This window comes from Muscardinus avellanarius (assembly GCF_963383645.1).
Source record: "Muscardinus avellanarius genome assembly, chromosome: 12".
Taxonomy (NCBI): Eukaryota; Metazoa; Chordata; class Mammalia; order Rodentia; family Gliridae; genus Muscardinus; species Muscardinus avellanarius.
Window position 1 is genome coordinate 103,010,568 of NC_137798.1, and position 121,055 is coordinate 103,131,622.

General features: G+C 50.6%; 3 protein-coding genes across 3 annotated transcripts in view; 2 read left to right on the top strand and 1 right to left on the bottom strand.

Annotated features, from left to right (window-relative positions):
• Positions 1 to 35,007: 35,007 nt before the first annotated feature.
• YY1 (YY1 transcription factor) lies at positions 35,008 to 71,608 on the top strand (the record flags this gene model as incomplete). The annotated part of the gene is made up of 5 exons (XM_080707550.1): positions 35,008 to 35,656; positions 56,661 to 56,823; positions 68,902 to 68,962; positions 70,587 to 70,745; positions 71,426 to 71,608. 5 exons carry the CDS (start codon positions 35,008 to 35,010, stop codon positions 71,606 to 71,608), a joined length of 1,215 nt encoding a protein of 404 aa, XP_080563676.1.
• A 15,092-nt stretch (positions 71,609 to 86,700) lies between these two features.
• Positions 86,701 to 97,173, bottom strand: SLC25A29 (solute carrier family 25 member 29; the record flags this gene model as incomplete). The annotated part of the gene is made up of 5 exons (XM_080707228.1): positions 86,701 to 87,026; positions 87,242 to 87,923; positions 88,390 to 88,473; positions 94,555 to 94,598; positions 97,140 to 97,173. 5 exons carry the CDS (start codon positions 97,171 to 97,173, stop codon positions 86,701 to 86,703), a joined length of 1,170 nt encoding a protein of 389 aa, XP_080563354.1.
• Positions 97,174 to 115,382: 18,209 nt separating this feature from the next.
• The window catches only part of SLC25A47 (solute carrier family 25 member 47), a gene marked incomplete at both ends in the record, with an annotated part of 9,941 nt that continues 4,268 nt past the window's right edge, over positions 115,383 to 121,055 (top strand). The window contains 4 exons of the mRNA XM_080707229.1: positions 115,383 to 115,410; positions 119,180 to 119,223; positions 119,473 to 119,544; positions 120,555 to 120,737. Coding sequence (XP_080563355.1) covers positions 115,383 to 115,410; positions 119,180 to 119,223; positions 119,473 to 119,544; positions 120,555 to 120,737 — 327 coding nt within the window. The remainder of the gene's footprint in view (positions 115,411 to 119,179; positions 119,224 to 119,472; positions 119,545 to 120,554; positions 120,738 to 121,055) is intronic.

The window sequence follows — 121,055 nt, forward strand, 5'->3', positions numbered from 1 at the left end:
ACCTTCAGATATAGCATTTGGAAATATTTTATCCAATTCTATTAGTAACTTTTAACTCTGTTTACATTGTCTTTGTTTTTTTTGTTGTTTTTTTTTTTGTGGTACTGGGGTTCCTGGAAGCCCTTTACCTCCGAGCTACACTCCCAGACCTATTTTATATTTTTATTTAGAAACAGGGTCTCCTAAGCCAGCGCGTGCGGCTGGCTTCGAACCTGCGCGATCCTCCTGTCTCCGCCTCCCAAGCGTGGGGATTACAAGCGTGCACCACCACGCCCGGCTACATTGTCTTTGGATATACAATATTTTTTTATTTTTTAGGGAGTTTGTATACTCTTCTGTTGCCTGTGCCATTGAAATCATATCCAAGAAATCACTGCCAATTTCAATGTTGTGAGGTTTTATGACCCAGATTTTCTTCTAAAAGTTTATAGTCTTAAGATTTATATTTAGGTCTTTTATCTATTTTGAGTTAATACTTGTATATGGGATTAGGTAAGGGTCCAATTTTATTCTTTTCCATGTAATTATTATTTTTCTTTTTTCTTTTTTTTCTTTTTTTTTGGTGGTACTGGGGTTCCTGGAAGCTCTTCTACTTCTGGGCTACACTCCCAGACCTATTTTTACTTTTTTTTTTTTTTTTTTTTTTTGGTGGTGGTACTGGGGTTCCTGGAAGCCCTTCTATCTCCGGGCTACACTCCCAGACCTATTTTTACATTTTTATTTGGAAACAGGGTCTCCTAAGCCAGCGCGCGGCTGGCTTCTAACCTGCGCGATCCTCCTGTCTCAGCCTCCCAAGCGCGGGGATTACAAGCGTGCGCCACCACGCCCGGCGTAATTATTATTTTTCAACAATATTTAGTTAAAAGATTATTATTTCCACCACCAAATGTTCGTGGAAACCTTGTCAAAAATAACTTGACAATATAGGGAAGAATTTAGCTCTAGGCTTTTATTTAACTCCAATGGTTTATATATCTGCCTTTAGAACAGTACTACACTGTTTCAATTATTGTAGCTTTATATGGTTTGAAATCAGAAAATATATATCTTCTAGCTTTGTTCTTTTTCAAGATCATTTTGGGTATCTAGAATCCATATTCCATATTAGGATAGATTTTTTCTGAAAAATAAATATATAAATATATGATAGTTTCACCTAAAAAAATAGAAAAAAAATTCTCTGGTAAGAAAGAAAGTAAAAAGAAATATTGAAATGTTATCTTTAAGTCATCAAAAGCTTGGTATCAGACAAATGAAACTGTTATGTGAGATTATCATTTTTAATTTTGGATAAATTGTTATAATACTAGATGTCAACCACTAAGCCAAGCATGGGAAGGAGGGATGGGGAGGGAATGGGGTGGGGATCGGGTGGGGGCTGACTGGGCGATGTGTGCATGTATGTCTACAAAAGTTTCTATCCCACTATGATGTATGAATACAGTGCACCAATAAAAAATAAATAAACAAATAAATAAATAAATAAATAAATAAATAAATAAAAGACTGGGGATGTAGCTTGGAGGTAGAGTGCCCCTGGGTTTAATTCCCTGTTCTGGGAAAAAAAAAATACAGAGCCAGGTATGATGGCGCAGGCCTGTAATCTCTGCATTTGGGAGGCTGAGGCAGGAGAATTGCGGTTCACAGACAGCCTCAGCTACTTAGTGAGGCCCTTTGTAACTCAGTGAGACTCTGTTTCAAAATAAAGAATTAAAAATAGGACTAGGGGGTAGCTTGGAGGTAGGATGCCCCTGGGTTCCATCCCCAGACCCGCAAAAAAAAAAAAAAAAAAAAGGAGGGAGAATGAGGAGCTCATCAGCAGTAGAAAAATTTAATTCACCTCTCAGATTATGTGTACAAAAAAATTAAGGTTAGCGAAAACCTAACCATATCATCATTGAGGTAGTTGTTTTTTGTTTTTTTTTTCTTGCAGTACTGGGGATGGAAGTCCGAGCAATACCCCAGTCCTATTTTTTATTCTTTATTTTATTTTATTTTATTTTATTTTTTGGTGGTACTGGGGTTCCTGGAAACCTTTCTACCTCCAGGCTACACTCTCAGACCTATTATACATATATTATAAATATATGTATATATATATGTATATATGTGTGTATATATATGTGTATATATATATACATATATATATTTATTTTTTATTTTTTATTTTTTTTAAACAGGGTCTCTTAAGCCAGTGAGGCTGGCTTCTAACATACGCGATCCTCCTGTCTCCACCTCCCAAGCCTGGGGATTACAAGCGTGTACCATCACGCCCAGCTATTCTTTATTTTGAAACAGGGTCTCACTGAGTTGCAAAGGGCCTCACTAAGTAGTAGCTGAGGCTGCCCATGAATCACGATCCTTCCTGTCTCAGCCTCCCGAATCCTGGGATTACAGGTGTGCGCCACCATGCCCTGCTTGAGGTAGATTTAATTCATATCAAACCTTCTATAAACATGCTACACCTTTTCAGACAGACAACCAAACACAAAGATTTGCCATATACTGAACCATTTCTTAAAAATTCAACATTTTAGCCGGGCGTGGTGGTGCACGCTTGTAATCCCCGCGCCTGGGAGGTGGAGACAGGAGGATAGTGCAGGTCCGAAGCCAGCCTCGTTGGCGTAAGAGACTCTGTTACAAAAAAAAAAAAAAAAGTATAAAACAGGTCTGGGAGTGTAGCCCAAAGGTAGAAGGGTTTCCAGGAACCCCAGTACCACCACCAAAAAAAAAAAAAAATTCAACATTTTAGCCGGGCATGGTGGTGCATGCTAAGTTCCACAAAAACTAACAGGAATGGAACCCAGAGGTTCTGTTGTTACTGGGTTCCATCCCAGTACCGCAAAAAATAAAATAAAAATAAAAGCCAGATGTGGTGGCACAAGCTTGTAATTCCAGTACTTGAGGGGCTAAGACAGGAGGATAGCAGGTTTACAGTCAACCTAACTTCAGCTACTTAATGAGGCCCTCTGCAACTTAGTGAGACCCTGTTTCAAAAATAAAGAATAAAAAAAAAATAGGTCTGGGATGTAGCTTGGATGTAGAATGCCCCTGGGTTCCATCCCCAGTACCACAAAAATAAAAATAAAATAAAAGTAAAATAGGGCTGGGGGAAGCCGGGTGTGGTGGTGCACGCTTGTAATCCCTGCACTTGGGAGGCGGAGACAGGAGGATCGCGCAGGTTTGAAGCCAGCCGCGCTGGCGTAAGAGGCCCTGTTTCCAAATAAAAATATGAAAATGGATCTGGGAGTGTAGCCCGGAGGTAGAAGGGTTTCCAGGAACCCCAGTACCACCAAAAACACAAAACCAAACCAAACAAAATAGAGCTGGGGGTGTAGCTCGGAAGTAAAGTACCCTCAGGTTCAAACCCTAGTACCACATTAATGAATAAATTAATGAATAAATAAAAATAAAAATAAACTGGGCATGGTGGCACATGCTTGTAATCCCGGCATTTTGGAGGCTAAGACTGGAGGATCATCATTCAAGGACAGCCTCAGCTACTACGTAGTGAGGCCCTTTGCAACTCAGTGAGACCTTGTTTCAAAACAAAGAATAAAAATAGGGCTGCAGGTGTAGTTAGGAGGTAGAATGCCCCTGGGTTCCATCCCCAGTTCTGCAACAACAACAGAAGCAAAGACTAAAATACAAAAATACACTAAATAAAACAACAGAGGGGCGAGGAGGATTGTTCATGCTTTTAGAACTGCCATTCTAGAGGGCAAAAGAAACCATGGTCTAGATCCATCAGGAAGGTTCAGTTCTTGCCCTGCCTTCAGCTGGGTCCGCGTGCCCAGGGGTGAGTGGCGTCCCCTGCACCTGGTTATAGGAGTCTATTTTCCGGAGCCTTGATTTGCCTACTTTGTGGTGCATTTCCTTATATTTGGTTCTAAGCTGCAGACTATTTTCCTGAATTGAATACTGCAAGCAAATGGCCCTGCCACACCATGCCTCTGTGTGTGTGTGTGCACGCACGCGCACACCCGTATGAATTTGCACTGTGTATGGTATTGGGGATTGAACCCAGGGGTATTTACCTCGATCTACACAGACTTTTTCCTATTTAATTTTTATTTATGTTTACTTATTTTTATTTATTTTCAACAGGAGCCTAAATTTCAACTTATCACAGCTAGATCTCGTCTGCCATAGGTAAGGAAAATGAGGGAGGTCATTTCTTTTTTCGGACTGGGGATAGAATTCACGGGCATTCAACTTCTGAATTACACCCGCGCCCTATTGTTATTTATTTATTTTTGCAGTACTGGCGATGGAACCCAGGGGCATTCGATCTCTGAGCTATATCCCCAGCCCTATTTTTTATTCTTTATTTTGAAACAGGGTCTCACTGAGTTGCAAAGGGCCTCACTAAGTAGCTGAGGCTGTCCATGAACCCGGATCCTCCTGTCTCAGCCTCCCAAATGCTGGGATTACAAGCGAGAGTCACCATGCCTGGCCTTATTTATTTATTTTTATTTTTTATTTTTGGTGGTGGGGGTGGAACCCAGAGGCTTTCTACCCCCGGGCTATACTCCCAGACCTTTTTTATATTTTATTTAGAAACAGGGTCTCACTAAGTTGCTGAAAGCCTAAGTAGCTGAGGCTGGCTTCGAACCCGTGCAATCCTCCTGTCTCAGCCTCCCAAGCGCGGGGATTACAAGCGTGCGCCACCACGCCCGGCGATTTATTTATTTATTTAGTAGTACTGGAGATGGAATCCAGGGACATTCTACCTTAGAGTTACACCTCCAGTCAAATTTTATTTATTTGGAAATGGTCTCACTAGGTTAATGAGCGTGTCACTACTTGCTGAGACTGTCCTCATACCTGCAATCCTCCTGTCTAAGTCTCCTAAGTACTGGGTTTACAAGTGTGCACTACCACGGTCCATTTTTTTAAAAAACAGGGTTTTACTAAGCTGCTGAGGTTGGTCTCAAACCTGTAATCCTCCTGTCTCTGCCTCCCAAACACTGGTTATAGGCGCCCACCCGGTTCCTACCCTTGCTAAGGGCATGGTCTCCACTTGGCCTGTCCGGCAGCAGAGCACCTGCCCGCGGAGGCGGCAACCGACTGGCCCAAGGCCAGCTGGCGGCCTCAGCCTGATGGCCCACTCAGCCGGCCATGGCTGCAGAGGCGCACCTCGGGAGAAAGCCTCCAGGGCGGGACCCCGGGGGTGGGGTGGGGGGCAGCCAGTGTGCACAAGCCGGCCGGCCCCCACGGAGACGGCCAGGGCCTCAGCCGCCGGGAAGAGGAGGCCGAGGGGCGGTTTCGACTTGGACGTGCCGGTGGGACCGGACCGGGACCTCAGAGGACCGACCCGCGGCGGGTCGGCAGAGACAGCCCGGTCCACCCGCGCCGCGCCCGCCTCCCTGCTGCCCTGCGCCCGGTCCCCCGTCGCCCCCTGCTGGCCGGTTCCCTCGGGGCCGGCGACTTGGGGGCGGGGTCAAGTCCCGGCGATTGGACCCCGGTGAGTCACGTGGCCCGTTGGAGCCAATCAGCGAGGGGCGGGACCCTCCCGCGGTGGGCGGATCCGTGGGCTGGAAACTCCGGCGGTCGCCGTAGCTTTTCTTCCCTGTTACCCCGCAGAGCGACGTTTTGGGGATAGGGCCAGGAGTTTTTGCCGGGCCCCCCGACCTGCTGCTTCCTCGGCCGCCGCGTTTTCTATCCTCCCACCCCAGGCTTGGGATGCCCCCGCCCCACCCTCACCGCAGCTGCCTCTAGACCCTGCCGGTGGGTTAAGGTCCCTCTCGGCTTCAGACCATGTACAGGGTCCTACCTGCCCCGAGCCCCCTGCCCGTGGACACTCGCAGACTTCCTGTCTACACAGCAAGCAGAGGGACTGAGCACGGCATCCTAAGCACTGCGTGCGGATATGAACCAAGGGCAGGGATGATGGCTTAGGAACTCACATCGAAGCCCTTTAAAGTGGTGGCTGATGTCCAGGCCTAGGGCAGCCCTAGACGGAAGCCCCAGACCCAGTGCCCTGCTGTGGCCCCTCCTGCCTCACCCCAAGTCTCTTCTCCCTCATGCAGGTGCACTGTCTCCCGAAGCCAGGCCCTGGCACCTGGCAGGGCCGCTCCCTCCCCGCACCCACCACACTGTCAAGACCAGTGCTTCACGTTGGGGGCTCAAACCCCGCCCCGCCACCCCACCCCCCTTTGTAGCTGCCACTGGAAAACAGCTCCCCCTGGGCCTGCACAAGGTGGGCCCACTTAGGAGCATCTGCTGATGGGGGGGGGGGCACTGAGCCAGGGCTTCAGAGCACACCTGATCAATCCCTCACCCATCTTGCAAGGTTAGCCCTGCGCAAAGGACCTTTCAGTTTCATAAGGCTTTTGAAGTTGACATCTCCAGCATATCTGATAGCAGATTACAGTCTCCAGCAACATCTATCTGATAGTAGATCTCAGTCTCTTAGTCTTAAAGACTAAGATCTGAGGCTGGTCCCTCTGCCGCTTCCTCTAACCCCCTCTCCTGGCGAGCCCAGCATCTGTCTGAGGCTGAGCAGGGCTGCGGGGCTGTCACAATCAAATCTGAGTTCAAACTGGCTGAGCTCAGCATCAAGTTACTTGTAACTAAACATTCACCTTTTTGAAGAGTATATTTCTGGGCTGGGGTTGTAGCTCCGTGGTAGGGCATCCTGCTTAGCGTGCATAAGACCCTGGGTCGGATTCCCAGCACTGAAAAAAAACAAAACAAAACACAACAACAACAACAAAAAAAAAACCAGAAAAGGTATACAGCTCCCTGCTTTAGGATAGTCACAGAACTGTGTGACCATCACCACCATCTCATTTTTTTCTTTCTTTCTTTTTTCTTTTTTGCAGTACTGGGGGTGGAACCCAGGGACATTCTACCTCCAAGCTGCACCCCCAGCCCTATTTTTTTTTTTTTTGAAACAGGGTCTAAGTTACAGATGGCCTCACTAAGTAGCTGAGGCTGTCTGCAAACTGCGATCCTCCTATCTCAGACTCCAGAATCCTGGGATTACAAGCGTGCGTCACCATGCCTGGCTATCAACACCTCATTTTAGAACATTTCTTTTCCCACCAGGCATGGTGGTGCACGCTTGTAATCCCCGCGCTTGGGAAGCGGAGACAGGAGGATTGCGCTGGTTGGAAGCCAGCCTCGCTGGCTTAAGAGACCCTGTTTCCAAATAAAAATGTAAAATAGGTCTGGGAGTGTAGCCCGGAGGTAGAAGGGCTTCTAGGAACCCCAGTACCACCAAACAAAAAAGAACATTTATTTTCTTTCTTTCTTTCTTTCTTTCTTTCTTTCTTTCTTTCTTTTTTTTTTTTTTTACAGTACTAGGGATGGAACCCAGGGGCATTCTACCTCCGAGCTACACCCCATCTCTATTTTTTATTCTTTATTTTGAAACAGGGTCTCACTGAGTTGCAAAGGGCTTCACTAAGTAGCTGAGGCTGGCCGCAAACTATGGTCCTCATGTCTCAGCCTCCCAAATGCTAGGATCACAAGCACTAGAACATTTATTTTCTTTCTTTTTCCTTTTTCTTGTTTCTTTCTTTTTCTTTTTTTATTGGAATCAAACCCAGCACCATATACTTTATTTATTGTATTGCTAAAGCCCCAGCCCTATTTTATTTATTTGACTTTATTTTTTGGTGGTACTGGGGTTCCTGGAAACCCTTCTACCTCCGGGCTACACTCCCAGACCTATTTTTATATTTTTATTTGGAAACAGGTTCTCATAAGCCAGCGAGGCTGACTTCGAACCTGCACAATCCTCCTGTCTCCCCCTCCCAAGCGCAGGGATGACAAGCGTGCCCACCACGCCCGGCGCTTATTTTTTATTTTGAACAGAGTTTCACTGAGTTGCTGAGGGTGTCCCTAAATTCCCGAGTCTGGCTTCAAACTTGGAATCCTCCTGCCTCAGCCTCTCAAGTACTAAGATTACAAGCGTAGGCCACCATGCCTGGCTTTTGTGAATTTTTAAAGCTGAGAAAAAAATGGTCCAAAACATTAACAGTAAAATTCTGGATGGCTGAAACTTTCTTTTTTTAGTACTCATCTCCACAGTAAAAACGGTTTTATTTCCTTTTTTCTGGAAAGCTCAGAGATGACAGGAAACTCAGTTATTTATTTATGCAGGCCTGGGGATGAAACCCAGGCCCTCACACGTGCTAGACAAGCCCTCTACCACCACCGGCAGCCCTATTTATTTATTCATGTTTTTGTGGCGCTCCCCGGGACATTCTACTGCTGAGCTGCACCCCCAGCCCTATTTTATTTTTATTTTGACACAGGGTCTCACTAGGTTGATGAGAGCTTCACTACTTGCTGAGAATGTTTTCAAACCTGTGATCCTCCTTTCTCAGCCTCCCAATAATGGGATTTTATTTATTTATTTATTTGGGGTACTGGGGATGGAACACAGGGGCCTTCTACCTCCGGCCTACACTTTCAGACCTATTTTATATTTTATTTGGAAACAGGGTCTCTTAAGCCAGCTGAGGCTGGCTTCGAACCTGCGCCATCCTCCTGTCTCAGCCTCCCAAGCGCGGGGATTACAAGTGTGCGCCACCACGCCCGGCTAAATATTGGGATTTTAGGCTTACACAACCATGCCTGGTTCTTGGTTCTTGGCTTGCTTACTCTGTGTGTGTGTGTGTGTGTGTGTGTGTGTGTGTGTGTGTGTGTGTTACTGGGATTGAACCCAGGGGCGTTCTACCTCTGAGCTATACCCCCAGCCCTATTTTTTTTATGGTATCGGGAGTTAGACCCAGGGGCATTCTACCTCCAAGCTATGTTCCCAGCCCACTTTTTATTCTTTATTTTGAAACAGGGTCTCTCTTGGTTGTGGAGGGCCTCACTAAGTAGCTAAGACTGGTCTTGAACCTTCAGTCCTGTCTAAGCCTCCCAAGTACTGGGAATACAAGTGTGTGCCACCATGCCTGACTTCCCTGGCTCTTTTTCTTTTTTTTCTTTTTTCTTTTTGCGGTGCTAGGGGTTGAACCCAGGGCCTCATGCATGCTACGCAAGCACTCTTCCACTGAGCTGCATCCAACTCCCTTTTCTGTTGTTGAGGTACACCAGAAGTAAGCACAATGTAGGCTGGCACAATGGGTATGTTCATTGACTGAATAATAATTGTATGATCATAAATATATACATGGGCATGGTGGCAAGCCCTTGCAATCCCAGTACTTGGGAGGCTGAGATGGGAGGATTGAAGATTTGAAGCCAACCTCAGCAACTTAGCTAGGCCCTCAGCAACTTAGTGAGACCCTGTTTCCAAATAAGAAATAAAATCAGGCTGGGGGTATAGCTCAGAAGTAGAATGCCTTTGGGTTCAATCCCTAGTACAATACACATAACCACACATTCTCTCATCCCCCCCCACTCTCCCCAAAGCAATTTTGATAATATGCAAAATTAGACTGCTACAGGAGGAGCTGCAGGTAGGGGGAAGGGATAGGCCTCCTGGAAGAGGTGGCCTCTGCGGGACAAGGGGTCAGCCTGTGACACCACAGTGACGGAGCTCGAGGCCCAGCTCCAGGGAGGGTGGACGGGGGTCTGGCCACAGTTGAGGACCCCATCGTAGATCTGGACTTTATCTGGAGAGCAGTGGGGGCCGGGGGACCTTCTATGCAAGGAGACCACCTGGGGAGGGGGCTGGCCACGGGGAGCCCGGCTTCCCTGTGTGCCGGGTGCTGTCTGGGAGGGTGGCAGGAGTGAGCCTTAGAAAGGGCAGCGTGCTTGGGAGCCGCCCCTCACACCCAGCAAGCCCAGGCCCAGGGCTCCTCCAGGGGATCTGACACAGGTTTATGGGACACACAGCACTCAGAGGGAGTGACCTGACATGCCCTGCGAGGTGACTCTGACCCCAACACGAAAACTCTGATAATGGAAGTCTGAAAGAGAGAAAGCGAGCTGGGCTGGTGGCACACGATCAATCGCAATCCCAGCACTCGGGAGGCTGAGACAGGAGGATGGCAGTTCAAGGACAGCCTCAGCTACTTAGTGAGGCCCTTTGCAACTCAGTGAGACCCTGTTTCAAAACAAAGAATAAAAAAGAGGGCTGGGGGTGTAGCTCAAAGGTAGAATGATCCTGGGTTCCATCCCTAGCACCACTAAATAAATAAATAAATAAATAAGTCCCACACAAGAAGCGAACCGAGTCTGGCAAGTTATAAAACACAGGGCACAACACAGCCAGGCTGAGCAGACTCTCAGGAGTACAAACCCCACTCGGTACTGGAAAACTCACCATCGGCTACCATTTTACTTATTTTTGTGGAACCAGGGATTGAACCCAGGGGCATTCTACGTCCGAGCTACAACCCAGCCCTATTTTTTATTCTTTATTTGGAAACAGGGCCTAAGAAGCTGAGGTTGGCTGCAAACCTGTGATCCTCTTGTCTCAGCCTCCCAAGCACTGGGATTACACATTGCGCCATCACACCCAGCTCCATCAGTTTAAACAAAAGAAGGAAGCTGGGCACTGTAGCACGTGCCTGTGCCTTTAATCTCACTACTTGGGAGGCTGACATGGGAGGATCACAGGTTCAAGGACAGCCTCAGCAGGTAGTGAGACTTTCATCAACCTAAGGAGACCTTGTTTCAAAATAAAAATAAAATAGAGCTGGAGAGTTAGCTCAGAGATAGAAACGCCCCTGGGTTCAACCTCTAGTACTAAAGGGGGGGGGGGGGTTCCACCAACTCTCAATAGTACCGATGTGGAATCCTAACTCGTTCATTCCCCGCGGGGAGGTGCGAGCTGCGAGCTGTCTTGGCCTCTAGCGCCTCTAGTGGCCTCCGCGCGCCTTGCATGCTGGACCCGAATCGAACTGTGCTCAGGAGCTCGCAGAAGCCTCAGAAACAAATTTGCATTTCTACATCCTTGAACTTGTGATGAACCGGGTGACCTAGCGGACCCCTCGGAAGACCTCAAAGCACCCTTTCTCTTGGCTCAAACACTTGGCTATTTTTTTATTTTTTTTTTGGTACTGGAGATTAAACCCAGTGGTGCTCTACCACAGAATTGTACCCACAGCCCCCCCCTCTACTAAAATATAAATATTTATAATTAAAATATATATTTATAATATATATAACTAAATATATATAATTTTAGTGCTGCAGATTGAACCCAGGGTTTCAACCTCTGAGCTACATCCCCAGCCATATTTTTTACTTTTTAAATTTGAAACAGGGTCTTGCTAGGTTGATGAGATTTGTGTGTGTGTGTGGGGGGGTGGGTGGGTCTGGGGACGGAACCCAGGGGCATTCGACTTCCGAGCTACACCCCCTGCCCTATTTTTTATTCTTTATTTTGAAACCGGGTCTCTCTGAGTCGCAGAGGGCCTAAGTAGACGGGCTGGGTACGAACCATGATCCTCCTGACTCAGCCTCCCGTGTGCTGAGATTACAAGAGTGCGCCACCACGCCTAACTCTTCCAGCTTCTTTTTAATAGTGCTAATAGTTGTACCCTCCTCAACCACGCCTTTATATACACTTCTTTTTTGGACACATGACACACTGTTCAAGTCTTTCTGTGGTACCCTAGAGGTACCGTTGATACCCATGTTGTGGCCTGCTCAGCTGGCCAAGCAGTCTCTGACCCTTAAGCTCAATTTCTCACAAAGTGTCAGGGCATGGACAAAATGCATCTACATTCTTGATCGTGACGTAACAGAGTCAACCTCCAGCTCTTTGTAACGGGTACTGCTGTCAGTGGCGCCATCTTCCTTGCTCCTGTGGCCACTCTCATTCTCAGGTTGTGACCTTCACGGTCCATCTAGAGCATCTTGCCCTTGAGATAAGAATAGTCTGGCACCAGGAGATTATCACCTCTGCCCAGCATCAAGACGCCAGACTGCCTGACTCAGACTTCTGGGAAACACTGATTTTTGCCCATAGCTCCTGACATGGTCCTCATATTAATATCCCAAATATAGCCAGGAATAGTGGCGTACACTGGTAATCCCAGTACTTGGGAGGTTGAGATGGAAGAATATCAGGTTTAAGGCCAGCTTCAGCAACTTGGCAAGACCCTGTTTCAAAAAATAAAAAGGAGCCGGGCGTGGTGGCGCACGCTTGTAATCCCAGCATTTGGGAGGCTGAGTCAGGAGGATCACGGTTCGCGGACAGCCTCGGCTACTTAGTGAGGTCCTCTGCAACTCAGTGAGACCTTGTTTCAAATGAAAAAATAAAAAATAGGGCAGAGGGTGTAGCTCGGACGTTGAATGCCCCTGGGTTCCATCTCCAGACTCGCAAAATAAATAAATAAATAAATAAATAAATAAATAAATAAATATAAAAAAGGGCTAGTGTGTAGCTCAGAGGTAGAATGTTCCTGGGTTCTATCCCCAGCACCCTCCTTCCAAATCTCAAATACCCACTATCCCCCAAAGACTTGGAAAGGGGTCTGGATGTTGGCCTTTCCTTCTAGGTGGCTAGCATCCTCCATAAAGATTACTGACTTTCTTTACCCCGTCTTTTTTTTTTTCTTTTTTGCTGTACTGAGGATGGAGCCCAGGGGCATTCTACCTCTGAACTACACCCCCAACACTATTTTATTATTTATTTATTCATTTCTTTTTGCAGGTCTGGGGATGGGACCCAGGGGCATTCGACCTCTGAGCTACATCCCCAGCCCTATTTTTTATTCTTTATTTTGAAACAGGGTCTCACTGAGTTGCAGAGGGCCTCACTAAGTAGCTTAAGGCTGTCTGCAAACCGCGATCCTCCTGTCTCAGCCTCCTGAATGCTGGGATTACAAGCATGAGCCACCATGCCCGGCTTTTTATTTTTTATTTTGAAACAGTCTCACTGAGTTGAAAAGGGCTTCACTAAGTACCTGAGGCTGGCCGCAAACCCGGATCCTCCTGTCTCAGCCGCCCAAATGCTGGGATTATAAGAGTGTGCCACCACACCCGGCTTGGTTTTGTTTTTGGTTTTATTTTGAACTGGGGAACAAATCCAGGGACATTCGACCTCTGAGCCACACCCCAGCCTTTTATGCTTTTGTATGCATCAGCACACCCCACTCTGAAGGCTTCTTCAGGAGGACAGCTAGCCTCGGCCTGCCACCGCCAGATGGTCCTCCCATCCCTAAACAAAGCTGTTTAGGAGTCCGCCCTGGTCATGGTGCCTGCTCCTGGAACTATGCCCTCCCCACCCAGCTCCTGAGCACACCTGGTGAGCTCCTGGTGCTACTGTAAGCTAGAGATAAAAGCCCATGTGAGACTGGCAGATGTGCCAGGTTATAGCTTTCTGGGGGCGTCTCATAAATATAAAGGAAATCTATTTCAACGCAGAGGGACTTACCCAGGTTAGTGAAGGGAGCAGCAGAGATTAGCAGAATCCAGGCTTGGCTACGGCTGCTCACGCCCCTGCCCTGGCTCCCCAGAGTTGTTCTGGAGCTGTTTGTAGAAATACACTTGAGCTAGCCGGGCTTGGGAGGCTGAGACAGGAGGATCGCGCAGGTTTGAAGCCAGCCTCAGCTGGCTTAAGAGACCCTGTTTCCAAATAAAATATAAAATAGGTCTGGGAGTGTAGCCCGGAGGCAGAAGGGCCCTGGGTTCCATCCCCAGTACCACCAAAAAAGAAAAGAAAAGAAAAGAAAAGAAAAGAAAAGAAAAGAAAAGAAAAGAAAAGAAAAGAAAGAAAGAAATACACTTGAGGTAAGCCCAGTGGGGACTCAGAGAGGCGGGGTCATTTGCCCAAGGTCACACACACACTGCCAGTGTGATGCTTAGCCTTAGGTATTGACTGGATTAAGGGATACCTGCTAGAGAAACCTGCTAGGACATCATTGAAGATATGTGGGTGAAGGGTCTGCACAGAAAATGGGCATGTGGGTCTCCGTGGACCAGGTCAGGAAAAGCTGCCCTCTCGGCTGGGGCACTGGAGGAAGCCAGCCTGGCCAGGCCCAGCAGTCTGTGAACAGGTGCTTTTCTCTGAGAGCTGGGAGGGACCGTCTTTGAACATGGGGTCAGGACTCCAGCCTCACTGGTCTTTGGCCTCCGGGACTTACGCGCCAGCCCCTGGGTTCTCAAGGCCTACAATCCTGGACCAAGTTACACCCTGGGCTTTCCTGGTTCTGAGGCCTTCAGACTTGAGCTGAGCTGCTACCAGCACCGTGGACTCTTTGGCAACCATATCTGGCCCGTTCGTTTGTCAGTCTCCTCTCCTATGTCTTATCCAATTTTCCATTTGGTCCCATCTGCAGAGAACCCTAGCAGAGAAGGAGGAGGCAGGAGTGGCGCCCTGTTCCTTCAATCCAGCCTTCAGCGTGAATACATTTAAAGCCGGGGCAGTGGTACACACCTGGGATCCCAGTACTTGGGAAGCTGAGATCGGAAGATAGCAGGTTTGGGGCCAGCCTCAGAAACTTTGTGAGACCCTATTTCTTTTATTCTTTATTTTAAAACAAGGTCTCAAGGCTGGGCATGGTGGCGCATGCTTGTAATCCCAGTGCTTAGAAGGCTGAGACAGGAGGATCGCACAGGTTCAAAGCCAGCCTCAGCTACTTAGTGAGGGTCTCAGCAACTTAATGAGACCCTATTTCCAAATAAAGTATAAAAATAGGTCTGGAAGGATAGCCCGGAGGTAGAAAAGCCCCTGGGTTCCATCCCTAGTACCACAAAAATAGATAAATAAATTAATTAAAATTAAAAAATAAAACAAGGTCTCACTAAGTTGCAGAGGACCTCACTAAGTAGCTGAGGCTGGCCATGAACCTGTGATCCTCCTATCTCATACTCCCAAGTACTGGGATTACAAGCGTGCACCACCAGACACGGCTTAATTTTTTATTTTTAAATAGGCTCTCACCAGGTGTGGTGCTGCACGCTTATAATCCCAGCATTTGGAGGCTGAGACAGGAGGATCGTGGTTCGCAGACAGCTCCAGCTACTACTTAGTGAGGCCCTTTGCAACCTAGTGAGACACTGTTTTAAAGTAAAGAATAAAAAATAAGGCTGAGGGTGTAGCTCCGAGGTAGAATGCCCCTGGGTTGCAAAAATAAATAAAAATAAATAAATAAGTAAAATAGGGCTGGGGATGTAGCTCAGAGGTAGAATGTTCTGGGTTCAATCTCCAGTACCCAAAACAACAAAAAATGAATAAATAAGTAAAATAGGGCTGGGATGTAGCTCAGAGATAGAATGTTCCTGGATCAATCCACAGTATCTAAAAAAAAGAGAGAGAGAGAGAGAGGGGAAGGGAGGGAGGGAGGGAAGAGGAGAACAGCTGCAGCTATAGCAGAGGCTAGAGTGAGAGCTGGAGGCAGTCTACCCTCTTCAGTAACAGGCCGGCCGGAAGTCAGCACGTGGGCCCCGGGAGCCAAGGCTCGGCCTTTCTCTTGGCCTGTGACATCAATTTCCTTTTCTCCTCTTGGTCCCCATCCCAGTTAACTCCCTGTATCTTTATCACACACTTCAAGGTCATTGTTGAGGCCGAAGCAGATCCGGGACTCTGGGAACTAGGCCTGGCCTCCACCCCCAGGAAGCGGCCCTTGACCTCTGCCCCCTGCAGAGAGCACCACGGCAGAGGCTGAGGGCTGAGCTGATTTATAGGCCAAGGAAGGCAGATAAATCCACGCTGTCAGGACAGTGACATCCAGGCCGCAGCCCTGCCTGCTAAGGACTTCCTCACTTCCTCAAGGTGTGGAGTTGGCTTGGGGTCAAGGCTTCTTAAAACTGGAGGCGGCCGTGGTCTCACTGGGGCCGCTGGCTAACACCCAGCTTGGCTCAGCCCAAAGCAGGAAGTGGCGGGGGCACAGCCCTCCCCCAGGCAGGGCCGCTGCAGGCTGGAGGGGCCTCCCTCATCAGATACTGGCATCTCAGATAGATACTGGCATCTCAGATACTGGCATCCTGCCCTGTATCTACTCCATCAAGTGCTTCAGGCTGTGCAGCCCACGTGGGTGCCCCAGGCCTCAGGGCTAGACCCCTTTGGGGCAGCTATTTGCGACCCTATAGCAGTCTACACCACTGAATGGGGAAGAGAACCACAAGTGTGTAACAGGGGGCAGGGCTGGAGTAACGAGGTGGGGTAGTGGGGTAGGGTAACGGGCTGGGGTAATGGGAGGGGTAAGGGGCTGGAGTAACGAGGTGGGGTAACGGGCTGGGGTAATGGGCAGGGTTAACCAGCTGGAGTAACGGGCTGGGGCAACAGGCTGGGGTAACGGGCTGGGGTAATGGGGTAACGGGAGGGGTAACGGGCTGGGGCAACAGGCAGGGGTAACAGCCAGGGGTAAGGGGCAGGGGTAACCAGCTGAGGCAACGGGCTGAGGTAATGGGCTGGGATAAAGGGCTCGGGTGATGGGGTAACCGGCAGGGGTACTGGGCTGGGGCAACGGGCTGGGATAATAGGCTGGGGTAACGGGCGAGGGCAACAGGCTGGGGCAACGTACTGGGGTTGTAGGCTGGTGTAGAGGGCTGAGGTAATGGGCCAGGGTAATGGGCAGGGCTAACGGGCAGGGGCAATGGGCAGGGGCCTCGGGCTGGGGTAATGGGCAGGGGTAATGGGCTGGGGTAACGGGCAGGGACCACGGGCTGGAGTAACGGGCAGAGGTAACGGGCAGAGCCAGTGCTCACCACAGGGCACCTCGGGGGCGGCTCTGTATGGTGGTTTCTAAGCTGAAGCCTGAAGTGAGGGCGGAGCCAGCAGCACACACAGGCTAGCCAAGGAGGGTCTGGGGGCCAAGGGGCTGGGTGTGTTTGCAGGAACTAAACTGCTGTGGGGTGGAGCGGGGTGGGGTCAGAGGAGAGGAGCAGAGGCAGTGGGGATGGTAGGCAGGGCCCCAGGCCTCACTGTGGAGGCCACGTCTTCTCAGTCAAACACGTCTTTGGCAGGGGACTGCCGAGACAGGACTTAATATTAAAAAAAAACAGGGAGAGCCAGGCCTGGTGGCACACGCTTGTAATCCCAGTACTTGAGAGGCTGAGAGAGGAGGACCATGGTTCACGGCCAGCCTCAGCTACTTAGTGAGGCCCTCTGCAACTCAGTGAGACCCTGTTTCAAAATGAAGAACAAAAAATAGGGTTGGGAGCCGGGCGTGGTGGCGCACGCTTGTAATCCCCGCGCTTGGGAGGTGGAGACAGGAGGATCACGCAGGTTCAAAGCCAGCCGTGCTGGCTTAAGAGACCCTGTTTCCACATAAAAAAGTATAAAAATAGGTCTGGGAGTGTAGCCCGTGGGAGTGTACCCGGAGGTAGAAGGGCTTCCAGGAACCCCAGAGCCACCAAAAAAAAAAAAAAAATATATATATATATATATATATATACACACACACACACACACACACACACACACACACACACACACACATATATATATATATATATATAGGGCTGGGGTGTAGCTTGGAAGTAGAGTGCCCCTGGTTTCAACCCCCAGTTCCAGTAAAGAAACAAAGAGAATAAAATAAAGCTTGTGAGCCACAAATAAACTTGGGCTAGAATTTTTCTAGGGGGGAAAAAAAGCCCCAAAGCACAACTCATCTACCAGCTCTATTAATAACACACAAAGAAGCCATAGCCAATAAATAGCACAAGTGTGAAATCTATACATTAGCTCTATGCTACGGCAGGCGGGAGGGGGCTGGCTGGGATGGATGAGCCATGGGGGATGGGCCATGCAGAGGGAAGCCCAGGAGGTGGGTGAGAACCCAAGGGAGAGAGGGAAGGAGAGCCAGCAGGGGAGAGAGGGAGGCAGGGAGGAAGAAAACGGGAAGGGCCCCACAGCCAGATAGGGAGAAAGCCGGGCGTGGTGGCCCACACTTGTCATCCCAGCATTCGGGAGGCTGAGACAGGAGGATCGCGGTTCACAGCCAGCCTCAGCTACTTAGTGAGGCCCTTTGCAACTCAGTGAGACCTATTTCAAAATAAAGAATTAAAAATAGGGCAGGGGGGTGTAGCTCAGAGGTCAAATGGCCCTGGGTTCCACCCCCAGACCCGCAAGAAAAAAGAAAAAAAAACAAAACAAAAAAACAGAGAGAGACATAGGAGAGGTGAGCAATGTGGCCTTCCTCCTGTAAATAAGAACTCTGGGCCAGGCGTGGTGGCGCACACTTGTAATGCCCGCGCTTGGGAGGCTGAGACAGGAGGATGGCACAGGTTCGAAGCCAGCCTCAGCTACTTAGTGAGGCTCTCAACAACTTAGTGAGACCCTGTTTCCAAATAAAATATTAAATGGGTCTGGGAGTGTGGCCCAGAAGTAGAAAGCCTCTGGGTTCCACCCCCAGTACCACACACACACACAAAAGAACTCTGCTCAGGGGCTGTAGATGCTGGTGCTTCTGGAAGCCCGCTCAGATCCTGGGCCCAGAGCCACTGATGTCATCAGTGACAGCTGGAATGGGCCCTCTGCTTCCTGGTGACCAGATGTGGGAACCATGCCTCCTTTTAGTTTGAAGATGACCTCTTGGTGCACCTGGGAATTCATATGTTCTTTTTATTTTATTTTGTTTTTGTATTGGGGATGGAACCCAGGGGCATTCTACCTCCGAACTACACCCCCCAGCTCTGTTTTATTTTTTTGTGGTGCTGGGGATTGAAGCCAGGAGCATTTTACATTCAAGCTTTTGAGATAGGGTGTCACTAAATTGTGGAGGTCCTCACAAAGTAGCTGAGGCTGGCCGTAAACCCAGACCAGATTCTCCTGTCTCAGCCTCTCAAGTACTGGGATTACAAACGTGTGCTACCATGCCCGGCTTATTTTTTATTTTGAAGCAGGGTCTCATTAAGTTGATGAGGCAGGCCTCAAACCTAAGATCCTCCTGTCTCAGCCTCCCAAGGACTGAGATTATAGATGTTAGCCACAATGCCCAGCTCCCCATACATTTTTCTAAGCAAATGGGTACATGTACACACACACTGGCACAGAGGACTCAACCATTCCCCTAGGTTCTTCTAGAAGGTATTCTTTTCCTCTCTCTTCCCTTCCCTTTCTCTCCCTCTCTCTCCTCTCTCTCTCTCTCTCTCTCTCTCTCTCTCTCTCTCTCTCTCTCCTCTCTCTCCTCTCTCTCTCCTCTCTCTCTCTCTCTGTTTGTTTTGCAGTACTGGGATGGAACCCAGGGGCATCCTATCTCCAAGCTACACCTCCAGCCTTATTTTTTATTCCTTTTTTTTTTTTTTTTTTTTTTGGTGGTACTGGGGTTCCTGGAAACACTTCTATCTCCAGGCTACACTCCCAGACCTATTTTTTATACTTTTTTATTTGGAAACAGGGTCTCTTAAGCCAGTGCGGCTGGCTTCAAACCTGCGCGATGATCCTCCTGTCTCAGCCTCCCAAGCCCGGGGATTACAAGGGTGCGCCACCACGCCCGGCCTTATTCTTTATTTTGAAACGGTCTCACTGAGTTGCAAAGGGCCTAAGTAGCTGAGGCTGGCCATGAACCGTGATCCTCCTGTCTCAGCCTCCCGAATGCTGGGATTACAAGTGTGTGCCACCAGGCCGGGCTCTCTAGAAGGTATTTATGATGGGTTTTTCATGGGACCCCGGTGTTGGTGCCTTCTCTCCCAGCTTAGTGCTACCGGAAGAGGTGGGAGCTGTAAGAGGCAGGGCTATTGGTTCTGATCACCGGGGTGTGGAGGGGTCCTCCTCCTAGTGGGGCGCACTATCCTTCTGCCTCTGTCCCCCAGATTGCCTGAGACGAGCAGCTCCTTCTTGACCTGCACTCTCTGCCATGACTGGCTGCCTCCTCACGGACCCAAAGCAATGGGTCAGTGATTTTAGACTGAAACCTTCAAACTGAGCCCAAACAACCCTTTCTCTCTATAAGCTGATTATCTCAGTATGTGTTACAGTAATGAAAAGCTGACTTACACATTAAGTTTATGCTAGTTTAAAGTTATAACCATACAATGGAGGGTTCAGGGCTGTGTCAACCCGTGAGTTATGGACGGGCTCGGAAGGATGCTGGGGCTTGGGAACGGTGACAGGAGGGTTAGCTGCCTCTGTTGTTACTAAGCTGGAAGGGTAATGTCAGATGACAGTCAAGACACCCCACCTGCGTGGGGACAGATACATCAAACGAGACAAAGATTTACATATTGTATTTATTATGGAAAATGTAAGTGACAAGATGTGGATCCTAAAAAACAACAGTTCAAATATAGACTGGGGAAATGTGACTGAACAGCTAAACAGGCATGAAAGCAAGCAGGAGGTAGTTTGCAGCTTGGTTTTAGTTTTTTCTCTGGTGCTGGGGATGGAACCCAGGGCCTCACCGTACTAAGCATGTGCCGCCACTGAGCCCCAGGGCCTGGGGTGAGATCCCGAGCGTGGAGGGAGGTGACTGCGCAGCTCCCCACTGGACGCGCCACCGGCTGCAGGTGGCGGCTAGGACTAGAGCCGTTTCCTCTCCCCAGTCAGCTCTGCATCTAGAATTCAACTCAGACTCAATAGTTTGAAGCAAAAAAGGGGTGAGGAAAGCCCCAGGGAAATGACTACCTAATGTCTTTGAGAGATTCTATTAATGGACCCAGAAAACATCCTCTGCCTGTAACACAAACAGCATGGTCACCCGCTAACCATTGGATTACCAATTTAATCAATAAAGCAATTTAGTGTCTGGTTGGTTTGTTTTGGTCTTGGGGATTGAACCCAGGGGCACTCTACCTCTGAGCTACACCCACAGCCCTATTTTATTTTTATTTTGAAACAGGGTCTTGCTAGGTAGATGAGAGTCTCATTACTTACTGAGGTTATCCTTGAATCTGCAATCCTCCTATCTCAGCCTCCTAAGTACTGGGATTACAGGAGTGCACATCACACCAGGCTGTCAATAGGCCATTGTGGGGCTGAGGCTATAGCTCAGTGGGAGAACACTTGTCTCTGGGTTCGATTCTAGCACAGCAAAATAAATGAATGAATGAATACATCAATACATGAATAAATAAAAGAATAGCCAGGCATGGTGGCACATGCCTATAATCCCAGTACACTGGAGGCTGAAGCAGGGGGATCACAGGTTTATAACCAGCCTCAGCAATTTAGTGAGACCCAGTTTCAAATTTTAAAAAAGGAGCCAGGCATGGTGGTGCTTGCTAGTAAACCCAGTATTCTGGAGGCTGAGACGGCAGGGTCACAGGTTCAAGGCCAGTGGGGTCCCGAGGAAGAGGGCTGATTGCTTGGGCACAGGTGGAATGTGGGCCTGGCCACTGGCCAGAGATGGAAGGAGCTTCCTGCAGAAACGGGTACAACTGGCACTTGAGAAAATGAAGTGTGCGTGTGCGCGCGTGTGTGTGTGTTGCTGGAGAGTGAACCCAGGGGCATTCCACCTGAGCGCCACCCCTAGCCCTGTTTGATTTTGATACAGAGTCTCACTAGATTGATGAGTCTCACTACTTGATGAGGCTGTCCTTGAACCTTCGATCCTCTTGCCCTAGCCTCCCAAGTACTGGGATTATAATTGTGCTTAAGAAAATGCACTTTTTTTTTTTTTTCGGTATTGGGGATGGAACCATCCAGGGGCATTCTACCTCCAAGCTACACCCTTAGCCTTCTTTTTTATTCTTTCTTTTGAAACAGGGTCTGATGGAGTTGCCAAGGGCCTCACTAAGTAACTGAGGCTGTCTGTGAACCGCCATCCTCCTGTCTCACCCTCCCAAATGCTGGGATTACAAGCGTGTGCCACCATGCCTGGTTTCCCAGCCCTATTTTTCAATCTTTATTTTGAAACAGGGTCTCACTGAGTTATAGAAGGCCTCACTAAGTAGCTGAAGCAGTCTGTGAACTGTGATCCTCATGTCTCAGGCTCCCAAATACTGGGAATGTAAGTGTACACCATCATGCCTGGCTTCCCAGCCCTATATTTTATTTATTTATTTGTTTATTTATTCATTTATTTATTTATTGCGGGTCTGAGGATGGAACCCAGGGGCATTCTACCTCTGAGCTACACCCCCTGCCCCATTTTTTATTCTTTATTTTGAAACTGGGTTTCACTAAGTTGCGGAGGGCCTCACTAAGTAGCTGAGGCTGGCCACGAACCGTGATCCTCCTGTCTCAGCCTCCTGAATGCTGGGATTACAAGCGTGCGCGACCATGCCCGGCTCTATATTTTATTCTTTATTTTGAAACAGGGTCTCTCTGAGTTGCAGAGGGCCTCACTAAGTAGCTGAGGCTGTCCACAAACCGCAATCCCCTGGTCTCAGCCTCCCGAATGCCGGGATTACAAGCGTGCCCACCACGCCCGGCTTCCCAGTTTTCTTCATGTAGGCAGCCATGGAGTTGGGCCACCAGAAGGGACTGGAAAAACAGACACAAGTGAATTTGTTAGGCACTTTGGGGAAAGGAATTGGGAGAAACTGTGGAGAAAGTGGTGAGAGGGGTTGAGTTAGGACAAGCAGCCCCATTTCCTTTCATGTTTTGGAGACGCTGGGGATAGGACCCAGGGCCTTGTGCACGCTAGGCAAGTGTCTACCGAGCTACGTCCTGGCCTCACTCGCAGTTATGCTGGACCCATTAACAACAGAATTCTACGTACACGAGCAGCTTCCTCTGTGGATTCCAGGTTTGCAGAGGTGGAGAGCAGGAGGGCGATCCAGGGGTGGGGTTTATCAGACCCACAGCGAGGGAAGCCCAGGATGCTGGTAATCACCAGGGATGCCGTGTGGGAGGAAGAAGAGGGATGAGGAAGCTGAAGTCTCAGGCCAAAAAGAGGGACAGTGCGGGAGAAGGTGTGAGGGCAGGAAGGCCCGGGGTGTTGGGAGTCCAGGATTATGAACATCAGCCGGGGGTGGTGGCGCACCCTGTGATCCCAGTACTGGGGAATGCTGGGGCAGGCGGGTCACAGTTTCAAAGCCTCGGCAATATAGCGTGACTCTCAGCAACCTGTTCCAAAGCCAAGAATAAGAAAGGGCTGGGGTTTAGCTTGGAGGTAGGATGCCCTAGGTTCAACCCCTAGTGCCACCAAAATAAATAAATAGGGCTAGGGGTGTAGCTCAGGGGCAGAGGGCGCCTGGTAACTAACGCCACCAAGGGCTTGGTGTGGCCCAGGGGAGGAAGACCACAGACCCAGGGCTTCGGTGACACGTGGGGGGTGGTGAGAAAATCGCAGGGAATGCTCCTGCCTCTGCACTGCATCTCTGAGCCGTTGAGCGGATCCGCACAGGGGCATTCCTAACCCACTCCCCAGGTCGGGAACAGGATGTCATGATGTTTCTGAGACAGGCCCAGGCCGGGCCCCAAAGTCCTGGGCTCAAGCCATCCTCCCGCCTCAGCCTCCCGAGGAGCTAGGGCTACGGGCACGTGCCACCACACCCGGCTACGGTTTTGAATAAAGGCCTTCCTCTCTACCGGTCCCTTGGCTTCGGCATTTAAACCGCACCTGATCACAGCTCCGCGGGGGACCGGCTCCACCGCGTCTGACGACTGGCGGCTGCTGACGCTCACTGTGCCGGTGACCTGTGAGGTCTTCTTGTACCCCTCTAGCCAAAGCAGCTCTGTAACCCAAGGGGGCAAAACTATCAGATAGCACCAGCAGTTCAGCCACAGAAAGGGAGACATTTCCAGGGGGGGGGGGGATGATCAGACCCAAAACAGGAAGGCGGGTGGTTTCTCCAGCCCGCCCCACCCTGAGCTGTGGATGGAGGCCGGCCGCTCCGCGGGGCCAGCTGTCTCGGATCTACTTCTAGCCTGAGTTTAGATTATTCACTTACCCCCCCATCAGTATTCATGATTGAATTCTGGGCAGTCTACCTCTGAGCTGCACGCCTTTCTTTAAGTTTTAAAACAGGGTTGCTGGGCGTGGTGACACACACCTGTAATCCCGGCGCTTGGGAGGCGGAGACAGAGGATCGCACAGGTTCGAAGCCAGCCTCAGCTACTTAGTGAGGCTCTCAGCAACTTAGTGAGACCCCGTTTCCAAATATAAAATCGGTCTGGGAGTGTAACCCAGAGGTAGAAAGCCCCTGGGTTCCATCTCCAGTACCCAAAACAAAAAAACCAAAAAAAAAGAAAAAACAAAACAAAACAGGGTTCTGCCAAGTTACTGAGGGTCTCCTAAGTTGCTGAGGCTGGCCTCGAACCTGTGATCCTCCTGTCTCAGCCTCCCAAGTTCTGGGATCACAGGTGTGCACCACCACACTGGGCTTTATTCCACAGCAACCCACCTAGGTTAGAGACAACAAAAACCTACCATCGATACAGTAAGCATTGTGTGTGTGTGTGTGTGTGTAGTTAAGCATTTTGTATGTATGTGTGTGTGTGTGTGTGTGTGTGTGTGCACGTGCAAGTGTGTGTGTGTGTGTAGTACCAAGGATTGATCCTAGGAGTGTTCTACCTCTAAGCTATACCCTGAGTCCTATTTTTTTTTTTTTTTTTTTTTTTTGGTACTGGGGATGGAATCCAGGGCATTCTACCTCTGAGCTACACCGCAGCCCTATTTTTACTCTTTATTTTTGAAACAGGTTCTCAGCAAGTTGCAGAGGGCCGCACTCAGTAGCTGAGGCTGGCCGCGAAGCTGTGCTCCTCCTGTCTCAGCCTCCCAAGTACTAGGATTACAAGCACGCACACCACGCCTGGCTTTATTTTTTGTTTTGGAACAGGGTCTCACTAGGTTGTTGGGACTCTCACTTCCTTGCTGAGCCTGTCCTCAGACTTGCGCTCCTGCTGTCCTTCCTGAGTGCTGGAATTACAGGCCTGCGCCACCACGCCGGCATGATAGCACATGCCTGTAATCCTAGTACTTGGGAGGCTGAGACAGGAGCCTTAGCGGCTTAGTGAGGTTAGTGAGGTCCTCTTAGACCCTGTTTAAAAAAAAGCTTGGCCGGGCGTGGTGGCGCAGGTTAGTAATCCCAAGAGGGCTTATAGGAGACAGGAGGATTGTATTTTGAGGCCAGTCTCAGCTACTTAGTGAGGTCCTTTGCATCTCAGTGAGACCCTGTTTCAAAATAAAGAATAAAAAAATAGGGCTGGGGTACAGCTCGGAGGTAGAATGCCCCTGGATTCTATCCCCAATACCACAAAAAATAAAATAAAATGAAATAAAATAAAATAAAATAGGGTGTAGCTCAGAGGTAGAATGTGCCTAGGTTCAACCACCAGTACCAAAATAAATAAAGTAAAACAAAGGGCAAGTAGTGAACTCCCACCCACCCTGGAACTGCTTATAAGCTTGGGCCAAGTCTGCACTGCAGGAGGCTGCGCACAGACGCCAGGCGGGGATGGAGGGTGCTGGAGCCAGCTCACCTAGGAACAAGGTCAAGGAAGAACCAGCCCAGGAGCTAAAAACTCACTGTTCCCCGTGTGTGTCCTGGAGTTGAACCTAGGGCAGTCTAGGCGCTTTCACTCCCTAGCCCTTTTTTTGTTTTGTTTTGTAACAGGGTCTCTCTAGGTTGCTGAAGGCATCATCAAACCTGCAGTCCTCCTGTCTCAGCCTCCCAGGATTACAAGTGTGTGCCCTACACCTGGCCTCCTTGTTGATACGTCTCATCCAGTTTACTTAGATTTACTGCTGATTTCTGCAACCCCCGAAGACTGGCTTTCCTATTCTTGATTTACTTATTTAGTGGTACTGGGGTTGGAACCCAGGGGCATTCTACCTCTAAGCTACACCCCCAGCCCTATTATTATTTCTTCTCCTCCTCCTTCTTCTTCCTCCTCCTCCTCCTTCTTCTCTCTCTTTTTTTTTTTTTTTTTGGTGGTACTGGGGTTCCTGGAAAGCCTTCTACCTCCGGGCTACACTCCCAAACCTATTTTTATATTATTATTTGGAAACAGGGTCTCTTAAGCCAGTGAGGCTGGCTTCGAACCTGCGGAGTGACCCTCCTGTCTCCGCCTCCCAAGCGCAGGGATTACAAGCGTGCGCCACCACGCCCGGCTCTATTTTTTATTCTTTATTTTGAAACAGGGTCTCACTGAGTTGCAGAGGGCAAAAGTAGCTGAGGCTGTCCAGGAACTGGACATGAGTGATCCTCCTGTGTCAGCCTCCCAAATGCTGAGATTACAAGCGTGGTCGCGCCTGGCTCACTTCTTGTTTTATAGTTGAGGAAATGAAGAGTTGACAAGTTACAAACCAGCTGGGAGTGTTAGCACATCTCTCAAACCCAGCTACTTGGGAGGCTGAGGAAAGAGGACTTGCAAGTTAGAGACTGCAAGTTTAGTAGGGCAATTTAGTGAGACCCTACCTTAAAATTTTTTCTGGGGGTTACTGGGGATTGAGCCAAGCAGCATTTTACCTATGAGCTATACACCCAGCCTATTTTATACACATATATACATAATTAAGAATAAATTTAGCCAGGCTAAATTTACTCCCTGCGCTTGGGAGGCAGAGACAGGAGGATCGCGCAGGTTCAAAGTCAGCCTCGCTGGCTTAAGAGACCCTGTTTCCAAATAAAAGATATAAAATAGGTCTGGAAGTGTAGCCTGGAAGTAGAAGGGCTTCCAGGAACCCCAGTACCATAAAAAAAAAAAATTATATATATATATATATATATATATATTTTTTTTTTTTTTAATGGTACTGGGGATGGAACCCAGGGGCATTCGACCTCTGAGCTACACCCTGTTCCCTATTTTTTATTCTTTATTTTGAAACAGCGTTTAAGTTGTGGAGGGCCTAAGTAGCTAAGGCTGTCGGCGAACCCGGATCCTCCTGTCTCAGCCTCCCAAATGCTGGGATTACCAGTGTGCGCCACCACGCCTGGCTATGTATGTATGTATGTATGTATGTATGTATGTATGTATGTACTGGGGATGGAACCCAGGGCATTCTACCTTCGAGCTACACCCCAAGCCCTATTTTTCAGTTTTTATTTTAAAACAGGGTCTCACTAAGTTGCAGAGGGCCTAAGTAGTGAGGCTGTCCACGAATCACAATCTTGTCTCAGCCTCCCAAATGCTGGGATTACAAGCATGTACCACCATGCCCAGCTTCTTATTTATTTTTATTATTTTTTCAGTACTGGGGATAAAACCCAGGGGCATTCTACTTTCGAGCTACACCCCCAAGCCCTATTTTATTCTTTATTTTGAAACAGGGTCTCACTGAGTTGTAAAGGGCCTAAGTAGCTGAGGCTGGCCGCGAACCTGGATCCTCCTGTCTCACCCTCCCAAATGCTGGGATTACAAGCATGTGCCAACACGCCCAGCTTTCTTATTTTTTATTTTTGGAACAGAGTCTCACTAAGTTGCAGATGGCCTCATTAAATTGCTGAAGCTCATCTTTTCATTTTATTATTGTGTGTGTGTGGTTCTGGGGATTGAACCTGGGGCCATTTTACCTCCATGCTACACTCCCAGCCCTATTTTTATTTTGAAACAGCATCTTGTTAGGTTGGTGAGTCTTACTACTTGGTGAGGCTCGCCTTGAACCTGGAGTCTTCCTGTCTCAGCCTCCTAAGTACTAGGATTACAGGCTTGTGACATTACTGCCAGCCTCAAATTCCTACAAACTAGCTGGGCATGGTGGCACATGCCTGTAATCTCAGTACCTGGGAGGCTGACACTGGAGTTCAAGGCCAGCCTCAGCAAATTAGCTTGGCAACTTAGTGAGATTTTGTTTCAAAACAAAAAATAAAAGAGCAAGTAATGTAGATAAGGTATATTGCTCCTGGATTCAATCTCTAGTAATCCCCTTTCCCAAGCTTATCAACTGATTTATTTTTCTTCTTTTTCACACAGAAACTAACATTTTAAAAGGCTGCTTTGGCCGGGCATGGTGGCACACGCTTGTAATCCCAGCACTTGGGAGGCTGAGACAGGAGAATCACACAGGTTCGATGCCAGCCTCAACTAGTGAGGCTCTCAGCAACTTAGTGAGATCCTGTTTCCAAATAAAGTATAAAATAGGTCTGGGAGTATAGCCCAGAGGTAGAAAAGCCCCTGGGTTCCACCCCCAGTACCACAATAAATAAATAAATAAATAAATAAATAAATAAATAAATAAATAAAATAAAAGGTGACCTTGTATCCAAGCACGGGGTTGGCACTTAATGTTCTGTTCAACTTCCAAGTAACATCTGAAATTCTCCTTCCTCTTGGAGGTCTTTATCTTACTAGATCCTGTTGCTAAACTCTCCACTTCTTCCTAGGATTCCGCAATTAAAGGTCAGGTGAATGTACACGCTCTCTCCAAGATGTCTTCTTCACTGTACCTGTCCTCTGGGCCAGCACTCAGCCTGGGTGCTCCCTACTCCCCCGGGAGTCACGCCCCTTTAACAAACAGCGAACCCCTATCAGAGGTCACTGCTCTCTCTCCAGAGTCCAGGAGTGCTCGGGACAGGCACAGACGAGGAAATGTCACGCTCTTGTCATTCTGCATGCCAACGGGGTGGTTATGGCAACAGTGACGGGCTGAAGGAGGCCATTCTGCTTTCTCTTCAACTGCATGCCCCACATTCACAGCAACGCAGGTGCAAATATGCTCAGTGACTTTCTTGGACGGACACTGTACTAGCCAAGCAGAGAAAAATGGAGCTGATTTTCCTCCTGATCTAACATTTCACTGGAAACCAAGCACGGATGGGTCTGGATAAGAACAGGGTCCTACCACCCAAACTTAACCTGTGTGTGTGTGTGTGTGTGTGTGTGTGGTTTTGGGGGTGGAACCCAGGGGCATTTACCTCCAAGCTACACCCCCAGCCCTCATGGAGTTGGAAAGGGCCTCACTAAGTAGCCGAGGCTGGGTGCGAACCTCTATCCTCCTGTCTCAGCCTCCCGAATGCTGGGATTACAAGCGTGCACCACCACACCCAGCTTTCTTTTTTTAGTGTGTGTGTGTGTGTGTGTGTGTGTGTGTGTGTGTGTGTGTGTGTGTGCTAAGAGAGATTGAAACCAGTGGCATTCTACTGGCAAACCACACTCCCAGCCCTTTTTTTGTTGTTATTAAACAGGGTCTCACTAGGTTTCTTTTATTTATTTATTTATTTATTTATTTATTTATTTAGTGGTAGTGGGGGTGGAACTCAGGGGCTTTACTACCTCCAGGCTATATTCCCAGACCTATTTTATACTTTTTTGGAAAAGGGGTCTCACTAAGTTGCCAAGAGCCTCACTCAGTAGCTGAGGCTGGCTTCACACCTGTGCGATCCTCCTGTCTCAGCCTCCCAAGTGCGGGGATTACAAGTGTGCGCCACCACGCACCGCTGTCTCACTAGGCTTCTAAGAGTCTTGCTAAATTGGTAAGGCTGGTCTCCAACGCTCAATCCTCCTGTCTCAGTCTCCCGAGCACTGGGATTACAAGTGTGCACCCTCCACACTCAGCCCAAGTTGACTTTGCAACCCAGCCACAGGCAGGAGAGCCTAGCTGCCCCTTACCCCATCACTCTCTGAATTCAGAGTGGCCAGGAGCGCATTGCATCTCCTCTCTCGCCTGCTCCCCCTCACTGCAAAATGAAGAGGCTGGAAAGATGCCCCGCCGGGTCCAACAGTCTGATCCTGAAACTGATGTGGACCACCGACTCCCTACTTGGAGTGACTGCGAAAGAGCTGGACATGAGAACGCATTACAAAGCCATCCCCGAGGGGGCCAACGCAGTCTGTACTAAGGGGAAGTTATTTAGCGTGAATTCATTGCTTGCACTAATCCCAATCCGTCAGTAGTAGAAATATGACAAACCCCAGATTTTTCTTCTGGTACTGGGGATTAGACCCAGAGGGATTCTACCTCCAAGCTAAACCCCCAGTCTGACTTTCTTATTTGGAAACAGGGTCTCCCTAGGGTGCTGAGAGCCGTGAGTTGGGGAGGCTAGCCTGTAACCCGAATCCTCCTTTCTCAGCCTCCCAAGTACAAGGATTATAAGCATGCACCACCACGCCCAGTTGAGACCCACATTCACTAGCCTGTTTATAACCAACAAGGCAGGCCAGGGACTTAGCTCAATGGTACAGCACTTGCATAGCACACGAGCCCTGTGTCCAATTCCCCCGCATCACGGAACACACGAGTGAATGAATGGTACTCTCTGAACCAGGCAAGGCCCGGAAGGTACCAGACACTGCCTAACTGCCACCCTGTACCCTGTCCACTCCTGCTCTCCTCTACGCTCGAAAGGTACCAGACACTGCCTAACTGCCACCCTGTACCCTGTCCACTCCTGCTCTCCTCTACGCTCACGCCTTCCTAAACCACAGCTTCTTACCCCCCCCCCCCGAAGCATTTAATGGAAGTATCACTGGGATATGACACCAACTTCAGAGCCATCAAAGGAGGTGTCAGGTACCGGTCCACATCTTTGTCTTACTTCTATCCGGGTCAGGTGGCCAAAGGACACGTTTTTTGCAGGATATCCGTCACATCTCCTCGGCCAGCAGAGAGCTGTTCTTGCAGACATTCTAGACAACTTTGCACAACCGTTACGAAGCCTCAGTGTTCCGACATTCGCCTTCCCGACAGACTGGAAGCTCTGTAGGAAGTTGGGAGCTTTTTGGAATACTCTGTATGAGCCGAGCCAGTACTTGGGAAAAGCAGAGCGGGAGGATCGTGGGCTCAGGGCCAGCCTCAGTTACTTGTGAGGCTCCCTGCAAGTTACTGAGACCCTGTTTCAAAATAAAGACTAAAAAAATTCAGCCTGGGGTGAAGCTCAGAGGTAGAAGGTCCCTGGGTTCAATCCACAGTAACAACACACACACAAAAACTTGAATAAGAGTGCCGGGCGTAAAGAATGCTTTGAGCCAGTGAGTGTTCCAGAACTTTTAGAATCCTTTTATTTTGGCAACAAGACAAAATGATTATTGTCACTGACACTGATATTTCTCTTACTTCAGCGTTTGCGTGAAATCCTCCGTTTACTCTTCTGTGCCTTGGAGTGATTACTTGTTTTTGATTAATTTAGCAAAATAAGATGGAAAGTTCCACAATGAGTGGTGGCACGGGCCTGGGATCCCAGTTCTGGGAGGCTGAAACAGGAGGATCACAGGGTCCAGGCCAGTCTCAGCAATTTACTGAGACCCTGTCTCTAAAAGGGGGTAGGGGAGGCTGGGCGTGGTGGGCACGCTTGTAATCCCCAGCTTGGGAGGCGGAGACAGGAGGCCAGCTGCGCTGGTTTAAGAGACCCTGTTTCCAAATAAAAACATAAAATAGGTCTGGGAATGTAGCCCAGAGGTAGAAGGGCTTCCAGGAACCCCAGTACCACAAAAAAAAAAAAAAAAAAAAAAAAGTTGTGCTGAGCTGGGCGTGGTGGTGCACGCTTGTAATCCCAGCATTCCGATGGCCGAGACAGGAGTATCTTGGTTCACGGACAGGCTCAGTTACTTAAGTGGGGTCCTCTGCAACTCACTGAGACCCTATTTCAAAATAAGGAATAAAAAATAGGGCTGGGGGTGTAGCATGGAGGTAGAAGGGTTCCACCCCAGTACTACCCACAAAAGGGAGGGCTGGAGAATACCCCTGGGCTCAGACCCCAGCACCACATAAAAACAAATACCACAGTGAGGGAGGTTCTGTGTGATAGTGCTTGATCATTTCTTATTCAAGTTGTTTGTTTGTTTTGGTGGTACTGGGGTTCCTGGAAGCCCTTCTACCTCCAGGTTACACTCCCAGACCGATGTTTTATATTTCTATTTTAGGAAATAGGGTCTCTTAAACCAGCACGGCTGGCTTCGAACCTGCGCGATCCTCCTGTCTCCGCCTCCCAAGCTGGGGATTACAAGCGTGCCCACCACGCCCAGCCTCCCCTACCCCCTTTTAGAGACAGGGTCTCAGTAAATTGCTGAGACTGGCCTGGACCCTGTGATCCTCCTGTTTCAGCCTCCCAGAACTGGGATCCCAGGCCCATGCCACCACTCACTGTGGAACTTTCCATCTTATTTTGCTAAATTAATCAAAAACAAGTAATCACTCCAAGGCACAGAAGAGTAAACGGAGGATTTCACGCAAACGCTGAAGTAAGAGAAATATCAGTGTCAGTGACAATAATCATTTTGTCTTGTTGCCAAAATAAAAGGATTCTAAAAGTTCTGGAACACTCACTGGCTCAAAGCATTCTTTTATTATTATTATTTTTGCGGTACTGGGGATGGAACTCAGGGGCATTCTACCTCCGAGCTACACCCCCAGCCCTATTTTTTATTCTTTATTTTCAAACAGGGTTCTCCTGAGTTGCAAAGAGCCTAAGTAGCTGAGGCTGTCCGCGGACCCCGATCCTACTGTCTCAACCTCCCAAGCGCGGGGATTACAAGCGTGCGCCACCACGCCCGGCTTTGGTTCAAAGCATTCTGTCCATATAAAACAGAATACAAGTTGTGAATTAGCCGGGCGTGGTGGCGCACGCTTGTAATCCCCGCGCTTGGGAGGCAGAGACAGGAGGATCGCGCAGGTTCGGAGCCAGCCGCGCACCCTGGCTTAGGAGACCCTGTTTCCAAATAAAAATGTAAAAATAGGTCTGGGAGTGTAGCCCGGAGGTAAAAGGGCTTCCAGGAACCCCAGTACCAAAAAAAAAAAGTTGTGAATTTCCTCACCTCTCAAGCTTCCTGATTATGAAATTGCAATCAATTTAACTTGTCCTTTTTTTTTGGGGGGGGGGTCTGGGGATTGAACCCAGGGATGTTCTATCACTGAGCTGTACTGCCAGTCTGTTTTATTAGGCGGCAAATTCTTACTAAATTGCTGAGGCTAGTCTTAACTGTGATCCTACTGTCTCAGCCTCCCAAGTACTGGGATTACTAGCATGCACCACCAAGCCCAGTTTAATTTTAATTCTTTATTTTGAATCAGAGTCTCACTAAGTTGCAGAGGGCCTAAATAGCTGAGGCTGGCCATGATCCTGAGATCCACCTGTCTCTGCCTCCCAAGTACTGGGATTACAAGCACGCACCACCATGCCCGGTCTTAACCTATCTTTTAAAATTGAATTTTGCCAGGCATAGTAGTTCTAGCTCCAGTACCACTAAATAAATAAATAAATAAATAAATAAATAAATAAATAAAAGCACTAGGAAAGCTGGGCATGGTGGGGTATATGCTCCTAATCTCAGTACTGAGGAAGCAGAGACAGGACCTGTGATCCTCCTGTCTTGGCAACTTAGTGAGACGTTTCAAAATAAAAGAATAAAATAGAGCCGGGCGTGGTTGCCCGCGCTTGTAATCCCAGCATTCGGGAGGCTGAGACCAGAGGATCCTGGTTCGCAGACAGCCTCAGCTACTTAGTGAGGGCCTCCGTAACTTACTGAGACCCAGTTTCAAATTAAATAATAAAAGAAACTAGGGCAGGGGGTATAGCTCGGAGGTCAAATGCTCCGGGGTTCCATCCCCAGACCCGCAAAAGAAAAAAATAAAAAATAAAAAAAATAAAATAGGGCTAGACATGGAGGTAGAATCCCCCTGGGTTCCATCCCCAGTACTACACACACACACACACACACACACACACACACACACACGAGGCAATGTAAAAATCTTCCAACTAGTTTTCATTTGTGAAATATTTATGTGCAGTTTATAATCTATGAAGCCAGAAATGACTTAACAGATCTGATTTGCCAAACTGTGTGGGTGCAGCACTCCAAGGGGAATAATTCAGGTTTTAAAACACAAATTCAAAGAGCAGATATTACTTCACTTCATACATAAATATTCTCAAAAATCAGACCCAATGACATCTAGAAATAAGTAGACTAATATTTTTGTAAAATCGCCTTTTAATTAGAACACATAAATGTTTCCAATAAAACTATGCTCGCTTGTTTACAGGTTGGATCTAACAATATAGTCCATAGTTCGGAATAATAATGGGCCTCAACTGCAATTATTGCAATAAAGAGTAAACACTGAAAACATTAAAATCCGGTATATGCACGAGGGCGTTAAATCGGCCAAAGAAGCACACAAAGACACACTTTCCCAAGTTTTCAAATTCTCGTGATTTCCTTAAATACCGGCATATCTTTATTTGTGTTGCTTTACAACAGGTCTGACCAAATGAGCGGGTAAGGGGAAAAAGTTCGCTGTAATCCGTGTGTACCTCCTATAGGGCGACATAACTTTCAGGTAGGCGGTGCTGGGGAACACCTAGGCTCTGTTGCAACGACAGTGGATTGTATGCAGAAAAAAATGTACTTTTTCAATCAATGTGGCAAACGTAAGTAAAAAAAAAAAAAAAAAACAGCCCGGTGGGCAAGGCCAGCGTTCAGGTGTACGGCGAGAAAGGCGCGGAGGCCGTGCGAGCGCTGGGCCCGGGGCCGCGCCTCGGCACCAACGGCCGCGGCTCGCGTTTCCGCGGGGCCAGGCCGCTAACGGACATCCTCCCAACGGCGCCGGCGCGCGCCGCTTCCGCCAGCCCGCGCCCGCCCGGCGCGCCCCCCACTCACCCCGCCGCCAGGCTCCAACCGCCATCGCCGCCGGCGGACGCCGAGAAACGAAGCGCACGCGCTCCTCGGCAAGGCCGACTTTGTTGGGGCGCCGGCCACCCCGCCTCCGGCCCCGGGCGGCGGGCCGGCCACGCCCGCGCCGAGTGCGGCCCGGGCCGCGGGCGGCGGTTTTTGTCGCGGCGGCGGCGGCGGCGCGGCGGAGGGCGGGAGCCGTGCGTCGCCGGCGGCGCGCTGACGTCACGCGCCGCGGACCAGCCAGCGCGCGCCGGGCCGGCCCCGCCCCCGGCCCCGCGGCCCCAATCGGGAGCGAGCGGGCGAGTGGGAGCGAGGCGGGGCGGGCCGAGCCCGCGCGGAAGTCTCGCGAGGCCCGGCCCGAGCGGAGTGTGGCGGCGGCCGCGGCGGCGAGATCTGGGCTCGGGCTGAGGAGTCGGTGTTTGTGCGGAAGGAGGCGGAGGCGCAGGAGGAAGGGGCGAGCGGAGCGCCGGCCCGGAGGGCGGGAGGAGGCGCGGCCAGGGCGGGCGGCCGAGCCAGGCCCGGCCAGGCGCGGCGCGGCGCGGCCAGGCGGGGAGCGGGCCGAGCCGCGGCCGAGCCAGCGCGGGGCGCGCCGAGCAGGGAGGCGGGGGAGCCCGCCGCCGCCGCCGCCGCCGCGCCGCCGCCGCCGCGCCCGCCCCTTCCCCCGCCGCCCGCCCCCTGCCCCCCCCCGCCGCCCGCCGCCCTCCTCCGCTTCCGCCCCGCGGCCGGCCGGCCGCCTCCTCGCCGCGGCCGAGCGCGCAGCCATGGCCTCGGGCGACACCCTCTACATCGCCACGGACGGCTCGGAGATGCCGGCCGAGATCGTGGAGCTGCACGAGATCGAGGTGGAGACCATCCCGGTGGAGACGATCGAGACCACGGTGGTGGGCGAGGAGGACGACGACGACGACGACGACGAGGACGGCGGCGGCGGCGGCCACGGGCACGCCGGCCACCACCACCACCACCACCACCACCCGCCCATGATCGCGCTGCAGCCGCTGGTGACCGACGACCCGAGCCAGGTGCACCACCACCAGGAGGTGATCCTGGTGCAGACGCGCGAGGAGGTGGTGGGCGGCGACGACTCGGACGGGCTGCGCGCCGAGGACGGCTTCGAGGACCAGATCCTCATCCCGGTGCCCGCGCCGGCCGGCGGCGACGACGACTACATCGAGCAGACGCTGGTCACCGTGGCGGCGGCCGGCAAGAGCGGCGGCGGCGGCGGCTCGTCGTCGGGCGGCGGCCGCGTCAAGAAGGGCGGCGGCAAGAAGAGCGGCAAGAAGGGCTACCTGGGCGGCGCGGCGGGCGCGGCGGGCGGCGGCGCCGACCCGGGCGGCAAGAAGTGGGAGCAGAAGCAGGTGCAGATCAAGACGCTGGAGGGCGAGTTCTCGGTCACCATGTGGTCCTCAGGTGAGCGCCGGCCCGCGCCGCGGCCCGCGATGTTTTTGTTTTGAAGGGAAGCCATGTTTTATGTGTGTGCTGGGCGCCGCCATCTTCTCCGCCCGGGCCAGTATGGCGGCCCCAAAAGATGGCGGCGGCGGCGGCGGCGGGCGCGAGGCCGGGGGAGGGCGCGCCGCCCGGCTAGGCCGCAGTGGCGTAGTTGGCCGGGCCGGCGCGGCGGCGGGGCGGGGCGGGGCGGCGCCAACGGCCGCCGCGGACCCGTTGCGGCGCCGCCCTCGCGGCCCGGCGGGCGGGCGGGCGGGCGGGCGTTGGCGGCGCGGCCGTTCCCCCGCCGGCCTCTGGGGGCGCCCGCCGGGCTCGCGGACGCGCGGCGCCGGGCCTTCCGGGCGGAGCTGCTCCCGGGTCGCCGTTCAGCCTCCCCGCCTCCTCCGCAGAGCCGTCCCCTTACCTTCCCCCCGGCATGGCTTCCGGAGAGGGCGCCTGGGAGGCCGGCAGGAGAGCCTTGCCCGGCGCCTGCAGTCGGCTCGCGCGCAGGGCCGCGGCGAGGCCGGCGGCGGCTCGTGCCGAGCGTGTGCGGCCAGCGCTCGGAGGGTCGCCAGCTAGACAGCTCTCACTGGAGCGGGCGGCCTCGCCGTGACGCCGGTTGAGTGAGAGCCCCGTCCCCAGGTCTTTGGAATTGGATAGAGCGCCCCAGATGACGTGACCTTTGAGACTTAGAGGCCGGTGAAGTTGAGGCGTGAGTGAGTGGAGGAAGGTGAAGGTTAGGGTTTACCAAGATGAGAGAACAGCTTCGTGGGTGTCAGAGAAGCCTGAGCACAGGATGCCCGAGGGGCCACTTGTCTACTAGGAAGTGCTGCAGAGCCCTGTTCTGGGTTGAGTCTCTGATTAGAGAACTTTGGGCAGTTTGAGTCCGGCGGAGCAGTGTGTTCGTCCGCATGAGGTTCACACGAAGTATGCCGGTATCTAATAGTTTTGTTGGTGGTGGTGTTTTCCGGTACTGAGGATGGAAGCCAGGGGCATTCTACCCCCGAGCTACACCCCAGCCCTATTTTTTATTCTTTATTTGAAAACAGGGTCTCACTGAGTTGTAAAGGGCCTCGCTAAGTAGAAACTGAGGCTGGCTGGGAACCGCGACCCCCCTGTCTCAGCCTACCAAATGCTGGGATTACAAGCGTGCCACCATGCCCTGCTCCTGATAATTAAAGGATATCATCTTCCACTTATTTTGATTGTTTACAGTGGTTGTACGCTGATCATGTTGGAACTAAAAGCCATCGCTTTCTTTTAATAGTAATGGAGTGAGGAAGAGAGGTTTGCACTATTGATGATACTTAGATGGTAAGGGTATACTAAACACATACAACTCAATTTTGTGTCATGGTACAGTCATGTTGACTCTGCGGGCAGGTGTGTGGGTGTGTGTGTGTGTGTGTGTGTGTGTGTGTGAGAGAGAGAGAGAGACAGACAGACAGACAGACAGACAGACACACTGAGGTTTGATCCCAGGAGCATTCTTCATCAATAGTTACACCACCAGTCCCATTTTATTTTTATTTATTTTATTATTAACAGGTTCTTCCTAGGTTGATGAGAGTCTCACTTCTTGCTGAGGCCATTCTTGAACCCACAGTCCTGTCTCAAGCCTCCCAAGTACTGTGATTACAGGTGTTCATCAAAACACCTGGCTCTCAAGTTGATTTGCTTATGTGTGATAGGTTTGAACTCGGGCATTTTTCTCTGAACTGTACCACCAGCACTATTTTATTTTTATTTTGAAACAGGGTCTTGCTGGGTTGATGAGTGACTCTCACCTTGTTAATGCTGTCCTCCAACCAACAAACCACACGCCTGCATTGTTAACTCACTTTTCCAGACCCAGAAAACTTTGTTGTTTATGGCATTGAGGAAGCATAGATATCGAGTCAGCTAGTTTGGGGAAAAGTGGAATGGGCCTGACTAATGCGGATTAATTTACAATTAAGCCAGCATTTTAAGTCATTGCTTCTTCTGTGCAAGTGGTTGCTTACAAGGATTCACCGTTTGGGGATATTTTAATGTCTATTTTTGTATCACCACCCCCACCCCCACACACACTGAGGATGGAAGCCAGGGGCATTCTACCTCCGAGCTACACCCCAGCCCTATTTTTATTTTGAAACGGGTCTCACTAAATAGCCGAGGTTAGCAGAGAACTTTTGATCCTTCCAAATGCTGGGATTACACACTTGCGCCACCACTCCCAGCGTTAATGTCTATTTTTGAAAGCGTTGGTGTTTTGTGTGTTGCAGAGAATTCTGTATAAATATGGTTAGTAATGTTTGATGGCGATAGCATACGATGACATGTTTTGTGGTAAACTGTCCTCTTCCTTGTCCAGTGGAATTATTACTAAAGAGAAGCCAAGTAGTTTGTGGTCAGCTTTGCATTTCCCAGTTCAGATTTTGAAAGTAATTTCATCTTCTGAACTGAAATAAGGATGATACCACGATAAATGGAGAGATCAAAGCCAGTTGTTAGGGTGAGAGACTGTGAGAGTGTGTGTGTGGGGGGGGGTTCTGGTAGATGGTGTGTGGACCGTTTTCCTGGAGTTGATATTGGGTCCAGGGAGGCAGAGTTGTAACTACACCTTAGTTCACTGAATTAGTACCATAGATTGGAATGTGCCCCAAGCTTAGTTACCTGAAGTCCCTATAAAAACAATTGTACATGTAGGATGTATAAGATACTAGTTACTTCTTAGAACTTTGTTTTTTGGGGTCTTTTTTAACAGCCAATTTTAGTGGGAGTCAGCAGGTTAGCGTAAACTAGCTACTTGAGTTTGGTGAGTTTCTTTGCTTTCGGGATCTCTTTCTTGACCTCAGCATGACAGTGTTCTGTGTAGTGAGCCTCTTTTGAATGAAACATCTAGTAGTTCTGTGTAGTTTTGGACCAGAAAGGACCCTTAGAGGTCCGTTAGCTTTCTCTCTTAAAAAAGAATTAATGTAAATAATTCTTACAGTTCAGTAGCTTTTTTAAAAATCACCGTATCATACGGTATTTACCACTAATTCCAGAATGCTTTCATCACCCCAGAAAGAAACTCCTGTCCCTGTTAGTAATCATTTCCCCATCTCCCTCCTCCCAGCCCAAGGCAACCATTAGTCTGCTTTTCTGTCATTATGCATAGATTTGCCTGTTGGGGATGTTTTATATAAATAGACTCTTACCCTAATGTGGACTTTTGTGACTGGGTTAGCTTTATGTTTTCAAGGTTCATCCATGTGGTAGCATGTACCTCCTTCATTTTTATGACTTAATGTGATGTTGTATAGATAATTTGAGAGGACCTGCTTATTTTTGCAGAAAACCAAAACTGCCTTGATCTTAATCATGCTTCGGTATTTAATCATAGTTCATCTGTTTTGAATATTCTCAGTCAGTTACTCAGACCAGTGTTATTTCTTTTCTTGCATACGATTAATGACAGATTTAGGACCCCGTGTTGTGTTCTTTCTCCCTAGCTAGTCGTCACTATTATGTAGGGATAACTTTGTATTCTAAGAGATAATTGTAAACTAAACCACTTAACCTTCTGGTTGAGTAGGGAAAGCACCTTTATTTTTGAGAGAAACCAGTGTGGCTTTAAAAACTTTACACCAAAAATTGGTGTCAATTGGTCAAAAATTCTAACTTTTTGCTCTCTGCATGTATGTAATTAACACTGAATTACATCAAGATGTCAGGCTATAATGCACCAATAACAGTATGAAGGGTGCAGAAAAATTTGTGACTTTTTGTGCTGGGGATTGAACCTAGGGCTTTGGATACACTAGGCAAGGTCTATGTGTGTAGCGCTGAGCTACTTCCCTAGCCCTGTGACCTTGTTTAAGGCTGTTGCTATTTTAATTATCTCTGGTTAGACCGGATATAGAGGTGTTTTGTGCTGGATTGAGCAAAAACATCTTAAGACATGAAAAACACTGACGTTAAAACCAATAAATGGAGCCCGGCATTGGCGACACTGCCTGTAATCCAGTACTTAGGAGGCTGAGACAGAAGGATTGGACAGCCGCTTGGTGAGGCCCTCCGATCCTTGGTGAGACCATGTTTGAAAATAAATAGGACTGGGAGTGTAGCTCAGTGGTGGACTCTCCTGCGTTCAATCCGCAGCCGCTGCTGCCTCCCCACCCCATGTCTGTCAATTGAAAGGAAAAAAAGTGTACAAAATTTTTCTCAGCTTTATACATTCGGGAAATTTTGGTTTGCCAGAAATTAAAGTCATGACCATTTGCCAGTCCTTTGTGTGTTCTTTAATCTTCTCATTTACCGCGATATTTATCACTAAGTAGAGATGCCATAATTGTAAATTTCCATGGAGCCAAGCCAGAAAAGCCCTCCAAAGTAATCACGTCAGCTGCATGACCTACATAGGGCAGCCTCGGTCATGGATCCTGAGCCCTGATCTGGCAGCTCTGGGAGCCTCAGCTTGTTGAGAAAGCTTATTGTACCCCTAGACTCCCCACCAGGTTAACCCTTCCTTTTCCTTCCACTGCCAACAGTTGGCTCCCTCTAGTGGGAAAAGTCATCTCAGGAAAGGGTCAAGGGTTCTAACTTACCTGTAATTAGCAGGTTAGTCTTTTGGAAGAGAGCAAACTAAAAAAGACACCTATGCCAGTCTCCTAATGATTATTTACAAAAGGTAGGTGTGTGTGTGTGTGTGTGTGTGTGTGTGTGTGTGTGTGTGTGTGAGAGAGAGAGAGAGAGAGAGAGAGAGAGAGAGAGAGGAGAGGAGAGGGAGGGGAAGGCGAGAGAGAGGGAAGTTTGCTGGGGATTGGACCTAGGAGCATTCTGCCTCTGAGCCATACCTCCAGTCTCATTTTAAGACAGGGTCTGGCTAAGTTACTCGCAGCCTAATTTGCTGAGGCTGTCTCCCAACCTGCTATCCTTCTGTCTCAGCCTCCCCAAATACTGGGATTACAGGCAGGCACTGTCACACACCGCAGAGGTTTACTGTAGTTTAGTTGTTGAGAGCCTCACTAAGTAGCCGAGGCTGGCTTCAGACCTGTGTGATCATCCTGTCTCAGCCTCCCGAGCCCTGGGATTATTAGCGTGCGCCACCACGCCCGATGAGGTTTACTCCTAATGCTGGGAAACTTTAAAGAATTAAACATTGGGGTGGGGGTGTAGCTCAGAGGTAGAATGCCCCTGAGTTCAGTAAGTTCCGCAAAAAAAAAAATAATAATAATAAAATTTGGCAGTCAGGCTTTGTGACACATGTCTGTAGTCTCAGTACTTGGGAGACTGAGACAAAAGGATCACAGGTTCCTGGCCCTCCTCAGCAACTTAGTTAAGACCCTGTTTCAAAATAAAAATGCCTGTAAATCCCTGAATTTGGGAGGTTGAGACAGGATTGTAGGTTCAAGGACAGCCTCAGCAAGTAGTGAGACTTTCATCAACCTGACTAGACCCTGTTTCCAAATAAATAAAATATCGGACTGGGAGTGTAGTTTGAATGTAGGATGTCTCTGGGTTTAATCTCCAGACCTACACAAAATAAAAACTGGGGGGTGTAGCTTAGAGGTAGAATGTTCCTGGGTTCATTCTCTAGTACCAACAAAAATAATTTGTTACTTGAAGTGACTTGGATGGGCCCGGCGTGGTGGTGACGCACACTTGTAACCCAGCATTTGGGAGGCAGAGACCCAAGGATCTCAGTTTGCTGACAGCTTCCGCTATTTAATGAGGCCCTTCACAACTCAGTGAGACCCTGTTTACGAAAATAAAAAGGATTAAAAAGACCGGGGGTGTATCTCAGAGGTAGAATGACCCTGGATTTTATCCTCAGTACCACACACACACACACACACACACACACACACACACACACACACAAGGTTTGGGTATTAATTTTTCTATTAACAATGTTTGAAGGTGGTAGGGAAGTATTTGGAGTTAGCTTCTTGTTATGTCGGGTTTAGATCTTTTTTTTTTTTTTTTTTTTAACTTTTTGACCCTCGAGTCTCAGCCTCCCAAGTACTAGGATTACAGGCTCGTGCCGCCTTGTGCACCCAGGGGGTGTATTACCTTTATATGTGTGGTGGGCTTTAATTAAGGTACATAAGAAGAGCTGTTTCCTAGATACGAGTATTTTGCGTTAGTAGGACCCATTATGATTTTCTTCCCTTTTTTGTATTAGAGGTTAAATATAGAGGCATTCTTTTTTTGTGTGTGGTACTGGGGATGGAACCCAGGGGCATTCTACCCCCAAGCTATACTCCGACCCCCCACCCCACCCTTTTTTTCTTTTCTTCTTCTTTTTTTTTTTTTTTTTAAACAGGGTCTCTTAAGCCAGCGCGATCCTCTTGTCTCCACCTCCCAAGCGCGGGGATTACAAGCGTGCGCCACCACGCCCGGCTCCTTTTTTCCCTTTTTTTTTTTTTTTTTTATTTTTGTGGCTTGCTAAGGCCTTTCACAAGTTAGGCAAGCACTTTACACTGAGCTACATCCTCAGCCCTGTGATTAATTTTCAATAATTGAGTCTAGAGGTTTCAGAGAATTGTAATAGTATTATGCTCCTTATATAGAGGGTACTGAGCAAAGGATACAGATGACCTTGGGCGGCCAGGCAAGGACAATCACAGATTTGAGGCCAGCGCATTGTAACTTAGACTGTTTCAACATAAAATGTGTGTAATTCCAGGACTTAGGGAAATGAGACAGGAGGATCACAGTTTGAGGCAGGCCAGACTCAACAATTTAGTAAGACCCTGTTTCAAAATTTAAAAAAAAGTGGGCGCGGTGGTGCACGCTTGGGAGGCTGAGACAGGCGGATTGCACAGGTTCAAAGCCAGCCTCAGCTACTTAGTGAGGCTCTCAGCAACTTAGACCCTGTTTCCAAATAAAAAATATAGGTCTGGGAGTATAGCCCGGAGGTAGAAAAGCCCCTGGATTCCACCCACAGTACCACCAAAAAATAAAAATAAAATAGGGTTGAGAGTATAGTTGGAGGTAGAATGATCCTAGGCTCAATCCCCAGTTCCAAGAGCTGGTGGTGTAGCTCAAAGGTAGAATAGCCCTGGATTCAGTCCTCAGTGTGGTCCCTCCTTCCCCACCCCCTGCTCAAGTTAACACAGGTTCTCCTGAGTTGCCCATGCTGGTGTTGAACTTGTGATTCTCACTTCCCAGGGGCTTGGGACTACAAGCATGTGCCATCTCACCTGCCCGTTTTCAATCTTTTTATTAACTTATTTTTGGCAGCTTCAACAAGTCTATTAACCAGTAGGGAAATAGGGAAGAGAAGAAAAGCAGCAGGCACAATGGAGGACCCAAAAGTAGAATTCTCCTTTTTTATTTTTTATTTTGTGTGGGGAAGGGGTACTGGGGGTGGAACCCAGGGGCTTTCTGCCTCCGGGCCACACTTCCAGACCCATTTTTATATTTTATTTGGAAACAGGGTCTCTTAAGCCAGTGTGGCTGGCTTCGAACCTGCACGCTCCTCCTGTCTCCGCCTGCCAGGCGTGGGAATTACAAGGGGTTACAGGCATGGGCCACCACGCCCGGCTATCCCTAACTTTGAAACCGGGTCTCACTAAGTTCCAGAGTGTTTCACTAAGTAGCTCTGGCAGGCTGTGACCCGTGGTCCTCTGTCTCAGCCTCCCAGGACTGGGATTACAAGCACGCAGTACCACAACTAGCTGTCTATGTAGGGCAAAACTTTAAAACAATATACATGTTTAAAATAATGTAATGGGCTGAGCGTGTTGGTGCACGCCTGTAATCCCAGTACTTGGGAGGCTGAGACAGAAGGATTGCACAGGTTCAAAGCCAGCCTCAGCTACTTAGGCTCTCAGCAACCTAGTGAGACCCTGTTTCAAAAAAAAGAATAAAAAATACGGCAGGGGGTGTAGCTTGGAGTTCGAACGCCCCTGGGTTCCATCCCCAGACCCACTAAATAAATAAATAAATAAATAAATAAATAAATAAATAAATAAATAAATAAAATAATGTGATGGTTATTCCTTGTGTGAATTAATTCCCCTCAAATATTGACACTGCTATTGCTGTGAAGGAAGCTATTTTATTGGACCCAGCAGGCCTTGTCTCCTCTGGGAGAAAATTAAACTTTGAATAAAATTGATACATAATTGAATGAAAGGATGGAAGTTGTGCTATAATGCAGAATTCATGGCTTATCAAAATAGCATTCTTGTCTATTCCTATATAGGTGGATGGGGGAATGTAGAGAGGGATTAATTAGAGAAAAAGTATAGGATTTCAAGGCAGTCGGTCCTACGTTTAAATTCCAGATCTGCCCCTAGTGCTGCTGCTACCTTTTTTTTTTTTTCTTTTTCTTTTTTTTTCTTTTTTTAACCATACTGGAGGTAGAACCCAGGGGCACTCTACCTCTGAGTTACACCCCCAGCCCTATTTTTTCTTTTCTTTTATTTTTTTGAAACAGGGTCTCACTCGGTTGAAAAGAGCCTCAGTAAGTAGCTGAGGCTGTCTGCGAACCAAGTGTGTGCCGCCATGCTCGGCTACACTTTAGTTTTTTGGTTTTTGTTTTTGATTTTTGGTGGTACTGGGGTTCCTGGAAGACCTTCTACCTCCGGGCTACACTCCCAGACCTATTTTTACATTTTTATTTGGAAATGGTCTCCTAAGCCAGCGCGCACGGCTGGCTTGAACCTGCGCGATCCTCCTGTCTCTGCCTCCCAAGCGCGGGGATTACAAGCGTGCGCCACCACGCCCGGCCGCACTTTAGTTTTAATTGGTGTACTGTAATTGCATGTGAAATCTGTAGCAGCACATTTGGTCTGTGTCCTACCCTGTACCTCTCCTGGCGTCCGTTTACTACTTTTCTGGTCTCCTAATGTTTATGGGGTCCCTTCATCCCCCTGCCCCCCCCCGGGGGGGGATCTGGGGATGGAACCCAGGGGCATTCGACCGAGCTACACTTTTGAAACAGGGTCTCAGTGAGTTGCTAAGGGCCTCACAAAGTAGCTGAGGCCATCCGAGAACCGTGATCCTCCAGTCTCGGCCTCCCGATTGCTAGGATTACAGGTGTGTGCCACCACACCCGGCTTGTGACTTACTTCTGAGACAGGATCTTGCCAAGTTGCCAGTGCTGGCTTCAAACTTGTGATCCACGCCCGGCTCTAGGTAGTGCCTCTTAGGCCAAAAATAACCTCAAGTAGCCAGAGCAAAGTTAACAGCCTAAGATGGAAAGTATGGAGAGACGAAATCTAGCCAACACATCATATGCACATAAGTGCGCAAATCTATGTATCAGTGGAAATAGAGAATCAGAATCAGAGCAAAAAGAAGCATGGTGTCAACCTTAAAGAGCTCTGGCATTCAGGCAGTAAGGGAAACTTTACTGTCTTTATTTGACACTGGACTAAGAACATTTACCTTCGTTTGAGACAGGGTCTCGCATAAATTGTCTGGATTGGCCCCCTCCTGCCTCATTCTCCTGAGTAGCTGGGATTATAGGGGTGCTCCTTTGGGACTGGCTGAAAATCAAGCTTTCCATAGGACCAGATTTTAAAAATGGGCTTTGGGGGCTAGGGTGAAATTCTGGGCATTCTACCTCAAAGCTACACCTCCAGCCTGATTGAAGTCTGCTCATTTTCTGCATTCTTTATATACTTACTCTAGTTATTGTTTTTAGCTCAAAATAGCTTTTTTTTTTTTTCAGTGCTGTGTCTTGAACCCAGGATCATTCTGCCTCTGAGCCACACCCCCAGCCCTTTTTTTTTTTTTTCTTTTTTTGTAACAGGGTTTCACTGAGTAGCTGAGGTTGGCAGCAAACCTTTGATCCTGTCTCACATTCCCAAGTAAGTACTGGAATAACAAGCGTGTGCCACCATGCCCATCTTAGATCAACAAACTTTGTTTAAAAAAAAAAAAGCGCATGATAGAGAACACCTTTTTTTAAAATCAAATATCTGAAGTCCCAGTTTCAGAGGTGTAAAATATGGGAGGAAAAATTTATTAGATTCAATTAAATACAATAATAATTTGAGCTTGGATATTAGGTGTGAGTTAAGGTTTACCTTAGAAATCATACAAGATTTATGTTAACTGGTGTGGGGGCACATGCCTCTAATCCTAGTCCTGGGGAGGCCGAGGCTGAAGGATCACAGCCAGCCTCAGCAACTCAAAAAGGTCCTATGTACCTTAGATCCTGTTTCAGAATAAAAAATAAAATAGGCTGCAGATGTAGATTAGAGGTAGAATGTCTTAGGTTCCATCCCCAATACCACAAAAAGAAAAAGATTTATATTATTTGTGGTGTTGGGATGGAACCCAGGCATACTAGGCAAGTACTCCACCACTGAGCTACATCTCCAGCAGTACTTTGATTTATATGACTAAGATACTGTGGTAGGCTGAATTATAGCTCCATTGGATATCCAGATCATAATTCCTGGAACCCGTAATTGTTACCCTTGTTTGCAGGTGTGATTAAACTAAGGCTCTTGAGGAGAGGAGCCGGGGTTTTCCAGGTGGGCCCTAAGTGTAATCACACAAAGTCCTTGTAATTGTAAGATGGAGACTGATAGAAGCTGGAGGTTACAGTGATGATGATTAAAGGGGTCTGGAGCTAAGGAATGCAGATAGCGTTCAGAAGCCGGAAACAGCAAGAGACCAGGTTCTTCCTGGAGCACACAAGGACTTCACCTTGCAATGCTTTTGACTCCTGATATTCACATCTGTAAGAAAGTAAAGGTGTAGTTCCAAGCCACTAAGTTTTATGTAACAGTGGCAACAGGAAACTGTTAGGTATGCTAGCTCCCCCTGCACCTAAACTTACAGGCAGTTAGCATGTCTCTGCTACATAAGGCTGGTCCATTACCAAATAGCTCAAGACCTGCTGTTGCCCTTAACCTAGGAGGGAGGGGTAGTGCAAGAAAGATTGTTTGCACACTCTTGTAGTTCTCCACACACAGAGGTTGGCATTTAACACACTTTTCAGCCTGATAAAATAGGTTGGCCAGGTGCGTACCTGTAATCCCAACTACTTGGGAGGCTCAGGCAGGATGATCAAAAGCTCGAGTTCACCAGGTGGTGGCACACACTCGTAATCCCAGTACTTGGGAGGCTGGAACAGGAGGGGAACCCAAGTTTGAAGGCAGCCTCAGCAAGTAGTGAGGCTCTTAATTCCAGTACCTGGGAGGCTGAGACAGGAGCCTCTAGGTTTGTGGCCAGCCTCAGCTATTCAGTGAGGCCCTCCACAACTTCATATACCATTTTTACCTTTTGTATAGTGCCATATGCAAAGGCAGAATTTGTGTACGTGAAGGAATTGTCCTGTTTATTAATGGTGCTGGCTAGATTTCTTTTTTTTTTTTTTTTTTTCTTTTTTTTTTTTTTTGCGGGTCTGGGGATGGAACCGAAAGGCATTTGACCTCCGAGCTACCCCGGCCGCCCAACTTTTTATTCTTTATTTTGAAACAGCATCTCAGTGAGTTGTGAAGGGCCTCACTAAGCTGAGGCTGTCTGTGAACCGCGATCCTCCTGTCTCAGCCTCCCGAATTCTGGGATGACAAGCGTGCGGCACCACGCCCGGCCGAGACTCCTCTTTTCTGTACTTCATCTCTTGAGTTATGAAGCTTTGTGCTGGTGGTTGCAGGCCATTTGGTTCTAGCCAGAAAGTTGGCCCTGGAGCCGCCTGCCAGCTCCGGCTTGAAGTTCCCACAGCATGAGGCGCTCCTCCGCTTCCCTTTGAATCAGATTTGTGTTTTTTGAGATTGGCCTTAGTTTACACTGCCCAGTTGTAGTCTGGTAATTACACTCATAAACTTAGTTGCAGTGGTTACACAAGCCCATTGTAATGAAACTTGAAACAGTGAACAGTTAATTACTTAAGTCCTGCCCTCAAGGGAAACTTCAGCAAAGAATATCTAGTGTATATAATAAGCTTTAAGCAGATTTAGATCCTGTTTCTTGAACATGTTTTACCTACATGTATATTCATTATCCCACTGCTAGTCTGTAGAAGAAATTGGCAGTGTATTGACAAAGTGGATCAGCAGCAGCTTCCTGTGTACATCAGATCTTTTTAGTAGTAATTTTGAAATAGGAATGTAAAAATAGCCAGCGCAGAAAGTGAAAATGTTCCATTTTATATACATTGTTTTTACCGGTGAAATTTTGTGGGGGAAGGGTCAGTGCTGGGTCTTGAGAATGCTGTACCAGTGCTCTACCACTGACCTCCATATTCTAAAGAAAACAGTGCAGGAAGAAAACCGTGGGGACTTCTCAGTGAGTGAGTGAGTGAGTGAGTGTGTTGCTAGAGATTGAGCCGAGAGCATTCCACTTTCAAACTACATCCCCGGTCCTGTTTTATTTTTGAAACGGTCTCACTAGGTTGATGAGTCCCACTACTTGCTGAAGCTGTCCTCCAACCTTTGATTATCCTGTCTCAGCCTCCCAAGTACTGGGCTTACGAGCATGCACCACCACACCTATTTGTCCTTTTTCAAATTTTATTTTGAAGTTGTAGGTGGTGGCGCATGCTTGTAATTCTAGTACTTGGGAGGATCAACCGTTTAAGGACAGATTCAGCCGTTTAGCAAGGTGTCCAGCAATTGTGGGTGTAGCTTAGAGGTATAATGCCCCTGCGTTCAATCTCCAGTACCAAAAAAGTTTTATTTTCTTAGTTTATTTATTTTGCGGGTCTGGAGGTGGAACCCATGGGCATTCAACTTCCAAGCTATACCCCCTGCCCTGTTTTTTATTCTTTCTTTTAAAACAGGGTTTCACTAAGTTGTGAAGGGCCTCACTAAGTAGCTGAGGCTGTCCACCAACTGCGATCCTCTGGTCTCAGCCTCCCAAATGCTGGGATTACAAGCATGTGCTTTAAAACACCCAGCTTAAAGACTTCTTTTAAAAATTATTATTTTATTTATTTGTTTATTTATTTACTTTTTGGGTGGTATTGGGGGTGGAACCCAGAGGCTTTCTACCTCCGGGCTATACTCCCACACCTTTTTTTATATTTTATTTGGAAACAGGGTCTCACTAAGTTGCTGAGAGCCTACTAAGTAGCTGAGGCTGGCTTCGAACCCGTTTGATCCTCCTGTCTCAGTCTCCCAAGCGCAGGGATTACAAGCGTGCGCCACCACGCCCGGCTTAATTATTTTTTCATTTTTGAGGTAGGGTCTTGCTAATAAGCTGCCCAGACTGGCCTCGAAATTTTGATTCTCTTGCCTCAGTCTCCTCAGTTATTGGGATTGTAGGAGTGCACTCTCATGTCTGGTTAAAGAGTTTCTTTTGCAAAAATAAGATAAAGTGTAAGCCGGATGTGATGGTGGACTCCTGTAAGCCCAGTTCTTGGGAGACCGAGGCAAGGAAGAGTGCAAGCTTGAAGTCAGGCTCAGCAGCTTATTGAGGCTGTCAGCAACTAGCAAGACCCTTTTCCTAAATAAAAAACCAAATAGGTCTGGGAGTGTAGCTTGGAGGTAGAATGCCCCTAAATTTAATCCCTAGGCCCCCCCAAACACAAATAGATAAAATGACCAAATGATAGTGAACGTTTACATTATCTGATCTTTTGTTTTTCATGTTTGAAGCAGTCGCTCTTTCTTCTGGCCACAGAATCTAGTATCTTTTGGGTGTGCTGGCACATACCTGTAATCCTAGAATTTAGGAGGTTGAAACAGGATCACAGGTTCGAGACAGCAGCCCTTTAGTGAGACCCTGTTTCAAAATAAAAACAAAATGGGGATGGGGGTATCTTTTGTTACTGCTTTTTTTTTTTTCTTCAGTCTTTACAATTAGATTTTTTCTATATAAATGTTACTTTTCTTACATCTTGTTGAAACTTTGAAAAGAATCATAAGTATTCTATATACTGATCTTCAAGTTTTTCAAATTAATGCTTATGTGGAATATACTCTTTACTAAGAAACAACATAAATGTGATAGTATAAAGCTTAAATACATATAAACATATAATCATGACATCTGTTTCAAGCTTAGATCAGCAAAGTTCTTTTGTGTGTGGTACTGGGGATGAAACCCAGGGGTACATTCTATTCTGCCTCCGTGGCTGGCTACGAACCTGTGATCCTCCTGTCTTAGCCCCCCCCCCCCCCCGATACTGGAATTAAAACTGTGTGCCCACTTAAACCCCTCCACACCACCATGGCTAAACAAAGGATTTTTGTAGCAAGACTACTGATATCACTGAAAAGTATAAGTGTGAGCGGGCTCACATGCCTGTAATCTCATACTTGGGAGGCTGCAGGAGGAGGGTCACAGGTTTGAGACCAGCCTCAGCAATTTTGTGAGTCCATCAGAAACTTAGTGAGACCTGTTTCAGAGCTAGCATGCCCTTGGGTTCAATCCTCAGTACCAAAGAGTTAAAAAAAAAAGTATAGGTGTATGATAGTCAGAAACCAACCGCGTAGTCTTTGACTGTTTATTCCTGGAACACTTTTCACTATAGCAGGTCTACTTGGCATGTCAGCCGGTATAATTGTCATTAGATAATAGCCCTAGTTGACTCCCTTTCTCTAAGTACATCTCTGTCCCCTTTGGAAAGCCTTCCTCGTTTTCTCAGTATTGGAGTTGTCCAGATCCTGCTTCTCAGCCCTTCTCTTTGTATTTATTCAATAACTAACTCACTCTCTCCCCCCCCTCCCTCCCTCTTTCTCTCTGTCCCTCTCCCTCTCTCTCCTACTGGGGAATGGAACCCAGGGGCATTCTGCTTCCGAGTGACACTCCCAGCCCTATTTTTTATTCTTTAAACAGGTCGCGCTGAGTTGCAAAGGGCCCCACTAAGTAGCTGAGGCTGTCCACGCACCTGATCCTCCCAGATGCTGCAGGTGTAGCTTGGAAGTAGGATGCCCCTCGGTTCCATCCCCAGTATCACAAAACTAAATAAATTATTAAAAATAAAAGCCTGAGCCAAGCGTTGGAGCTCATGCTTGTAATTCCAGCATTTGGGGGGGGGGGTCAGACAGGAGGATCGTGCAGGTTCAAAGCCAGCTCTCAGCAACCTAGTGAGACCCTGTTTCAAAATAAAGAATAAAAAAATTGGGCTAGGAGTGTATCCTGGAGGTAGAAAGCCCCTCGGTTCCACCCCCAGTACCACAAAAGTAAATAGATCGATCGATAAATAGATAAATATAAAATCCTGTAATGATGACTCATGCTCATAATCCCTGTACTTGGGAGGCTGAGACAGGAGGAACCACAGGTTCACAGCAAGCTTCAGGTACTTAGTGAAGCCCTCTGCAGCTTAGTGAGATCCTCTTTCAGAATAAAAGAATAAACCTGCGGGGCATAGCTTCACATAGCGAGATTCTTCAGCAACCTAAAGAGACCTTGTTTCAAACTAAAAAATAAGAAGCCAGGCGTGGTGGTGCACACTTGTGATCCCAGCATTTGGGAGGCTGAGACCTGAGGATAGCGGTTCGTGGACAGCCTCAGCTACTCAGTGAGGCCCTTTGCAACTCAGTGAGACCCGGTTTCAAAATAAAGAATAAAAAATTGGGCAGGGGGTGTAGCTCGGACGTCGAATGCCCCGGCTTTCATCCCTAGACCTGCAATAAGATAAAATGATACCGGGCTGGGGGTTTGGTTCAGAGGTAGAATTTCTGAGATTCAACCCCCAGTACCTGCCCTTTTATCAGTAAAACCACAGACCATCCATAAACAGATGAGCAGGGCTGTGTTCCAATAAAATTTGTTTACAAAAAATAGTCAGCAGGCATGGTGATCCACACTTGTAATCCCAGTACTTGGGAGCCTGAGACAAGAGGATTGTAGGTTCATGGCCAGCCTCAGCAACTTAGGCCCTGTTTCAAAGTAAAGAATAAAAAATTGGGCTGGGGGTGTAGCTCGAAGGTAGAATGTCCCAGGTTCGACTGCCATATTGCAGAGAAAAGGTAGCCGTATTTGCACCTCAAGGCACATCATAGCAATATCCACAGTACCTAAAAGGACACAACCTAAATGTTCATAAGCAGATGAATGGGTAAATAGAATGTGATTTATACACCCAGAAATATCATTCAGCACTGAAAAGAAGGAATTTTTGAAGCTGTGCATGGTGGCGCACACCTGTATTCCCAGTACTGAGGCTGAGACAGAGGGATCGCAGGTTCAAAGTCAGCCTCAGCAACTTAATGAGACCCTGTTGCCAAATAAAAATAGGGCTGAGGGTATAGCCTGGAGGTAGAAGACCCCTGGGTTCCACCTCTAGTACCACACACAAAAAAAGGGAAAATTTTGATATTTGCCACAATGGCTAGAACATGAAGACATTGGTTAGTAAAATAAAGTAAATGTTGTATACATCTACTTAGATGAGTGCCCAGAATAGGCAAATTTATACGAACAGAAAGTGGAATAGAGGTCAGCAGGGACGGGCTAGAGGGAAGAAGTTGTTTTGTTTAATGGGTATATTTTTTGTTGGGGACAAAATATTTTTGTGCATAGACTGCAGTAATGATTGTGCAGTATTGTGAATGTATAATGCCACCGAGCTGTATATAAATGGGTAAGTGTTGTGTTCTTGCATATTAACCAAACTTTATAAAAAAGAATAGGAGCTAGGTGTGGTGACATATGCTTATAATCCCAGTATTTGGGAAGCTGAGACTGGATTGCAGGTTTGATACCAGCCTAGGCAATTTAGTGAGGCCCTCAGCAACTTAGCAAGACCCTGTTTAAGGGGGAGTGGGGAGGAAGCCATGGGGAATGGAGGGAGGAAGAAGGCAGATGGCAGGCTGGGCTCTGGCAGGGTTTGGCACATACAGCCAATTTGACCCATTGGTACACGTGCCAAACCCTGGTAACAGTCAGAGAGCTATCCTCTATTGTAGGCTTTATTCATTTTTTGTGTGTATGTTCTAATCCCCCCCCCCCCCATGGTTTGCGTGGTTCTGGGGATGGAACCCAGGGCTCATGCATGTTTAGGCAACTGCCTTACCACTGTGAAATGCACCTACACTGTGTGTTTTTGTTCTTTTTTTGTGGTACTGGGGGTGGAACCCAGAGGCTTTCTACCTCCGGGCTATACTCCCAGACCTATTTTCTATTTTATTTGGAAACAGGGTCTCACTAAGTTGCTGAGAGCCTCACTAAGTAGCTGAGGCTGGCTTCGAACTCGTGTGATCCTCCTGTCTCAGCCTCCCAACCGCGGGGGTTACAAGCGTGCGCCACCATGCCCGGCTTGTTCTACATCTTAATTGTGCTGGTGACAGTCCAGGCCACACTCCCAGACCTATTTTGTATTTTTATTTGGAAACAGGGTCTCCCAAGAACTGGGATTACGGGATTACAGGCGTGAACCGTCATGTCTGCCTCATCTGGTTCTTGATATTCTTGAGTGTTGAAGTAAGAACCGAGCCTCAGGAAGTGTTTTCTTATTTGACTTCCGCCAGCAGAGTGTAGGCCACATACAAGCAGCGACTGTCTTGTTTCTGGCTGTGGTTCCTGCTACCCAGAATAATGCCAGGTGCCTTAGGAGACCCTTTATGCCTTGAGTTTTGCACGCTAGAGACATGCCCTTTGTAGTACTGGGGGTGGAACCCAGGGGATTTTCTACCTCTGGGCTATACTCCCAGACCTATTTTTTAATACTTTATTTGGAAACAGGGTCTCACTACATTGGTGAGAGCCTGAGTAGCTGAGGCTGGCTTCAAACCTATGCGATTCTCCTGTCTCAGTCTCCCAAGCTCTTGGATTACAGGTGTACCCCACCAGCCGGGCTGAGACATGCCCTTTGCAGTGTACTAAGTGTGTGGTTCCCCCCACACCCCCAGGTTTATGAATTGGAATCCTAGCTCTCTGTGATAGGATGGGAGGGGATCTCTTTTGGGGGAAGAGTCCTGGCAAATGGTATTACTGTCCTTAGGAAAGACTCCAGAGAGCTTTCCAGTCCTCTCGGATGCAGTGTGAGGACAGCATCTGTAAGCCAGGGAATGGGGCCATCAGCAAGAAAACCGGGCTGGCACCTGATCTTGCGCTTCCAGCTTTCACACTGGGGAGTAAATGTTGTAGAAGCCATTCCATCTGTGGTATTGTTGTTGCAGCTAGAACGGTTTAAAGCACCTTTATTGGTAACTTCTTCAGGGTAGCTCTCTTTGTTCTTTTTCTTCCTTTCACTCCGTTTTAATTTTGAGGCAGAGTTTCCATACTAAGTTGCCCAGGCTGGTCTTGAACCTGTGTCAGCCTCCCAAATAGTTAGGGTTATAGGCACATGCCAAGCTTTGCTGTCATTCTTGTAGTAAAAATGTAAAATGTCAGTAAAGTAGCTTCCCTGCCCATCTGATCTGTGTTTCTGTACCAATTAAAAGCGATGTGATGGCAGTTAAGCCTAGGTTAGAGAGGTTGGGGGGTGGAAAGGTATTAAGGGCAGGCAGGCAGGCCTAAGAAAGGAAGTGGAATACGAGCATGGGTATGGTGGGAAGTCCCAGCTTTTACCTTATAATTGCTAATGTCTCTTCCTCCTCCTTTCTCTCTTTTTCTCTTTCTCCTCTTTTTGCTCTCGCTCTCTCCTTACTGAGGATTGAAGCAAGGGCATTACTAGGCAAGTGCTCAATACCTCTGAACTCTCCTCAGTCTTTAAAAATAATTTTTTGAGTCGGGCGTGGTGGCGCACGCTTGTAATCCCTGCGCTTGGGAGGCTGAGACAGGAGGATCGCACGAGTTCGAAGCCAGCCTCAGCTACTTAGTGAGACCCTGTTTCCAAATAAAATATAAAATTGGTCTGGGAGTATAGCCCGGAGGTAGAAAGCCTCTGGGTTCCACCCCTAGTACCACCAAAAATAAATAAATAAATAAAAATGATTTTTTGGGGGGTGAGGTTTTAGTAAGTTGTCCAGGCTAGCCTCAAACTTGTGATCCTCCTGTCTCAAACTTCAGAGTAGCTGGGATTATAGGCATGCACCACTGTGTCCTGCTTCCTGTCCTTTGGGTTTAAATTGCTGAGGCTGGTCTCAAACCTGCCATCTTCCTGTCAAAGCCTCCCAAGTACTGGGATTACAAGAGTGTACGCCGCCACACCTGGCTTCCTGTCCTTTTAATAAATCTGGCTCTTTTTTTCCTAGGCCCTTCATCCACAGATGAAGTTACCCTTGAGTAACTTCATCTTGAGTGTTACCCTTGGATATGTTGCCTCTGGTGTTATTTCCTAGCAAGAGACATCCAGGCTTAAAAAGATACGCACTCAGGTCTCTGGGTGAGATCTCATGAATTCACATCTACCCAGGATAGTTGACCATGAGCACAGTATTCAACCTCTCTGTTCTTCAGCTTTCTCCTCTATAAAATATGTTGATAATTTATCTACTTTATAGGATATGTGCGGTTTTTAAGACAGTGCCTACAAATAAACATTCAGTAGTTGTCACCAATTCTCTGGTTTCTTATAATTTGTTTTCTAGAATGAAAAATGGTGGAAGTAGAGACATTTGAAGTTTAAAATTGTAGTCTGTACTTTATTGCTAAGAGCGATTGACCTCAATAATGGCTACTAGAGTCTCAGTGACCCTCGTTCTCTTTTCATACCTTAGTTTTCTCTGATACTAGAGTTATGTGTGGTTTTGGTAGTAGCATCATTTGTAAGGTTTTGATTTTGGTGATTTTGGTGTGAGGTTTGGTTATTTTAACACGGGTGGGGAGATAATATAAAATACTAATCAAGCAAGCCAACTTAGAGAATGCTATGGAGGTGCCTGCTATTTGTGAAACAGAAGAGAATCAGAAATTTCAGCATTAACAATTATGGAACAGCTGTTTGCTGCTTCAAGCATTGAAGGAGGAGGCTGGGCTGTAGCTCAGTGGTAGAGCCCTTGCCTAGCATGAGTGAGGCCCTGGATTCCATCTCCAGGGCTGAAGAAAGGAAGTGGGGGGGGGGGCAAGTGGGGTGGCACAGGCTTGTAAACCTAGTACTCGGGAGGCTGAAACTTGGTAATTCCAAGGCGGAGGCCAGCTGTAAAAACTGAGTGGGGCCCTGTTTGAAACTAAACAATGAATGGGACCAGGAGTGTAGCTAAGAGGTACAGTGCCCCCGGGTTCAATTTCAGGTATCCTTTTCCTTCCCACACACAAAGCAGTAGAAGACTGTGCATGCTTCTAATCCCAGTGTTTGGGAGACTGAGATGGGAGGATCACAGGTTCAAGGACAGCCTCAGCAACTTAGTAAAATCTTGTTTCAGCCAGGAAAAAAATTGTGTTTCTACTGGGGATTGAACCCAGGGGCATTTTACCTCTAAGCTACACCCCTAGCCCAATTTTATTTATTTATTTATTTATTTATTTATTTGGGGTCTGGGATGGAACCCTGCGTCATTCGATCTCCAAGCTACACCCCCTGCCCTGTTTTTTTTGTTTGTTTTGGTTTTTAGTTTTGTTTATTTTTGCAGGTCTGGGGATAGAATCCAGAGGCATTTGACCTCCAAGCTACACCCCCTGCCCTATTTTTCATTCTTTATTTTGAAACAGGGTCTCACTAAGTTCCAGAGGGCCTCATTAAGTAGTAGCTGAGGCTGTCTGGGAACCGCAATCCTCCAGTCTCAGCCTCCCGAATGCTGGGATTACAAGCGTGTTCCACCACGCCCGGCTTTCACCCTGCCCTGTTTTTATTCTTTATTTGAAACAGGGTCTTACTAAGTTGTAGAGGGCCTCACTAATTAGCTGGTGCCGTCTCCAAGCTACAGTCCTCAGGTCTCAACCTCCCAGATGCTGGGATTTCAAGCATGCACCACCATGCCCGGCCTAGCCCTGTTTTATTTTGAAACAGGGTCTCACAACGTTGCTGAGGTTGGTCTTGACTTTGTGATTCTACTGTCTCAGCCTTCCAACTACTGGAATTACAGACATGTGCCACCATGCTTGGCTAATTAAGAAAAAAACTTTTTTAAGGTTGGGGGTGTAGTTCAGCAGTAGAATGCCCCTGGTTGACTCCCTAGTACCACACTCACACGTGTAAAGAAGGTGCTAGTGAAAGCTGTTTTCAATACTTTTAGAAATATATTTGTTCAGCTAAGATAATCAATTTCACAATGTGTTTCAGATGAAAAAAAAGATATTGACCATGAGACGGTGGTTGAAGAACAGATCATCGGAGAGAATTCGCCTCCTGATTATTCAGAGTACATGACAGGAAAGAAACTCCCTCCTGGGGGAATACCTGGCATTGACCTATCAGATCCCAAACAACTGGCAGAATTTGCTAGGTAAGTTATAGAACTTTTTCCATTATAGAAAGAGCTTAAGTCTTGCCAGCTGTGGTTTTTTGTTTTTTTGTTTTTTTTACTGCCCCAAGTCACAATAGTGGTTTATATTTTTTCTCCAGGGAAATGTCTGGAAATAAGTACATCCGTTTCATTTTTAGTAATAATAGAGCTATTCATGTGAGTGGCAGCATTTTAGATTCTTGCAGACAATAAGATAAGGCAAATACTCTTTAATTATAATGCATTGCTTGGAAATAAATACAGTTATGCACATTGTCTTGAGATGGGTGTCCTGTTCTGCCTGCTGGCCTCATTGCACACACACTGTACAATTGGGTGTGTCGGGCTGGACCGCTGTGGTGGGCCTGGGTCCAGCTGACCCTGGGAAGGGCTCCCATCCCTTTCTATTTCAATGTGCCATTAGCTAATAAGCCCCCAGTGCTTTTTTGGTTGAAGCTGGTGTGACAGGAAGAGAGCCAATATTTATGGCCAGGACCCTTTTGACTGCCCAAGGGACCAAGCCGGGTGTGTTGGCGCAAGCTTGTAATCCCAGCATTTGGGGGGACAGGAGGATTGCTCAAGTTCGATGCCAGCCGCAGCTACTTAGGCCTTTCACAGCTCAGTGAGACCCTGTTTCAAAATAAAGAATAATAGGGTCAGGGTTGTTGCTCAGAGGTAGAATGTCCCTGAGTTCCATCCCCAATACTGCAAAAAAAAAAAAAAAAGATGATCCAGAAGATCCATACCCACCCACTGGATGCATAGGCTTTGCCTAAAATGGGATGGATTGCTATAGAAGCCTTCGCTACTTTTTATTATTTTACTTTCCATAACTGTGAACATGGGAAAAATAATGCACAGAGTTGTAAAATTCTAATAAACCAGGGGCCCAGTGGTAAGCAGCCCCTAGGTTAAGTCCCCATTGTATTCTGCTTTTATGAATATATTTTAATAAAATAAATTTATTTGAATCAAATATTAACTGCCCTTTTCTCCCACAAAACTACGAGTGATAATTGGATCTCTAGGGCATACAGTTAACAGAAGGGTTATACTCTTTGGGCCGATTGCGCCAAGTACTGTGCCAGTGTTCAATGTTGTCAGTTCTTAGGTGCTCAGAATCTAGTGAGGATACTTGAACAGAGAAGTCAAAGTTTTGTGAAGGGTAACATGATTGTGGCCTCCAGAGTCAGAGTTTTGATAGGCAGAAATGAAGGTTTTCCATGGTGGACCCTCCCTGCTGACAGGGGGTATAGAAAAGTAAATACTCAGTATATGGTCTTGCCTGGGAATTAGGGTGCTTAAAGGAAATGATTAGAGAGTTTTGGAAATTTGGCTGTGTGGCCACCACACCTATAATCCAATACTTGTAGGCTGAAGCAGGAGGATTCCAGGTTCAAGACCAGCTTCACAAACAATAGCTAGACTCTCAGCAACCTAGTGAGACCCTGTTTCCAAACACAAACATTAGGAAAAAACAAACAAATAAATAAATACAATAGCTCAGGGTTAGAGTGCCCTGGATTCAATCCTGTCTGCCTCTCTCTCACACACACAGTTATTTAGATAATTAAGGTCTGTGAATAGTAAAATGGGTGGGCTTTTTAGTGTTCATTGGCAGCCAAAAGTTATTATTTTTTCTTTTTCTCTTTTTCCAGTGGTACTGGGGATTAAGACCAGAGGCAGTTTACCTCCAGCCTTATTTTATTTATTTTGAAACAGGGTCTCACTAAGTTGCGGGGGCTATCTGCCAACCTAGCATCCTCCTATCTCACAAGTACCGAGATTATAGGCTTTTCCCACCAGCCTGGCTTACTGAAGCTTCCTTCCGTTTTTTTGTTTTTGTTTTTGTTTTTGTCCCCTGCCCCCGTACTGGGGGTGGAACCCAGGGTAGTCTACCTTCAAACTACGCCCCCCAGCCCAATTTTTATCCTTTATTTTGAAACAGGGTCTCACTAAGTAGCTGAGGCTGGCCACAAATCATGCCTGGCTTTTTCTTTATTTTGAAACAGGGTTTCACTAAGTAGCTGAGGCTGGCCACAAACCTGCAGTCGTCTTGTCTCGGCCTCCCAGGTACTGGGAGTACAGCACGCCCACCACCCCTGGCTACTGGAGATTTTTTAATAGTAAAGAAAGGGCTGGGGATAAAACTCAAGTGAATCAAACCTCTGAGCTACACACTTTTATTTATTTAAAACGGTCTCACCTGCCGTGGTGGCACACTGTTTAATCCTAGTACTTGGGAGTTAGAGACTGGAGGATTACAAGTTCATGGCCAGCCTTAGCAATTTAGCAAGGCCCTCCAAAACTTAGTGAGACTCTGGTTTTTGGTTTTGTTGGTGGTGGTGGTGGTGATAATGGTGGTGATAATGGTGGTGATGGTTTTTGTTTTGTTTTGTACCTCTGAACTATACATACCCCAGTCCTATTTATTTATTTTTGGTGGTGGTGGTGGTACCGGGGGTAGAACCCGGGGGCTTTCTACCTCTGGGCTAGACTCCCCAGACCTATTTTATATTTTATTTGGAAACAGGGTCTCGCTAAGTTGCTGAGAGCCTCTCTAAGTAGCCCAGGCTGGCTTTGAACCTGTGTGATCCTCCTGTCTCGACCTCCCAAGTGCAGGGATTACAAGCATGTGCCACCATGCTGTTTTTTATTTTTTTATTTATTTTTATTTTTTTTTTATTTTTTTGTGTGGTACTGGGAGTGGAACCCAGAGGCTTCCTACTTCAGGGCTATACTCCAGACCTATTTTATACTTTCTACCTCCAGGCTGTACTCCCAGACCTATTTTATATTTTATTTCGAAACGGGTCTCACTAAGTTGCTGAGAGCCTAAGTAGCTGAGGCTGGCTTCGAGCCTGTGCAAGCCTCCTGTCTCAGCCTTCCAAGTGCGGGGATTACAAGCATGCACCACCACGCCTGGCTATTACTTATTTTTGAAACAGGGTCTCATTGAGAAGGGCCTCTCTAAGTTGCTGAGACCGTCTGTGAATCATGATTCTCCCGTCTCAGCCTTCCAAATGCTGGGATTTCAAGGCTGCGCCACCAAGCCTGGTGAGACCTGAGTGTGTAGCTCAGAGGTTTGGCTCACCTGAGTTTTATCCTCGGTACCACTAGAAAAAAAAAAGAAGGTGCTAGCTGGGTATGATAGTAGCACATGTACTTGGGTGGCTGAGACAGGAGGATCACGGTAGACGTAAATGACATGATTCTAGTAGGTGATTTGAAGACAGTTCCTAGTACCACATAAGAAGACAGTAAAGCAATGTTTTTGTTGGTTTTTTTGTTTGCCTGTTTTAGTGGTACTGGGGATTGAAACCAGGAGCCGTCTACCTCTGAGCTATACTCCCAGCCCTATATTTTATTTTATTTAATTTTATTTACAGTGCTGGGGATGGAACCCAGGGGCATTCTACCTTTGAGCTACACCCCCCAGTCCTATTTTTTATTCTTTATTTTGAAACCGGGTCTCACTATGTTGCAAAGGGCCTAAGTAGTAGGTAAGGCTGCTGTGATCCTTTCTGTCTCAGCCTCCTGAATGCGGGGATTACAAGCATGCACCACGCCCGGCTCATTTATTTATTTATTTACTTATTTATTTATTAGTGCTGGGAATTGAACCCATGGTCATTCAACCTCCAAAATATACCCTCAGACCTCTATTTTATTCTTTATTTTGAAACAGGGTCTCACTAAGTAGCTGAGACTGGCTGTGAATCTGCAGTCTTCCTGTCTCAGACTACCAAGTACGGGGATTGCAGGTACACTTCAGAATTGAATAAAAGCGATGCTTTGTTGGGGTTTTGTATGTGGGTGGGTTATACTAGGGCTTGAACTCTAGAAACATTCTGCCATAGAGCTGCACTCCCCAGCCATTTACAACTTTTATTTTGAAACAGTCTCCCTAAATTAACAGGTATTGGTACCATTTGGGGGAAACAGATGTGCTTTACCATGCTCACCTAATAAGATGGCATTTTAAGAGAAACAAGTACTATAAACTTAGAAATCATTCCCCTTTTTTTGCAGTGCTGGGGATCAAACCCAGGTCCTTGCACATGGTGGGCAAGTGCTTTACCACTGAGCTGCATGCCTAGCCCATAAGCAGTTCGCTTTGTTGTTTATTTCTGAGCCATGTAATGTAGTACTAGGAATTGAATGTAGGGGCATTTTACCTCCTAGCTATTCCCAGGGCCCTAATTTTTATTCTTTCTTTATTTTTTTGTTTGTTGTTTGTTTTGTGGTGGTACTGGGGATGAAATCTCTGGGCTACACTCCCAGGCTATTTTACATTTTATTTGGAAACAGAGTCTCTTAAGCCAGCGCGCGGCTGGCTTCTAACCTGTGCGATCCTCCTGTCTCAGCCTCCCAAGCGCAGGGATTACAAGCATGTACCACCACGCCCAGCTTTATTCTTTATTTTGAAACAGGGCCTCACTTAAGTAGCTGAGGCTCTCAGAGAACCATCTGAAATTACAAGTGTGCGCCACCAGCATGCCTGGCTTTTTTCTTTTCTTTTCTTTTCTTTTTCTCTTTTTCTTTTTCTTTTTCTTTTTTTTTTTTTTTTTTTTTTTTTTTTTTTTTTTTTTTTTTTCTGGTACTGGAATGGAACCCAGGGGCTTTCTACACTCCCAGGCCTATTTTGAAAACAGGGTCTCAGCCGGGCGTGGTGGCGCACACTTGTAATCCCCGCGCTTGGGAGGCAGAGACAGGAGGATCGCGCAGGTTCGAAGCCAGCGGCATGTGCTGGCTTAGGAGACCCTGTTTCCAAATAAAAATGTAAAAAATAGGTCTGGAAGTGTAGCCCGGAGGCAGAAGTGCTTCCAGGAACCCCAGTACCAAACCAACAACAGGGCCTCACCAAGTTGCTGAGCCTCACTAAGTAGCTGAGGCTGGCTTGGGACCTGCGCAATCCCCCTGTCTCAGCCTCCCAAGCACTGGGGTGACAAGCGTGGACCACCATGCCTGGCTGTCTTATTACATTTTTGAGGCTGGTCTTGAATCCTCCTGCCTCGGCCTCCCAGAGTACTGGACTTACAGATATGTGCCATCGATCCTGGCTTGTTTTTATTTTTGAGGTGGATCTTGCTATGTTGCCCGGGCTGCCCTGGGATTTGGGGTCCTACTGCCTTAGCCTCCTAAGCGATGGGGATTGCAGGTGTGTGCTACAGTGCCCAGCTAAACATAGAATTCTCTATCCAGCAAAGCTACCAATCAAATACAAGGCAAAAGAATATAGTTTTAGGGACCTAAAGATTTATCACACCCCCCCACACACACACACACACACACACACCTTGGTTGTACTGGGGATGGAACCCAGGGGCCATCTACCTCTGAGCTTTACCCCTAGCCCTAGTTTATTCTTTTATTTTGAAACAGGGTCCCACTAAGTTGCTGAGGCTGTCCTCAAACCTGCGATCTTTTATAACCTCCCAAGTACTAGGATTACAAAGTGCTAGGGTTCCTTTTATGTTGCGGACACTTGTAAGGAGGTTACTTGAGGGCATAGCACAGCAAAATGAGTGTGAGCAACAGAAGTTGAAGAGGACAGTAGTGCGGCTGGCCACAAAACAGTGGAGAAGGAAGTTGTCCAGCTGTGGGCATATTCTCAGGTAGGAGTCACTGGGGAGTAGCCCAGTGGTAGGGGGCTTTCCCAGCATGCATTAAAAAGAATTTCCTGAGGAAAATCACAGAAGCTTGTTGGTGTGGGAAGAAACCTGGCTAGGCACAGTGGCACATGTTTTATAATCTCAGTACTTAAGAGGCCGAATCAGGATCACAAGTTCAAGACCAGCCTGAGCATGTTAGCAAGCTCCTGTTTAAAATAAATAGGGCTGAGGATGAGAAGGAAGAAAAGAGAAACGACAGTAGAAGCTCCCTGAAAAAGATTGGGGGAATAAGGCTATGGAAGCTGAAGCATAGTTTGGACAATATTTATGGGTGGTAGTGCACTCGTGCAATCTTGAGTACTCAGGAGACTGAGGTGAGAATATCTCAGATTTGAAAACAGTCTCAGCAAGTACTAAGACTCAGCAACCTAGGGAGAGCCCTCTTTCAAAAACAAAGAACAAGAAAAGGTTGGTAATGTAGCCTGGAGGTAGAACGCCCCTAGGTTCAGTCCCTAGTACCACAAAAGAAGCTGGGTGGGGTGGCACATGCCTCTAATCCCAGTACTTGGGGAGCTAAGACCAGAGGATCACAGATTCCAGACCAGCTTCAGCAACTTAGTGAGACCCTTTTTCAAAATAAGATTGGGCTGGGCATATAACTCGGAGGTAAAATGCCACCAGGTTTAATCCCCAGACCACAAAAATAAGTAAATGATTGAATGAATAAATAAGTGAACCAATAAGTAGATAGAACTCATGGACCTGACTCTAGGAAAGCTTTCTCCTCGTACTTGTAGCTACCGTGGTGGACTTCTAGAGCCAGAAGTGACCTAGCACAGTGTAAGCACCATTGGTATAATTGTGATGTGAATATAATGTTCCTTGTTAGAGTTCATTTTGTGTCTAGAGCAGGATGGCATCTTGCTCTTCTTGCTGTAGGAAGCACAGGTGTGTAGGGTTTGGGCACCAAGTGGCTGGAGTCTGAGCTCACTCACGTCATTCTGCGTGGCGTTCTCTTGCAGACTCTTAGCCTGGGTGCCTCATCCTCGTTGGACAGTGGCAGTGGGGAGGAGGGCTTGAGCCTGGGGACCCTTTCTGCTAGGTCTTCACATTCTGCAAAAGGATGCCACCATTGATTAGGTTCTTCTGGAGGCCCCAGAATTGGCCCCTGGGACTCCGAGTCAGGTCGAGAGCACCGAGTTGCCAGTTCTTGGGGCCACAACACCTCTTCTTCACCAATAAGATGCACAGAATTTGTCTGCTGTCCTCCTCGCTGTGTGACTTGGAGCCGCATTCAGACCCTGGGCTCTTAGCTTATGGAAGGTGGTAGCTGTTCTTTACTCCTTTCTTGGGGTGAGGGGGTGCTGGGCGAGAATTGGAACTGACCAAAGCCTCTCAGGCTCCTGCCACAGTCCATCCAGATTGCTTAGCATACCATGTGTGAGTGGGCAGGCATACGAAATGATATTCATGCCAGGCATGGTGGCACGAGCCTGTAGTCCTAGTGCTTGAGAGCCTCAGACAGGATTGCAGGTCTGAGGACAGCCCGGGCTGCCTAGTGAGGGCCTTCTCAACTTAGACCTGTTTCAAAATAAATACAGGGCTGGGTGCCAGGTGTTTTGGTGTGCGCTTATAATCCCAGTACTTGGGAGGCTGAGACAGAAGGATCGCATGGGTTCAAAGCTAGCCGTAGCTACTTAGTGAGGCTCTCAGCACCTTAGTGAGACCCTGTTTCCAAATAAAAATATAAAATAGGACTGGGAGTGTAGTTCAGAGGTGCAGTGCCCTGAGGCTCAATCTCCAGGATCACCACACACACACACACACACACACACACACACACACACACACACACATGACTTTGATCTTTGGTTGGAAAGTCATGACTATAGCTAGGCATGATGTGTGGTACATGCTTATGATCCCAGTACTTAGGAGGACCACAGGTTCTCAGCCAGCCTAAGGTATAGCCTTAGTGAGGTGGAATTATGGGAGGCTTGTCTGCTGAATACTTGAAAAAAGTCAGATGTAATGGTGTGTGCCTGTGCTCCTAGTACTTGGGAGACTGAGACAGGAAGGCCACAGGTTCAAGGACACTCTCAGCAAGTAGTGAGACTCTCATCAACCTAGGGAGACCCTGTTTCAAAACAAATAAAACAGGGCTAGAGTTGTAACTCTAAGATAGAATGTTCCTGGGTTCAGTCCCTATTAAGGCCGCCCCCCACCCCGCAAAAAAAAAAAAGAAAAAAAAAAACTTGTGAAGGTGGTCAGTGGTCTACCAATTTCTGTTTTCTGATTCAATTGATAACTTTTGTGTGTATATCATTAACTAAAGTTAGCCCTTTTAAAGTTTCTGGTTTAGCCAGACATGGTGCTACTTGCCTGTAATCCAAGCTGTTGGGAAGGCTGAGGCAAGAGGATTCCAAGTTTGAGGTCAGCCTGGGACAGTTTATAAGACTTTACCAAAATAAAAGGAAATCTGAGCCCCAGGCATGGTGGTGTAGGCTTGTAATCCCAACATTCAGGAGGATCCCAGTTCGTGACTAGCCTCAGCTACCTAGTGAGGCCCTTTGCAGCTTAGTGAGACCCTGTTTCAAAATAAAGAATAAAAAATTGGGCAGGGGGTATAGCTCGGAGGTCAAATGCTTCTGGGTTCCAGACCCTGAAAAAAAAGAAAAAAGAAAAAATAGGGCTGGGAACCGGGCATGGTGGCACATGCTTTTAATCCTAGCATTTGGGAGGTTGAGACTGATCGTGGTTCAAAGACAGCTTCAGCTATTTAAGTGAGGGCCCTTTGCAACTCAGTGAAGCCCTGTTTAAAAAAAAGTAGGAGCCGGGCGTGGCGGTGCGCGCTTGTAATCCCCACACTTGAGAGGCTGAGACAGGAAGATGGCACAGGTTCGAAGCCAGCCTCAGCTACTTAGTGAGGTTCTCAGCAACTTAGTCCCTGTTTCCAAATAAAATATAAACTAGGTCTGGGAGTATAGCCCAGAGGTAGAAGGCCCCTGGGTTCCACCCCCAGCACCACCAAAGTAAATAAATAAAAATAAAGGATAAAGAATAGGGCTGGGGGTGTTGCTTGGAGGTAGAATGCCCCTGGGTTCTGTCCCCAAGCTTAGAGGGAGAGTGCCACTGGGTTTAGTTCCCAGTAGTACACAAGAAACAAGCCAACAACAAAAAGACCTGTGATCTAGAAATGAGCATAAGGAATAGTTCCAACCCCAGGTTGTGTCAATCACTGCCAACCCCCAGACTTTAACAGGCCTAATGTAAAAACAGTAGAGATGAAAATAGCTTAGAATGTTAAGACACAGAAATGTTCTGCACAGAAAAAGAATTGTGCTAACAGGCCATGGCTGTAGTGGCCAGGACCTTGTCCTGCCAGCACGGGTCTGAATTGATGGTGCTAGTCAATATTAACGAAGCTTGTTCGCAGGGGTGAGGCTTGTTTTCACAGATAATTTGCCTCTGGGACTTGTGCAGTCTGAGTCAGTTGAGGTGCGTGCTTTACACAGTGCACTGATGGAGCTGTGCCAGGAAGCTTCTGCAAGCTTGAGTTCTGAAGGCCAGTTTTTCCAGTGTTCTTCCCCATATGCCAGAAGGCGACATAATCAATCCAGCAGTTGTGTCACGTTCTCCACTTTTACTGGAACAGAAAGCCTCTGCTGAGTGATGCCTTTCTACTTGTTTTATTCTGTCCTCAGTCCTTTAACTCAAAGGGTGGTTTGGAACACCAAAACCTTCTGAGTTGTTAAGCATAATACTTTTTGAGGACAAACTCATTTTTTGGCTGGCCATGGTGGCACACACCTGTAATCTCAGCTACACTGTAGGCTGCAGCAGGAAGACAAGTCCGAGGCCAACCTGGCAACTTGATGGCGCGTGTCTCAGTCAAAGGGGATGGCGGTGGAGCTCTGTGGTGGAGCTCTTACCTAGCAGTTACAAGGAAGAGTTTAGTTCAATTCTCAGTAAGTTGGGGTTGGGGATGGACGCATTTGTAACTAGGCCCGTTTAACACATCGCCAGCGGCAATAACTGTCATTTCCCAAGCCTTAACGTGTGTCGTTTTTGATCCTCACAGCTCTGAAGCAGGGAGCCGTATTGTTTACAGAATAAGAAACCGAGGTGGAGAAGCGGTGTAGTTTGCTCAAGGTCATGCAGCTAGTAGAAGTCAGCTCCAAGTCACACATTCCATCCCGTCTCGTTCCAAATGCCTGTGCTGTTGTCCTCATTGTTTCTGGGATCTGAAAGTATCAGTCAGTGAATGAAACTTAATTCTAGTCACTTCTGGGTGAGGGGTGGGGTTCTGAGCAGTAGCGTATGATTTTAGTCTTATAACATTTTCAGTCCAAGCCTCCTTTTCTTGGAAAGTGAACCTCGTATGGAAGGCGTGCTGTGGAGCTTGCGAGCGGCCACAGCTCCATCTCCCATTGGTTCTGAGTCCAGGAGTATTTTACCTTCTCACTGTAAGCTTGGTGTGGTGGCATATGTCTGTTAGGCTCCCCGAAAACTTAGTTGAGACCCTATTTTAAAAACAAAATAGTTCATAGGTAGAATACCTTGGGGGTTCAATCCCTAGTACCACCAAAATTTTTTCTCATTGTAACCACGCAATTTTGAAAGTGACATTTTAAGAAGAAACAGTACATGGGCCTATTCTCTTTACTTTTGTGCATACTTGAACTTTCCCGTGATAAAATGTCTTTTAAAATTAAGTTTCTAGGGATAAATCTAAGAAAATGTATGAGAAGGACCTTCTTCAAGTCAGGTTTAAGCTATAACTTGCACACACTGGAATTCACTCTTTTGTGTTCCATACAAAACAGTCATCACCACAGTTCACATACACAGCAAAATTGTCAAAGAATAAACATTAAGTGAAACGATTACAATGCGATTCTCAGCATACTTTTTAAAATTATTAATGCTTGAGAAAAATAGCCTTTCCTGAATGTTTTCACGCCGACCTAGCCTCCCAGTGACACAGTGATACCTAACTCCTGTGCTACCTAGTCTGAACACAGACCAAACTCCATGCTGATATCTAAGACAACAAAGGTAGTTCCAGGCCCTGTACACAGAGCGCTTAAATACTTGCTAATTGACGTGACGATTCACTTAAAAGACTTGTAAGACGTTGGGACAGGGAGGAAGGGTCCACACTGAACATGTCTCAGCGAATATTTAAAGCAGAAATACAGGCAGTCTTAAACACACCCCATGGAGATGAGTGGTAGCTACTCTACACGCTGTTCCTCTTAGACCTTGGGGCCTGGGTGTTGAATCAGATGGTTTTATGAGTTCAGGTTTTGAAATGTAAGGATCAGGTAATCCTTCCTCCATCCTGTGTGAAGAAGAATGACAGGGTTTTTAACTGAAGACAGAAGCAATCTTCTATAAGAGGGAGGCTGCTGGCCTCTTAGCCTTAAGTAACCATTGGCTTAGGTGCTTATTGAAGGTGTGAGCCCTCTCATAGAGGTGTAAGATGGCAAAAATTAGGGACAGAAAAGTTTGATTCAGAGATTTAAGTCTTTTTTGTTTTTTCTAGAATCTCTTCATTTCTTACCATTCTACACACACAGATGTTCAGGGAATGTTTGAAGAGACAGTTTTGACAAAAGACCAAAGGTTGGTTCAGTGATAGGAGCAAGTGCTAAGTTCCCAGTCGGCAGGCTGTTTGGGTAGTCACCTCCCGGTGCTCTGCCCCTGCACTCCTTGACCAGGGACTTTGTCACAGATGAGGGCAAGGGTTTCTGAGCCCCCAGCCAGAGCAGACACACTCCCACTCCCTCCCACCACCAAAGGTATTGCAGAAGAATGAAAGCTGATGAGAGTATGGTGTCCGCCTGCCTCCCAGCCCCTCTGAGGTCACCAGCGCCCTCGGTTTGCTGTGTCCCCTTTGAGAACGGTTTTTATTCTCGAATGTATATAGAGAATTGTGTTGAGCAGGATTGTTTATATGCTTTTTAAAAAATGATACAGCTTGAAGATCATTTGTGTCAGAACGATGCAGGCCCATTTTGCGTGTGGTTTTTCTCAAGCAGCCCTACAGAGATGCATGTGTGTGAGACACTCCCTTGCCCGGTAGTGCTTTGCCCTTCTCCCCACTAGGAGGTTGGTCTGTGCTTGTTTGGGCTGTTGGTCTTTGTATTTTTTGAAGGGTCTAGAGGAAAGAGCAGGCATTGGAATCATACCGCTGGTAGTGCCGTGCCAGCTTGCTAGCGCTGAGGCCATGGGCCGGCCGCGCGGCCAGCGAGCAGCGGCGCCTCGTCTGTGAAGCTGGAGGAGGCTTCGCCGGCCTCGGTACTCAGCGAGCGCAAGCTGTCTCGTCCCGTCTCCTTTGTGGAGGTGTATCGTGAGCTGTAAGGACAGGACTTATATGATTTATGCCAGTCGAGTGTACCCACTCCTACAAATCTGTCTCTCTCTCTTTCTCTCTCTCTCTCTTTTTTTTTTTGATAAGAATGAAGCCAAGAAAAATTAAAGAAGATGATGCTCCAAGAACAATAGCTTGCCCTCATAAAGTAAGTAATGCTAGGGGGAGTGTTCGTTAACTTGTTAATGAGGTTCTAGAGAGTTCATAAGGAATTTGCACTTTATTTCCACTTTCATATTGAGATAAAGTGAGGAACCGTGTGTATATCTCTGGTTTCTAAATTGAAGAGACTTGAGTTTTATTATTCAGTAAAAGACACTATATATATATTATAAATGGGGTGACTGTAGGGATCCTATGTTTTTATTTTTGTTTTTCACTATATATTGGAATTACTATGTTAGGATTTCATTTCTTTTGGGTCATGAACAAATCTTAAGACATTGGGTTGTAACTCACCCACAGACCTTTATGGAAACATAGGCTCATGACTGACATTTGGAAATTTTTACTAAAATAAGCCAATAAAGACTTTAATCTCTTTTTCTTATTTACTCAGCTGATTGTGTGTCTCTAGAATGGTACATAATTGTTTTCAAATGCAGATTTTACAATAAAAGGCTAACCTCACAGGAACTTGAAAGTATTGCTTGGGGACTATTTTCAAACTTAATTGGAAGTAAAACTAGCAGAAAAACAGTTTCACATAGATAAAAATAAGGGGGGAAATTGTAAACAAAACGATTACTAAAAATAGAGATGGATCACCCCTATAAAGACTATGCCCTCCCAAATTTCTTGTATTCCTTTCTTAATGCTCTTCATGTGGAGATTTTGAAATATAAAAATGGTTTCCCATTTGGGCCAAACAATAAGCGTTTGAAAACAGTTATGCCTTAAGTATTTGTTATCTTTTTAGCTTCTCTGTATACTTTTCCAATTAGATGTTTTTAAGATTCCATTTTCTAAATGGAAACTGAACTAGAGGTCAAGGTGAAAAACTGGCTTTCCCCTCCCTTTTGCCTGTGAAGCTGTCTGGTGGTGCCCTGTGCTGTCCTTCTGTCATGCTGTCTCACCATTTCCCCATTCACTCCATCATGGGCAACAACTGCAGAAGAAATTGTTGAGGACATGCTTCTCGGGCGTCACACATCCATCTGCCTCCCCCGCAATGGTATCGCTTTGCCTGCCTCTTCTTTTCCCAGTGTCTCACAAAATAAATTTCTTCTGTAGTTGCCATTCCTTGGAGACCCTCTTGCTTCTTTCTCTGTCAAGAAGGGGAAAGAGGCAAAGAGAGAAGAGGGAACAGTAGGCGATGGAGAATGACAGCCCATTGTTGCAGCACAGAATATGGGGCCCACCGAAGGTAGTGGTGGACTGCCGTCATTTTAACTCCGTTTATTTCTCAGTGCTTCTGTTACTTCATCTGGGGCGTAGCTGGGAGAGGCGGCTGTGGTGTAGCTGGAAGCCGGGGCGCTGGGTTCTACTCCCAGCTTGGCTACTACTAGTAGTGTGACCTTGGGCAAGTCTACTTCAGGACGTCTCTAAGCCTCAGTTTCCTCATCTGTAAAACACGGGTTTACATTAAAGACAAGGCCTTTCTCAGCTGTCTGTTTTTGTCTTAAATAATTTAATGTTCTACTGCGATGCTAAGTGGATTTAAGGCGGGAGGTTGGGAGGCTTTGTTTTAATGGATCAGCAAAGGCTGTTGAGTGGTTGCGTCCTTGCCCGCCCTGCAGTGTGATCCGCTAAGCTTCTTTCTCTGTTTCAAGGGCTGCACAAAGATGTTCAGGGATAACTCTGCTATGAGAAAACATCTGCACACCCACGGCCCCAGAGTCCACGTCTGTGCAGAATGTGGCAAAGCTTTCGTTGAGAGCTCAAAGCTAAAACGACACCAACTGGTTCATACTGGAGAGAAGCCCTTTCAGGTAGAGCCAGTTCCCTCTCCCCTGCACACTGCCCTGCCCGTCCCCTGTCACCCCCTGGGTCTCGGCAGGGTGTCCAGGCTCCTGGCTCCCAAGGGTGCTGGACATGGGACATACCAGTGTCTCAGGAGCGCACTTTCTGGCAGGAAGAAAGTGGGATTGTGCGTGAGCAAGCCTACAACTGAATTCCCAGTGTATTCACAATGGGTGGAAGTAATATATTTTTGGTAGGTAATAGTATATTGAATTGCAAACTCTATCATATGATAGAGAGCAAATAGGGCTGCTATGTTATCTTCTTTTAGAAGCCCGTAGATAAGAGAACACACTAGCAGAGCAGTAGTGAGCCTAGCATGGTTCCGACAGTTGGAACTTGTTCATCGTTTATATCTTACTATTGAGAATATTGGAAGATGTAGTAGGGCCTTAACCTCGTGGGATGGGCATCCTGCCAGTTGGCCAAGGGTTTCTTTCAGGTCGTATGTATATAATTCATGAGGGCTCTCCACAGACTTAGGGCTTGTCCGGCATGCTCAGTAAGAGATCCTCGCCCACTCGTTCTAGACTGCATCTAGAACATTCTCTCGGGCCGAGGGGCTGTCATCCGCCACAGCAGCAAGCCGCTGGCTCCTGGCTCCGGTCACAGTTGCTGAGTGGGTTGACGTGTGGTCTTTCCTCAACAGTGCACATTCGAAGGCTGCGGGAAACGCTTTTCACTGGACTTCAATTTGCGCACACATGTGCGAATCCATACCGGAGACAGGCCCTATGTGTGCCCCTTCGATGGTTGTAATAAGAAGTTTGCTCAGTCAACTAACCTGAAATCTCACATCTTAACACATGCTAAGGCCAAAAACAACCAGTGAAAAGAAGAGCGAAGACCCTTCTCGACCACGGGAAGCATCTTCCAAAAGTGTGAATGGGAATAAATATGCCTCTCCTTTGTATATTATTTCTAGGAAGAATTTTAAAAATGAATCCTATACACCTAAGGGACATGTTTTGATAAAGTAGTAAAAATTTAAAAAAACTTTAATAAGATGACATTGCTAAGATGCTCTATCTTGCTCTGTAATCTCGTTTCAAAAACACGGTGTTTTTGTAAAGTGTGGTCCCAGCAGGAGGACAATTCATGAACTTCGCATCAAAAGACAATTCTTTATACAACAGTGCTAAAAATGGGACTTCTTTTCACATTCTTATAAATATGAAGCTCACCTGTTGCTTACAATTTTTTTAATTTTGTATTTTCCAAGTGTGCATATTGTACACTTTTTGGGGATATGCTTAGTAATGCTATGTGTGATTTTTCTGGAGGTTGATAACTTTGCTTGCAGTAGATTTTCTTTAAAAGAATGGGCAGTTACATGCATACTTCAAAAGTATTTTCCTGTACAAAAAAAAGTTATATAGGTTTTGTTTGCTATCTTAATTTTGGTTGTATTCTTTGATGTTAACACATTTTGTATAATTGTATCGTATAGCTGTATTGAATCATGTAGTAATCAAATATTAGATGTGATTTAATAGTGTTAATCAATTTAAACCCATTTTAGTCACTTTTTTTTTTCCAAAAAATACTGCCAGATGCTGATGTTCAGTGTAATTTCTTTGCCTGTTCAGTTACAGAAAGTGGTGCTCAGTTGTAGAATGTATTGTACCTTTTAACACCTGATGTGTACATCCCGTGTAACAGAAAGGGCAATAATAAAATAGCGATCCTAAAGAAAGAATACGGCAGAAAAAGATCTGTAAGCACAGTCTTATTTTCTTTTGTTGTCCAGAGTACTTATAATTCTTGAGCCTCCCAGAAATTGGAAGCTAAATAAAGCAACTCAAGTTTCCTTTATTTTGCACTCAGTTACAGTGGCTTGTGATTGAAGCGATGCGTGGATATTTAATACTTGCTACACATCCTGAATTCTGAAAGCGTAGGTAACAGGCACCGAGCTCAGGAGCTACCTCAGAGCACCCAGGTCGGGCCCAGCGTTGCGGTGAGTGTGGGGTGACGTTTGTGCGTGCCCGGTGCCCTGCACAGTGAGGCCTGCGGGCCTTGGCTCGTCCCACAGGAAGCGTGGTTGTCTTATTTGGTCTGAGAGCCCTTGTTCCTCCATCTTAGAGGAGTTCTTATTAAAAGCTGTTACATGTAGCACCTGAGCGCCACTGGCTAGGTTTCGTGCTTCTAAATGGACACCCGGTGCAGGCTGGCAAGGTGGCTAGACTGGTTAGAATTGTACTCAGTGAGTACTGACCTCATGATGTGGCTGTCAACGTGTAATTACAACTTTTGAATTTTACTTAGAGTCAACTATCAGACTTGTTGAGACTATTTTATAAACTATAATACACCAAAATCCCATTTATTCAAAATGTAGACATGCTGTGTGTCTTTCTGTGCTGAGTGCTTGACTCTGCGAGGTCAATGACAAACTAGGTAAATCGTATTTATTTACAGCATGGCCAGGACGCCATCCGATCAAACGTACATTTCTTACAGCTTTTTCACCAGGAGGATCGGTGACCTAATAATAGTGACCCCGTGGCTCTGTGGAATTTTGAAGTGCCTTCAGAATCACAAATGAAAATTTTAACTTGAGACACTTGTTTTTATTTGTCCAGAATCTGTTATCCATTGAGTAGTTTGATGGAACTGAGTTAATCAGAAGACCCCAGCTGTTCTGTGGATAAGCCAGGCATTGCCGTATCTGGCAGTCAGGAGAGAGGTAAGCCCAGGCCGGAGGGCCCCATCAGCTGAGCGCCCCTGTGGGAACAGGCAGTTCTTCCCTGGACCCAGCATGGGCTTCCTTTGATGCTCTTGCTAGAGTAGAGGTGCGCACACCTTTCCCTCCCGGTCATCAGCTCCAGCTGTCCTGGCGTGGCTGTACCAGAATCGCCGCTCCACTTGGTGGCCATATTTGGAGTCGGGAGCCCAGCATTGTACCGCACTGCAGTCTGAGCCTGGCACTGTCCTCGGGACCGCTGGCCACGCCCCCGGAGGAGCAGCCCTGAGAGCCATGCCAGTGACCTGCAGGAGCCACCCTGGGTGGCGCAGGCTCCCTCTTTCTCTGTGCCTTCTTCCCATGGGGAGGCCCCTCAGTCATCTCTTTCGTCCCTGTCTCTGAATGAAAGTCATCCCTCTCTCCATATCGCTCTTCCCAGTCAATCCGCAGAGTAGTTGGGGTTCACAGAAAACAACCTGCAAGTTCCTAGTTGATACAGCGCAGTCGCTGGGAAGCTACAACCGCAACTTAATAGAGGTAGTTGTCATTGGGTTTAACTGCAACCCATGTCCAGGTTAGAATTGATCATTTTGTTTAAAGTATACTTTAGTAACATTTGAAATAGTATTCAAACAATGGTTCCATTGTCTTGAGAATTAATCTGATTTATAATACTGATAGACATATTTTTTTACATCTGAACAGAAATAAATGCATGTTTCTAGCATATGTAATATAAAAACTCCAGAGGATAAGTTTACATTTAAGGAGATGTTGTTTTCTATTTTTGAACTCATCATCGCCGCCCCCCACCCCCCTTGGTAGTAAAGTAGGGCTGCAGGGGCATACTATTTGTATAAAAAAAATGTCGCCAGCGTGACATTGACTCTCCAGGTGACCTGCGCTTGGCCTGTGTCATAGGTGTTTGTGTGCTTTGCCTCGAGGCCTGAGGGGTTGAAGGAAACCAGGAGCTTTTCCTGTCTTTTTCACATACAAGTTCTTCAAAGTGTCGCTTATTTCACGACTTTTGAGAGGAAGCCCCTGTGAGGGACTGTGGCCTGCAGGGCCTGCTCCTGCTTGCAAGCCAGCGCCCTGGCGTGCCGGGTCTGCGGAGTGGTGGTTCCGAGTCCTTACCCTGCGCTGGTCTCCGCCCCACACTTCACTTGCTTAGTTAGCAGAGCTCATCGACAGGGGCCGGCGCACCTCAGATCACCCGCTCACTAGGATTTGTCTGTGGCACGGAAAGCTTGGCCCTCTGCAGTACATTTTTGAATTGGAGATCTGGTAATTCCACGCACCCCCTACTAGAGAGAAGAGAATCCATGGCCTCCCGTCCCGGCCTCCTTTGTGCTTAGCAAGTCTGTGCTGTTAATCTTTTGTTCCGTAGTTCCTTCTCTTTTCTTGCCATCTGGCCAACACCAAGAGTGGGGCTCCCAGGACTCAAAGTTGTCCCCTGGCACCCAGCGGCCGCCACGCCCATGCCAGGCTCGCGGGCTCAGTTGTTCAGCTGGGTGCCCCTGTCTGACTCTGGAGCCCTTCATCTGGCTCCCTTGGTGACCGTGCGACCGCAGCACCTCTTCAGAGTCCAGGCCTCAAGACCCGGCAGGTGCATTCTGCCCTCGACACGCTTGCTCGAGGCCCTGGCCGTGGTTTTGCAGGACCCCGTGCTTTGGGGATGGCCACCTCACAGCAGCATCTGAACAGGTGGCTGGCGAGGTCTCGTTCACCCTCCACTGCTGACCTTGCAAGGACTCACCTTGTTGCTGCCCCGCTTGTACTCAGGTGCCGGGCTTGCCTGAAGATGGTTCGAGGGCAGGCCCTTTGGCAGATGGACACCTGAGTGGCTTCCAGCGTCCTCCCTGGGCCTGTGTGGGCAGCAGGGTGCCCGGCCTGTCTTGAAGCTGGGCCCTGATGGGGATGGCAGGTGCACGTCACCTTGACCCCTTACACTGAACTGGAAAAAGGAACCCTGGGACTGGGCGCCAACGCTAGACCAGCAGGCAGGTCCAGCTTCCCACAGACTGGGAGGTTGGGGCATGAGCTGCCTCCTGCAGGCCCCTGGCCAGCATCCTACATACTTAGGGTGTGGATTTCGGCGCCACATTCATCCAGGCACGGTGATTGGTTTCGTGGCAAGTTTAACCAAATTGCTTTTGTTCAAAGGCACTCAGGCCTAAGAACCCCATGGGGGCGCCGGGGCTGGGGCGCAGGTGTCTGTGCTGCATTGTCTGCTGCTGTCTGGGGCCTTGGGTGTCTGCGCACACCCTGGAGGAGAAAGGGGCATTGGCCCCAGCCTGAGGAAGGTCTTTTTCTGTCAGCAAGCACCAGGCTCTGTTGGCTAGGCTGGCGAGAGAACTTCTGTCGTACTCACTGGGAGCTTCTGTCGGCCTGGCTCAAGGACTTAGCATTGTGTCTCATGCCCATCTTTTTTTAAGTGTTCTTTGCCATTTCTGAAATTGTCCTTGGTTTTTCCTTAGCTCATAGGTCATAGACACAGAAATATTATAGTATTTAAGGCATCCGCATCAAGCATCAGATGGCTTTGCATCCAGAAGCTCATTGGTAACTCAGTTTGAAGCGCCAAGCATGTGTAACATGGCTCTATAAAATATAATAAACGCATAATGTTAAGCTTTTCACGTCTGTGGTTCTTGTCTGTTGCTCCCTTGGTTGGCATAAGTTCCCTGGGGCCGAGGGTTGCCGGACTTCCCTTCCCACTCAGGAACGGAAACCCCTGAGATTCCCACCAACAAGAAACAGACCTCCTCAGCACAACCTTTCCATTTGAAGGAGTTTAATGACCACCTCACCCACTTTAATATCATTTTTTGTATGTCCTTTTTTTTTGTGGTACACTGTATTTATACATCATAATGGGATAAAAATAAAAGTGTAGACATACATGCACACATTGCCCAATTAGCCCCTACCAGATCCCCACACCATTCCCTCCCCGTCCCTCCTTCCCATGCTTGGCTTAGTGGTTGACATCTAGTATCACACTTTAATATCATAAAGTGATATTCCTGTCTAGCTGGGCCTGCCATCCCCTGGGAGCTCCAGAAACAAAAAGAACAGCTTAGGGTGTGGGACGGAGCCTTGTGACTCGGCAGAGCCGGCAGCGTCCCCCGCCCCTCACTGGGGTCTCGCTGACCACAGAATGAGGCTCAGCACCTACCACTACCCTCCTGCTCGTGATAGGTGGGCCTGCCAGTGAGGCCGGTGGGGTGGTGGCAGGTGCAGCCCCCTGTGAGCCCAGAAGTGAGGCCAGAGCCGGCGCAGCGTGGGGAGCAGCGCGGGCGGGCGGGCGGCAGCTATGGCTCCTGGGTGGGAGGGGCTCCGGGGCTTTGGAGTTACTGTCTAGAGGCACGCCCAGAGAGAAACAAAACCAGCATCTCTGGTCTCAGTGCCTTAGCCTGGCTGCAACGTCTGTTGCAAACCTAACTGCCCAGGGTCCTCCTAAGGCCGCCTATGAGCGGGTCACTTCTCTCCAAGCCTCCCTCAGAGAAAGCCTTCGGGCTGGCCCCTGCCCACCCACCTGTGCTGTCCAGCCGTGTCCGGCTCCCCCACCGCCAGCGTCTCTGCACTCCCAGGCCTGCAGTGCTCTCCATTTCCTACTGAAAGTCCAGTTTTCAGGGCCCGCCCAGCTCTGCCCCGTGGGCCTGTCTTCCAGTCTGCGCCTGCTCCGGGCGCCTCACCTGCCGCCTTATGCAGGTTTCTCTCTGCAGCGAGCACTCCAGGAGGTCCCACCTTCACTCCTTCCACACGCACTGCACGCAGGTGAGGTATGAATGTTAGGCACCTTAATCACACCTAATAGAAGGAACTTGATAAATACTGCAGGGGGTGGTGGCGCACACCCACTAGGAAACAGGAGGGTCGTGGGTTTGCAGCCAGCCCTGGCTGCATAGGCCCTCCAAAACTTAATGAGACCCTGTTTCAAAATAAAGATAAAAGCCGGGCGTGGTGGCGCACACTTGTAATCCCAGTGCTTGGGAGGTGGAGACAGGAGAATCCCGCAGGTTCAAAGCCAGCCTCGCTAGTTTAAGAGAACCTGTTTCCAAATAAAATATAAAAAATAGGTCTGGGAGTGTAGCCCGGAGGTAAAGCCTCTGGGTTCCACCCCCAGTACCACCAAAAAAACAAATAAAAATAGGGCTGGGCATAGTGGTGCATACTTGTAATCCCAGTATTTGTGAGGCTGAGACAGGAGGATCGCAGGTTCAAGGACAGCTTCAGCAGGTAGTGAGACCCAACCTATTGAGACCCTGTTTCCAACGTGAAATAAAAAATCGGGCTAGGGCTGTAGCTTGAAGGTAAAATGCTTCGAATTCAATCCTCAGTACTACAAACACATACAGTAGGGCTGGGGGTGCAGAGCGTGGTGGCACACACTTGTGATCCCAGTACTTAGGCAAAAACAGAAGAATTGTGGGTTTGCAGCCAACCTCAGGTACTTCCGCCCTCTGCAGCATAGTGAGACCTTGTTTCAAAATAAAGAACAAAAAATAGGGCTGGGGGTGTAGCTCAGAGGTAGAGTGCCCTGGGTACAATGGAACCTTATATTGCAGGGTGTGGTGGCACATTCCTGTGGTCCCAGCCACTAGGGAGACTGAGGCAGGACAGCAAGTTCACCCCATCCTAGGGCTGAGCTGTGTAGTTCGGTGGTGGCCCTGGCCTAGCGTATGCCATACCCTGGGACCAGTCCCCAATAGCGCACACCTGCAGTGCCAGCCACTCTGCATACGGAGGCAGAACGGTCCCAGGTCAAGGCCAGCCTGAGAGACAGACCCTGTCCCAAAAGGGTAGAGGTGCCGCTTAATGGTAAAGCGTCCCCTCGGTGCAATATCTAGTACCACAAAAGAAAAGAAAATGGGGAGCCGGGCGAGGTGGCCCAGGCTTGTAATCCCAATATGTGGGAGGCTGAGACAGGAGGAATGCAGGTTTGCGTCCAGTCTCAGCTACTTAGGCCCTCTGCAACTTAGACCCTGTTCCAAAATAGTAAAAAATCGGCTGGAGCTGTGAGGTGGTGCACTCTTGTAATCCCAGTACTTGGGAGGCTGAGACAGGAGGATCACGCAGGTTCAAAGCCAGCCTCAGCTGCTTGGTTAGGCTCTCAACAACTTAGACCCTATCTTTAAACAAAATATAAAAATAGGTCTTGAGAGTATAGCCTGGAGGTAGAAAGCCCCTGGGTTCCATCCCCAGTAACATACACCAAAAAAAAAAAAAAAAAATCGGGCTGAAGATGTAGCTGAGAGGTGGATGCCCCTGGGTTCCATCCCCAGCACCAGAAAAAAGAAAATGGGCAAGTTCTGTGTGCAGGAGTAAGGGGCTACAGAGAGGAGAGGGCTGGGTGTCCTGGCCCTGCTGGCTTACCTGCCCTCCATCCTCCGCCTACACCAAGGGTCTAGGCCCCAGCACCATGGCCCGGGGCACCACCCAGGGAGGCACCTGCAAAAGGGACCAGGCTGGAGAAGGCAGTCTGTGGTGCCCAAGTAGGGAAGGGGACGCATTTGAGGACAGCCATCAGAAAGTTCTGGAAGTGGGGTACCCCGTGCACCCCAAAACTAGTGAGTGATAATCCATTCCACAGATGGGAGAGCAGCCATCCCTGAGGGTAGTTAAGACCTACTTGGAGCTGTCTTGAGGCCTATAAACCCCAGTCCTTGGGAGGCAGACAGGCGGATCACAGATTCAAAGCCAGCCTTGGTAGCTTAGCGAGGCGCTCAGCAATTTGAGAGACTGTATTTCCTAGGAAAAAACGAAGGCGGGAGGTGGAGACACACAAGGGTCGCAGGTTGGAGGCCAGCAATCTGGGAAAATTTAGTGAGCTCCGGTTTCAGAATAAAAACAGGGCTGGGGTTGTAGCTCGGACCTGGAACGCTCCTGGGTTCAATCCCTAGTACCACCAAAGACGCACACTGTGGAGGCCTGGTGCGGCTGGGCCAGAGGTGGCTCTAGGCGGGAAGGATCCCACTGAAGACCCTCCTACCGGAGCTCGCACGAGGGGCCTGGGTCTGGTCCCCAGGGCCGCTGCTGGGAGACAGCAGTAGGGTCTTTAAGAGTTAAGGGCCAGAGCTGGATGTAGTGCCCACTTAGACTCTGTTTCAAAAATAAAAAATAAAGGTGCATGCTTGTAATCCCAGCATTTGGGAGGCTGAGACAGGAGGATCACGGTTGGTGGCCGGCCTCAGCTACTTAGTGAGGCCCTCTGCAACTCAGTGAGACCCAGTTTCAAAATAAAGAATAAAAAATAGGGCTGGGGTAGAGCTCAGAGGTAGAATGCCCCTGGGTTCCATCACCAGTACTGGAAAAATAAAAAGAGGTAAGGGTCAGTGTGGGGTGCTTAGGTCAAGGGGGTCTCCAGAGAGGGACTGATGTGGGGCTCACAGGACCCAGTCAGTCCTCTCGCGTGGGTTGTAACAAAACAAGGCCACCCCACAGACTACATCTGCAGATGGCCACCTCCCTTCCCGCCATGTCGTGAAACCAAGGGCCCTCACCAGAGGCCAAGCAGATGGGGCCACCGGGCTCAGACCTTGAACCTCTAAAACTGAGAGCTAAGGAAGTGCCTTTTACCCGGACGTGGTGCTGCACACCTAGCGTCCCAGTATTTGGAGGCTGAGACAGGAGGGTTGGGACCAGCTTCATCAATTTAGTGAGGGCATTAGCAACTTAGACTCTGCTTTAAATAAAAAATAGGGCTGGGGGTGTATTGAGGTAGAATGCTTCTGGGTTCAATCCTCAGCACCATGAGGGGGGGGGGGGACTTGTATTTGGGATTTTGTGTGTTGCAGTGCTGGGGACTAGGCTCAGGGGCACTAAGATGGTCTTGCTAAGTTGCCCAGGCTGGCCTCAAGCCAGCGTCCTCCAGCCTCAGCCTCCTCAATAGGTGGGATTACAGGGTGCTCCACCATGCACGCAGGTGTTGTAATAATAGCAACAGAAAGCGGCCGGCGCCCTCGCACCACAGGGCAATGTGTGGGCCCGCAGTCACGCTTGGTAAATCCTGAGTTCTGCTCACAAGGCCACGGGCCAGCCCCTCTCGGGACTCAACAGGCTCAGGCCGCAGCCAGGGCTGCTCACTCCACCCCGCACCGGGACCCCATTTCACAATTTCACACTTTTTTTTTTTTTTTTTTTTTTTGGTAAGGGATAATTGGGGTTGGACCCCATGGTCATTCTACCACGGAGCTATACTCCTAGCCTATTTTTTTTTTTTTTTTTTTTTTTTTGTAGTGCTAGGGATGGAACCCAGGGGCATTCTATCCCTGAGTTATACTGCAGTCCTATTTTCTTTTATTTTTCAAAGAGGATCTCACTGAGTTGCAGAGGGCTTCACTGAGTAGTTGAGACTGACTTCAAACTTACGATCCTCCTCTCTCTGCCTCCCAAGTACTGGGACTACAAGCATGCACCACCAGGCATGACTGTTCTTTTATTTTATTTATTTATTTTGGTGGTACTGGGGATGGAACCCAGGGGCCTTCTACCTCTGGGCTACACTCCCAGACCTATTTTATATTTTATTTGGAAACAGGGTCTCACTAAGTAGCTGAGGCTGGCCTAGTTCAAACCTGTGCGATCCTCCTGTCTCAGCCTCCCAAGCACCTTGTAATCCCGGTGCTTACAAGCCTGTGCCACCACGCCCAGCTCCCCCAGGGTCCTGAAGCACAAAGCAGATCCTGACTTCTCTGGGTAAAACCTGCTCATGGTTCCAGTAATTGAGAGACTGAGACAGGAGAAATGCAGGTTCAAGACCAGCATCAGCAATTTAATGAGGCCTTTAGCAGGGCCCTGTTTCAAAATAAAAAATTAAATTGGGCTAGGAGTATAGCTCAGACTTAGATTGAGCCCTGGGGCATTCTTCCTCTGAACTACACCCCCAGATTGAACCCTGGGCTCAAACCTTAGTCACACACACACACACACACACACACACACACACACACCCCTGTGGCATCTGGCCAGATGTAAGGAAATAAACTCCCAGCTCCACACCGCTGCCTGGCTGCACCTGGCTATATGTACCAGAGAAGCCAAGAAGCTGGCCATGAGTGGCCACTGAGGCCTGTCTCCCGCTGCACGTCCAGGCACCAGGTCCCTATTTCAGGGCCGGGGCAGAGGTTAGGGGAGGGACTGCACTGACCCATTCTACTGAGCTTTCTCAAAAACCCCAGCACTGAATTGACTTAGTCTCACTGGCAGTAACGTTGGGCATCTCTAGCTGCAAGGGAGTCCAGGAAGGTATCTTTACCTGGACACACTGAAGCCCAGAAGAGGTTGAGCTTCTCTGCACCAGGAAGGGCAGGTGGACATGTAGTTGGGAATAGCGTTCTGCTGCCTTACCAAGGCACCGCCAAGACGGCGCGGCCCTCCCAGCCTCATCACCCAGCTTCTCTCAGCCCCAGCAGCAGCCTGCTGGCCTCTCCGCCTCTGTGCCTCCAGGGCTGCCCTGCTGAGGGGAGGGTGTGAGTTGAAATGCTGTTTAGTTGGGTTGGTTTGTTTGTTTTTTGGTATTGGGGATCAAGCCTGGGGGCATTCTTCCTCTGAACTACACCCCAGCCTTATTTTAGATTTATTTATTTACTTATTATTTATTTTGTGGTACTTGGGATGGAACCCAGGAGCATTCTACCTCCCAGCTCCACCCTCAGCCCTAGTTTTTATTCTTTATTTGGAAACAGGGTCTCATGAAGTTGTGGAGGGCCTCACTAAGTAGTTGAGTCTGGCCACAAACCCTCGATCCTTCTGTCTCAGCCTCCCAAATGCTGGGCTTACAAGGGTGTACCACCATGCTTGGCACAAGAATTGCTTTTAGTTTATCAGTTATTTTTATTTAGTTGAAAGAAAACTTTAGCTTTTGAAAAAAATGTACTGAAAAGGTTGTATATATCATTCTAATCTCAAATATTAGCTCTTTGAAACCCCTGTACAAGAAAAATCTAGTTTGTATTTGCTGGCCATATATGATTTACGAAACATTATAATGATATTTGAGAAATAAAAGGCAATATAACATTCGTAAAACAAACTGACATTGTATAAGGTAACTATTAAAAATATTTATTTTAAAGCCAGGCGTGGTGGTGTATGCTTGTAATTCCAGCATTCAAGAGGCAGAGGGCAGAGACCTGAGGAGGATCTCAGTTCGTGGCCACCCTCAGCTACTTAGTGAGGCCCTTTGCAACTCAGCGAGACCCTGTTTCAAAAATTATAAGCCAGGCGTGGTGGCGCAAACCTGTAAGCCCAGCATTCAGGAGGCTGAGACCTGAGGATCACAGTTCATGGACAACCTCAGCTACTTTGTGAGGCCCTCCACAACTTAGTAAGACCCTGTTTTAAAATAAATACAAAATAGGGCAGGAGGCGTAGCTCGGAAGTTGAATGCCTCTGGGTTCCATCCCCAGTACTGCCAAAAAAAAAAAGATAAAGAATTAGGGTTGGAGGTATTGCTCAGAGGTAGAATGCTCCTGGGTTCCATCCCCAATACCATGAAAAAATTTTTTATTTAGTTTTATCTCGAAACAGGGTCTCACTAGGTTGATGAGAGTCTATTAGCTGAGGCTGCCCTTGAACCTGTCATCCCCTGTCTCCGCCTTCCAAGTACTAGGATTACAGGCGTGTGCCACCACGCCCCGGCTCCAGTTAACTTTTGTCCGTTACCAAAATACGTGACAGGAGCAGCTTAGAGGAGGAAGGGTTGACTGGGCTCATGGTCTTGGAAGTTCAGTGCGTCAGACGGCTCCAAGCAGAGACGGTGCAGGGTCGGGCAGGAGGTCCACAGGGACAGTCAGTCTCCAAGACCAAGGACCTTACTAAGTAGTAGCTGAGGCTGGCCGGGAGCCTTGATCCTTCTGTCTCAGCCTCCCAAATGCAGGGATTACAAGTGCGTGCCACCACACCCGGCTTCAGCACTTTATTAAAGTTGCTGAGGCCAATCTCCTGCCTCAGTCTCCCAAGAACTGGGGTTACAGGAGGGCGGCACTACACCCAGCTCATTCAAATTATTAATCGTCCACAAATTTGCCCATTGATGGAGGCTACAGCCCTGATTCAATTATTGCACATCTGAACATTTCTGCATTTTCAGATGAACTTTTCTGGGAGACAGTCTATATCCAAACCAGAAGTGCGCTCCCCAAAATATATGCTGAAGTCCTGTCCCCGGATCTCTGACACTTACCTTATTTGGAAACGGGCTTCGTAGATGTTTTAGTTAAAATGAGGTTACACTGGAGTAACCAAATGACCCATGTCCTCTGGACAAAGAGAAGACGCAGGCTGGGCGTGGTACATGCCTGGAATGCCTGTACTTGGGAGACTGAGACAGGAGGATCACGGGATGGAGGCCAGCCTTGCAACCTAACAAGACCCCTTCCTTTCTTCCTTTTTACACTCTCATTTCTTTCTATCCTTTTTTTTGGGGGGGTGGTACTGGGCATACCAGTACCAGGGGCTTTCTATCTCCAGGCTATACTCACAGACCTATTTTATACTTTATTTGGAAACAGAATCTAAGTTGCTGAGAGCCTCACTCAGTAGCTGAGGCTGGCTTCGAACCTACGCCATCCTCCTGTCTCAGCCTCCCAAGTGCTGGGATTACAAGTGTGCGCCACCACGCCCGGCTCTTCTTTTTCTTTCTTCTTTCTGTGTGTTACTGGGGATGAGACCCAGGGGCATTCGACCTCTGAGCTACGGCCCCAGCCCTATTTTTTATTCTTTATTTAGAAACAGGGTCTCACTGAGTTGCAAAGGGCCTCACTAAGTAGCTGAGGCTGTCCGCGGACCTCAGTGCTCCTGTCTCAGCCTCCAAAATGCTGGAATTACAAGTGTGTGCCACCACGCCCGGCTCTCCAGCCCTATTTATTTATTTGGTACTGAGGATGGAACCCAGGTGCTTTCTACCTCTGAGCTACACCCCTATTTCTTATTCCTTATTTTAAAACAGCGTCTCACTGAGTTGCAGAGTACCTCACTAAGTAGCTGAGGCTGTCCTCAAACCACAATCATCCTGTCTCAGCCTCCCAAGTACTGGGCATTACAGGCATGTGCCACCAGCTATAAGACCCTGTTTCAAAACAAACCCAAAAAAAGGGGCTGGTGGTCCAGCTCAAGAGGTAGAATGCCCCTTGGTTCAATCCCCAGTACCGAAAAAAGAAAAAAAAGCGGGGGAGGGGGGATTAGAGATGTAACACTCCAGCACCACCACCAACAACAAAAAAGAGCCGGCCGTGGTGGCGCACGCTTGTAGTCCCAGCATTTGGGAGGCTGACACAGGAGGACCGCGATTTGGAGACAGCCTCAGCTACTAAGTGAGGCCGCTGCAACTCAGTGAGACCCTGTTTCAAAATAAAGAAAAAATAGGGCTCAGAGGTAGAATGCCCTTGGGTTCCATCCCCAGTAAAATATAAATTCAAAAAGAAAGAAAGAAGAAAGGAAAAAGAGAGAAGATGCAGAAACATATCCAGAGCCGGACGTGGTGGCGCTCGCATGTAATCCCAGTACTTGGGAGGCTGAGACAGGAGGATCGCAGGTTCAAGGACAGCCTCAGCAAGTGGTGAGACTCATCAACCTAGTGAGGCCGTTTCCAAATAAAGTAGGGCTGGGGGTGTAGCTCAGAGATAGAATCCCCAGGGTTCAACCCCAGCACCCCCCCACACACACACAAATATCCACCCAGGGAGAAGGCCAGGTGTGCAGAGGCAGTAACAAGCGGTATTATCGATAAGCCAAGGAGGCCGAGGCTGGCGGACCACCCCGTCAGCGGGAAGTCGGGAACGTCTGTCCCAGGACCCCGGGAAGAGCTGTGTGCGTCACTGAGGTGGTGTTCCTGCAGCCCTAGGGAGTTCCCGCAAGCTCTGGCTACTGAGGCAAGACAGCTGAGCACCCAGGCTGAGCCCGGGGGCGGCCTGCTCCAGGGGCCTGGCCTGCAAGGCACCTGGGGGTCTGTCCGAGGCCGCCACCTGGGAAGGGAGAGGTCCCCGTCCCCCCGACCCTTGGGAGCTTCCCTGGGTTTGAGGCTGATGTATGAGAGGCGGGGGGCTTCTGGCCTCCTATTCCTGAAAACTGGACGCACCTGACTCTGCAGCCTGGTGCAGGCACCGGAGCACTGGGCAGCCAGGGCCCTGCCGCAGGGCCTCTTCACTCGGCCCTGGAGGGATGCGTGTCCAGGATGGCTCCAGAGCCCGCCTCGGCGATGCGGCGCCCTCCATCCGACCTGGGAGGCCTCCTCCAAGAAGCCCTCCTGGACTCAGGCCGGGCCGGTCCCACCCTGCAGGATGCCTGGGTGGCTGAGGGAGGGCTCCACGCAAACCTCCCTTCCCCGGGAGGGGCCTTCGCCTCCCCAGCCACATCTCCACCACTGGCCTCCCTTGGCAGGGATGAGGACGTCCAGGGGCGCTGGCTGCTTCTCCTCACAGGTGTTCAGATGAACCTCAGCCCGCCCGGGATCTGAGGGCACTGGCAGCGCGCCACCCTCCCACCCCAGGCGATGCCCTTCCAGACACAAGCAACCTCGCTGGCTTAGGAAACGGGGTGCTTTATTCCTGGGTGTTTCTTCACAATGGCACCTGGTGTACAGAGCTGGTGCCTCCCCTTTGCTGAGCACAACTGGCCTCCTCAGGAGACCTGGCCCGCCCTCGGCCCCCAGGCCCGCCGTGCCCACCGCAGATCTCGGCTTCCTGGCTCAGGCAGTCCCGCCTCCTCGGCCCTCACCGGCCCTGGGCCGCCTGGCCGAGGCGGGGAGCAGGAAACCGCAGCCATCAGTGAGCTCGGCTCCACTTTCCCTGCGGCCAAAGGCTCCCGGGCCCCAGCTGCGTCAGTTTCTTTCTTTCCTTTTCTTCTAGACGGGAACTTGCTAAGTTGCCCAGGCTGGCCTGGAACCCACCATCCTCCTGCCGCAGTCTCTCAAGTAGGGGGTCTCAGGAGCGCGGCACCTCGCCCCGCTGCGACATCACCACTTATGAGACCCCCTCCGGCCGGGCTGCAGGGACCCAGGTCCCCGGTGCTGGGGGCGCGGAGACACTGCGCCTGTACCCGGCTCCCCTGGGCCCCGACAGCCCAGGGAGGGGGCCAAGGCGTCCCGGCTGTGGCCGGCAGAGGCCTGGGGTGGCGCGGGCAGGCGTGTATGCAGCCTGCTGGTGGGCCAGGCAGAGGCCCCGGGATGGTGGGCCGGGCAGAGGTCGCGGGCCGGGGGCCGGGCAGAGGTCACGGGCCGGTGGGCCGGGCAGAGGTCACGGGCCGGTGGGCCGGGCAGAGGTCACGGGCCGGTGGGCCGGTGGGCCGGGCAGAGGTCGCGGGCCGGGGGACCAGGGCAGAGGTCGCGGGCCGGGGGCCGGGCAGAGGTCGCGGGCCGGGGGCCGGGCAGAGGTCACGGGCCGGGGGACCAGGGCAGAGGTCACGGGCCGGTGGGCCGGGCAGAGGTCGCGGGCCGGGGGACCAGGGCAGAGGTCACGGGCCGGGGGCCGGGCAGAGGTCACGGGCCGGGGGACCAGGGCAGAGGTCACGGGCCGGTGGGCCGGGCAGAGGTCGCGGGCCGGGGCCGGGCAGAGGTCACGGGCTGGGGCCGGGCAGAGGTCGCGGGCCGGGGCCGGGCAGAGGTCACGGGCCGGGGGACCAGGGCAGAGGTCACGGGCCGGTGGGCCGGGCAGAGGTCGCGGGCCGGGGCCGGGCAGAGGTCACGGGCTGGGGCCGGGCAGAGGTCGCGGGCCGGGGCCGGGCAGAGGTCACGGGCCGGGGCCGGGCAGAGGCCGGGGCAGCGGCCCGCTCACAGGCCGGAGGGCTGCGGCAGCGCCTCGGGCCCGCGCGCGCGGCCGAGCACCACGGAGACGGTGGCCAGGGTGGCGGCGTTGACCGGGAAGGCGCGCAGCAGCGTGGACGCCAGCCCGCGCGTGAACGCGCGCCAGCCCTCGGCGCGGTAGCTCTGGCGCGCGCAGTCCAGCACGCCGCGGTAGCGCGGGGCGCCGCGCAGCCCGTCGGCCTGCAGCCGCGACTTGACCACGTCGGCGGGGTAGGTGGCCAGCCAGGACAGCACGCCCGCCGCGCCGCCCGCCAGCAGCAGCTTGGGCCCCCGCAGGCGCGCGCCGGGCTCGCAGCCGAGCGCCCGCGCCAGCGCGTCGTAGGCCAGGAAGTAGACGCCGAAGCCGGGCGCCTCGCGCAGCAGCGTGGCCGCCATGCCGCGGTGCAGGCCGCGCAGGCCCTCGCGCCGGTACACGCGCGCCAGGCAGGCCAGCGGGCCGCCGCGCGCGCCCTGCAGCTGCAGCCGCGTCTTGGCCAGCTCCAGCGGGCAGCACAGCGCGCACTGCGCGGCGCCGGCCGCCGCGCCCGCCAGGAACTGGTTGAGCGGCGAGTCGCCGCCCAGCGCCCGCAGCGCGTGGCCCTGCACGCCGAACACCAGCGCGTTGATGAAGGTGAGCCCCAGGAGCGGCGCGCCCAGGCCCTTGTACAGGCCCAGCACCTGCGGGGAGAGCGGCGTCGGCGTCGGGGCCGGGGTGCGTGCTCAGCCCCCCGCCGCCCGCCCGCTCCGGGGTCACCGCTGCTCTGGTGAGGCTGCCCCGACCCCCCCGGGGGTTCTGCCTCCGGGAGAAGGCACGGCTCTTGGATGCTTCACCCCCAGCCCTATTTTTTATTCCTTATCTTGAAACACGTTTTCACTGAGTTGTGTGGACGGGAGGGGAGGGGGCTAAGCAGCTGAGGCTGGCCACCAACCCGGGATCCTCCAGGCTCAGCCTCCGAGTCCTGGCATTACAAGCACGCACCACCATGCCTGGTGGACGGCTGAATCTTATGAGAAGCCAGGCCTGGATCTGAGAGGCCCCGGCACCCCTCATGACTGAGCATTCCCAGAACCACCCTGGCGGCTCCCTCCTCGGCTCCCCGGTCTCGGTGGGTCCCCGGCCAGCCGCCCCCCGAGCCCCACTCACGCTCTCCTGCTTGATGATTGACTGGAAGCAGTGCAGGGTCCCTCGGTACTGGGGCTTCTCCGCGCTCTGCACCTGAAGCCGCACCTGGAGGGACAGGCCGAGTGAAGGCGGGCAGGGGAGGGCGCCAGAGCCCCTGCCCGCCTGGCCTGGCCGCACCGCTGCCCCTGGTGGGCGCCAGGCAGGGAGCCTCATGGTGTTCCGTGGCTTTGGGGGCTCTGGGAGGGGGCTGGGCATCCAGTCCTCCACAGGGAAACACATCCAGGGGCAAAGACCTAGGAGGACAGCCTGCCACGGTCGGGACCAGGGTCCCCAAGGCCTCAGCCAAGCTGGGGTGAACCTCGTGCTCTCACCACCACAGCAGCGCGCCAGAGTGGGGCGTCATCTACCTCCTGGGACCAACTGTTGTCCGGGTGACACCTGTCCTCCCACCGAGTGGCCAATGCCCAAGCCGTGGCCGTGGCCCCGGGCTCCCGACCTAGCGTCCCGCCCGACTTTCCTCACGGGGCGGGCGCCAGGCCTCGGCTCCTGCGCAGCTCGGGTGCTGCCTGCGGCCCCTGCGAGCGCGGGGTCAGGAGTCCACAGATCCGGAGGCTCAGAGGCAGGGGAGCCGAGCCGGCAGCCCCTCCTGGAGACACAAGGCAGCAGGCTGGCCTAGGGGCGCGGGTCAGGCCGGAACCTCCTGCACATCAGAGCGCTCTTTGTAGGCCGAGAGCGGATCTCTGCTTTGGCTACACAGGCTTCTCAGTTCTGGAGCCGGAGGGATGTTTCCTGAACTCGGGATCCGCATCACGGGGGCAGGGAAACTAGGTCAAGTCAGATCCCTGGATCTGACCCAGAAACCGTGGTGATCCCGGCCAGGGCCCTGGGGTGAGCTTGCTCTGCCGGGGGCAGCGCGTGGGGGCCCTCTCGCTCCCGCCTGGGCCCTGGGATGAGCTCGCTGTCAGGGGCAGCTTATGGGGACCCTGCCTGGGACCTGGAATCTCTTGTCTGGGGGGGGGGGGGGTCACACTTTTCCTAGACAGGACGGAGGCTGGAGACCACGGCCGTCCTCTCTGGGGACGAGAGACCTGTTGGTGGGCGTGCGGGTGGGGAGCGCCCTCACAGAGCAGCCAGGCTTCACCTCCAATCCTCTCCACCACAGCAGGTGGCTCCTGAAGGCATTCACAAGCGTGCCATCTCTGCCTGGGAGAACCGCAGCGGGTGGCCGGCGCAGTCCCGCACTCCTCCCACCCAGCCTGCCAGGTAGACGGTGGGTGGGAGGAGTGTGGAGAGCAGAGCAGGCCCCTCGCTGCACCTGAGTACCACTTGGACCCGGAGCTCGGCTCAGGCCGGCGCGCTGCGGGGCTGGGAAGGAGCTGTCCCTTCCTTGGCATGAGGCCTGGCGGGGTCCTCGGGTCCCTGCAGCCCCGGGGCGGGGCGTCAGGCTTCTGTTGGCTCGGCTCCTCCCTCCTGGCCCAAGCCCGTGATACCTAGAGCTGAGGTTCCCGGTGTTTGGGGGTTACAGGAGCTCCTAAGGGTGGACGGAAACGTGGCCTGGCTTGCACACAAGCCGGGAGGCGCCCAGCTCCTCACAGGGCCAGGAGACCCCACACAAAGACCCCCTGACCCGGGGGCTGAGCATCGTCCAGCAGCCCCACCCAAGCCCAGCCCAGGACCTGTGCGGCCACGCGCCTCACACCCCTGCCCGGCCACTGGTGGGGACTCTGGGGCGGGCCTGGGGCGAGGGTGCAGGGCCACCTGGTCTGTACTCACTAGGCTCCAGGTGAGACTTCTGCGCATCTGCAACAAAGTTACTTTGGCTAGTGACCGACGCCCCTAGCTCAGACAGCAAAGGCGGTTAAAGAACACACAGGTCAACATCACATCCTGGCGCCGAGCCCCTCCGCCAGCCCCCGCCGCCCTCCCTGCCCCGGGACGGCCAGTCACCGCCTGGTCAGCGGACGAGATGGCAGCTTCCTGGGGCAAGCGGCCCGGACACGGCGTCCCGTCCCTGAAGTTGTCATGTGTGGTGAGGAAGGATGGAGGTGCCCTGGTGCAAAGGACGTGTGGGAGGGGCGTGCCCGAAGACTGGCTGTGCTCCCGCGCGTGACAGAGGATCCCCGAGTCCCGTACTCCTGCGGGCTCCCAAGGCCGGGGGAACGGACTGAATGTACCAGCCACGGGACAGGATGGACGGCGTGGCCGCGAGTAACCCAGAGCACTGCTCCGGGTATGTCAGGAGTGACACAGTAAACATCCCGGGGACGGAGAAGGGAGCTGAGGGGCGCGGGGCTCCCAGGGCCACCAGGCTGCGCTTCGTGACCACGCGGACAGGAACCGGATGTGTGCGCCCTACCACGTGTTCAAGCAAGGGAAAGAGAAAAACCCTGCAGCCGTCTGAGGTAAATCCTTTGGCCAAAAGCGGGGAATGTGTGAGGGTCTGAGCACTCTGCTCGGGTTTTTGGTTGGTTTCTGTAGTGCTGGTGGAACCCAGGGGCATTCTACCTCCAAGCTACACTCCCAGCCCCATTTTGTTCTTTACTTGGAAACAGGGTCTCGATACGTTGTCGAGGCTGATCTAGAACCTGCGGTCCTCCTGTCTCAGCCTCCCAAGCATTGGGCTGACGGGCGTGCACCACCTGGGGGGAAGGACAGAGGTGGCTCTTTTCTTCTTAGCGCGTATTATATAGATCTCTGTTATGAGGTGTGTGTGTGTGTGTGTGTGTGTGCGTGTGTGTGTTACTGCGGATTGAACTCAGGGCCATTCTACCTCCAAGCTACACTATCAGCCCCATGTTATTTTGTGGTTTGACAGGGTCTCACTAAGTTGCAGCGGGCCTCACTACATTGCTGAGGCTTGCTATAACCCTGAGATCCCCGTCTCAGCCTCCCAGGTACTGGGATTACAAGTGTGCGCCACCACAACTGGCTCAACCAAAATTATTTTTGTAGCAGAAAGCCAATTTAGGGTGATTAAAACAGATTTAAGAGATATCACCCTGCCCTCTGCCAGATATCACACATAGAAGGCAATGTAATGAAACACAAACCAGACCCATCTGAGGAGGGGAGGGGTGACTGGCTTTTCCACATTTCTTTTTTTTGGTACTGGGATTCAACCCAGGGGTTATTCTGCTTCTGAGCTATACCTCCAGCTTTGTTTTACTTTCAGACAGGGTCTAGGTTGCTGAAGGGTGTGCTAAGTTACTAAGGCTGGCCGCAAACCTGCCATGTTCCCGTCTCAGCCTCCCAAATACTGGGATTACAAGCATGCACCACTATACCTGGCTCCAATTTTCTTTTTCCTTCTGATACTGGGGTTTGAACCCGGAGGATTCTACCTCCAAGCTCCACCCCAGCCCTGTTTTTTATTATTTATTTTGAAACAGGGTATAAGTTGCGGAGAGCCTCACTAAGTAGCTGAGACTGCCTATGAACCTGCGATCCTCCTGTCTCAGCCTCCCAAGTACTGGGATTACAAGCGTGCGCCACCACGCCCGGCTTCCAATTCTCTTTTAATGAGAACCTTAACCTTGATCTTGGAAAACAACAAAAGCATTAAGTCCACTGGTGATAGGGAGCTGTATTAAACTAAGTACTAGCCGGGCATGGTGGTGCACGCTTATAATCCCCGTGCTTGGGAGGCTGAGACAGGAGGATCGCACAGGTTCGAAGCCAGCCTCAGCTACTTAGTGAGGCTCTCAGCAACTTAGTGAGACCTTGTTTCCAAATAAAAATATAAAATGGGTCTAGGAGTATAGCCCGGAGGTAGAAAGCCTCTGGGTTCTACCCCCAGTACCACCAAAAATAAATAAATAAATAAACTAAGTACTAGACCGCCTGGTGGGCCTGCGGTGGCCCTGGGCAGCCGAGGGACACAGAGGATGGTTCCCAAGGGTGGGCTGGTTGTCCTTCCTTCATAATAAAACGTTTGGTGTTTTTAAGGTAGGTTTGTCTAAATGTGATGCTGGTGGCCCGGGAAGGGGGAGGGGCCACAAATGACTTTTCTCCCAGACCGCTCTCAGCTGGGCATGGTGGCGCACCCCTGTGACTCTGTACTTGGGAGCCTGAGACAGAAGGATCGCAGGTTTAAGGACAGCATCAGCAAATAGACTCTCATTAACCTAGCAAGACCCTGTTTCAAAACAAAAATAAAAGCCGGGCATGGTGGTGCATGCTTGTAATCCCCGCGCTTGGGAGGCTGAGACAGGAGGATCGTGCGGGTTCAAAGCCAGCCTCAGCTACTTAGTGAGGCTTTCAACAACTTAGTGAGACCCTGTTTCCAAATAAAATATAAAATAGGTCTGGGAATGTAGCCCCGAGGTAGAAGGCCCCTGGGTTTCACCCCCAGTACCACAATAAATGAATAAATAAAATTAAATAGGGCTGGGGGGGTATAGCTTGGAGGTAGAATGCCCCTGGGTTCAACCCCCTATGCCACACACAAAGAGCACCCTCTATTTCTGGGGGCGTTGGTGCTGGTGGTGGAAGAGGATACTGCCCCTGCGTAACTGCAGGGGCGTGGGGCATGGGCTCTGCCATTCAGGAGCAGGAGGCACCTGCCCAGCCTGCTGAGGACTGCCCAGGGGCCGTGGGGAGGTGCTCTACAGAACGCCTGGCCAGGGCAAACAAGCCAGGCTCAGAGGCCGGTCGCGCAAAGCTGGGCTGAGGAGGTGGCCGGAGGACTTCGCGGCTGGACGCAGCTGTTTGAGTCATTCGAAGCACATGACTACAAGATACAGACGGTGTCGCGTGGACACTGCCAGGCTGTCCTGGGCTGCTCTGTTCCAAGGGCAGCCAGCGAGGCGTGTGGGGTGACAGAGGCCTCGTGGGCAGGCTCCTAGCGGGCCTGTGGAGGGAACTCAGCGGCCACTTCATGCCAAGAAACCCTGGCCCTCAGCCTTCAGCCCAGCTTTCCCTAACACCGGTGGAAGGAGGTCTGTGTTTTTCAGAGCCCAACACAAGTTATCCCATGGGTCACCGGGCGCCTGGAAGGGCCTGGGCAATCTCATCCAAACCCTCAGCTTGAATAGAACGGGTAAGGTGACTAGCCCGAGGTCAGGCAGCCAAGGGGCGGGCAGAGGAGGCCTGGACCAGGGACAGCACTCCTTCAGGTCACAGCCAGTACACAAGGCCGGCACTCTCACCTACCCTGGAAGAAATCCCAGCCCTAAACCACAAGCTGTTTTCTTTGCCAACAAATAGCTGGTTCAATGAGAAGAGGAGGCAAGAAGTCCAGCCCGCCCAGCCCAGGTGCTGCGTCTGGCTTTCAGCTCTCCTTCCTGTGGGGAGCAAAGGGGCCAGGGCCTGTGTTTGCAACCAGAAGGTCTGGCCGGGGAGCCTGCCACTTACACCTAGCTAAGCTGTCCAGCTCCAGAGTGCAAGGAGGCGTGGGTCTCCCTGCTTTCTGTCCTGGGTGCCCTTGGCATACTGAGGAAAACTGGCTAATCCGGCACCTGCCTAGGGCCTGGGCTCCAAAGTCCAGCCCACAACCAGGAGGTGTCCGGCAGGTTTCTGGCCACAGACACCTCGCAGGCACACACCTGTGCTTGGCACCAGTCCCTCGGTTTCTCAGTCATGGGCTCACCGCTGAGAAGGGCACGTGAACAAGGAACACTGACTAGCGCTGCCTTCTCTGTATCTCTTTTCTCTTCTCGTAACTTTCCTTCCCCCTGTGATACTAGGGACTGACCCGAGGTGCTCTACTGCTGGGCTACATCCCTCGCCGTTTTTATTTTGAGACACGGCCTTGCTAAGTGGCCCAGACTGGCCCTAAACTTGTGATCCTCCTGCCTCAGTCCCTCAAGTTGCTGGGATTGTAGGTATGTGCCAAAAAAAAAAAAAAAAAAAAAAGTCCAGGAATCTGTGCACCAGAGCAGCCTGGGTGTCCTCGCTGGGCATGAGAGGAACCGGCCCTTCTATACCTCAGTCCCAGCTGGCCAAAGCCAACGGTGAATCTGGCCTTGAACCCAACACATGGCAGGTGGGGTCCCAGCCACCTACCAGAGACGAGTGGCAGCGGGGAAGGGTGACTGGGCGGTGGAAGCCAGGTGCTGCCTGGAGAACTCCCGCTCTACTTCACTCTAAACCGGTGGCCATGACAGCGGTCCTGAGCTGCCACCTGCACGCCTTTCCCTAACCCTGTGTGTCCACGACCCAGAGAAAGAGCAGTAACAAGACACTCACCTTGACCGTGTCAAACGGGTGTCCCACAATCACGCCTGCCACACCTGCAAGAGAGGGGTGCGGGTGAGCGAGGCCGAGGAGCCTGCCCTGGGCGGGATGGCCAGGAGCTGCTGGTCAAGCACCCGAGGGGCCGTGGCAACACCCGCGTCCACCCCAGCCCACCGAGGAAACCCTTGTCTTCCTCCTGGCACCCCTTCCCTGGGGCCGACAAGTCTGGGCCGCCCTTGCTCTCCAGGGCGCTCAGTTTGGGAGTCAACCCGTCACCCAGACTTGAATCTTCCCTCTGCCACTTATCAGATAGGGAAACTCACAACCGTGAGGGGAACAGTGTCCGCCTCCCCAGGGAGCCAAGGGGTTAAGTGATGAAACAGGGGATGCCCCCACCCCAAGTTCTAATACCAGGACTGCCCAAGGCAGAGTGGGTGTTACTGGACACCTCCGCGTCTGCCTGAGCGGGAGCCACCGCAAGCTTCGGCAGGTACCTTGTGGTCATGCTTGGTAAATTACCAGCCCAGGGCCTGCCAAAAACCCGGCTTCCTCAGAGGACAAAAGTTCACACACGCCTCAGAACCCTGCATGTCCTGCGGGCCGTAGCCGTCTCTGTGAGTCAGCCCGTTACCCCATTACACAGGAGGAGAGACCGGCTCAGAGAAGTCAAACAACGCACTCCCGTGTTAACCTCCCTAGAACCTCGGGGTTTTGTTTTCATTTCTTTGGCAATGGGGGTTGAACCCAGGCTGTTCTACCTCCAAACTACACCCCAGCCCTTTTTAAAAATTATTTTTTTGGGCCAGGCGTGGTGGTGCACGCTTGTAATCCCTGTGCTTGGGAGGTTGAGACAGGAGGTTCACGCAGGTTCGAAGCCACCCTCAGCTGGCTTAAGAGACCCTGTTTAAAAAAAAATTATATATATATAATAGGTCTGGGAGTGTAGCCCGGAGGTAGAAGGCTCCTGGGTTCCATCCCCAGTACCACCACCACACACAAAAAAATATTTTATCTTGAAGCAGAGTCTTAAGTTGTTGAGAATGGTCTTGAACCCCTGCAATCCTTTGGTCTCAGCCTCCCAAGTACTGGGATTACAAGTGTATATCCACCACACTCACAGCCGTGTGTGTGTGTGTGTGTGTGTGTGTGTGTGGTACTGGGATTGAACTCGAGAGCATTTTACCCCCAAGCTATACCCCCAGCACCATTTTTTTTTTCATTTTGAAACAGGGCCTCACTAGGTTGCTAAGGGTCTCGCTAAATTGCTGAGACAGGCCTGGAACCTGAATCTGAATCAGAGGCTACCAGGCACCGCCATCATTCTACCCCATCCTGCACGGCCAGAGGAGCCCCAGGTGCGACTGCGGCCAGCGGCCCCGCCCCTTCGGAGGAGCAAAGGGACTCCGCGCTCGTCTCTCCACGTCTCTGGGCCTAGTTTCTCCTCGTGGGATGCGAGCAGGAGAGGCTCCCCAGCCACCTGAAAAGCTGGAGCCGACACCTGCAGGGCTGTCAGGTGTGGCTATGCCACAGCCAGGGCGCTGCACCCTGGCCTGACCCGGGCAGGACCTGCAGATGCCGCAAGAGCAGAGAACTCGCAGGGGAGAAATCCTCCGCCCGCTGGGTCCCCTCCCGCAGCTCCCACGGGCTCACCGTAACAGACCAGCCAGTTCTCCCACCTGTCAACGCTCACCACTGCTTGGCCCCCGCGCCCGCCCAGCCAGCCTCCTCTGCCCAGGCCCAGGAGGAAGCTCCCTCTGCGCAAAGGCCTCAGGCGCTGCCGAGGGCAGCCTTAGAGCCCAAGGCGTGCAGGTGCAGGTGCAGATGGCAGAGGAGAGAGAACGGTCTCCAGACCTGGACCCCGCCTCGCGGTAAGGAGCTCGTCCTCTCTAGCAGGCAGACAGGCAGGGCCGCCACCTCTGTCCACTCAGCCCGCATCCCTGATGGCTAACTAGGCTCTCTGTCCAATACCTGTTGAATAAACCGATCCTCATAGGGAAAGCTCAGAAGCTAAAGGCCAAGCAGGAGTGCGGAGCCGACGCCCAGGCTCAGGTCGCAGGCGGACCTGGCCTGCACACCGCCTCAGACGCCGGGACTGGATGGATGCCCGAATCGGCTGGCCACCACCGGGCGCGGCCGCCCCCCCGCCCCCAGCAGCTCCCGGAAGCCGCAGGAGGGCCTTGGGCGGCGTGCCAACGCGTGACTCGGCGCCGGGGCCAGCCAGCCCGCGAGGACACGGCCAGGGGTCCCGGCCCCGCCCGGACGGCAGCGGGAAGGGAGCTGAATCAGCCCCCAACTTTCCTGCCGGAGCACGGGACCCTGCACCGGTGGGCGCGGGATGGAGCCGGGGGATGCGCCGGGGATCCCGGGCACCCTCCCGCTGTCCCTGCCCGGGGCCCCAGACCTCCGGTCCCGGTGAGTCTCGAAGGCTGAAGACACCTGCCCCCGAGGCCCGGCAGGCCTGTCGGTGCATGCCCACGAGACCCCGGGCCGGAGCTTTGTCCCACTTTCCAGGGCGCAGACCCCGGCGGGGGCCAGGCAGGTGGGCCGGTCCTGGACCCGGGAGCTCCCGGCACCCCGGGCCCCACGCGCCTCCTTACCCCCGGCGCACCCGGCCAGGAAGTCGAGCGCCATGGCAGAGCCGGCGAGGCCCTCCTCTGCTCCCCAGGGTCCCGCGCCCGGCCGGCCGCCGTCGGGCCCGGCTTGCGGCGCGGGGCTCGGCCTGGCCGGGGCCGCGGTCCGGGTCGGAGGCGGCTGGCAGCGGTGCTCGCCCCGCGCGGCGCGCCCGGGCTGCCCTCGCGGCTGTGCGCCGGCTCGCCGTGCCGGGGCCTCACCTCGGGCCGCGCGCCCCGCCCCCCGCGGGCAGCCAATGGGCGCGCAGGGTGCGGACAACGCCCCGGGCGCCGCGCGCCGCCGCCGCGCTTCATTGGCTGGGCGCGCCGGGGGCGGGGCGGCGGACGTGGCGGGCGGGCGGGGGACGCCGGCGCCGCAGACAAAGAGTGCGCTTGGTGCGCCCGCCCGCGCCGCCCGGGAGCGAGTGCGGGGCGCCGCGGGGAGGCCGGGCCGCCGCCCCCGCCCGTGCGCCCGCCGGCAGGTGCGCGGGGCGGCCCGCTCCGCCCGGGCGCCCGGAGCCCGGGCCTGGGTGAGGATCCGACGACTCTGCTGCCGGACCTCAGCGTCCGCGCCCGGGCCCTGGGGCGCCGCCACGGAGACGGACGCGGGACACCGGCCACCCCGAGGCCTGCAGCCCCGACTCGGCTCGCCGCGACCCCGCCTGGCGCCGCCCGTCCCCCGGAGGGGTCCCGGGGCCTCCGGTCTCCCGGCCGACCCGGGTCTGCGCCGCCGCGCGCTTCCGCGCGAGCCCGGCTGGTGATGAACTTTAAATCCGAAAGGGGCCGCGGGGCGAGGGGCACCGTGCCCTCTCGGGTCCTCGCCTTCCCACGGACGGGGAGGGCTGCGGGAGCGGCGGGAGGGTGCGGAGCGGGGGCTTCACGAACCCCCGCGTCCGGAGCTGCGGTGCCCGCAGGCCGGATCGCCGCGCGCCCTTGGGCAGCGGCCGGAGGGCGGACATCGGGCCGCCGCGGGCGACCCAGGGAGGGGCCTCGACCCGACGGAGGCCAGAGGGGGCAGATGCGCCCGGCCAGGGGGCACGCGGCCGGCCGCTCTGGGCGGCGGTGGCGGCTGGGGTGAGAGCAGAGCTCCGGGCCTCTCCGCGGTCGGCAGCCAGGCTGCCCTCTGCCTGCCGCAGGGCCCGGGCCGGGTGTCCGGTTGGAGCCCAGCGGGGCCGGGCCGCCGCCTTCTGAGCTGTCAGTCAGGTGACAGCCTGGGGCCGGCTTTCCTCTCCTCTGGCTGTGCCGAGTTTCCAGGATCCAAACCAGATCAGCTCTTGCGCACACGTTGCCCGTTCTGAACCAAGGACGACACTGGATGTGTGTGTGTTTGGTAGGGGACAGGTTTTCGAGGCTGTGTACATTTGGCACTAGGTGTTTGTCACTGGTGAGACCTGGTGACAGGCTCAGGGCCTCCGCGGCTTACCAGCGATTGCCATCTCAATCCAGCCACCATTAAGGGGACACCCAAACTCCAGGGTTGCTGACTCCTAGTCCAGTGCTCGTGATGGCTGGTGGGCCCTGAACTAGGGGTCTGGAGGCCTGGGTTTGAATATCGTCAGGCTCTGGATGCCTCTGGGAGACAAATGCAGGGAGGGTCAGAGTTGCCTGTGGGCCCAGGAGAAGCCCAGACCCACGCAGGGGCAGGCGGTGGCTGTGGAAATACCTGGTGGCTGGAGCCCTCCGGAGACCGCGGTGACTAAGCTGGTTGACCCACATCCCGTGACCTGGTGCTAGGTGTTCCTGGGCTGCCCAGGGGCTCAAGTGGTAAGCACTGAGCCAGCCCTGCCATCCATCCCTGTGTGCAGATTTAGGAGGAAAACCCAGTACATTAACAGGGTGCCAAGTCAGAAAAATAGTTCATAGAAATGGGAGACAAGAACCGAGCGTGGTGGTGCAGGCTTGTGACCCCAGTGCTTGGGAAGCTGAGGCAGGAGGACTACAGGTTCTCCAAGGCCAGCCTCAGCAACTTAGTGAGCTCTCTTTTCAAAATAAAAAATAAGCCGGGCGCGCTGGCGCACACTTGTCATCCCAGTACTTGGGAACTAAGACAGGAGGATCGCGCGGGTTCGAAGCCAGCCTCAGCTACTTAGTGAGGCTCTCAGCAACTTAGTGAGACCCTGTTTCCAAGTAAAATAAAAAAAGAGGTCTGGTAGTGTAGCCTGAAGGTAGAAAGTCCCTGGTTTCATCCCCAGTACCACAAAAAAATAAAATAAAAATAAAATAGGGCTCAGGGAGTAGCTTAGAAGTAGAACGTATCTGGGTTCAATCCCCAAATACTGCAAAAAAAAAAAAAAAAAAAACCCAAATACCACACACAAAAAAAAATCAGTGCGAGGAGGACAGCGTGTTCTGCTTTGTGTTTAAGAAAACGTGCGTGCCTTGGAGACGTGCCTTCGAGCGGATGTGTGCTTTTGACTTCCTGGGAGTCCTTGGAAAGCGACCCAGCAGCCTGGTCCATGGTTGAACTTCAGAAACCTCGGAGGGAGGCAGGGCCCTTGTGGGCAGCTCTGTGGTGCCCAGGTGGAGGGGGCACCTCAAAGGGCAACAGGTGAGGTCTGCAGGCCTCCAGCTCTGTGTGTGTGTGTGGGGGGGGGGGTCCTGGTGTTACGGTTTAAATGGTATCTTGGCTCTTTTTTTTATTAAAGTTTTTTTTAACAGAAAAATTAAAACACCAAGGTAGCTTGGTGCAGCCTTGCCAAATTTTTATTACAAAATCAGTAGAAATAGAAAAAGAAGAAGGGAAAAGGAGCGTGCTGGCATGCACGCTGGAGAGCCGGAAAATGGAACTCTTCCCCCTCCTGGGACCCCAGCCCTTGAGTAGATTTTGTATTGGTGTCTTCTTAGCAGGGTCACCTAGGCAACGGGCCAGTAACATTTTTTAGCAGATGGTGCCTCTTTGGACAGTGCACTTATTAAGTGCAGAGGTCAACAATCTACCTGGCCTCTGCCTCTGTCGTATCGGTTGCTCATCAACTGCGGGTGCTTCAAAGTAGCACATGGCGTTTGCCCTTCCTGTACCCAGGCCAGGTCACAAAGGATGGAGGGAAACAGAGGCACGGATTGCCTCTGTATATTTTTAGGGTTAAAGGCTTTATTGTCTCTGAGGCTTTTTTTTTTTTTTTTTTTTTTTTGGCGGTACTGGGGATGGAACCCAGGGCCATCCTACCTCCGAGTGACACCCCAGCCCTATTTGTTATTCTTTATTTTAAAACAGGGTCTCACTGAGTTGCCGAGAGCCTCACTAAGCAGCTGAGGCTGGCCACGAACCACAATTCTCCTGTCTCTGCCTCCCGAATGCTGGGATGACAAGCGTGGGCCACCACGCCCGGCTTCTGAGGCTTTTTACTGTAGATGAATCATTAAAATGAAGGGCAAAGACAAAGAGAGACTGCATCGTAACAGCTGCCGCCCCTCCTCGCCTGACTACTTTTTACATTTTGGAAATTAATAGCGGAGCAATTTTCCAGTGCCGGCACCCTGGGGAGTCTGTGAGGACCAGTGGGGCGCTGGGCTTCGGGCTGGAAGCACCCTGAGGATGGGTCCGCTGTAGGTCCTGTTCATCTCAGGGCATTGGGTGGCGGGTACCAGAAGGCAGTCACAGAGCTGGAATGGGACTCTAAACCTCCCCGAAGAGTCCCTGTTGCCTGAGAAGTCCTCCCTCACGCGCGTACCGCCGTGGGCTCACGCTCTTGACCTCCAGGCAGCTAGGACCAGAGCAGAAAGAAGCAGCCCGAGGAGCAGAGGAGGCGGGATGCCCGTGGAGGAGCTGTCATTACATCATCAGTCTATTCATTTCCGGATAACTTACAGCCCAGCCACATTCCAGAGGGCCCCGCCTTCCGCCCCAGGGTAGTCTGCAAGCCGGGAGCCGGGGGCTGTCACTGGAGCGCAGGTCAGATCACGAATACCTTCTTACTTGGTCATTTATCTTTTCTTACAAAACACAGGGCCAGTGTGGCAACAGTCTCCAGCAGCCAAAAAGAAAAGGAGGAAAAGCAGGCAGCCTCTGTTCTCCCCGGCCTGGAATCTGCTGCCTGGGAGAGGATCGAAGTGGACCTCCGCCTAGGGGCTCCTTTCTTCCTCCTGCACCTGCCCCGCTGGCGCTCTGAGCTCCTGCCTACTCCCTCTGCACTCGCTGCCCCTGCCTGAGATGCTCTCCCCAACCTGGCACGGGTCTCCCCAGAACCCTCAAGTCTCACCTCAGGGGCTTGGCTGACCCATGCTGTGACCTCCCGTTCCCATGTGGCAGTCCTGCCCCCTGGGTGATGGCATCCGGAAGTGGGCGCTGCAGACTTGGCAGCTGACCCTTCTCTGGGGACCTGTGGCTTGTAAAAGAGAGGCCAGGGCTGGTCAGAAATCTTTTAAAACCCCGTGTGGTGACGCCTGTAAGCCCAGCACTTGGGAGGCTGAGATGAGAGGATCGCTGGCTGGAGGCCGGCCTTGGCAGCTTGGCAAGATCTTCAGTAACTTTGTGAGACCCTGTTTCAAAATAGAGCTGGGAGTGTTGCTCAGAAGTCGACTGTCCCTGGGTTCAACCCCCAGTACCTTTCTCCTTTCCAAAAAGTCGCCTTTTTTTTTTTTTTTTTTTTTTTGCGGTACTGGGAATGGAACCCAGGGCATTTGACCTCCGAGCTACACCCCTCAGCCTGACTTTTTATTCTTTATTTTGAAACAGGGTCTCACTGAGTTTCAGAGGGCCTCACTAAGTAGCTGAGGCTGTCCTCAGACCACGATCCTCCTGTCTCAGCCTCCCAAATGCTGGGTTACAAACGTGCGCCACCATGCCCAGCTCCAAAAAGTCTTCTAAGAGACATTTTTAGAATTAAAAAAAAAAATCAAGAGCAGAATGGGCAGGGCGCAGTGGCGCAAGCTTGTGATCAAGGCTGGAGGTGCGCCTTGGAGGTAGAATGCCTCTTGGTTCAATTCCCAGCACCCAAAGCCCCAGAATGTCCAGGCTTAAGGAGCCAGTACCTGAGAGCAGCCTCAGCCGGCTGTGGTGGCGCGCATTTGTAATCCTTGGGAGGCTAAGACAGGAGGATCACATGTTTGCAGTCAGTCTCAGCTACTTAGTGAGGCCCTGTTTTAAAATAGAGAATAAAACATCAGGCTAGGGGTGTAGCTCAGAGTTAGAATGCTCCTGGGCTCAATCCCCAGTACTGCACAAATAAATGAACCAGCCTTTTCTGTGGCTTTTAGTAAAGGGAGAAGGGACACGATTCCAGAAAAGGGTGCCAAGGAACTCCCAGAAAGGGGGAAAGGACATATGCGACAGGAGTTTTAGCTCATCAGTAGAGGTACAGAGAATTGTTTAGAAAGACAAGGATTGGCTGGGTGTGGGGGCGCACGCTTGTAACCTCAGCATTTGGGAGGCTGAGACAGGAGGATTGCGGTTCCAGGACAACCTCAACTACTTAGCGAGGCCCTTTGCCACTCAGTGAGACCCTGTTTCCAAATAAAGAATAAAAAATAAGGCTGAGGGTATAGCTCGGAGGTAGAATACCCCTGGGTTCCATCCCCAGTACCACAAAAAGAAAGGAAGGAAGGAAGGAAGGAGAGGGAGGGAGGGAGGGAGAGAGAGAAAGAAAGAGAAAGAAAGAAAGAAGACAGACCAGGATTGTACACTCCAGAGATTATGTGGACAGTGGAGAAATTGGGAGATGCAGATTGGGGGTTCCTCCTGTCTCAGCCTCCCAAGTATTGGGATTACGGGCTCCAGCACCTCTTTCAAAGGGAGTTAGGTAGGGGTGGTCTGGGAAGGTCTGTAGGGATGGCCTCAGTGGTCAGCTCAGGACGGTCTGTGGTCTAGTTCTCAGCATACTTAGGCCAACGTGGTCTCTGTTATCTGATCAGTAGATAGAGCTGGAAAAGCCCCTAAATTGTAGATTTCTGGAAATATCTCTGCTTAAACTATTTATTGGTGGGGTAATTAACAGTATACCAGGGAGATGTACAGATTTCTCAGAAATTTGGGAGTGGTAGGCCTCAGAGACTGGATTGGGGAGTGGAACTATGCAGAACTTTAAAAAAATTAATCAATTTATTGTGTTACCGGGGATGAGACCTAGGGGCATTGTACCTCTGAGCTACACACCCAGCTCTGTTTTGTTTATTTTATTTATAGCTGGGCATGGTGGCATATGCTTGTAATCCCAGCACTTAGGAAGATCACAGGTTCGTGGCCAGCCTCAGCTACTTAGTGAGGACCTCTGCAACTTAGTGAGACCCTGGAGGTATAGCTCAGAGGTACAGTGCCCCTAGGTTTAATCCCTAGTATTGCAAAATTTTTTTTTTTTTTTTTTTTTTGGTATTGGAGATTGAATCCGGAGGCATACTACCTCCAAGCTATACCCCCAGCCCTATTTTTATTTTGAAACTGGGTCTCTCTGGGGTGATGAGAGTCTCACGGCTCGCTGAGGCTATCCTCCAACCGCAATCCTGTCAGCTTTTCAAGTACTGGGATGACAGGCGAGGGCCACCTCTCCAGGCCCTCCTTTCTACCTGCTTTTAATTGTTTTTTATCCCACCTCGCTTAGCTCTGGGACCCTTGTGACCGTGACTCCAAGGACAGCTTCTAGAACTTGTGACAATAAAGTTTTGCTTTGAGATCTCAGCTTAGACCTCTCCCTGCTGTGTGACCCTGGGGGTTATTTCCTGGATTATGTGCGTGGATGCGGGGAGAATTTTAGTGGCCAGATGGCCTGGCCTTATTGGAAATGACGATAGATAAGAATTTAATAAACCCACTGGCGTGTAAAGTGTTTCCTAAGAGCATGCATCTATTGCTGCCTGCACTTAGCCCTGCCCGGCCACCAGGCTGTGTGGGTTGCTTGAATTTCCATCTGGTTCCTCTCAGGCCAGCCCAGGTGAGCTGCTGCCTCCTGACGCACTCCAGCACCTGCAGGTCCTCCCTTGGCCTTCCAAGGGGCCAAGAGGTCAACGGAGACTCAGGCAGGGTAAGGACAAGACCAGAAACTCAAGATGGGGCTGGATATAAATAGACACGGGCAGATGCTTCTCAAAAAAAAAAAAAAAAAAAAAAAAAGCCGGGCATGGGTGCGCACACTTGTAATCCCAGCATTAGGGAGGCTGAGACAGGAGGATCGTGGTTCATGGCCAGCCTCAGCTACTTAGGCCCTTTGCAACTCAGTGAGACCCTGTTTCCAAATAAAGAATAAAAAATAGGGCTGGGGGTGTGGTTTGGAGGTAGAATGCCCTGGATTCCATCTCCAGTACTGTAAAAAATAAAACAGAAGGGCTGTCTGGGATGGCCTCATACTGGAGACCACGAGTGTTCCCAGGCCAGCTGGCGAGGACGTGGGCTGGGCAGGAGGAGTTCGGCCATCCGCATGTGGACACTGCTTGCTGCCTGCTCGGTCCTTGTGGAGCCCCGCCTGCGTGGACAGTGGCCAAGGCCGCATCCGTGGGCGTGTCCAGGCCCAGGTCCACGTAAACAGGCCCCGGAGGGCCTGGGTGGGGTGTGTGGTAGGGAGAGTTGGAGTTGGCGCATGTTGAGGGCAGCGGGGACACTGTGTGCTGGGCCCAGAGCCGAATCGAGGCAGCCACAGCCCTGGCGGGCCAGCTCTTACCCTAGCACCAAACTCGGGGGCGCCCAGGCAGCTCCAGACCAGCGGAGAAGGGGCTCCGGAGAGGCCCGCAGCATCCCGCGGCCCAGGATCCCGCGACGTCCCGGAGCCCTGGCATGGACTTCGCATTCCAGAGCGCGGCAGGCGGGAGGGGCCCTGGGGACTGGCTCTGTGTCCGTCTCCCAGGCTTCTGCTGTCCTGCCCAGTATCCTGCCAGGCAGGAGCCAGTGCCCAACAGGATCTCCCTGGGCAGCGGCCTCCTGCAGCCATAGTCTCCCCTCTGCCCCCTGGCATCCCCTGGCACGCCGCTGTTCAGCCTGCCCAGTGCCTGGCCCTCCTGCTTTTCATCACAGCAGGGACACCGTGGAAGGCGGCCCGGGACAGAGTCCGTGTCCAAGGTGGGCCAGTGGGGGCGGCAGGCAGCTTCTCCTGGACCCTGGCACTGTGCGGTCCTCAGAGCATTCCTGGCCACGGCTGCCCCTCCACCCCCTGCTTCAGCCACTGCCCATGGCTCATTCCTCCCTGGCACGCTGCACACCCGGCCAGGGGTCCTGCACCCTTCGAGTCCCGTAGTCCCGGCCACCCTTTCTGCCTCCGCTGGTCCCTCCCTGTCTGCCAGGACTGGAAGTGTCATTGGGGAAAGCCCACTCACCCCAAGAGTGGCTCAGCTCAAGCCTCACCCTCAGCCTCATTTTGTTTTTTTGTTTTTTGTTTTGTTTTGTGATACTGGGGATGGAACCCCGGGACATTCTACCTCTAAGCTACACTCCCAGCCCTATTTTTTTTTTTTTTTTTTTTTTTTTTTTTTTGGTGGTACTGGGAGCAGAACCCAGGGGCCTTCTACCTCCAGGCTACACTCCCAAACCTATTTTATATTTTATTTGGAAACAGGGTCTCTTAAACCAGCTGAGGCTGGCTTTGAACCTGTGCGATCCTCCTGTCTCAGCCTCCCAAGCACTGGGATTACAAGCGTGCGCCACCACGCCCGGCTCCAGCCCTATTTTTTTTTTTTAAAAAGAGTCTCACTAAGTAGCTGAAGCTGAACGTGAACCTCCATCCTCCTGTCTCAGCCTCCTGAATGCTGGGATTACAAATGTGCGCCACCACGCCTGGCCCCCAAGCCCTATTTTTTATTCTTTGTTTTAAAACAGGGTCTCAGCCAGGCGTGGTGGCGCAGGCTTGTAATCCCCGTGTTTGGGAGATGGAGACAGGAGGATCGTGCAGGTTAGGTCTGGGAGTGTAGCCCGGAGGTAGAAGGGTTTCCAGGAACCCCAGTACCAACAAAAAACAAAAACAAAAAACAAAAAAAAAAAAAAAACAGGGTCTCAGCCGGGCATGGTAGCACACACTTGTAATTCCAGCATTCGGGAGGCTGAGACAGGAAGATCGGAGTTCACGATCAGCTTCAGCAACTTAGGCCCTTTGTAACTCAGTGAGACCCTGTTTCAAAATAAAGAATAAAAAATAAGGGCTGGGTGTGGTGGCGCACGCTTGTAATCCCCGCACTTGGGAGGCAGAGACAGGAGGATCGCGCAGGTTCGAAGCCAGCCATGCTGGCTTAAGAGACCCTGTTTCCAAATAAAAATATAAAAATAGGTCTGGGGGTGTAGCCTGAAGGTAAAAGGGTTTCCAGGAACCCAAGTACCACCAAAATTAATTAACTAATTAATTAATTAATTAAAAAGGCTGAGGCTGTAGCTCAGAGGTAGAATGCCCCTGGGTTCTATTCCCCAGTACGGCTAAATAAATAAATAAACAATAAATATAAATAAATAAATCAACAGGGCCTCACTAAGTTGTGGAGGGCCTAAGTAGCTGAGGCTGGCCACAAACCTGAGGTCCTCCTGTCTCAGCCTCCCAAGTACTATGATTACAGACAGCCCTTTGTGTCTTCTCTAAACTGTACAATGGGGGTGGCTTGTTAAGCAGTCAGAGTTGCTAGGCTAAGGCTGCAGGCGGGACAGGGGATGCTCCTCTGGGCTGTCTCCAGATCCAGTGCTCAGCATGGGTCCTGGTACAGGAAGGCGAGCGCAGGTAAGAAATGAGCACAGGCTTGTAATCCCGGCATTTGGGAGGCTGAGACAGGAGAATCGCACGGGTTCAAAGCCAGCCTCAGCAACTTAGTGAGACCAAATAAATGTAAAATAGGTTTCCAAATAAAATGTAAAATAGGTCTGGGAGTATAGCCTGGAGGTAGAAAAGCCTCTGGGTTCCACCCCCATTACCACCAAAAAAAGAAAAGAAAAGAAAAGAAAAGAAATGCGTACTTGGCAGCATCCCGGAGCTGCCCTCTCCGCCCTGCTTGGGAGCGCAGCCTCGGGCCTGGGTGGCAGAGGGGCCGCCGTGTGCAGCCGAGGCCTGGGAGGAGCAGCCTGCTCAGCCCTGACTTGCAGTGAACTCCGTCCAGGATGCACTGGAGCAGGGCTTGCGGGGCCCGAGGTGAGGCCAGCAGGGGGCGCCAGTGCCTGGGAACTGTCCAGAGAGGAGGCCAGGGAGGGACGGGAGCAGGCAGGCCGCCTCAGAAAGCTAGCTCAGGAGCCAGCAGCAGTGGGGCTCTGGGGTGCATCCATGATGAGGGGTGCCGGGACCTCAGGTCTCTCACTAACGTGGCCACAGGCAGCTGCTATGACCCCTGATGCAAATAGGGAAGTCGAGACCCAGAGAGGGGCAGTCTGTTCGCCATTGGGTTGCCAGGCAATATCCCAATACTAAATAAACAAATAAAAATTTAAAAAGATGAAGCCAAGCATGGTGACACATGCCTGTAATCCCAGTATCAGGGAGGCTGGGGGGGAGGATCTCAAGTTCAAGGACAGCTTCAGCAATTTATAGACAGCAATTTATATATAGCAAATATATATATATAATTATATATAGCAATTTATAAACAGCAAGATGCTGTTTCAAAATAAAAAATAAGCCGGGCGTGGTGGCACAGACTTGTAATCCCAGCATTCGGGAGGCTGAGACCTGAGGATCGCGGTTCTTGAACAGCCTCAGCCACTTAGTGAGGCCCTTTGCAACTCGGTGAGACCCGGTTTCAAAATAAAGAATAAAAAATAGGGCAGGGGGTGTAGCTCAGAGGTCCAATGCCCCTGGGTTCCATCCCCAGACCCACAAAAAATAAATAAAAAATAAAAGTTGAGTTCAATCCCCCAGTACCACTAAAATAATAATAAAATAAAAATGAGGCTCTGAGGAGTCAGTAGGTCGCACCTGGTCACAGGGAGCCGGAGAGTCGCTGAAGTCTCCTGATCCTGTCCACACTTGCTACGGAGTTGCATTTTCTAGAAAGGCCAGAGCTGCCAATTTTCTCCAGATACCAGCCAGTCCCCTGCCTCGGCCTCCCAAATGCTGGGATTACAAGCGTGCACCACCATACCCGGCCCCCAGCCCTGTTTTTTACTTGTTGTTTTGAAACAGAGTCTAAGTTGTGGAGGGCCTCACTAAGTAGCTGAGGCTGGCACGATTCACGAACAGCTACTTAGGCCCTTTGCAACTCAGTGAGACCTTGTTTCAGAATAAAGAATAAAAAATAGGTCTGGGGGTATAGCTTGGAGGTAGGATGCCCCTGGGTTCCATTCCCATACTGCAAAAAATAAAATAAATAAAAAAAAGTAAAATAAGCCGGGCGTGGTGGCGCACGCTTGTAATCCCTGCACTTGGGAGGCTGAGACAGGAGGATAGCACAGGTTCAAAACCAGCCTCAGCTACTTAGTGAGGCTTGCAGCAACTTAGTGAGACCCTGTTTCCAAATAAAATATTTAAAAAATAGGTCTGGGAGTGTAGCCTGGAGGTAGAAAGCCTCTGGGTTCCACCCCCAGTGCCACCAAAAAAAAAAAAAAAAAAATAATAATAATAATAAAAAGTAAAATAAAAACATAGGGCTGGGGGTGTCGCTCAAAGGTAGAATGCCCCTGGGTTCAATCCCCAGTACCGCAAAATAAATAAGTAAATAGCTCCATCTTTTATGAACAGCAATTACTTTACTTAGTGGTGTGTGTGTGTGTGTGTGTGTGTGTGTGTGTGTTGTTTTGTTTTTGTGGTACTAGGGATGGAATCCAGGGGTCTTCTATTTCCACACCACACCCCCAGGCTTATTTTATTTTTATTTAGAAATAGAATCTCACTAAGTTGCTGAGAACTTCACTGAGTTGATGCGGCTGGCTTTGAACCTGCGATCCTCCTGTCTCAGCCTCCCCAGTGCTGGGACTACAAGTGTGCGCCACCGCGCCCGGCCTCGGATGTGCTCTGCCGTCTACCTAACTTTGTTTTATCTAGGAGTGTCCTTGGGTCTCTTTTAGATTCTCCCTGAAGTTTTGTGTTTTATCATAAATTAAGGCAGAGAACTTAGAGGGGAAAAAAAGAAATTAGCGTTTTGTTACTTGGCACTAATGTAAATTAGCAAATTAAAGCTTCTTCTATAAACGGGGAAAGCTTGTTCTGTAAAATGGGATAATATTTAAGTATTTGGGAGACCCCTTCAAAAAAGTAGCCAGTAATGATGTCTGACATAGAGTCTTTCTCATGGCAACAAGTGTACACCTAAGTTGTTTTTTTTGTTTTGTTTTGTTTTGTTTTGTTTGTTTGTTTGTTTGTTTGCAGGTTTGGGGATGGAACCCAGGGGCATTCGATCTCCAAGCTACACCCCCTGCCCTATTTTTTAGTCTTTATTTTGAAACAGGGTCTCACTGAGTTGCAAAGGGCCTCACCAAGTAGCTGAGGCTGGCCGTGAACCGCGATCCTCCTGTCTCAGCCTCCCAAATGCTGGGATGACGAGCGTGCGCCACCATGCCCGGCTGACTTCTAGAACTTTAAATTTGGAACTATGTTTAATAAATATGTGTAAGTCTCTTGTTCCCTATCTATGGTGACACCCTATCTGGTAATAAAAGCCATAGATATTTGCTTCCTGTCTATTTTTATGTATGTCTTATGTACTCATAAGGATATTGTCTGTTTATTATCTATATGGTGTCCACAAATTGGCTTATTAATAAATGAGCAAGCCAGGCGTGGTGGCGCATGCTTGTAATCCCAGTACTTGGGAGGCTGAGACAGGAGCATCTCAGTTATCAGCCAGGCTCAGTTACTTAGTGAGGCTCCCCACAACTTTGTGAGACACTTTCCAAATAAAGAATAATAAAAAAAAAAAATAGGGCTCAGGGTGTAGCTCAGAGGTAGAAGGCCTTTGAGTTCAATCCCTGGTACAGCAAAAAAAAAAAAAAAAAAAAAAAAAAAAAAAAGCCAAACTCATAAAATTAAAAAAACACACATAACAAATGTCTCTTAGTTCATGTGACTTAAATCTGACAACCTAATAAATTTAACATTTGTTCATGAAATTAAAGTAAAAATGTCCTTAAAAATTATCATGTGCCTTTTAAAAAAAAGTAATCAATCAAGATGATCTTTGCTTCTGTAGAATGTTTCAGCCAGGCGTGGTGGCGCACGCTTGTTATCTCCGCGCTTGGGAGGCTGAGACAGGAGGATTGCAGGTTCGAAGCCAGCCTCAGCTACTTAGTGAGGCTCTCAGCAACTCAGTGAGACCCTGTTTCCAAATAAAATATAAAAAAGGTCTGGGAGTGTAGCCCGGAGGTAGAAAGCCTCTGGGTTCCACCCCCAGTACCACAATAAATAAATAAACAAATAAATAAATTAAATAAATCTTAAAAAAAAGAATGTTTCTGAATACAATGTTCATTGCTTTTGAAGTTTTCCTCTATAGCAGGAAAAATGATTTAAGACATTAACGATGTTTATCCAATTTCTGGATTTTTCTGGAGCAACATATGTCTTAATTATTAAATTAAATCGGGTAAATACAAAATGTAATGAATGCTTTAAAATGCTCTCGGCTAGCCGGGCATGGTGGGCACACTTGTAATCCCAGCATTCTGGAGGCTGAGACCTGAGGATCGCAGTTCGTGGACAGCCTCAGCTACTTAGTGAGGCCCTCTGCAACTCAGTGAGACCCGGTTTCAAAATAAAGAATAAGAAATAGGGCAGGGGGTGTAGCTCGGAGGTCAAATGCCCTTGAGTTCCATCCCCAGACCCAAAAAGAAAAAAAGGGAAAAAAAAGCTCTCGGGTAGCAGGGCGCACGCTTGCAATCCCAGTACTTGGGAGGCTGAGACAAGAGGATTGCAGGTTCTTGGCCAGATGATAAGCTCGCATCAGCCAAGGTCACTAGCTTCCTCTCAGATAGTATCTTAGAACTGGGGCTTTGGGGAGCCTTTAGATACTAAAGAGAAAATGCCTACTCTTTTTCTGTGCCTGTGTTTGGTAATATAGATTGAAGGACAAACAGGATGGCCACCAGAGGGAAATGTAAACAAATATTCTGTCTTACAGCTGGATCTATTTTCCAGGAAGAGAATTAAGAGCCTAAAGTTTATGTTAAGGAAAAATCCAAAGCTATGCCAGAAAGGTAATCATACGTGGCCCTTCTGAACACGCCAGGTGAAAATATGCCAGACCACCAGAGCCCCAAAAGAAAAAAAAAAAAAAGCCAAACCAAAAAAATAAAAAGCCCAATCAATAAAGTGATATTTCTTTATTTTTGGTGGTACTGGAGATTGAACCAGGGGCAATCTACCTCTGAGTTAAACTCCCAGACCTATTTTTTATTCTTTATTTTGAAACAGGGTCTCACAAATTTGTGGAGGGCCTCACAAAGTATCATGAACCTATGATCCTTTCTGTCTCGGGCTGCCAGGTACTGGGATTAAAAGTATAAACCACCACAGCTGGCTTTATAATCATTTTCCTTAAAGTCAAATAGAATACATTAATTCTCTAGTTAAAACTATGTATCTGTTTGGCACTCGTGTATGTCTGACTTAGATGCGTATATAGCTAAGGGTAACTCTGTGGCACTTCTGAGGTTTATCTAAATGTTTCATAAACGCTTATAAAGTTAGATTTACCGGCAAGCTAACCGTAAGTGATGTCTTGATGTAATGTACACTGAATATAGATCTTTTTGTGTGTGGGGGTCTGGGAATAGAACCCAGGGGCATTCGACCTCCGAGCTACACCCCCAGCCCTATTTTTTATTCTTTATTTTGAAACCGGGTCTCACTGAGTTGCAGAGGGCCTCACTAAGTAGCTGAGGCTGTCCGCGAACCGTGATCCTCCGGTCTCAGCCTCCCGAATGCTGGGATGACAAGCGTGCGCCACCACGCCCGGCTCATACCCTCTTCCTTTCTATTAGGAGAAAGAGTGGAATATCTTAGAGACTCAAACAAAAGGACCCCATCTCCACTAGAAATTCCCTTGTGCGGGACACCGCCCCCCCCCCGGCTTCCCAAAGGTCCCCACTGCCTTGCCTGAGACCCGCCCCTGCCCCGTGCGTGGCCAGCCCTAGCTTTCGGGACGCCCCCTGCCCTGCTTAACCGTGCCAAAGCCTCCCTCATCCCTAGAGCCGCCCCCAACACTCCCCATGTGAGAGCTGCCGCCCCCTCCCTGTAGGCTCTCCTTGAACAACCTGTACGCATTTCCAGTCTGTAAGTGGACATGGGCCCCAACCTTCCTGGAGACCCCCTCAGCAGGTATCGTTTCAATAAAGTCTACTGCCGCTGAGTCGTCTTCTACAAACCTTTCCCTGAGGGTCATGCTAAGGTGCGGCTGGCCTTGAATCTGCGATCCTCCCGTCTCAGCCTCGCATGCCTCGCTCATGCCGCTGTGTGTGTGTGTGTGTGTGTGTGTGTGTGTGTGTGTGTGTGTGTGTGTGGTGCCGGGGATTAAACCCAGGGGTATTCTACCTCTGAGCTACATTCTAGTCCTTATTTATTTGTTTGTTTGTTTGTTTGTTTGTTTGTTTGTTTTGGAGTGCTGGGGATTGAACCCAGGGCCATTCTATCTCTCAGCTCAAACCCCAGACCTATTTTTTTTTTTTAATTCTTTCTTTCAGCTGGGCATGGCGGTGCACGCTTGTCATCCCAGCATCCGGGAGACTGAGACAGGAGGTTCACAGCCAGCCTCAGCTACTTAATGAGGCCCTCTGCAACTTAGTGAAACCCTGTTCACAAATAAAAAATAAAAAATAGGGCTGGGGGTATAGCTCAGAGGTCAAATGCCCCTGGGTTCCATCCCAGATCCACAAAAAAAAAGAAAGAAAGAAAGAAAGAAAGAAAGAAAGAAAGAAAGAAAGAAAGAAAAGAAAAGAAAAGAAAGGAAAAGAAAAGAAAAGAAAAGAAAAGAAAAGAAAAGAAAAGAAAAGATGCTGCAGGCCAGGCAGGGAGGCGCAGGTTTGTGATTCCAGTACTTGGGAGGGTGAGACAGGAACATCGTAAGCTTGGCAATTCAGCGAGGCCCTCTGCAACTTAGTGAGACCCTGTTTCAAATAAGAAATAAAATTAGGCTGGGGGTGTAGCTCAGAGGTAGAATGCCTCTGGGTTCAATCTCCAGTATCACCAAAAAAACAAACTCTCTCTCTCTCTCTCTCTCTCTCTCTCTATATATATATATATATATATATATATATATACACACTATATATATAAAAACTATATTTTTATATATAAAAAATATATATTATATATATATATTTTATATATAAAAACTATATTTTATATATAAAACTATATTTTGTTTATATATATTATAGTTTGTTTATATATATGCATATATATAGTTTTTTTTGTGTGTGTGTATATATATATATTGTTATTAGCCTAAATCCCACTGGGAGGCAGGCAGGTGCCTGGGTCTCAATTGTGGAACATTTCTTCTCTGTCTCTCTCTTAGTTTTTTAAATTAAAAAAAAATTTGTTTTTTGTTTTCTCGGGTCTTGGGGTGGAACCCAGGGGCACTTGACCTCCGAGCTATACCTCCTGTCCTAATTTTTATTCTTTATTTTGAAACCGGGTCTCACTGAGTTGCAGAGGGCCTCACTAAGTAGCTGAGGCTGTCCGCGAACCGCGATCCTCCAGGTCTCAGCCTCCCGAATGCTGGGATTACAAGCATGCGCCACCACGCCCAGCATTTAGTTTGAATTTTTAAAAAATTACCTGTAGTTAGTCCTTTTTGTTAAAAGAAGTACACCAGGCGTAGTGGCACAGGCTTGTAATCTCAATACTAGGGAGGCTGAGACAGGAGAATTACAGGTTCAACAACTTAAGGAGACCCTTTTTTCAAATAAAAAACAAAATAGGGCTGTGAGTATAGCTTGGAGATGGAATGCCCCTGAGTTCTATCCCTTGCACCACACACACAAACATAAGCCTGCCTTGGCATGTGCCCGCCCTTCCTTGGACCCTCAGCCACAACCCACCCTGCCCTTCTAGGAGCCTTCAGGGTGGCCCTAGGGGCTGCCATCTTCCCGGAGCAGCCAGCCCAGCCAGGCGCTGCGGGGAAGGCCCAGAGCCAGCCTGGGTGTCAATAGACAGTCGCCCGGGGTGGAAGGAGACCTCATAGGCTCCCTGGCTTCTGGCCAGACAGGACAGGTCACAACAGAACTGGCCTTGGCTGGCCACGCCTACCCTGCCCTCTGCCCTCTGACATGGCGCTAGCACTGCCCACTTGCCCACGAGCACGCGGTCGGGCGGGGCCGCCCTGGTCAGCCCTGTCCAAGGCCAGCCTGCGGGTCAGCCGTCAGAGGAAAAATCCAGAGGGCCACGTGGCCTCCCGCCCCTGCTGCCCCACCAGGGCCCAGGCAGAGCTGCTGGACCCAACCTATCAGACTCTGCGTTTCCTCTGCCTGGGCGGTCTGGCTAGCAGGGCCTCTCCTGTCCCATGCTCAGCAGCTAGGAGACCCTGGTGGGCGCACAGCCTCCTGGGGCCTTGGCGTCCCCCCGAGGTCCCCGCACCGCCCTGGCTGGTGTCACATCTGTCCTGCCACCCCGGAGCCTTGGGCATCTGAACAGGGGCAGTCCTGCCCCCTCCTGGGGCTGAGGTCACTCACGTAGGGTGCTCCTAGGAGGGTCACTGTCCTTACAGTGACAGCACACACACCCGCTCCTTCGCCGGGTCAGAAGCTGAATGGCCAGCCCGGGCTCTGCTCGTGCTGGGCACCTTGGACTTGGCAGAGGCCGGCCTGGGAGACAGGCAGGGATGGAGTGGGAGAGGGTAGGACTTGGGGTGGGGGCAGGGGCTCTCCCGCCTCTGGGCCTCCTCCCTCCTTCCCAGCCAATGGGAGCTTCTCCAGGACAGGGCCTGGGTCTTCTTTTCCAGTGGCAGTCTCGGCACAGACAGTGTTTGTTGAGTGGATAAGTGAGGAGGTTTTGAGGGCCCCCAGCAGGAGTCTTGAACAAGCCGAGGAGGTCAGAGAGGCCCAGAGGACCAAGGGGTGGCCGGGGCGTGGACTTGGAGGGGCCGGAGCAGCCACAGCTCTGGGGTGTCTGACCCGCCCGGGTGGGGACAGCAGTCCTGCTTCTGGGGACTGCCACTTCCCTGACCTCTCACACGCTTTCTGGACAGCTGGGCCCAGGGCACGAGGGTCCTCGGGGGCAGGCAGGAGTCCACCTGCGGGGCACGTGGGTGTGGGCATTGACCGCCTGCCTTGGGGCCATGGCCAGGCCCCCGCGCCCTGCCCCCGCTGCAGGTATTTAAGGCCGGCCAGGACTGCACGGGCAGCTGTTGCGGCCACCAGCGGTGGCACAGAGCGGGCAGTCAGCCGGGGTCTCCCCCCTTCCTCCCAGCTTGTCCATGGATTTTATTGCTGGAGCCATTGGAGGTACCGGGCAGGGACAGCGGCCATTTGGGGGACTCTTCTGGGTGTAGGGGTGGTGCTTTGCCTAGGTGGGGTGAGGTAGCCTTAGGCAGCAGTGGGGTGTGAGGGGCTCCCCAGGAGGGGCCAGGCCCTGGGGAGTGCAGGGTGCAGGGAGGAGACGCGGGGCCTGGGAGGGGTCTAGGGTGTCTGCCCTGCTCTGGCCAGTGGGCTCAGATGGCCTCCAGCCTGGGGACCCCAGGAGTCCTTGGTGTGTGGGGGGATTGGCAGAGGACCTGGGAGCCACAGGACAGGCCCGAGCCTCGTTCCGGGTGCATGGCCCCCCGGCCTTCGGGTCCTGTTTGGAGTCACTGCTTCTCCTTGCGAAAGACCGACCTGCAGAGGTGACTGCCCGCTGGGGTGTTGCTGGGTGGGACTGTCACCTCGCTGGGCAGGAGGCCAGGCTCTCTCCTGCTGGACAAATACTCAGAGTCAAACCTGGCAGGAAAATGGGTGCATTCAAAGCCAACTTTTAAGGAAGGCAGAGGAAACTTGCGTGTTTGAAATCTTCATCTTGGAGAACTCAAGGGCAAAGTAGACCAAAGGCAGGAGATATGTGTGTGCGATTGGGGAACCGGAGGGCCCTGGGTCTCAGCGTCCTTGGAGCCCATCAGGCCTGGGGGCAGTCCATCAGCGAGGAAAACAAGTTATCAGAGGCCGGGCGTGATGGTACACGCAGGCCTGTAAGCTCAGTGCTTGGGAGGCTGAGACAGGAGGGTCGCAGGTTGGAGGATAGCCTCAGCAAGTAGTGAGACTCTAATCAACCTGGCCAGACCCAGTTTTAAAATAAAAATAGGGCTGGGGGCCAGGGATGGTGGCGCACGCTTGTAATCCCAGCATTCAGGAGGTTGAGACTGGAGGATCGCGGTTCGCGGGAAGCCTCAGCTACTTAGTGAGGCCGGCTGCAACTTAGTGAGTGAGACCCTGTTTCAAAATAAAGAATAAAAGCCAGGCATGGTGGCCCACGCTTGTAATCCCAGGATTTGGGACGCTGAGACAGGAGGACTGCAGTTCAAGGACAGCCTCAGCTACTACTTAGTGAGGCCCTTTGCAACTCAGTGAGACCCTGTTTCAAAATAAAGAATTAAAAATAGGGCTGGGGTTGTAACTTGAAGGTAGAATGCCACTGGGTTCCATCCCCAGTACCACCAAAAATAAATAAATTAATAAATAGAATAAAAAATAGGGTTGGGGGTGTAGCTTGGAAGTAGAATGCTCCTGGGTTTCATCTCTAGTACCGCAATAAATAAATAAATAAATAAATAAATAAATAAATAATAAAAAGAATGCCGGGCGTGGTGGCGCACGCTTGTAATCCCCGCACTTGGGAGGCGGAGACAGGAGGATTGCGCTGGTTCGAAGCCAGCCGCGCTGGCTTAAGAGACCCTGTTTCCAAATAAAAATATAAAATAGGTCTGGGAGTGTAGCCCAGAGGTAGAAGGGTTTCCAGGAACCCCAGTACCACCCCCCCAAAAAAAAAATAATAATAAAAAGAAAAGGGCTGGAGCATAGCTGGGTGTAGCTCAGAGGTAGAACACCCCCTGGGTTCAGTCCAGTACTCCTTGCCCCAACACATACACATGCATGCGCGCGCATGCACACGCACACACACACACACACACACACGCGCGCGCGCGCGCGCGCGCGCACATGGTGATCAGGAAGTTCAGAAGTTGAGAGGGTTCGGAGCCTTCATTTCCAAAGGGGCCTGTTTCTGGGACAAGCTCAGGAGGCCCTGCTGCTCCGGGGCCACGAGCCGCAGGCTACGGAGCCGTTGTGAGCGGGGTGTCCTCTGTAACAGCGTGGGGGAGGAGGGCACAGCCGGGCCCCGTCCTCAGGGGACTAGCTCTGGAGGCAGAGATGGAGGGGGGCGCAGCAGCGAGCCCCGAGACCAGGCCTCTGACCGGCACGTTTCCAGGCACTGAGGCAGCCAGCGTGCGGAGTCGGGGAGGGCTTGCCGCTGCGGGGCTTTGATGGCTGGGTAGGAGTTTGGTGAGGGGCAGGGAGGCGCAGTCTACTCGTCACCCACTCGCTCGGGCGTCCCCCCTGCATGTGTCTGAGTTCTGGCACACAGTCAGCACAGCTCAGCTCCCTGGGCCTCGCCTCCCTGGCCTTCACCACCACCGCCCCTGCGGGTAAGAAACTGGTGCCGGAGTCCTGGGCTGGAGTCCTGACTTGGGAGACCCAACACATCAAGTCGCCCAAAACCCAAACCACTTGAATCAGGAAGACGGGCCCTTGTCCTTAGCCCTGTCTTCCAGGGGCTGAGGACAGCCTAGGTTTTATCTATTTATTTTGTGGTTCTAGGGCTTGAGTCCAGGGCCATTCTACCTCAGAGCTACACCCCCGGCTCTTATTTTTTTATTTTTTTATTTTTTGCGGGTCTGGGGATGGAACCCAGGGGCCTTCGACCTCTGAGCTACACCCCTGACCTATTTTTTTATTCTTTATTTTGAAACAGGGTCTCACTAAGTAGCTAAGGCTGTCCATGAACTGCGATCCTCCGTTCTCAGCCTCCCGAATGCTGGGATTACAAGCGTGCGCCACCACGCCTGGCTCCTCCACCTCTTTTATTTTGAAACAGGCTCTTGCTTAGTTGCTGAGGCTGTCCTCCGATCCTCCTGTCTCAGCCTCCCAAGCACGGGGTCACAGGTGTGCACCACAGCACCTGGCGACCTCGAAGTTTTTTGGGATGGGGAAGGAGGGCCAGGGCGGGGCTTGGCACAACGGCTTGCTCACTGCGGCTTCCTCCTCTCCTCCATCTTCACCTCAGGATCTGTCGGGCGGGGCCTCGGCTGAGAAAGTCTCTGTTGCCCTGGGAGGGGGGTTGCTTAGACTCATCTCCAGGTGCTTATCACCACACTTGGTTCCTGCATTTCAAGGTGGCTCAGAGAGAAGGAGACAGGTGCAAAACGGGGGCAGAGATGCCACGTCTTTAGTCCTGCTTCTTAGCCGTTCATGGGACATTTGTAGGCAAAAGTGAAGTCCTTCTCATGAAACCTTAGGGCTCTCCCTGGTGCCTCTCCGGCTCCTCCGGGGCAATGCTGGGGCTCGCAGGTCGAGGCCCTGGTCCCGAGCCTGGCCCCCACCGAGGCCTCTCTTCAGGTGTGGACCTCTGTCTGTGTCCGCCCGCCTTCGGTTACTATAACTGAATTCTTTGGATAATTAGCTTATAAAGTGAAATGGTTGACTTGGGCTCACAGCTCTGGAGATTTCTGGTCCGCGATCGCCTGGACCCACTGCATGGGTCCTGGGCAGGGATGCATGGTGGAGCCAGCCGTTCCCCTCAGGCCCAGCAAAAGCGGCGGGGTCCTCCTCAAGGGCATACCCCTGCCCGAGGTCCCGCTTCCTGGCGGGGCCCAGTAGTGCCAAGCGGGAGGCCAAGCTTGGACACGGGGCCCTTCGAGGACACGGAGCAGGGCCCACCCTGTTCCTGCAGGCTGTGGCTCCAGGCTGCGGGTGGAGCCGGGCTCCTGTTAGCTCAGCTCCCAGGCAAGCCCGTCCCGGAGGCCCGAGGCCAGAGCCATGGATCCTGACCATAGCGGGGAGGTGCACGCTGTTCCTGGGGCAGGAGGCACAGCGGAGGCCGCTCGCAAGCTGGGCGGAGGTGCTCTGACCCGCCCCACTCTGCAGCACAGGGTGGCTGGGGAAGGAGACCGAGCATGGGGAGAGCTGAGGGTCGGCTCTCTGCGCTGCCAGCCCACCCACCATCGCTGCTGCCTCTGGTTCCTTGCAGGTGTCTGCGGAGTCGCTGTGGGCTACCCCCTGGACACCGTGAAGGTGCAGCCATGGCCGCCCCTACCCCAAGGCCAGCTCAGTGTCTCCTGCACCACAGCCATGGCTGGAAGACCATTCTAGAACGGCCTGTGCTAGTCCTCCCTCTCACTCCTGTGTCTCTGGCTCCTAGCCATCCCGCTCTCCCCACACCAGCAGGCCCGTGGTGGGGGTTGGGGTGGCATCCCTCCCAGAGCCTGCTGACCTTGCCCAGAGCCTGGAGCCACCCGTTCCTGAAGCCCACCTCTTCCCCAGGTCAGGATCCAGACGGAGCCAAAGTACACGGGCATCTGGCACTGTATCCGAGACACGTATCGCCAAGAGCGGGTAGGTCTGGGTGGGGACGGGAGGGTGTCCCAGCAGCCAGGTGGCTGCGATGCCCTCTGTGGACTTCAGTTTTCTTCACTCCAAGTGGGAACTGGGCTGATCTCAGGGGCCCTGAGACCAGAGCCTGGACATGTTACCAGAGGCCCAGAGCAAGGCCCGCCCTGGGGACCTTGGTGGGAGAACTGTGGCCACATTTCTGTCCTTTCCGAGCCGGGCTCCCCTCGGAGGAAGCTCTGGACAGTGTGGTCAGGTTCCCTCAGGGCTCAGAGCTCTGTCTGGAGGGACTTGGGGACATTTACACACGTAAGCTTGGGGATCGGTGCAGACCAGCAGGTAACTCGTGAAAGGCAGCCAGAAACCAGGTGTGTTGGCAGCTGTAATCCCAGTACTTGGGAGGCTGAGACAGGAGGATCGCATCCAACTTCAGCTACTACTTAGTGAGGCCCTCTGCAACTCAGTGAGACCCTGTTTCAAAATAAAAAATAAAAAAATAGGGCTGGAGGTGTAGCTCAGAGGTAGAACGCCCCTGGGTTCCATCCCCAGTATTGCAAAAAAAAAAAAAAAGAGGAAAAACTAAAAGGAAGCCGGGCGTGGTGGCCCACGCTTGTAATCCCAGCATTTGGGAGGCTGAGACCGGAGGATCAAGGTTCGTGAACAGCCTCAGCTACTTAGTGAGGCCCTCCACAACTTAGTGAGACCCAGTTTCAAAATAAAGAATAAAAAATAGGGCAGGGGGTGTAGCTCAGAGGTCGAAGGCCCCTGGGTTCCACCCCCAGACCCACAAAAAATAAATAAATAAATAAAGAAAGAAAGAAAGAAAGAGAGAGAAAAGAAAAAGCCATAGCCCCTGGGTATAGCTGACCCTCTATCTCTTTGGTCCTGACCACGACCTCACAAGTTGGCCCTGTGACCCCATCTTACAGCTGAGGAAACGGACTGGTGGCTTGTGGGAAGTGCCCTGAGAGCGGGGCGGGCAGGCTGGGCCTCCCTGACCTGCGTCGTGTCCACAGGTGCGGGGCTTCTACCGGGGCCTCTCGCTGCCCGTGTGCACCGTGTCCCTGGTCTCGTCCGTGTCCTTTGGCACCTACCGCCACTGCCTGGCGCACATCTGCCGGCTCCGCTATGGCAGCGCGGACGCCAAGCCCGGCAAGGCGGACATCACGCTCTCGGGATGCGCCTCCGGCATGGTCCGCGTGAGTGAGCCGGCGTGGGTGGGGAGCCCGGCAGGCGCAGACACTGGTGGGGAGCCCGTGGCACCGCCTGGCCCTGCACGCACAGACCAGGACCCTGCGACCTCCAGCATGGTCCTGGGGTGGGGGAGGGCCTGACCGACGGGACCAAAGACCCCAGAGAGGAAGAAAGTCACCTGGAAAGCCAGCCGGGTGCTCAGGGCTCAGCCACCCTCGCCCAGGGAGGCTCCGTTTCCAGTGTAGGACCAGATGCTTGAACACAGCTGTGGAGCGTTGCCATGGACACAGCGTACCTGCACCCCAAGCGCGGGTGGAGCCCTC